Below are 144,179 nucleotides of genomic sequence, written 5' to 3' on the forward strand. Positions count from 1 at the left end.
AGACTATGGCTTCTTATTGGCTAGCTCTGATTTAATTATTAATCTATCTACTACTAATCTACGTATTATTCCATGTTCTTATCTTACCAGAGAATGCCTGGCACATCTTAGCTTCCTGGTCTCTACATGGCGCCTCTCTGTCTCTCTCCCCAGCATTCTCTTTGTCCCCTAGCCCTGCCAATCAGTGATTTATTCATCAACCAATAAGAGAAACATATATATATATAAAAGAACATCCCCCATCAAAAAAGATCCAAAAGTGTATGCTGTTACAAAGGATTGGGTAATTGGGGACAAGCAGACTTGAAATATCAGAGTCACTTAGGAGAACAGCTATTAGCAGGGTCAATTCGTCTCAAGTAGGTGCATCACCTCCATTGGAACAACATGGGCAGTGAGTGAGGAGTGGGACAGTCAAATATAATGATGTCCTGAGCACTGGCCTTTGCAGTTGAGATGCCTTCATTGGTCAAGTGAAACAGAAGCCATTTCACTGTCACCTCTTCAGAGTTAGGTAGTCCCAGTGACCTAACCTATTCTCTTCTATTTCCAAAAGCCTTTTATCACAATGACGACGAGAAATGTTTGATACAGACCAGCTCATGGACCTCTGGCCAATGTTCCATTATTTTCCTGGGTAGACTGTATTCATTCCAGATATTGATGTCAATGACAAACCAAAGAAGCAATCCCATCTCAAGTTCAGGCTTAGTGAGCCAATGAGTTTACTGTTGACTACAAGAGCATAGGGTGATACAGGCAGCTTCATCACCAGTTACCCACTCCAGCATGATCAATAATTCATGAAACGTGCACCACTGCAATCCCCTGCATGTCTTGCAGACAGCTGCACCACCAAAGTGTCCCTCTCCAGCATGGGTGATGATTCATGAGAGCTGTACCACTGCAATCCCTTGCATGACTACCAGATAGCTGCTTCTGGAGTATGCTCACCCCTAGCAATTGTTTACAGTTTCCTGAGGCTTGAAAGCTTTATAACTTTTGTGAAACTCATAAATGTCTTCAGAGTTTCATTAACTTTTCCCTCTCTCCACTAGAGATGGTTCAAACTGGAAGAAGTAGCTATAGGACACCAGCCAGAGAGATATGAACCAGGATTCAAGGTTACCTGTTAATCTTAAACTACTTAAGTCCTGTGAGTAGCAGTGGCTATGCTAGCAAAATGAAAAGACCAAGTCAGTCAGGTTCCTGCAAACACCTGCCCCAGATGCTTGGTTAGTGTGAGACCTTGCTAACAGATCTTATTTAGAATCTACCACAGTTGTACAATACCAAATTGGGATAGTGTCTGTCTAAAATATCCATGATACTGCTACAGAAACAGATTGTTTTTCTAAAATTCAATATCTTCCTTCCTTGGCTAAAGAAAGAAATGAAAATGTGATTCTCTCAATGTGACAACTCCAGCACTCCATCAACACACGTTTTCATTCCAGCTGTTGCTATAGCAACCAAATGAACAAGCTACCATCAGCAGCTTGAGTGGCCATTTTGCTCTATTGGCAAAGCTTGAATTTCAAAGCAATTAATATTACTGGGAAGAGTTTTATCAGTGGGTAATCAATGCTCCCTTCTTTGGTCCAGCAGATGATTTTTTTCAGAAGCACCTTCTGCACAGCTCTTCAAAGGGTCCCCAGCAACTCAAAGGAGCAACTAGTTGATTATAGTCTTGGTACAGTTCTCTATTTTTCTTTGGTGTACCACTCTTGCTCCCTCAGTCACTTCCAGTGTGAGAGGGTTGCTTGGGCCAGGGGAAGCAAAGGAAAGCAGCCATTCTTTCAAGATACTTTTCTTCAGTAGTGGAGTTTCTGTGATCAAGGAAACATGTTTCCTTCTTTATGTTTATTTGTTTACTTATTTATCTTTCTTACATCCTGACCAGTTTCTCCCTTCCTCCTCTCATCTTTACGCTGTTTAATCAATGCTTGGTATAGCAAACTGTTTATTTCTATTCCAGATCATTTTCTGCATCTTCTTTCTACCACAGTATACCTTGAGAGGTCAGAATTGCTCCCTGCTTAGTACAAAGGATGGTTAGAGGAACTTAACCCTTTGACCTGTGTACATGACAAGTATATGCATACTTGACAAGTGGCCTACATCTAGACCCTGGAGAGAGGAATTCACCCACAGGCTATGTTCAATATCTAAATGCTGCTCTTTGTTTTCAGAAAAGCAGATAATTGTCTCACTGTGAGCACACTTGGCCCAGGAAATAGGGCTATAGAAATCTCCCAATCCCCTCCCAAGATAAATGACGAATCAACCTGCCACTGTGACCCTTGCTCAAACTTTGCTCAACTATATGGTTATTGCTTAACTTTGTATAACTTTGTAGCCCCTTATGATTGAGGCCCAGGGCCTTCTCCCACAGCTGCTGCACCAGCTTGCTGGATGAAGTACCTGCTGAAACATGTATCCTATTAAAAACAAAACAAAAAAAAATTGTGCATTTGCATCAGTGAGTGGGCTCCTTGGTGGTCTTTCTGGGGGTCTCGAGGACTGGGCATAACAACCTGGACAGTTGAAAGAGGGTGGAGGTAAAGTTTCAGTGCCATATGCCCAAGTCTTCCCACAAATTCAAACCAGTGTGCTCAGCCTTTGGCTAGAACTTCACAAAAAAAGTGCTGGGGAAATACCCAACCCCTACCACCCTGCTGTGCTAAACTCCCTATGTACTTAGGCAGTTGGTCTATTAAAATCCCCCCAATCACTCTAAGCTATACCCCAATTGAGAACCATAACATAGACCCATTAACATATCCAAGGTGGAAACTATTTTGTGAATATATGTTACAAAACATTTATTTATTCTTTTTATTATTAATTTATTTATTTTACATCCTGACCAAAGCCTTCCCTCTCTCTTCTCCTCCCACTTCCTCCCTCCCTCCTTCCCTCCATCCCACCTCAATCCATCCCTCTTCCACAATAGCTCACAAAGGGGCAGGCCTCAAATGGCCTTCAGCAAAGCATGGCATATCAAGCTACCATAAGACCATGCATCCCCACACACACTGTATTCAGGCTGGCAAGGCAATCCAGTATGAGGAATAATTTTCCAAGAGCAAGCCAAAGCACCAGGGACAGACACTACTCCCATTGCAGAATGTCCCATATATATACCAAACTACACAACTGTCATATATATGTGGGGTCCCTGATTGTTGGTTCAGGCTCTATGAGCTCCCATGAGCCAGACTTGTGGTTTCTATGAGTTTTCCTGAGATATTCCTGACATCTGGTTCCTTCAATCCCTCCTAGATATAAACTTCCTTTGAACTATATTTTCACTTGTGGTACATTTCCAGCTTAATTCCTTCAAGTCCTATGTTCAAAGTGTGTGGTTTCTGCAGCAGTAGGATTTTACCTTCAAATTCTGTTAAGACAACAAAAGGCAACAGCAATATTTTGGGGGAGTCTTTTATATTCTCATGACCAGCAATTCAAAAGAGGTTCCTTGTGTCTGGCATTGAGATTTTGTTAGATAGATTATGTCTCTTGGGGTGGGGGTACCACCACTCTGTATAGTATAAATTTTAAAGCATTTATATCCATAAACACATACACTTATACAGATAGTCAATGTAATTTTAGATAAATATTAAAAATATGTCCTTATGGCTTTTTCAAACTCCATTAGTGTTATTAGTCCCCCACCCTTTCCTCTCCCTCTATAATGCTCACTATCCACTGTTCTCAGTTAATCCCATAATTGTTCTTATTTCCCCCATGTCCTGCTCTTCCTCTCTCTAGAGATCCTTCTCACCACATAATCCCTCTTGATTTTCCGGTAGTTACTCCAAGTTATAGATTCCCATCTAAAGATTAAGAGCTGAGATCCGCAAATAAAATAGAACAAGTGCTATTCCTCTTTCTGCATCTGAGGTATTTCATTTGGTATAACATGTTCTAATTCTATTAATTAACCTGCAAAATTCATAATTTCATACTTTTATAGCTGAATAGTATACAATAGATAATATCACTTTCCTTATATTTTCATCAATAGAAGGACTTTAGGTTGTTTCCAATATTAACCATTGTCAGTAGAGCAGAATTGAGCATGGCTGAGCAAGTATCTGTGGTTTATGATGTTGAGTCCTTGGCACATATGGTGGTAAAGAGTGATATAATTGGCCCATATGATGGATCTACATTTAGATTTTTGAGAATTCTCCATATTGGTTTACATTGTCTCCTTCAGTTTGTGTCTTATACATCTCAGGCTTGACATACATCTTATGAGCGATGATGGGAGATGCCATTCTGTATATATGGTTCTCATACTGGTTAATGAATAAAGCACTGTTGGCCAATAGGAAAGGAAGATAGGAGGGACTAGGAGACAAGGAGAAAAGAGGAAGTAGTAAGGAGGGGTCAAGAAGGAGAGTCTGGAGAAGGTAGATTAACAGAAATGGGTTAACACTTAAGACAGAGCTAGCCGATAAGAAACTAGTACCTGGCCAACAGCATTATATCAAATACAGAGTCTCTGTGCATTAATTGGGGCTGGCGCAGCTGCAGGACAAGACCAAAGGCGGGCAGAAAAACCTTACTTTTACAGAGCCTCAACTTCCAATTTTCCTGCTTTCATTTCTCAAGTGCTTGGGATTACAGACATGCACTATCATGCCTAGTTTTATGAAATATTGGAGATATAACCTAGGGATTATTGGTGTGGGCTAAGCAAGCACCCTATTAACTAAGATACACTCCTAAGCAAGCACCCTGTTAACTGAGATTAACCCCTAGCCTTCTAGTATTTATTTTATGGTAGGTTTTTCTCTATACTTAGGCAGGTTTTGAATCTTAAATCTTTCCAAGTGCTGGGAACTTAGGTGTGAGCCACCAGGGCCAGCTATCCATTTGTCTTAAACAAACAAACAAACAAAAAATGATCCTATAATTTACGTCACAAACACAGTACAACTACAGTAATTTCATTGATTACTAACTACTCCAATTTCTGTCCTCCATCTACTAGTTTTGTTTTGTTCTTGCTTCGGATGAAACGCTAGGGCTGTGGTATGCTGCTTGAGTGTCCCACCACTGAGTAACTACACTAACCCCAGCAGTACATTTTAAATGGATTTAGAAAACTCAAAACAGATACAAATTCTTAATAGGTTCTTTATTTTCCTCATTTAGTTTCTAAAGTTCCCATAAATCCATGCACATGAATATCATTGTAGTAGGATCAGAAATTCTAGTATTTTTTATTAATCCTGGGAGTCAAGAGGGATGAGCTCTTCAAAATGATGTCATTTAAAGAGTAGTTTATCAGCTGAACAAAGCATCCCTACAGACTAGAGCCAGGATTTCTGCATCTTCTTAGAATCCCCCATGACAGCGCCCCTTACCAGCAGGAAGTAGTTTGGAAAGAACAACACCCAAATTCCCAAACCCAAGTATTGTCTATAAATGTTTGTTTTCATTTAAATGGACTTGGTTATATAAAATAAATAAAAAAAGAGTAGTTTATATAGGACTTAATGGACTGTGACATTATAATTTTCAATTAATGGGTTTACCTGGTAAAGAACACCACACTGATATGAAATATGAAGGTCAACTGACGTATTATAATTATTTTAAAAGGTTCTGCGTCTTATGTTAGTTAGTGTCTATTTTTTTGGCAGACTTTTGGCTTATCAAACATTTTTTTTTTGATTTATCAAAACCTTGAAAGTCATTGTCTGAAAAGAAAAAGCAGCAAACATGTGATGAAGCAGCTTTATTTTTAATTACCTAAGTGTGTCTTAATCTATGAATGGGAGCATAATGGAGGATACAAAAGAATGAGAAAGATAAGACTTCCACCCTCAAGAAAAATAAAAATCAGTTGGCAATACACCACAAAATAGCAAAACCACATGATATCTACTGAGTAGCATGATACCAGTTAATACAGAGTAAATCCACATAGAAACAACCACCAGTGACTACGGATGGCATACGGTAGAGGATGATTGGGAAATACATCTTGGGAGGTGGGGAAAGCATCAACTTGTATCCTCTCCAGTCACCCAAATACTGGGGGCTTACTGTAGACCTTGTGGAGTAAGTTTCACCTCTATTGCATTTGGTTTATTCAATTCTAAAATAAAGGATGAGCTTCAGGTGGTATTTAATGTCCTCCAGTTGTGACAAGACAGAATTGTAAGCACAAATGCAATGGACTTGAATAGGTAAGGACATAACACACAGGAAGAAAGAAAGGCACAAAGCCATTGAGTTTTGGAAAAAAAAGAAAAACTTTGCACAGCCAGTTAAGTTGTGAGCAAGCAAGGAACTTGAGCAAGTCTGTGTATCTGTTCTAAAAGTTCAGAGGGCAGAAATGATGGAAATGGGAAGAACACAGTAGGGGTGCTAACAAGCAACCAAAATGGAAAACAAGTTACTATGCTTCATTTTCTGTGTCTTTTAAGATTTTATAACAACCCCTTCCCAAAGCCTTCATACCACACAGAATGAGAAGACTGTATGTGGAAGGCTCATCTTTAGAAACGCATAAGCATGCCCCTTTTGTGGGCCAGGAAACCAAGAGCTGTTGCTGAAAAGATGGTGGTCAATCCAAGCAGTTTTAGCAGGCCTGGCACAGAAGGCAAGTGTCTCTCCATGAAGGTGCTTGTAATGGGTTGTGCAGGAACATCCTGTGTTCAGAGAACATTTGTGTCAGTACAGGGTTGTGCATGCCATCCCAGAAACTATTCCTTTCATATTTGTTTTTAAAGAGTAACCCAATCGTTCCAACATCTGTGGTATAAATATGACATCTGCTTGTGACTAACCCCCTCTTCTTCACCTGGCCCTTAATGTTACTTTATTAGTCCTCCCTTTGCAGCTTCCAGGCTGAGATGGCTCTACTATTCATATTGTCTCCCAGCATATCCTTTGTCAGAATTGTACTTTTGGGGTTATTCTCCATCTTCCCATCTGAAATCACTGTCTCTCTCAGACGACAATAGCCGATGTACATCATGAATGTTTTTGTTGAGGAGGATGAATGAATGTTCCCCTCAGCCTGCCATCCTGATTCTAGAAGAAGCACTAGGACAATAATTTTAGAATGTCAGGGATATCTTCTATGGCTTCAGGCTTAAAAGGATAGAAGAGTGATTGGTTATTTTTTGTATCACCATTCTCTGTGACTCTATGTATCCTTCCTCTGAGTCTGCAAAAAAGACTATGGCTTTATTACAAAAAGAAATGTAGTTGAAGTCAGTTTAAGTGTGTTCCATTTTGTTCCACCTCACGATTCCTGGAAAGAGGATAATAACCTTTTTTATTACCTTTTGTTGAAAATAAGTAAGTCAGATCATTCAACAGACATTGAAGATTTTATGATTGAGTTCTTATTTTGAGGGAGTGTTTTTGTCTTTCCTTTTCCTCTCTTTGTTTTCTTTGTTTCTTGTCTTGCTAAAGATCAAACCAGGATCTTAGACATGCTAAGCAAGCATTCTGCCATTGTGCAATGCCCTGTTCTCCACTTATTTCTTAATATGTCTAGAGCTCTCTGGGAACTATTTCTTTATGATAAAAATAATATTTTTCCTATTAGTCTGCAAGAGATATAGCACTACAAATTAGTTAAAGATCATCTAAAGCTGTGACCTCTAAGTCATGTGGTCTACTTAGATATCCATACATCATATCATTAGGAAAAGGAATGTGCATATATACAAGTGTATGCATGGGAACAATCATTCTTAGAGTAAAGACATAAATCTGGGAAATACAGCTTACCATAGACTCTGGTTCCGGCTGCCAAATCTCATCTTCTGGAATCTTCCCAACAGCATGCAGAATCTGAAATGAAAGATTACCTTGGCAAATAGCAAAGCAGATACTATCTTTCTTTTATTCTTTCAAAAAAAGAATTAAATGAACACATCTTAGGATATCTATCAACAATGTCAAGGTAAAGGGCAGAGCAATCCACTTGATCTTTAGACAGACCCCCAAAGATATTTTATTTATGGTATAAAAGGGTTAAATCATTAGCTTCACCATAAATTTTAATACTTGCAAACATATCTTAATGAGACTAGAAGAGTTGCCAAAAAAAGAATAAATGTGAATTTTGAATCCTAATAAAAATGTTTTTTGATTCTATAACATTAAGCTAAGTGATTGTTTTTACTTAAAAACAAAACTTTTAAAAATGCATCTGTTTGTGTGCTTGCTGAGTATATGTAAGTGCATCAGGTGCCTGAAGGAAGCTTTGGGGATCAAAAGAGGGCATCCATTCCCCTAGAACTGAATATCACTGCTGGGAGTCACATCTCTGCAAGAGCAATGAGTGCTCTGAGCTGCAGAGCCACCTTTCCAGACCCCTTATTCTTAAAGATCTGTCCTATTTGTAGTTCTGTGCACCTATGTGTCTGATGTGCAGATGGCCTCTAAATTATAAAGATGGTGGGTGTATCCCCTGGAAATGGACTTACAGGCAGTTGTGAGACTCCTAACATGGGTGCTGAGAACCCAACTCAGGTCCTCTTGAAGAATAAGAAGTGCTCTTAACCACTAAACCATCTCTCCTCCCAACACCTCTTAAGTACAGTTGAGTTCTGACCCATACTTAAGTGAAATATTAGATATTTTCATTATTTTGTTTGATGGAAGTGTTCCTTTTCCCTAAAATTGCTATGGTATCCCTGATCTTTAGAATACAGTGTGTGGGGGGATACTGCCAAGATCTCAAGCATCTTTGAGTTGGTTATCATGCTTTGGCATTTTTGCTCCCCCATTGCCCATGGTCCTGGGTCCTACCTCTCTGGCAGCTCTCTCCCCAGCCTGCACAGCCCCCTCCATGTAGCCGCTCCAGTGTGAGGCAGTTTCAGTGCCTGCAAAGAAAATTCTGCCTACTGGTTGACGTAGAACCCTGAGAACAAAAGCAAAGTAGTAAATGACATTGCATACAGCCAGAAATGAGTTTTCTCATGGGGAACAAGGACAGTTGGCTTCTTCAGGTTAAAAACTTTTAGGAGGACACTGACTATGTAGAATGTTCCTCACATGCCTCAGCTATTGTATTATCTCTGTCATGGACAAAATGGAACAGAAACTGAAGTTCCCACTGTACTGTACCAAGAGACAACAGGGAAATGATCTTTCATCAATGGGAACAAAATATGTACTTGATTATCCTTATAAAGTGAGGGACTGAATAAGCCCAGTCACAAATGATTCCCTTTTTACCAGGAAGGTGACAAATTCGTCTGATTACTGACCTTGTTATTCTAACATTAAACTTGAGAGTTTCTTCTCACCAAGCTTTGCCCTCTTCCTCTGTTTTTCTAGTAACTTGTTTTGTTTTTGGATGGTACAGAATGGAACCCAAGGCTTTCTGTATACTAGGCATGTGCTCCAATACTGAACTACATCCCCAGCTATCTCTTAAAGGGAAAGTCTAATGATTTTTAAGAGAGTTTCCAATAAGGAAACTGAAGAAAAAAATGAGTGTAATGGATTGATTATCTACTACTCACTAAGTTTCAGGACTATGGCATCAACCTTTAAGCTAAAATTTATTGGGCACCAACTCTTCAAAGTTCATTGCTCCTCACCACAACCCTAATAGTATTATTATTCACATTTTGCAGAGGTGAATGCAGAGGCAGACTGTGGTAGGTACTGTGATGCACCATCAAGAATGAAGTACTTATTTTTTGATGGAGGTGCTTCCAGAAGATGGTACTCTGAGGCTGATACTTATTGGAGGTGACTATTTTCACTAGATAAATGGATCTCATGACTCTTTCCAGCACCTTCCAGTGGATGACATATAAATAAGCCTTTAAAGTTGCAAGCCCCAAACTCCAACATGAGACCACTTAGAAGGACCATTCTACTCTCAGAATGCTGCATGGGGTCAGATGGCACCTTTGTTGAAACTGCATCATCACTTGGCTTGCCCTTTCACCCACTCTTGCTTCCTTCCTCTTCATTCCATAAATGTCAATCTTAAGGACACAGTCTAATATCTATCCTGTCTATGGATTGCTTCAGTGTCTGATTCCTAGAACCTAACCAGCGTCAAAGATGAACTGTGTTGTTTTTCATTAAATTCAATAGTTGCCCTTTAAGCAACTGCTGTTGCATTCGGCAATTGCAACTCCATAGCTACCAGCAGTGGTTTGGATACACTGGCCATAGACTGGCAGGAATCCTGTTGCTTTAAGCACCAGTTCTGTCAAGGCCACTAAAGGGAAATTTATTTAGATCTCTATCCCTCTGTAGAACTTGGGATTCAGAGGCTGTGGTGAAATTCTGCTCTTCCAGACAGGCTGAATATCAAGTAGCTAACCTCTCTTCTTACATCTCCCTGCAAAAAGGGTGTCCTGCTCGGCCCCCACTTAAGAACCCTAGCTACACATGGTTCATCCCTATCACTTCCTGTCAGTTAGTATCTGACTCAACCTCCTGACCCCAGGTTGATTTTATTTAATCAAACAAATGTAACATGCCTTTGCATCATTAAACAAATATCCCACAGTATAATATGTAATATGTAACACATATTAACACATATTAAGCTAATATTTTATAGCAGAAGTGCTTTTCTCTAGTTTACAAGCAGCAAGTAGCAAATATACTATTTGAAGCCACGTGATCTACCAACTCCAACATAGTCTTGGTTACTTTGCTACATGTCATCTCTATACTCTAATCTATTTTCTTTCTAATCTGTAGTGACATTTTGTTTGAAATCTAACAAATAAGGCTTGCCTGAGGATAAGAGTGCAGAACTAAACCACTAGTTAGCCCCCCCCCACACACACACACAATACACTAGTTAGCCACATGCCTAATCCACTAGTTAGCCATAGTGGATAGGCAGTGGTGTCCACATCTTTAATCCCAGCACTCAGGAGACAGAGGCAGAAGTATCTATGTGAATTCAAGGCCACCCAGGGCTACATGAGAGTGAATTAGCACTTGGGATGACACACCTTTAATCCCAGCACTAGAGAAGAATATAAGGCAGGAGTTCAGTGCAGTCTGAGATTGGTGGAGAGCATTGCAGTCTACACTCACTCATGCTAGGATCATCCCTCTTTTATTTTAGCCTTGTTAGAGGTAAGAACTCTCTAGTGGCTTGGCAGCTTTGCTTTTCTGATCTTCAGCTTGAAACCCAATACCTCCCTCTGGGCTTTTGTTATTCATGCTATACCAATCATTTTAAGAACTCCATGGCAGACCACTAGTTAACATCTCACATTTATAAGCAAACAAGCTCATAGAAATGTGCAGTGATTCAGCCAGAGCCACAGTGATCATAAACATCAGGAGAAGCATTTGAAATATGACTAGCAGATGTCAACATTTCTATCATCTCTGTGTTACCTAATATATTACCATCAAAGTATCCAGAGTGCTCACATGCTAAGCAAAGAGATGGAAAGGTCACAGGTACTTAGCCTAAAAGAAGGAAAGCCCATTGTCATCTTACAAAGACACTATAAAAGAAGTACCACCAGCGTCATTGTCATCCCATTTCAGGCTTCCATGATCAGAAAAGGGATATCCAGAGTTCAGAACAAATGCTTATGTCAGTTAACACTTGTCCCTTTTGGACATGTCTACAAGAGTTTCCAGGAAATATTTGGTCTTCATTGACGGACTCACAGTGAGAACAGACTATTGCAAGGTGGTAGAACTGTGGAAGATGGGGCCAATTAGAGAAAATACATGTATGTGTCATTGGAGGCTGTATACCACCCTGTCCCCTTATTACTTCTCTGCTCTTCATCCTGCTTGTTCCAAATGTTCTAACCTGCTGTCCACATCATTACAGATTGATACCTCCAATTCATGAAAAAAAAAAAAAAAGTTCTTTTTATCAAGTACTTGGTCCACTGGAAAAAAAAAGCTAACCCATTTAATATGGCATGTTGCTGGGCCTCTTAGCAGAAAATTTAACAGTTTTACTTGAATTGTTATGTTTTCTTTTACAAGTATTTATCATAGCCATACAAAAGCCAAAGGACTATAAAGAGAGATACTAGAGAGTACTAGTAAAAACTACCATGCATTCATGAACTCATTATTGGGAGATTGGGAGCATTCAGAAACTGTTTCCAGGGATAGAAGGTATATTTACCCTTTTTAAGCTATGAGGCATTGCAGCGTATGCTCACCTTTTGCAACAGAAGGAACTGCGAGCTGGAGAACTGGTAGGGGGGTACTGTGGCCAAACCTTAGTTAAAGATTGGAAGACTAAGATGCAGAGAACCAACCAATCTAACAATTGCATGTAAAAAAGGTAAAAAGCAAGGATTAAACAGAAAGACAGTTTCCATCCTGTGACATTTCTGAGGTTATAAAAATTTGTCTTTTAACCACTACATTGATTTGGGTTTGAGGTTTGTTTTAAGTCCAAAGTGTGGTGTGATTTAATGTCTGGCCACTGAATGCTGAGCTCTATGCTCAGTCCCATAGACTAGGAGGAAAATGCTGTAGCCAGTGAGGAGCTCAAAGAATGCTTAATTTATCAGGCCTTGTATTGAATGTGAGAAGAAGGCAAACCACAGCACATCAAGCACTGGTGATAACATGGTAATACCTTTCATCATTGTCCTTTCTCATGGATGTGTGTCAGGTTTCATATAATAATGTTGAAACTAAGGCACACACAGCCTAAAGACAGCACTGAGCCCAAGAAGAGATGTTTCACAGAAGCAGAACACTTGTTGAATACATCTAGAGCCCTAACAACAAAACCCATTCCAATCTTCCAGGTATCATGGCCCTTCAGTGTCAGGAAAATCCTGTGAAACAGTCTCTTCTTGGGCTCAGTCATCCTCAGAATTATTATGGAAAACAGATGATCCTACCGATCTTTCTGGTTTGAACCTGAACATTTTATTTGATTTAAAAATTTTACTTATGTGCATGTGAATGAAGGTCCCCACAGAGGTTGAAAGGTCCCTAGAGCAAGAGTTACAGGGTGTTGTGAGACCCCCCTCATGGCAGTGCTGGCAACTGAACTCAGGTAGGTCCTCTGTAAAAGTAGTAAGTGCTCTTAACTGTTAAGCCACTTCTCCATCTCTGATCCTTGTCATTCTGTCATCATTATCGCTTACAGCTCCATTATACCTGACTTTGCCTAAGACCTCATAAGAACTTACAGGATTCTGAACAATGGCTGTTTCCATGGCATTCATCCTAGACTGCATTCCCCAGGAAGCTTCTTGTGCCCCTTACCACCTGACATGCAGCCACTGCACATTTCTCTAGGTGAGGTGAGATTGCAATTCCATGGGTCCTCAGGATAGCTTTATACCCCTTAACTAAAGCACTGGAGCTGATAATTTAATACTTTCCTTTAAGTTCTATCCTTCCTCTGCTTCCCACCATTGCCTCAAACACTGTCAACTCCTCAGCAAGGAAGTATCATATTGACATCTTAAAAAATGGTCCGCACTTATCCACTACACAATGAAAGAAATAACCACTTGTGGCTTAGTCTACACACAGCATATCTGCAACGTAACCTAATGACTCAGGAGTTTTTGGGAAGTACCCATTCATCCTCAGATTTTCTTTGGATTCTATTTTGGCATCCATAGGCAGATAGGGAACATGATCTCCAGAGTCATTAATCATTTTCTGCTAAGCAAGTGTTAACCCTTCTTCCGCTGGTTCTCATGGAAAGCATGATTAGTTGCCTTCATCCACTAACACTCTGCTGTACTCTCAACACCCTTTCATTCTCTTTCCCTATTTAGTTTAGTGTTGCTAGGAGAGTCAGAGTAATTGCCATTAATTCACACCTTGTTATTGTCATCAAATGTGTTGAACTCAGCACCAGTGCTGTGTGAACTCTGAGTGAGTGGGTCATACCGTATGTTATAAACAGAATAAAGTTGCTAAAGCATAACTCGGGCAATGATCACGTTATCTTGTGTTTCTCATGCACATGCTAAGGAAAGTAAATCCAACAATAAATGACTGAATAGGCAATGAGTAGGAACAGAATAGGAAGCCAAGCCCTTTCCTGCCTGATATAGAATTGATTCTGAATTTACAGAGCCATGCTCACACTGACACAGAGGGATGCTTGGGGAAGTTTACTGAGTTCTAAACTCAATATTAGGACACTGTACTGCCAGTCGGAACAAATCATGTGGCTATGTAAAGTGCTCCCTGTGTATCAACTTTCTCTGGTTGTATTGACTGAGTTTGCTTCTCTAGAGGAATGAAGAATGGAAACAACAAAACTGGTACAGTAACAGGCAGCTTCCTTTGTGAAGTTTCAAAAGAAACAGGGGATATTCTTTCTTTCTGGTGTTGACAAGAAAGCAAAAAGCAGGAAAAAATGTGGTAACTTAGTTGGAGCTTGGCTTCAATTGCAGGGCTTCCAGTCACAGCTCAGTACACTTCTATTTATTAAACATGGTTTGTTTGTGTATGTGCCAGCCCAGGAGTTAGGGCAGTGATTGGGTAGTACCTTCCATACTGGGTCATGATACCAGGAGGGAAGTAGGTTGTGTAGCAGCCTCCAGAGTACTGCTCCTCACACCAGTTCTTCTCCTCATAATGGACTGGCTGTAAGGAAGAGGGACAAAGGGTTAAAAGAGAATCAGAAGAAGGTATTTTGTCTTTTGTATATAGAACTCATGCTAGTAGACATCATTGTACAGAACAAATTGCAACTTTCCCTTGGAATCTGAAGGTCAGTGATCCAAGACTCCCTGCTTCCTAGAGATACCCAAGGCCTTTGTAGAAGGTGGTGTAGTGTTTGCATGTAAGCTGTGCATACACCCCTTATACCTTAAATCACCTCCAGATTATTTATAGTACACAATGCAATATAAATGCCATACAAATGCAGTGTATGGGTGATTTTATTTTTCATTTTTCCTTCCTCCAAGGAATATTTTTCTCTCACAACCAGATATTGAAGCCACAGTGATGCAACATCTTCCCAGCATCAAAAATTAATCATCAATATCCTTTTTGGAAGACTTTCTCAAGTGAAAACTGGATACCTTGTAGAAAATACAAAAACAACCTCTTTTCTACAGTTCTCCAATCAACCACTTCATACAGCACTGGAAAACGTTAATTAAAAGCCTGCTCTGGGAACAAATCTAAATTTAGGGGCAAAAGAAGCACTACATAAACCGAGTATGTCATAGCTTCCTTGCCTCATCACCTGCACAGCCAGGGTTCACTCACACTTCATGAAACCATTTCTACATCAACCCTACATGTACAGACCCTTCTGTGAATCTATAAGGAAAAGATGAGCTGCATGGTTCTACTGACAAAAACCTGGCCCATTCCCATTAGAGAAAGGCTGGGAAACAGCCTTACCTGCAGAGCTTCTTGGGAGTTCAGAACTTTTGCATAGAGCTCACAAAGTTTCCTTAGTCTGTACAACAGAAAAAATAAATAACATTTTAGTGATGAAAGTGGACAGAAGCAAGGCAAAGAAAAAGTAAGAGACATCTATTTTCTTATGTAAAAGTCTCGGGTGCCATTGTTTCCACTTTGACATTTCAAGTTAAGCAATTACTGTTTTCTTTTGTTTGAGATACTGTCCTGCTATGTAACTCAGACTTGGTTGGCATTCTCAATCTTCCTGCCCTAGCCTCTCATGTGACATGATTGTAAGCAAATGTGTGACCATATCCAGCTTTACTTTAATTTTTAAAAAACAAGGGATTTGTCCTATATGTAATGTCTTAAAACCATGAGCTCACAAATAGGAATATAGTTAGACTATTGCTAAATATTTAAGACAGAAAGCAAAGTGAGTCATTGTATAGATCAACTTAGAAAGGACTAGCCTCAGGCTTCATCCCTGACTTTTTACTCAGAAAGGAAACTGGTAAGAGGGAGGTTGTGGTGCACACCTTTAATCCCAGAACTTGGGAGGCAGAGGCAGGCAGATCTCTCTGTTTTGAAGGCCAGCTTGGTCTACAGAGTGAGTTCCAGTACAGCCAGAACTACCCAGAGCCCCCCACCACCATGCAAAAAAGAAAGTGGCAGTAATCTGCATTTCACAGGCCTTCCAAGTGATTCTCAAATTTGAAAAGTACCAATATATGGTTTCTAGCTCAATCATGCTTTCTAGTAAATAAATTATCAGCAAATACTACCTCTTATGTCTAGTGGGGGAATTGGAAGAAAGCCAACAATTATAATTAGCCAATTAAGATGAATCAACTAATTCATCAATTAACATAAATCTAGACAATGATATATTTCTATAAATAAACATGGCTGTTTCAATACTGGCTTTTAGAACAGTAATGTACAAGGGAATTTTAAGCATGATTTAGGGCTTGGTCAATAAATCTTAAAAGTAGTATTATTGTGGACTAGAGAGTTGGTCTAGGACTTAAAAAGTTGCTGCTATTCTGCAAGACCTGAATTTAATCCTCAGCATCCATGTGACAGCTCATAGCAACTCCTGTCCCAGGGCATACAGCACACTCTTCTGGCATTATCAGGTACCAGGCATGGTACACATATGGTGCACAGATGTATATTCAGGAAAAACACCATACAGTTAAAACTAAATCTCTTTCTAAAAAAAAAAATGTAATCTTGTTTGAAATATAGGAACTCTTTCCACAAACAAAAGAATAAAAATTCTCAATTTCTTTTGTCTCCCTCTTTCTCTTCCTCTGAAATAGCTCAGCATGAACAGAAGAATGGTGACAGTGGAGATATGCAGATAACTTCAGAAATAGAATGAAATACATACAGAGATTTAGAATTCATAAAGTGGGCATTTTAAACCCTTGGAGATGAGACTGGTAATTCAAAAATATGGCTGCCCGGGAAAGAAATGAAGCTGAGCCTTCATTTCTTTTAGTATTTATTTGATAATTTTGTACAAATATAAAATATATTTTGATCATGTCTATCCTCCAATCTTCCTCTTAACTCCTCCAATATTTATGTCCTATCTCTTTTTCAAATAACTTACCAACTCCAATTTCTGTTATCTATATATTTATGAGTGTGGGGTCAGCCACCAGACCATGGTCAGTTTACCAGAGTCTAACATCCTTAAAGGAAACAGACTTTTCTTCCCCTAAAAAGCAGCAATAGCTCTTTGGTTATGAATAAGTCCTCATGAGTTCCTCCACTCTCCATGGCACTAACTCTTATGTTAAAATATACTTTAGAAAAATAAAAGATTTTGAGACAGTATCTGAGTCTAGAGATGGGCATGGAGATGCATGCCTGTAATTTCAGAACTTGAGAGGTGGATGCAAAAAGAGTATGAGTTAAAGGAAAGTCTAGGCTATGTAGTAAGTAAGAGGGCAGCCTGACTAGGCAGCAAGTCACCACACTCCCCTCTCATTATAAAACCCCCAGAGTAGTAGAAGAATAGATAATTAAAAATATATAGCTTAGAGGGCTAGAGAAATGGATCAGTGGTTAAGAGTGTGTATTTTCATTGGAGGACCCATGTTCAGCTCCCAAGATCCACAATGGACAGTTCATAGTTGCTGATAACTTCAGGTCTAGTGGTGTCCAACACCTCTGGCCTCCAAAGGCAACTGCACTCACATGCACACACCCACACACCCACACACACACACACACACACACACACACACACACACAGTGAGATATCCACCTGGCCCGCAACTGTTGCACTGACCACACCCATTGGGGCAGTGGGGACAGGTGGGCCATGACCTGGTGTGAGACTTTGTGGTCTTGGACCCCAGATACCTCTCTTCCTTCATTGTGGATGCAGAGAGCATCGGGAGGCATCCTTGAAACAGGAGCCTGTGGTTAGTGGTCATCTGTTTCTGGTGTAAGTGATTTTCCCCTGAATAAACATCAATCAGCCAATATTGTGCCATGGAATCTTATTTCCCATGCAACACACACACACACACACACACACACACACACACACACACACACACACTTAAATAACATCTAAATAAAAAGTTAAAGCAAAAAGAGTATATCAGAATAGGATTTTTTGTGTATGACAGATAATTTCTTAAACTGTTAAAAGAAATAATTTTGACTACATAAAGGATGTAGTTGTTGCAGTATGTAGTCATTAACTTATTAATATGATCAGAAAGACAAAATAGGGGTATTTAAAAATCTGTGAAGTAGTCAGACTTGAACAGCTCTGGCCATGCACTGAGGTCGCACTGGTTATGGAGAAACAAGATGATATAGACTGAAAGAATGCACAGGAAAGTCATTTGGGTTTTGTGTTATTAAATATTTTATCAGTTGTGGTGCAAATATACATATTTATCAGTGGTGAATACAAATTGCAAGAAGAAATAGCTTCCAGCTATCAGTGCAGAAACATCCTGAGTATCAGCCCAGCCTTTGTCCCCCATCGCCAGGCCGTGCCTAGAGGTGAGTCTGGGACCAATTCGGGTGGACTCTCCCCTACACCCTTCTGGAATTCCCTGGGTTGGCACCGTATCCCTCTGCCCCTGTGTCCTGTCTCCATTGAGAGTGCTCTTGGAGCCCTGATACACCTACCCTGACCCCCAACGAGAGCCTGCCCTCCCTCTACCCTGTGCCCTACCCTGCCCACTGTCCCACTGCTCTGGTTGAGGGTGAACAGAGGGTGAAGCCAACAATCCAGACACCTTCAGGGAACTTCTGGGAGCGGTTCAGAACACAAGAGATCTGCCTATCCACGCGGGACCACCCGTGATTTCCACCTGCCTGGTCTCTGACCCACACCGCTGGTCCTCTACTGGAGTTCTGGGACCCTATCTTTGTGGGACCACTCTTGAGTACCTGCCAGCAGGATCCTTGACCCCCATCATAGGACCTCTCCTAAAGAGGCCTCAGCTAGAGAGTGTTATGCCCAGGCTAGATTTGCCTATAGGCACAAGGAACATCCTGAGTCCCTGCCTTCAGGATATTTGACCCCCATTGCCAGTCTTCTGCTGGAGCATGATCACTGACCCCCATCCCCGGACTCCTGCCTGTGGAGAAACATCCGAGAGAGCTTGGACCACACATAGCTACAGATATCGAAACTCAGACCCACCTAAGCCCACAGGGACAATAATATATAGAGAGGGAGAGACCCAAACGACATCTACTGGAAGAAGCTATGGGAAGACAGCAATACAAGAAAACACCTAACAACAGAAAGATAAGCATGACACCACCAGAATCTAGGGAATCTACACCAACTAGAATGGAACACAACAACAAAGCAGAGGAAGCAGAAGGGTACGACTTAAAAATTACCATCATACAAATGATAGAGGCCCTCAAAGAAGATGTGTGAAAATTCCTTAAAGAAATGGAGGAAAAAACAAACAAAAAAGTGAAAGAAATGAACAAATTCCTTAAGGGAAGTACAGAAAGCCAAGAAAAAACAATTAAGCAGGTGAAGGAAACAGTTCAAGACTTGAAAACTGAAATAGAGAAAATAAAGACAACACAAACCAAAGGAATGGTGGAAATAGAAAAACTGGTCAAATGATCTGGAAGTACAGATGGAAGCATAACCAACAGAATTGAAGAGATGAAAGAGTGAATCTCAGGCACGAAAGATAAACTAGAGGAAATAGATTCATCAACCAAAGAAAATCATAAATCCAACAAATCCTTAACACAAAACATCCAGGAAATGTGGGACACTTTGAAAAGGCCAAACCTAAGAATAATAGGCATAGAGGAAGCTGAGGAAGCCCAGCTCAAAGGTGCTGAAAACATATTCAACAAAATCATCAAGGAAAACTTTCCCAATCTGAAAAAGGACACGCCTATGAAAGTACAAGAAACATACCGAACACCAAATAGGATGGACCAAAGAAAAAAGACCCCTTGACACAATAATCAAAACACCTAACATATAGAAAAAAGAAAGAATATAAGATCAGCGAAGGAAAAAAGACGGTAACATATAAAGGCAGACCTATCAAAATTACACCTGAATTCTCCATGGAAACCCCCAAGGCCAGAAGGTCCTGGACAGATGTTCTACAAGTACTAAGAGTCCACGGATACCAGCCCAGGCTACTATAACCAGCAAAACTCTCAATCATTATAGATGGAGAGAACAAGATATTTAATGACAAAGCCAGATTTTCACAATACGTATCTACAAATCCAGCCCTACAGAAAGATTTGGAAAGATAACTACTACCCAAGGAAGTTAACTATTCCCACAAAGACATAGGCAACAGATAATCTCACTACATAAGAAACCAAGGGTGAAGCAATACAAATATATTCACAATACCACTGCCAACAACAAATCTAAAACAAACAAGCATTAACAATCAATGGTCCTTACTCATCCTCAACATTAATGGTCTTAACACACCTATAAAAAGACACAGGCTAACAGAATGGATATGAAGACAGAACCCATCCTTCTGCTGCATACAAGAAACACATCTAAGCTTCAAAGATAGACATTACCTCAGTGTAAAGGGTTGGGAAAAAATCTTCCAATCAAATGGACCCAAGAAGCAAACAGGTGTCTATCCTAAAATGTAACAAGTTAGACTTCACACCAAAATTAATCAAAAGAGATGAAGACGGTCATTTCATATTCATCACAGGAGAAATCCATCAACACAAAGTCTCATTCTGAAAATCTATGCCCCAAATACAAAGGCACCCACATTTCGTAAAAGAAATGCTACTAAAACTCAAACCTCACATAAAACCTCACACACTTATAGTGGGAGACTTCAACACACAACTCTCACCACTAGACAGGAACACCAATCAAACTCAACAGAGAAACAAAAGAACTAACAGAAGTTATGTCTCAACTGGGATTAACAGACATCTATAGAACATTCCATCCAAACACAAAAGAATATAACTTCTTCTCTCTTCCACATGGAACCTTCTCTAAAATCGTCCACATACTAGGTGGCATAACAAGCCTCAACAGATATAAGATATTTGGTATAGTTCAGACTACCATGCTTTTAAAATTGGAATTCAACAACAACACAAATCACAAAATACCTACAAACTCATGGAAACTGAACAATGTGCAATTGCACCACACCTGGGTCAAAGAAGAAATAAAAAAAGAAATTAAGTACTTTCTAAAATTCAACGAGAATGAGGACACAACATACCCGAACTTATGGGACACCTTGAAAGCAGTGTTAGGAAGGAAGTTCATTGCACTAAGTGTCCATATGAAGAAAACAGAGGATAGTCACATTAGAAAATTAACAGCACAACTGAAATCCTTAGAACAAAAAGAAGCAAACTCACCCAGGAAGAGCAGACACCATGAAATAATCAATTTGAGGGCTGAAATAAACAAAATAGAAACCAGGAAAACAATACAAAATATCAATGCAACAAAGAGTTCGTTTTTCGAGAAAATCAACAAGATAGACAAAGCTTTATCCAAACTAACGAAAACGCAGAGAATGAACATGCAAATTAAGAAAATCAGAAACAAAAAGGGGAACATAACAACGGACACAGAGGAAATCCAGACAATTATCAGGTCATACTTGAAAACCTTTATTCCACAAAAATTGAAATTTCAGAGGAAATGGACAAATTTCTTGATAACTATCACTTACCAAAATTAAATCAAGAACAGACAAACAATTTAAATAGATCTGTAACCTGTAATGAAATAGAAGAATTCATCTCAAGCCTTCCAACCAAAAAAATCCCAGGGCCAGATGGTTTCAGTGCAGAATTCTACCAGGCATTCAAGGAAGAACTAATACTCCTCAAATTGTTCCACATAATAGAAACAGAAGGTTCATTTCCAAACTCTTTCTACAAGGCCATAATAACCTTGGTACCCAAGCCTCACAAAGACACAACTAAGAAAGAAAACTACAGAACAATATCCCTCATGAACATCAATGCAAAAATACTCAATAAAATACTGGCAAACCAAATCCAAGAATACATCAGATAAATCATCCACCATTACCAAGTAGCCTTCATCCCTGGATTGCAGGGATGGTTTAACATACGAAAATTTATCAATGTGATCCACCATAAAAAGAAACTGAAAAAGAAAAGCCATATGATCATCTCCCTAGATGGTGAAAAAGCCTTTGACAAAATTCAACACCCTTTCATGATAAAAGTCTTGGAGAGATCATGGATAACAGGAACATATCTAAACATATTAAGAGCTACATACAGTAAACCAACTGCCAACATCAAACTGAATGGAGAAAAACTTAAGCTATTCCTCTAAAATCAGGAACAAGACATCTCTCCATATCTCTTCAATAATGTACTTGAAGACCTAGCTAAAGCTATATGACAACTGGAGATCAAGGGGATCCAAATTGGAAAGGAAGAAGTCAAACTGTCTGTATTTGCAGATGGTATGATAGTTTCCATAAGCAACACAATAAACTCTACCAGTGAACTCCTACAGCTGATAAACACCTTCAGCAAACGAGCAAGATACAAGATAAACTCAAAAAAAATCAGTAGCCCTACTATATTCAGATGACAAAGATGCTGAGAAAGAAAGCAGAGAAACATAACCATTTACAATAGCCACAAGCAATATAAAGTATCTTGGTGTAATGCTTACCAAACAAGTAAAAGACCTATATAATAATAATTTTGTGGCTCTAAAGAAAGAAATTAAAGAATATAACAGTAGGTAGGATAAACATAGTAAAAATGGCAATCTTGCCAAAAACAATCTACTGATTCAATGCAATCCCCATTAAAATCCCACCACAATGCTTCACCGACCTTGAAAGGATAATAATCAACTTTATATGGAAAAATCAAAGACCCAGGATAGCCAAAACAACCCTATACAATAAAAGAACTTCAGGAGGCATCACCATCCCTGATTTTAATATCTACTACAGAGCTATAGTTCTGAAAACATCCTGGTCTTGGCACAAAATTACAAAAGTAGACCAATGGAATACAATCAAAAATTGATATAAACCCACACACCTGTGAACTCCTGATTTTCAACAAAACAGCTGATAGAATACAATGGGGGGGGAAGCATCTTCAACAAATGATGCTGGCACAATTGGATGGTGGTGATTAGATGACTGCAGATAGTCCCTTATCTATTTCCATGCACAAAACTCAAGTCCAAATGGATCAAAACCTCAACATAAATCCAGCTATACTGAAACTCTTAGAAGAGAAAGTAGGATGTACCGTTGAACAAATTGGTATAAGAGACCACTTCCTGAACATAACTCCAGGAGCACAGACACTGAGATCAACAATTAATAAATGGGACCTCCTCAAACTTAGAAGCTTCTGTAAGGCACAGGACATAGTGGACAAGAGGAAATGGCAGCACACAGACTCTGAAAAGATTGTCACCAATCCTATATCTGACAAAGGGCTGATCTCCAAAATATACAAAGAACTCAAGAAACTAGTAAAAAAAAAACCACCAAATAACCCTATTAAAAATGGGGTATAGGACTGAAGAAAGAATTCTCAATAGAGGAAATCAAAAAGGCTGAAAGACAGTTAAGAAAGTGCTCAACATCCTTAGCTATCAGGGAATAGCAAATCAAAACAACTTTGAGATACTGTCTTACTCCTGCCAGAATGGCTAAAATTAGAATCACCAATGACAACTTATGCTGGAGAGGATGTGGACAAAGGGGAACACTCCTCCACTGCTGGTGAGAGTGTAAACTCGTACAGCCATTTTGGAGATCAGTATGGTGGTTCCTCAGGAAAATGGGAATTAGTTTACCACAGGACCTGTCAATCCTCCTCTTAAGCATATACCCAAATGATCCATATCCATTCAACAAAGACATGTGCAGCATTATTTGTAATAGCAAGAACATGGAAACAACCTAGATGCCCCTCAACTGAAGAATGGATAAAGAAGATATGGCACATCTACGCAGTGGAATACTACTCTGAGGAGAAAATTATGGAATCTTGAAATTTGCAGGCAAGTGGATGGCACTTGAAGAAACCATTCTTAATGAGGTAACCCAGTCATGAAAAGAGGAGCATGGTATTTACTCGCTCATATATGGATTTTACACCTAGAGCAAAGGATCACCAGCTTATAATTCACACCACCAGAGAAACTAGGATACAAGGTGTATTCTAAGGGATTGATGTAAAGTCCCTCACAGAAGAGGGAAGCGACAAGTCCCCTAGAGCACATTGGAGTGTGTGTGGGGGTCAGTGAATGGAGATAGAAGTAGGAGAAAGAGAAGGGGAGGAGGGAAAGCACTTGCAACTAGGAAGATTGAGTCAGTGTAGGAATAGAAGACAGGAGAGAGAGAGAGAGAGAGAGAGAGAGAGAGAGAGAGAGAGAGAGAGAGAGAATGAACATAAAAGAGGGAGCCATTATTGGTTTGAAGAGAAAACTGAACCTAAGGAAAGGTCTAGAGACTTAGAAGCCTACTGCTAACTAACAACTTGAGCAACCATGCAAAGGCTACCATAAATGCCCTTTCCAGATAGTGAGATCAACAACTAATTATCCACCACCATGGAGCCCTCATATATTACCTCTTGGAAACAGAAGCAAATGCCCATAACTAAACACTGAGTCGAACTAGAATCCAGATGCAGAGGGATAGATAGGACAAGACCCGGTCACAGAAACACATACAGACAGCTGACCTGAAAAAGGAGGAGCTAACAGGCCCCCAGACTGATAGCTGGGAATCCAGCATGGGGCTGACTCAGGCCCCCCTGAATATGGGTCTCAGCTAGAAGGACTGAGCATTCTAAGGGACCCCAGACAGTGGAACCTGGATGTATTCCTGGTGCACAAAAGGGCCTTGCGGGCACCTCCCCCATGGAGGGATATTGCCTTAACCTAGAGACCAGAGAGAAATTCTAGTCCCAACTTCAAATGACTTGACAGATTTACATGACCCCACCTGGTTGGCATTGCCCTACATGTGGAATTGGGGGGGGGATGGGAGGAGAGGGTGGTCAGTGTACATGTGAGGGGACAGAGAATGTAAGAGGGAGGGAGGGAGAGGGAACTGGGATCGACATGTAAAATAAAAAATAAATAATTAAAAAATATTTGAAACAGGACAGCAGATGAAAGGAATAGAAGTTTTTCTCTAAACAATAATAAAACATGCTTGTAAAGGCCAAGAATAAAAAAAAAAAGAAAGAAAAAAAACAGAGTAACTGGGTGTGGTGGCACACACCTTTAATTCCAGTACTCAGGAGACAGAGGGAAACAGATCTCTTTGATTGCAAAGCAAATCTGGTATACAAAGTTAATTAGAGAACAGATAAAAGTTACACAGAGAAACTCTGCCTCAAAAAAAAAAAAATAGAAATAGAGTAATAAAAAATCCACATAAATATGGAAAGCACAGAGGAACTTTGGATACTATACGATGTTCTGTGATCTTTAAGTTGTTTGACTGCTGAGGAAATAACAACTGTTAAAAGAAATACTGCTGGATTAACTCAATTTATGCATTTTATAAATCCAGTTCATACCAGATCTATCCGGCTCAGACTGGTTAGATCTGGTTCAAACCAGTTAAGACCCCCTCAGACCGGTTCTATCCCGTTCAAACCACTTCTGACTGGTTTAGCCAGGTTCAAACCAATTCGATCAGGCTCAGACCGGTTCTATCCATGTCTGATCAGATCAAACTGGGTGTACCCCGTTCAGACCGGTTTAGACCGGTTCTGTCCAGTTCAGAACTGGTTGATACTGTTTAAGCCGGTTCAGACTGGTTCGATCCGGTTCTGACTACTTCAAACCAGATCAAACTGGGTCTATCTCGTTCAGACCTGTTTGATCCGGTTCAGACTGGCTTGATCCATTTCATACCGGTTATATCCAGTTCAGTCCAGTTTTATCCTGTTTAAGCCAGTTCAATCAGGTTCTGATTGTTTTAATCACTATAGATTTGCATTCTGTTGAATTTAAGTTTTATTACATCATGTTCAGACAGATACACTGACATATTTCAAATTTTATGACACAATAGTTCATTTTACAAATCAACAAATTAAGCCAGAGAAATAAATGATATACTGAGGCCCACATACAAATCAGTAAAGCACCAAATGTATTTCCCAGATGCCTGCATTTCCTTAAGCACACCATTTTTCTTTACTAATTAAATATGTTATTCTACATGTTAGCATCCACAGGTTAAAATACCAAAATCTATTTAATATAATAAGCTCCCTTTTCATGCTAATCTATTAATGTACAATAGTCTTAACTCCTTTTTAGGGGTAAAGTAGGATAGACATAGATAAAAAATCAATGCAATTACAGGTAGAGAATATTTGAATATTAGTCTAAAGGTCTTTAGTGTAGAAGTCAGTGTCTCATATAGAGCATCCTTGGAAGATTAGTTTCACCCACAGCAAGTGGACACCAGTGTCACAATGAGTCATGCCATGCCTAGTACTTTTGGAGCCCATCACCATCCTCACAACCTCAGGTCTCCCAGGCAGAAAATTACTGCCTTTTAAAGAAATAAACAGAATGTTCAGCAGAACATTCCAAGGTACAGGCTTGAGGCCTCACAGCCAGTTAAAGAATAGTTCAGGGCTCTCTCTCCTGGTGCAGTTTAACAGCCAGCTAAAGAGTAGCTAACCAGTTCAGGGCTATCTCTCCTGCTGCAATTTGCAGCCAATTACAGGTTAGCTAAACAATTCAGGGCATTCCTTGTACTGACCTTCTCACTCTGCCTATGTGCCAGTGCCCATGCCCTGGCTATGCTCAAACCCTGCTCACATCCTGCCCATGGTCCTATATAAGCCTCCTCTGAGAAAATAAAATTTATCAGCTTGAAAAAAATGCTTTGACTTCAAAATTTAAGTCTAAGGGCATGTTACTGGGGAAAAGGATTTCTAATTTTGTTTCCATAAAAAAAATGGTAAGCTGAGGATTCCTTCTAGACTAATATGGTTTGATCAAGCAAGACACCCTGAAACAGAGTCCCAGGTGATCCAACATTCAAAACAGTTGGGACAAGGCAACCTTACAGATTAAAGCCAGGATTTCTGTGTCTCTTTTGGATCCCCCATGGCAGCTCCCCCTACCAGCAGGAAGCAGTTTGGATAGAACGACGCCCAAATTCCCAAATATTGTTTTAAATGTTTGTTGTCATTTAAATGGGCTTGGTTATAAATGGCTAATGATCACAAACAATTCTTTTAAAGGTAAAAAGAAGATTATGGTATAGAGATGAATACTTTTGTTTTAAACTGGATTTTCATTTATTGATACAATTTACGGTCAATTTTGTGATGCATATATTTCTCCTCTTGTTTAGGTATTGTGTTTACATAGCTCATTTAAAAATGTAATGTATAATTTAATATAGATTATAGATAGTTACCTATGATACTCAAAACTTAGAGTTAAGTTAGTTAGGTTTTCAAGATACACAGAGATGTATTTGAGATGGATAGGCATTCTTCAAACCTTTCAAAGAAGACCTACAGAATGTGGCATTTAAAATGGTTTAGGGTTTTTCTTAACAGTGAGGCACAACTGCTCCTGGCAACACCACCTACATCAGAAAGGAAGATGGACCTTGAAGAAACATGTTGTGGAATTTTCTTTCAATATGGCAAGACTAGCCATTTGGGAAAGGTACTGCTCTTATCTGGACTGTTTGACTTTATGCTGTATAAACTGGACATGCAGGATCCACAGGAAAGTGACTGCTGATACCAGATGGACATTGCTACAGGGTTCCTGCTTCATAGAAGAGTCTGCCAGACAATCTACAGGACACAGAGAAAAGTGACTGATAAACTGCCAATACAAATGGACAGTTTAAAGTTTCCTGCTTTGCTGAGGACTCTACCAGACACACTATGACCTATGGGCTTAAGATGGAACATTACAGAAGAACTTCATGTGAATGACCAGGTGGCGAGTTGTCTCTGTCATTTCTAGAGTTTATATATTATCCTTCTGTGGTCTTTGAAGGAGTTGAAAACAGATAGTTATGGTTATAGTTTTCTTTAGTTAGGATTAAAGATAAGTTACATACAGGACTTCAGACTCACAAAGATAGGATAGATGTTGAAATATTTTCTTTAAATCTTGCTAAATGTTAATGGACTAAATATTGTTAACTGTGGTTCTTATTTGATAACTGTTTTGTTATACATTTTGCTATTTGCTACGGTAAGGTTAAAACCCTTCTTTTTATTTTAGACAGAAAAGAGAAGATGATGGGAGATGTCATTCTGGAAATATTTTTCTCTTATTGGTTAATGAATAAAGCACTGTTGGCCAATAGCAAAGCAAGATAGGTGGGACTAGGAGACTAGGAGGAGAGAGGAAGTGGGAGGGAGGAGATCCAAGATGGAGGATAGAGAGAAGAATGCCAGCCCCTCTCTCCGGTAAGATAAGACCACATGTAAATATTTAGATTAATGGAAATGGGTTAATAAAGGCTAGCTGATAAGAAACAAGTAACTAGCCTACAGCTTTATATCTAAAAAAAAAGGAAGAAAGAAAAGAAACAAATAGCCTCCAGAGAAATTAGTCTCTGTACCTATAATCTGCAATTGCTATGCCTTACATATGCAGTGGTGGCTAATCTAACAATTTGCCTACCTAGTTATCTCCTCTATAAGTACATGTGCAGAGCTTATAAGTACATGTGCAGAGCTTTCATTATGTCCTTTTTCATACTGTTCATACTTTTTAGCATAATGTCTTGTGTACCACAACTTGGTAAATGTTAATTTGAATATTTGGTTCAGAAGTAATAAGTATTGTGACCTATAAGAACTTTATCATCAACATAACAGTTACATCACATTAACAATACACATGAGGTATTCTGTAATTAAAAAACATTGATAGGCAAGCAAATAGTCACAAATTAAAAAAGAAAAAAAGGATGAAAAGGAGAAGGTAGAGGAAAGAAAGACATAACTTACTTGAAAAGCCCACATTCCCTATTGAGTGAAGCTCTTGGTCTAAAATTTTATCTTCCTATCAATCTAAAAAAGAAAAGAAGGAAGCAAGGAAAGAAGCAGAGTGAAAGGGAGGAAGGAAAGAAGAAAGGCAAATAGGAGATGGAGAGGGGAAATGAGGGAGGAAAGAAAGGAAGTTGGCAGGGAATGAGGAAAGGAAATGGAAGAGAGAAAAGGAAGGAAGGAGTGGGGAATGAGCGAGGGGAGGCAGCAAGGAGGGAGGGAAGGAAGAAAAGGAAAGAAGTAAAGAACATTTCTTACCTTTCTTCTTTGGTAAGCCGTGTCAGTTTTCTAGCTTTGTGAGAAAGAATAAAGCTAAAAACACAAACAAGACAAAGTGGCCAATTTAATACTTTCTTTCATTTAAACTTCCTTTCTATAGTTACACATGTCTTGTGCACTGTACAGAACAAACCATCTATATATTAACAATGTTCATAGTGTCCATTTCTACATTGCATTCATAACACCAAGGAACACTTTCTGGCTTTGGGGGATTAAGGAACCAAAAGTAAATGATGGGTCATGCTTTCTGCCTAAGGTAATATGATGACTGATGCAATGCCCTCCAGCAGGCTGGCAACCAAAATGAAAGGACTTGGACCTCAAATCCTAATTTAAGGCAGTGTCTGAGCTAACCAGTCCTTCCTTGCCCCTTGGTTCTGTCTCAAGCATGAAGCCTCTGTTACCCCTCACCTTTTAGATGCCATCTCATTTCCATTTCAACTACTGCTTTCTGCTTAACTACTTCCTCTACCCTCCCTGTTATTGACTTGGCTTTCTGTTGGCCATCCACTACTGGCCCCCAAACACTCTTCAGCTATGCCAATCTTCCCTGGCAAGTTGAAGATGGGGCTAGCCTCTACTTCCTTGTATGGGACTCAGAAAAATCTCAATAACCCACATAAGTAACATTTATTGTTATTTAGAGTGGTCATCACCCAAACTCGTGATGAAATTCCATTTACAATATAGTAGCATTTGGAAGTGCTAAGACCTTTTATAACATTTTGAGTTGTGAGGAGTTTCAGATATTAGTATGGTTTCCATGACAATGAATTTTGCTTCTTATGATTGTGGGCTATTTTATATAGCAAATTTGGCTTCTCTGTTGTTTCCTTGCTATGTGATTTTGTGACAAATATTTGCTCCCTTCCACTTTTTTTATGCCTTGTATAGAGTAGTACAAGATCCTCATCAGAAGTCTAGAAAATATTGATTCTATTCTTTTGGACCTCTAAAACTAATACCTACAATGACCCCCTTTTCTTCCTAAGTTACCCAGTCTTAAGAAATTTGTCATAGCAACAGAAAACATAGTAAACAACATGGATACCCACATAGTCTCCTTAAGAACTACTTTGTAAAACACTCCTCTTAGTAAAGCACTGAAGTTATATCAGTCTATCATGTAAAGATGTTCCCAAATATATCTATTAATGCATTAAATATGAAATACAAAATTGATATAACAAAATTTAAATGTATTGTTATTTGACATATAGATATTTATTAATTAAAAAGAAGCAATAATAATACTTCTATCACTGTATTTGAAGATTAGTTACTATCAAGTAAAAATTGTGCATCACCATCCCTGTGGAGTGGGGGGAAGAATAGAATGGGAGGGTTGTTGGGGGGCATGGAAGGAAGAGAGGGAAGGTGGAAGGGAGGAAGGGAGGTAGGGAGGTAGGGAGAGGGAATGGGGATCGAAAAATTAAATTTGTCTATTTTTTAAAATTGTTTTTAACAAAGTTTTGTATTTCTTAATCAATAGTAATTTATCATCTTGTCAATAACAAATACAGCTACAGTATTATAATTGTGCCTTACCCTATTATAGCGGCATAAGTACCATCTGGTTTGGTGTCATCCAATGTGTACCCGATTGGAGCTTCCTCTCCTTCAATAACCATGGTTCCACAGAAATCTTAGAAAATAGTGAAGTTAATGAACATGTCCATTACACTGTCATTTCACTCAGAGGAAATGCAATTAAATACACAAATTTGGAGATCAAACATAACAAACACATCATACTCTAATTAAAATGATGTCATGGAGAGGGCTAGGTAATCTAGGTTCTAAGAAAAAATTCAGAGTAAGTCCAGACATTGTAACACAGTTTGCAGTCCTGCCTGGCATGCATAGAGCCTTGGGTTTGTTCCCCAGTATTGCACAAACTGGGTGTGATGATGCATACCTGTAAGCCTGAGAGGTAGAGGCAGGAACCTCAGCTACATAGTGATTTTGAGACTAATTATGTAAATACACTGTCTTGGATGAAAAGAACAACATCAAAGTGGTCAATGGAAACTGAAATACAAGGGACTGTATGCCTTATGAGCTGACATGACTTCATGATGAATCACTCCTCTTCCTACTTTTCTTTTAGAGGTGGGGTCTCACTATATTGTTCAAGCCAGCCATTAAATCTGGTCTCATGCAGCCTTCCTTATCTCAGCCTTTTGAGTAGCTGAGACTACAGATGTGTGCTGTTGTGTCTGGTCACTTAATGCCAGTTGAAGCAGCCTTCAACTTGTAGAACACAGGGTAGAGAGAACATTGGAAACAAAAATGAACCCCAGAGTCCCATTTCAAAACTGACTTTTTAGGAGCAGCAACTAGGGGAAGAATTTCAATTCATTCTGAATAAAAGTAATCTCTTCATCACCATCTGAAGCAAAATACATTTGGTCCTCAGTATCTATGGGTTCTATACCTGTCAATTCAAACTCACTATCAAAAAAGGGCAGGCATAGTGGTACACATATGTAATCCAAGCATGTTCTAGATAGTAACAGGAGAATCTCTGTGAGTTCAAGACTAGCTAGCTTGTCTACATAGTGAGCTCTAGGACAGCCTGGGCTACATAAAGAGATCTTGCCTCAAAGAACCAAAATTAATTGTTTAATTATATCTGTATTAACTGAATATATACAATTTTTTCTTTTTATACAGTGTTTATATTGTATAATGTTTGTATTGTTTATACATATGCATATATATATTATGCACACATGCATAATATACACGTATAGATGGTATAATAGCTATTACATGGTAACACATTATATTAAGTATTTTAAATAGATATTATTTAGAGTATATTTAAAAATATGTGGTAGGGAGTTAGGAAAGATCTGGAAAGAGTAGTGAAAGAATATGATCAAAATACAGTGCATTAAAAATAATGAAATTTGCAGTGTGTTGGTGGCGCACACCTTTAATCCCAGTACTCGGGAGGCAGAGGCAGGTGGATCTCTGTGAGTTTGAGTCCAGCCTGGTCTATAGAGCTAGTTCCAGCACAGGCTCCAAAGCAATGTAGAGAAACCCTATCTCAACCCTCCCCCAATTAATGAAATTCTAGCTAACTACATCAAACAAACAAACAAATAAACCAGCATATAGTCCTTGTCCTAAATGCTATCTATCTGACACGAGCCAACTACCTAGAATTCATGACCTGAGACCCATGTGGAAGAAATTCAGCCTCATTATGCTATTGTCATTGGATTCAAAGGGCAAAGGTACAGAGCTCTTAGAGATGAATCTTTTGCATAGGGTGAAATGCTTGCTTAGTGGATGTTCCAATCCAATAAGATCACTAAGCAGGATTACTTACAGGATGGGGAGTTAAGAGACTGAGGTATGGCTGAGACTGGAGGATCATAATGTTTCTGTCCAATATTCTAATACAAGTAGTTATATCCAAATATGTACTATGATACAAAGTTTCTTGGACCATCTCTGGTTAGTCTTTATGTCAAGAATGCACTTACTTTTTTTCCTCCAGAAGGGCTCTTTATAATAAACTATGCACTTAATGACTGAACCCAAAGGCACACGAGTGATCAGCTGGTTTCTTAGCATCGGCAGGGGTGGACTATAGTGAATCTTCATGCCCAGAACAGGTGGAATGGCACTAATCACATACTTAGCCTGAAAGAAAAGTAAACATGGTTAAATACCATTGGCCTGCTGCAAAAGTTTTTCTTAATACTATCTCTCTCTCCCACTCTGTATGTGTGTGTGTTGTATTTGTGTGTGTGTGTGTGTGTGTGTGTGTGTGTATGTGTGTGCATGTCTACCCTTACTCCCTTTACATCCCTTAACAGTGAAATCAGGACCCTGTTAGAAACTAAAGTAACCTTTACTCATCATCCCTAGTTCTAAACCTCCTATACCTGCCCAGTTCCCTCTCCATTCCATTTCTCATTCTTTGTCCCAGCCTTCCTTTTGTTTGCTATTTTGATCACCTTGCATTCCTTGGCCAGTCCAGACATGCTTCAATTTAGGTCCTGGTCCTGGCTGCTGTTCCATCCATATGTAATTTTCTTCCCACAGAGTCATCTCCTTCAGCTCTGGGTTCACATGTCTCGCTAGGGCCTTTGCTAACAACCTCATTTAAATTGACATGATTAATCAGCCCAAACTTATAGGATGCCTTCTCCTTTCCCTGCTTGATTTCTTCCACACTACTCATCACTATTTGATTTGACACACTTTAGATTTCAACTCTATGTTTGGTTACAGCTCTAATCCTTTACTAAAATGTAAAACCTCATGAAGTCAGAAAATCCCCAACTCTCAGAATAATGTCAGGCCCATAAGCCATGCTTGATACTTAATCAAATATTTCCTTTGGCTTTATAATTACCCAAGGGCTGGTTAAAGAGAGTACATTTTCAATATTCTCTCCTCTCAAATAGTTTCACTCCTTTTGCTTTCTTTCAGGTAGATGTACCTCTGGCCCACAGACTATGAAGTCTGGGCAATCCTTGACCTCATATATGCTTCAGTTACCCATGGGACTCTGATTTCGTTTCCTCATTTTGAGAGTCTTACTTACCTCATATATTTCATGGTTTAAGGTCTCCACAACAACATTTTCCCCATTCTGATCAATGTGAATCACAGGCCTCTCAAGCTTCACTCGGTCCCCAAGGAGGTCCATTATCCGCTCACTCACTTGACCAGACCCACCAATAAATTTCCTCTCCTGGAAAGAAAAAAAACAGAATGAAGTTGGTCAATATAGGAGCTAAATGGCTATTTTTTTCCTGGATATCACTACTCTAATGTATATAATGTATATGAAATTTCATTTTATTATTGGGAATTGTTTTACTTATATTATTATTTGGCTTTTTTTGGTTAAATTAGGGGCTACTGCCTTTTGAAAAAATTGTAGGTTTGACTTACTAACTCACATTGAAGTTTATTACTGTTGATTCCAGGCCTCCAAACTGAGCTTAATAATCTCAAAATAATCCTGATTTCCATTTTGCCTGCTTAACACATTGCTCTGAGCTCCATCTACATTCTTTGGCTGGTCCACTGGGCCTAGTAGAACTCTACCTACAGATTATTGTAGTGGTCATGCCTGCAACGGTGGCCACACCCCTTTGGGCATGGCTTCAGGCAGACAGAAACAGAAAGAGGGAAGTGTAAGGCATAAGAAGTGGTCTCAGTTGCCCTGATCTTTCTATTGGATCGACTGATCCAGTAGGAAAGCCCAGTTTGTCCATCATTTTACTGAGTATTATTAATACATGTCCTGTGACTCAGGCTCAGACTCAGCCCTACTCTGTCTTCACTACACTACACCTCCAGCCCCAAGTCAGCTTCCTCTTACTGTAGGTTGGCCTATCTCATCTAGGATCAGATGCCTGTTTTTCCTATGGCCACCAAGGCTATTTCATCTTGCTTGATTTTTCTGTCTTCAGTCCTGCTTCCAAACATTCCAGGGTTTTTAAATTTTTATTTAATTTATAAAAAATCTTATTGTACATACCAATCCCAGTTCCCTCTCCCTCCCATCCTCCCATAGCCCCCATCAACTTCCCATCCCACCCCTCACCCACTCCCCAGGGAGGATGAGACCTTCCATGGGGGATCATCAAAGTCTTTCATATCATTTCGGGGAGGGCTATGCCCTCCTCCTTGTTTCTGGGCTGAAAGGCTTTCCTCCATGGGGACTGGGCTCCTAAAGTCCATTTGTGCACTGGGGATAAATACTGGTCCTACTGTCAGAGGTCCCATAAACTGCCCAGGCCTCCTAACTGGCACCCATATTTAGAGGGCTTGGTTGGGTCCCTTGCAAAGTTACTGAATGGTCTATCTGCCTATGCACACACACACACACTGACTGCTTCTGCATCCTCAATTTTCAGAGCAGTTAATGTAAAAGTCATTCTATTAGCAGTATTAATTTTGTGTGTGTGTGTGTGTGTGTGTGTACATGTGAGTGTAAGAGTGAAGATCAGAGAGTAATTTTGTGGAGCCAGTTTTATCCTCTTCTACCTACCCTGGCTTCAGTTCTTGGGATTAAATTTAGCTGTTAAAGTTTTATAGTAAGCTCTTTTACCTGCTTGATGTCTCTTTATTCCTCCATTAACTTCTTAAAGACTATTTCAAATCAGTCCACAAAGAAGGAAGAAGAGGAGAAAGAAGAAGAGAGGATGGGAGGTGAAGAGGAAAGGCACACGACTAACAAACAGATTAAAAACTTATACCCTGCCTAACAGGGGGCCTTACACAATGTCAAGAGAACAGACATTGAATAAATAAAACCAAGAATGAATTCACATATATGGTGTTGCATTTCAAACATTATTCACTCCTTCCTCTCTTTATTTATTTTTTATTTATTTCTTTTTTGTTAGTAATGGAGAAGGATCCAGAGCCTGGTTCATGCTAAGGAATGTGTTCTATCACTGAGCTACAGCCCAGACTATGGTATACCCTTTAAATTTTAGTGCATTATCCATCTGTCCAGTTTGGAATTTCTGAGGAGCCTAGTCTTAAAATTATGCTGGCCACCTGGATACCTGACAACACATGCTTCTTTCTGAAAGCTACTTGAAACTACCATGGTAATGCATGACCAACCACAAACCTATTTCAAGCATCAGCATCTAGTAATTGCAGAATGACACCGATTTGTGTAGTAGTGGTTTTGTGTTGATACAGTACCTGCCCTCCATTGGTTGTTGAGATGATTCTGGTTGTGCCACCACACTGCTTTACATACCACAGGAACCACAAAGCAGAGACCTCATGGGTCTCTGCAGTGACACACAGGTTCACAAAGAGTGTGGCAAGTTGCTTTGCAGATCTGATCAGAAAGAAATAAGAGAATGATTCGCAAATGTGGGACATAGTCTTCTGAAGGGTCTAGAGTAGGCAAGTTTCTTGTTTCATTGGCTATGTTTAGAACCATTTAGCAAACTTCTGGAATTCACTATCATAAATCATGTGAACATGGACTTGAGAAATATGGTATTTATGTCTCCTAAAACAAAATACCTTGTTCAGAGCTGACTTTGATATCATAGTCTATGTTATCCTTGTTCCTACACACCTTCTAGTATCCCTCAAAATCCTTGTTTTGGTAAAATACGCTCCCATTCACTAAGTGGTTAAAGTCAAGACTCTCAAAATCTTCTTGAATCTCTATCTCTCTCCTCCCATAAGTCCTTAGTGTGTTGTGCATCACATGTTAGTATTCAGGCATTTTCACTGCCCTACTCTGGGGAACCTGGCAACCACTGGCACTCTCTGTGAGCATGCACTATATCTACTTATAAAAAGCAAGTCCCTCCTGCCACTCTCACCCTCCAGAGACCTATTTTGCATCCTTCTTTCATCCCAATAAACCTCCCACATGAATTCTGTTGACTGGTATAACTTTCCTTCCAGCTGCCACTAAACAATAATACTGCATATGTCCAGTGGCCCAAACAGGCGAAAAGAGGGTGTTAGATCTCTTGATGTAGGTGCTGGGAACTGAACCCAAGTCATCTATAAGAGTGGCAATTGTTCTTAACTTCTGAACCATCTCTCAAACCATCTATCCATAGTTTTTGTTGTTGTATGATAAAATTTAATTTATAGAAATAGCACTATAGCTTTCCCATTATGTGTGAAGACTTGGGTTCAATCCTGAGCACCACAGAATCCTTTAATTTCCTGATTAAAGAAATTAGCAATAGCTAATAAGAAAATGAATAATCATAAAAGTTATAAAAATTAAATTTATGTGAATGTTGTCCCTCTCTCCCATGAAGAAAAATGTCCTTTCTGGACAAAGACTAATGATGATGAATTGAAGTTGTAGATAAAGGAGGACAGCTGCATTTCTCTTTGTCAAGCAGGTCCTTTCTTAATCCTTTGTTTGGTTTATTCTGGGGGTTTCATGTAACAAAAAATGAGTTTTACGGCATTTAAGGGAAGAAAGGTCAAGCAGACTAGAGTAATAATATTTTGTAATTTTTGCTTTGTTGACTTTTAAAAAGATAATCATTCTACTAGCTTTCTTACATAAAAATATATACACATTAGATGAGCTTTGGAAATTCATAAGATAAACAATATGAAGAAATAAGTAATTTCCGTATTTGTCACCCAGAAAGCAGTTACAATTCTCATTTCAATGTATTCCTATTTTAGATATGGTTTTTCTCAAACAAAATTGCATATCTATAATCACATATAAAATACACTTTGATCTTCTGAATAGCATTTTATAAATTACAGCTAAGGAAGTGACCACAACAGTAATCTTTGAATGAATGTTTGTCATTTACTTTGAATCAGAATAAAATAAATCAGAAAAAAAATAAGCTAGTTATTCTGGGTGTTGTTTCCTTTAAAGTCAGCAAGCAATCTCATGTGCATCTTGCTTAGGAATAGTTAGAAAATGCCCTGGTTCTTGTTTATATAAATATTTCAACATTCTTTGTTTTGAGTTGAAAACCAAGGGTATTCACTAACTAGAGGCTCTCAGTTCTATCACTTGTGGATTTGAACTTGAAGTCTTGTAATCCCTTCCACTTTCCCTGCTGGAGAAGTGAGGCCTAGGAAAACTGCATACATTTTCCAGTGCTGCAAACAAGAACTTCAGCCTTGACTCAAGTGTTTTCTGTAGATACTATTGACATTACATGCTTTTCACTAATTGGGACACGTAGGTCCACTTACAGGTGTCATCTACAGATGTGAATTACCTAGAAGTTGTTGCCCTTTAAAATATTGAAGAGTTGCACTGTACCATAAAAGGTGTTTCAAATGCCTATGCTATCTACACTTGACCACCAGTGAAGAATACAAAACTAGTCCTACATCAATAACAGTGTAAGTGAGACTGTTAAACCACTGGATATTAAAATGGTCTATGAAAAAGATGGCTCATTCTAGTTTGTTCTGAGCACTTTATGGGATAAATAACACTTTGGTGGTACAAAAATATATCAAAGAAATAAAATATACCTATCTTTAGGGGACAACTTAGTTTCAGTATCTTTCACCTATTCACTTAGTCAGTGGTATAGCATTATATATAAAGCAGATACTTGTTTGCTTCATGTCTGTTAAATAGCATTCCTAAATAAACCCCAAGCATTGTCACAATGAATGCCTTTGCCCAAAGGAAGATCTTACTTGGTCCAGCAGATCTTATCTAGCAACTCTTTCATTGTCATGTAGTCCCACTCTTCTGCAAGGGGTGCCTTCCATGGAGCATCACTGGGAATCTACATTGAGATTCATTAAAGAAGAAAGAAAAAGACAATTTTCCTGACAAGTAACTATTTGAATAATATTAAAAGCTCTAACTCACAGAAAAAAAATAAGATTTAGTTTTTCCAAGTATCCCTAACAGCTTCTTAAATAGCACAAATCTCTTTGTCTGTGTAGCTCTTCTGTCACAAACCTATAACACCCTGTTTATAATAACTTTCCTTTCGAATAAAGATATTTATCCTATGCAAATATATCTACAATAAAATTTAATTATTATACTGTACAGAGCAATATATTAACAATAACAAAAATGTTTCTGAAAATGTATTGTAATAATTTATGTGAATGTTGTCTCTCTGAAATTTTCTTTTTAATATTTTCCAACTTCAGTTGGTCATAAATAATGACAATCATGGAAAGTGAAGCTACAGGTAAGAGTAATTAAGTTAATGACTTACAAAGATCACTCACAAATTCAACTCTTTAACTAGGATCCAAGAACTGCAGCTAATCATCTGAAAATCAGAGTTTTCAGTTAAAGCTTCCATGTATTTACTTGGGAGCTGCAAGTTTGGGTGTGATGGAAAAATCAAAGAACCATGTAAGTCATGGGGATTTTCTAAATTAAAAATATCATCCTAGAAAGGATGAAGGCTTCATACTTCTCTGCTTGCTCATTAATTGTATACAAATTACAGTCTTTCTGATAGCTCATTCTTTTAGAAGATAGAAATAAATTCATTCACTCATTTCACTGATATTTGGTGATTGGTAGTGTGTACTGGGCACCATGCTATGTGTGTGGGATGACTGACACTTTGTAGCTTTTTGTCTTCTGAGGACTACTAAAAAAAAAAACATATGTAATCAAAACAACTTTAGGAAGTGTTACCTCTTCCCCCATCTCATCCATTGTCCTCCAGAGATTGTTATGATCTAGGTAGGCGATTGGATTCCACACTGGTGGGAATGGGCCCCTGAAGGCATATGGTTTTCCCTGTGAGACACATATGTTTAGAAGGAAACATTTACAAGAGCATAAATCTTGTTAAATCTGCTATGTTGGCAATTTTTCTTTTACGAGCAAATCATTTTAGCTACTAGTATGTTACTGACCAATATCTAAAACACACTCAAGTCATTTTGCACTTGTATCCACAGACTTCTGTGATGGGAGATGTCATTCTCATACTGGTTAATAAATAAAGTACTGTTGGCCAATAGGAAAGGAAGATAGGAGGGACTAGGAGACAAGGAGGAATAGGAAGTAGGGAGGAGGAGTCAAGATGGAGAGCCTGAAGAAAGCAGTATGCCGCCGGCTCCCGGGTAAGAGAAATACTTAGATCAGCAGAAATGGGTTAATAATTAAGGCAGAGCTAGCCAATAAGAAACAAGTAACCAGGCCAACAGTATAATATCAAATACAGAGTCTCTGTGTGTTATTTGGGGCTGGCTTGGCGGCGGGACAAGACCAGGCGGCGGGCGGAAAAAACCGTACTCGTTACAGATGGTGCCCAACGTGGCTAATAAGAACTTCCACTTAAAATTTAACAGAAGCTTAAAAAGGGGGTGTTAGAAACAAAAGAACACAGACAAGCAAGGTTCTTGGTAGCAGCATTTTTCTCGGTTGGTATCTGCTTTGTGAGAGACAAGCAGATATTTACGCGGCTCCTTTAAGGGAGGATTCCTGACTCAGCATAAGCGGCAAAAACCCGAAAGGCTTTTAAATAACTCTGCTAACTATTTATTGGTGTGCATGAGAGATGGCAATGGCAGTGACCACATCTCCAAGCCGGCAGCATGCCTGCTGGATGGCAGTGTTGACCAGGGCAGTGACTACAGCTTTCATTGCTGGCGGTAAAGGTACCCACTGCCATCTTTGATAACCGCAGCAGAAACAACAAAGACTTTCATTTTAACAATGTTGTTGTTTAACAGATAAAGACTCATGGCCAGAAAAAGATAAAGATTTACAGTAAAGACAGATTCATATGAAGAAAAACATCTAAAGGTTTGCAATTTCTTTTAAAAAATACATAGGCTTGGAAAAAACAAACAAACAAACAAAAAAAAAAACATGGTTTTAAAAAGACAGAGAACCACGTAAAGATGAAAAGCTCAGAGAGAATCTGGTTACTGTATGCTATTGTGTTGTCTCTGCATTGTTTGACTGCTGAGAAAATAACAACTGATAAGGAAATGCTGCTGAATTAATTCAATTTATATATTTTAAAAATGCTTTGACTCAAAAATGTAAGTTCAAGGACAAGTTACTGGGGAAAAGGATTTCTATTTTTGTTTCCACATAAAATAAAAAAGCTATGGATTCCTTCCAGACTAATGTGGTTTGAGCAAGCCAGACCCCCTGAAACAGAGTTTCTGAGGATCCAACATTCAAAAGAGCTTGAACAAGGCAGACTTGCAGACTACAGCCAGGATTTCTGCATCTTCTTAGGATCCCCATGACAGCGCCCCCTATCAGCAGGAAGTAGTTTGGAAAGAACAACGCCCAAATTCCCAAATATTGTTTATAAATGTTTGGTTTCATTTAAATGGACTTGGTTATAAATGGGTAATGATCACAGCCAATTATTTTTAAAGGTAAAAGGGGAATTATGGTATTGATATGATTACTTTGTTTTGGAATGGATTTTCATTTATTGATACAATTTAAGGTCAATTTTGTGATGTTTATATTTCTCCTTTTGCTTAGGTATTGTGTTTATATAGCTCAGTTAGAAATGTAGTACAGATTATAGATAATTACCTATGATAGTCAAAGCTTAGAGTTAAGTTAGTTAGGTTTTTCAAGATACATTTGAGATAGATAGGCATTCTTCAAACCTTTCAAAGACCTACAGAATATGGCATTTAAAATGGCTTAGGGTTTTTCTTGACAGTGAGTCATAATTGCTCTTGGCAATACCACCTGCACCAGAAAGGAAGATGGACATTAAAGAAACTCGTTATGGAGTTTGCCTCCAATATGGCAAGACTAGCCATTTGAACAAGATACTCCTCTTGTCTGGACTGTTTGACTTTGTGATGTATAAACTGGACATGCAGGACCCACAGGAAAGTGACTCCTGATTCAAGATGGACATTGCTACAGAGATCCTGCTTCATGGAAGAGTCTGCGAGACAGTATGTAGGACACGGAGAAAAGTGACTGACAAACTGCCAATACAAGAAGACAGTTTAAAGTTTCCTGCTTTACTGGAGAGTCTGCCAGACATACTATGGCCTATGGGCTGAAGATGGAAGATTACAGAAGAACTTTGGGTAACTTAAAAGGCAAGATGTCTCTGTCATTTCTAGAGCTTATATATTATCCTTCTGTGGTCTTTGAAGGAGTTGAAGACAGATGGTTATGGTTATAATTTTCATTAGTTAGGATTAAAGATAAGTTACTTAGACTTTAGACACACAAAGAATAGATGATGGAATATTTTCTTCAAATCTTGCTAAATGTTAATGGACTAAATATTGTTAACTGTGATTCTTACTTGATAACTGTTGTATAATATATTTTGCTATGTTAAGGTTAAAACCCTTCTTTTTATTTAGACAGAAAAGAGGTGATGATGGGAGGTGTCATTCTGTATATGTTTCTCATACTGGTTAATAAATAAAGCACTGTTGGCCAATAGGAAAGGAAGATGGGAGGGACTAGGAGACAAGGAGGAAGAGGAAGTAGGAAGAAGGGGAAAAGATGGAGGGTCTGGAGAGAGCTGTATGCGGCAGCCGGCTCCCGGTAAGAAGACCACATGGAAATACATAGATTAACACAAATGGGTTAATACTTAAGACAGAGCTAGCCGATAAGAAAGTAGTAACTGGCCAACAGTATAATATCTAATACAGAGTCTCTGTGTATTATTTGGGGCTGGCACGGCGGCGGGACAAGACTGGCGGCGGGAGGAAAAACCCATACTCCTTACACTTCTGTTCAGTTTTGGCATAGAAATCTCCAGTAAAATCTTCTTTCAAACAAATAACTTTGGTGGCATGCTACAGAGTAAAGAGGACTGTCTCTGAAATTGGGACCCTTACCATATAAAATCTAAATGCCAATACAGAACAACTACCAAAAAGTATCTCTGTTGCCAATAATATTTCTACATAGCTTAGAATCAGGAGCCATTGTGTACATAGGGAATCAGAGAATTACAATTATAAACACAATACAAGTTAGAAGGGGTGAGAAACCACATGTTCATAGTCAGGGGAAGGACAAAACAGAACCCAGCTTGCTCTTCCTGAGAGTCAGAAGTCTAGATATACTCAGGAGTCTTCAGAGAAATGAAACAACCCCAGGCTTCCCGTATACTTTGACATAAAGACATAGGAACACAGCCCCATAAAATACTGACAATAAGACAATATGCCAGTCCCACTTGGGAGGCATAACTTGCTGATGACAGTTAAAGGATACATACCAAACCCACTTTGGGTCTATTTTAAAAACTGGGTCAGAAGTCAGACTATGCAATATGACAGCATCCTTCAACTGCATCAGGATAAACTTCCCAGTAACTCTGAGTCATTCAGCAATGGCGCATCTTGTACTGATTTGTAGCCAAAGAAACTGAGAAGCAGAGTGGGAAGAGGTTTCATGCTAATTCTTGTGTTAATTCTGTGACCATCTTGGTCCTTTTTTCCTTCATAGGCCATAAGAGTCAGAAAGAGGAAAGAGCTCTCAACAAGAAAGAGGCAGATAGTTACAGACAGGGGAGCTCATGTGAGGAGGACAGCCTATAGTGTAGGCCAGACACTTGGGAAAAAGACATACAAATTCAAAGGCAGCACATTAGTAGAATTTCCTTTTCTCCAAAGTCTCATTATTTTTCCTTAAGTTCCAGGGAGGAAGAGATAATTATTTCAGAAAGGGAGACCACCTAGTCTCATTCTTGAGCTTGACCTGGAAAAGGAGGGCAGACAAGTTTTATGCCAGAGCAGAGTCACCCTACAAACCATGACCTACAGATAGGATTTACGCTAATGACTGCAGCCTGTTCCTCCTACATTCACTTTCTACAGAACACCTAGTGAGACTTCTCAGCAACCCTTTCCTCCTCTGTCCAAGGAAAGCATCTTTGCATAGAATGTGTCAGGTGGGGGTGAAACATAGAGGTGCTGGCAGGTCTCTTACAAGATTTTGTTTGACACACTGCAGCTCAGAGGTTCAGGTGAAATATGAGCCAAGATAAGGTATGGGGCTTCCCAAACCACAAGATGTAAGCAAGGTGATGGTGACAGAGGCTCAGGGCCAAAGTGATCGTAGTCCAAGGGCATTCTTATAAAGGGCCACAGTTAGAAGTAACAATCTGTATGAACAGACTAACAAATAATAAACATACCAAGAAGAACACCAAGCTGAAGAATACACATGCTTTCCTTTCCTTTTTCTTTGTTTCTTCTTTCTTTCTTTTTAATTTTTAGTTTATTTATTTATTTATTTAGTTAGTTTGGTTTTTCGAGACAGTGTTTCTATGTATAACATCACTGACTGTTCTACCACTCTCCTTTGAAACCAGGCTGACCTCCAACTCACAGAGCTCTACCTGCCTCTACCTCCCGAGTGCTACCTTGAGGCTTACACATGCTTTTCTTATTCATGACTTTGTTCACAGTACTCAGCATCTTATATCTAAGCAAATAATGATTTTGCTTAGCGGGATTCATAAAAGCAAGTATGCTTTTATAAGATGAGGAAAAGTTTCTTATAAACACAGGAAAGAGCTATTGTTGGACTCAGTAAAAAAAAATCTCAACACTTTAAGCTTCAAGGAATAAGCAAGAGAGGGAGGAAATGGAAGTTTATAAAATCAAACAGTCAAAGGCACTGCAAGAAGTTTGGAGCTCAGGTTTGGCTATGATATAAACAGTCCTGCAATTGTTACTGTTTTGAACATTGTCCAAGGCAGCCTGTCCTTCCAAAGAAATCATGAAAAGACATCATAATAAACCCCCAGCTCACAAAGCAATGCAAAAATGTAAATAAACAATTCCACTAATAATTTTCATTTTTTTCCAATTTCTTATTATTTTTTCTTACATAATATAGTTTGAACATATTATACCCCCTCCTCTAACTCCTTCTAGGTCCTCCCACCCTCCATAACCACTCAGATTTTATACTCTCTCTCCATCACTCTCTCTGTCAATAAAATGTCCCAAACCAAAAACAGAAAAATAACCCAAATGCTAAAAATAAAAGACAAAAAAAAAAAAAAAAACAAAACAAAAAAACAATACCTAAACAAACCCACTCACTCAGAAGTGAACAGTTTTGATGGCTTGCCTTCAAGTATGGTTGGTATTTCCAGTGACACTCTGTTGTAGAAAACAGACTTTTTTTTTTTTTTTTTTTTTTTAGAAAACAGACTTTATTTTATTACTTTGCAAGCAGATGTGATTTGAGATAGTTTCTTGGTTATGGGGTTATGGGTGGGACCCTGTGTCCTCACTTGTTTCTCAGTACAGGCATCCCATCTAGCTTGAACCTGTGTAGGACTTATGTGTGTTGCCACTGTTTCTGTGAGGTGATATGTGCACATGCATCAGTCCTGCTATATCTGGAAGTCCCTGTTTCCTTTGAATCATCTATAACCTCCAGATCTTACAATCTAACTTCATACTCTTCTGCAGTTTCCTGAGCCTTGAGGGGAGGGGTTAAATTAAAAACATCCTATTGAGGTCTAAGTGTTACAAAGTCTCTCACCCTCTGCACACTGCAGAGTTCTATGTCTCAGCGCTAATTACAATCTTCTTTAAGAAGATTCTCTTATGAAGACTGAGTGAGGCGTTGATATGTGCATGCAGCAATCTCTCTCTCTCTCTCTCTCTCTCTCTCTCTCTCTTTCTCCCTCCCTCTCTCTCTCTTATCTTTTGAGACAGGGTTTCTCTGTTTTGCTTCGAAGCATATATGTATGTTATGATAGTTTATAATAGAGTCATTATGGTGACTTTAAGTGGAATAACAAGTAAATTGAGAATTCTGTTTCACTTTCTAATATAGCAATTCTAGAGCCACAAAAACAAAAGCCAGTCGAGATTCTCAGTAGTTTAAAAAAACATATAAGTGTGAGAAAAATTGGGCTATGACCTCATGAAGTGAGATACAAGATTGCTTTAAGAAGTTAACAGAGCAGATTCAAAGTGGCTCTGAAATGGTAAATGGGTCAATATTTGCAAGGTTCAGTTATCTCTATTCTTTAAAGACTTATTTACTTTTATTTTCACATGACAGGTGTTTTTTCTGCATGTGCTCTTTCTCTCTCTCTCTCTCTCTCTCACACACACACACACACACACACATGCCTGGTGCCCACAAATGTCAGACCATGCGGTGTCTTCTGAAAGAACAGCAAGTGCTCTTAACTGTTGAAGTGTCTTTCCAGGTTCAGTTCATTTTATTGTATGTATGTATGTATGTATGTATGTATGTATGTATGTAAGTATATATAAATGCATGCATGTAGTGGGGCTGGAGCTGGAACTGCCAGCCTCAGGCACACTAGGCAAGAGTACATGGAGTCACACCAAACTCTTGTTTTCTTAATTTTAGAATCAAAATCACACTCTGTTTCTCCACAGTGTGGGGCAGGAAGCCCTGGAAGTTAAACACAGCATAAAGGATATGTGGAAACTAAATGGCTGCAGCTGAGGGTTTTGAGAGTTATTATGTACTGCCATCTAAGCAACCTTATCTCACTTATAAAGCCACAATCAAGTTTTAACAGTAATCTTTGGGTTAATTCTGAGAGTCTAAATTCCTGGCATGAAGGCTTAGATTCAAATTTTGTGGCAAGCTTGATGAAAGCATCAACACAATTTGATGTTCATGTGGCTTTATTTTGGAGCCTGTAAAGATTTGTCAGGCTCTGGGAAACCATCTGAACTGTGCCTTCTGAAGCCCTTACTTTAGAGAAGCTGGCTTGCTTGGTGACACAAGTGTCAGTGTCAAGGCCCTACAAGACCTTTTTCCCCTTATCTTTGTTCTGGAGGCCAAGACCTCACATTTCTATCAACTTTCCATTGCCCTCTTGTTTTTGATTCTAATGCCAGTCACTATCACTATGAGCAGGAATAGATGGCCTTGTTCTTCTTGGATCAATCTCCTGAAGAATGAACTTTTTCTCTTAACATGTCACCTCAAATTTTCATGGGAACCTCATTTTCCTGGCCATGGGAGCCTAGGTTGGTTATTTGTCTTTCTACAGCATGGCCACTTTTATACATATCAACTAGGCTATACTTAGGATATACAGGACCAAGCTTTCTTTCCTTTGGTCTATAGTTTCGGGTTGAGAGAAGAGAAATATAATCTTTCCCATGGAGTAAGACCTGCAAACTGTACTTGGACAAATATTTTTCTTCCTTTGTTGACATGCTGGCTTTGTGGGCCTCATTCATATTTATAAACACTCAACCTGACATTGAGATTCTCTTTTAATAGCATCAACACATAGAGTAGATGTGGTTTTGAAATCTGCCAACAGCATCCTAGCATATGACGAGTCTGACATTGCTCAAGTAGGAAGAGGTGGGAAAGATGGACTTGCAAAGAGCAGGTCAGGCACTATAGGAATAATAATAATAACATGGCAACAGCTAACACAGGGGACTTCCTCTGCACAGGCCTCTTGGTTGTATTTTACCAGAGTTTTATGTACTTCACAACAGCTCTAGGAGACAGGCACAATATTGCCCCTTTAAGACAGGGAAACTGAGCCAGAAAAAGATGAAACAATTCTTTGATGCAGTTCTCATAACTAAGTAACAGCAATATTTTAATTCACATATTCAAAGTCCAATGCCCTTGATCATGAACTTCTTAGCCTCATATTTAGTACATCTTGACAGATATGAGCTAATAGTTTTGAATAAATTATTTAGTTTACTCTTTATAACAACTCAGTGAATAACAGTACATGAATAGAATGCTCCATTTTGGAGATTAGTTCCAAGGATGGGTTTAGTAACTTGTCTAAGGTTGTATGGTTTACATGTGGTAGGATGAGAATTTAACCTATGATTTGTAAGTTATTTTTCTATGTCAGTGCTGACAACAGAACCCAGGGCCTGGAGCATGCCAAATAAACCTCTACCACTGATCTAAATCTGCAGTCCTCAAACTCATTTTAAAATTTTCCAAATGGATGACTGACATGTGATAAATTTCTCATAAGAGTAATAGAGTGCATGTGTCTGCTCTGTGAACAACATTTCAGGTCCTTTATAGGTGTCTGGAGGCATTTAATCCAGTTATTACTTCAGATTCTGACAAGCCAGGCAAGAGCTAATGATCAGTTGAATGACTGGCCACATCATTTCCATGGCTGGTTTTACTCTTCTGGCACCAGCTCATGGTCAAATGGTTGTCACGGCAACTTCTTTGTTCATCCAACAAGCACTTTCCATGTTCCTGGCAGTGTTCCAGGCACTGGATATGCAGGAGCCAAAAATCTCTTTCACAAGTTTATATTCTAGTAGGTGTGTAGGATATAAATGAACTGAAAGGACAATAAGAAAGCCATGTTGTGAGTATGGAGGACAGACCAGAAATGCTGGTGGTCAGTGAAGATGTCAGTGAGCAGCTAACACTGGAATGTTGAGATGGGGGAAATATGTGACTAAGATGAGGCAGAATGCTTGCTTCAGTCAAACAGAGCCTTAACATGTATCCTGACATGGAAGGACAGATGGAGTAAAGTACAAGACACAGAAGGGAGCTCTCTGTAACAGATCCAGGCTTCCCAAGTGCCTTCCATGATCTGAGTGAGACACTTTCACAGCACATTTCAGCCAATGTTCTGTACCTTCTGATAGCCAGTGACAGGTGCAACCAACTTGCCAGGACCAGATCTTAAGATTCAGTTTCATGAATAGTCCTTCAAAACTCATCTTGCCCCAACCAGAGTTTGCCCAGAATATTCATTTGGAGCCCCATCATATTTTTTCATGCTGTTTTGATATTACTGCCTGGATGTTGTCTCTCTTCTGTCTATAGTCACTTAAGGAAAGGAAGCAATAATCTATATCCTACCATAATGCTCCCACATGAGTACAATAGGGTTTGTTGATGATTGATAAGCATTGAAGAGATGGATGGATAGTATGGGTAGAAGATTAATGATTGGTTGAGTACAGTTCTGAAGAAGGGGAATTCTTCAGCATCTAAGACAGCAGCATGATTGCTTTGTTTAAAAAAAAAATCACAATTTCTCAGGGCTGGGAGTATGATCCAATTGAAAAGTTCTTGCCTACTACCCTGTGGGAGTTCTTGGATATGACCTTCACCATCATCCTCCAAATTTAATTTCTGAAAAAGAAATGTTTAAAGCAGAAGGCTGCAACTGAGCTACAATTGAAACTACCTTTCAAAAAAACTTATCTTTTGTCTTCTTTGCTTTCAATATCTGTTTTAAATATACCTGCTGAGGAAGGCAAGTCTGAGTTCCACAGGAAGGAGTCTCAAATTAAACTGTTGATTTGAGAGAAGAAGATTGTGTTCCCAAGGATACCCTAAATCCTTTGATGCCTGAATCAGATGCCTCCGGGCCTATCATGTAGCAAAACACCAGGACAGACTGCCAGTGCTGAGAGGCTGTTTCAAAGCAGAATAATGGTCACAGCTGCAAACTTCTTTTCTGTGCCACCTTTTTCATGATATTCATTTGTAGACACTTAAGTGTTTATTTGCTTAAATGGGAAAAGCATTGAAAGTATTTTAATAAATATATCTCTTTGTTTGAACCATGTTTGTTTTTAGCATCCCCAATATATTAAGCAACATGTACCATTACTACAAACCTTGAAGAGTAATCTAGCCCTGGATAATGAGCTTTTCAAAAGGAGAAACAGCTATGTAACAGTGTTACACTGTTTAGGCGAAAATTCTGGGCTCAAATAAAAAGCCACACAATCACAATGTCAAAGCCAGTAAGACATGCAAAACCTTACAGAAATGGTTCTCACCATTTTCTGGGACAAGGGCCCTAGTGAAAATCTGTTTAAGGCTATGGAATCTCTCTAGGACACGGAACACACACACACACACACACACACACACACACACACACACACACACACACACACACACAGTTGAGAGAGAGAGGAGAGAGAGGGAGAGAGAGAAAGTGAGCAAGTGAGAGAGAGAGAGAATTCTGTTCATAACTGTGGACTAGAGGTATAACTGTGAGAAAGTGCTTGCAGAACATACATGAAACCCCATGTTCCATCCTCAGGACTTCTTCAAATAAGAAAAATCACAAGGAAACCAGAAACACAGATTACGCACAATCAGGCAATGGTGACACATTCCTTTAATCCCAGAACTCTGGAGGCAGGGACAGGTGGTATCTGTGACTTTGGGGCCAGGATGGTCTACAGACTGAGTCTCTAAAATCAAAATAAAGCAACAAACAAACAAACCAGGCAAAATCAATCAATGGCAACTGAGGCCAGCCTGGTAGTTATGCTAGCAACTAAGGTGATTTTTCTAAAGTAGCATGAAGAGGTCTCTGGGGACTGAAAATGCTCTGTTTCTTGGTCTGCATGCTATATTCTTGAGTTTTGAACATTAATCAAACTTGTCATTTAAGTTTTGTCTCCTTTTCTGTGTGTATGCTGTATATTTGCAGAAGTTCCCACACTTGGGATAGGCTCCAGTTTAGAGGATGAGTTACATGGCATCTGAATTACATATCAGTGAAGCCATTGCTGAGGAGAGTCAGCATGTACTGAAACAGTCTGGGAATCTCTTCATAAGGACCCATTCATTGTCCACTGGAGCAGAAAAGGTTTTCAGCTTTCAGTCTATCGAGAAAGAACCAAGATTCATGTTCAGCCTCATGCTCTAAGACCACTAGCCAGGACCCTTGGCCATGGAAGGGATGTTTAATGTTCATATTGGGCATAAGTAACTGTCTCAGAGAGAAAGGAGCTTTAAAATCACTTTCCTGTTTGGATCCCACCTGCCTCTGTCGTGTATTATTAATGCAGCACAGAGGCTATCACCTCATGGCAGTGTAATGTCCCTGAAATTCCAACCCTCCAGAAGTATAAACCAAATACACGTCTATGTCTATTCTTTATAAAATGACCTAGCCTATGGCTTCGTGTTACCACAGCATGAACAGGACTAAGACAGTGAGATATAATTAGTAAACATTTGGATAAGAAGCTTGCCCAGGATTACCCAGCTAATGAGTGGGGTTCAAACTGAGGTTTGATTAAAGTCATGCTACCTTTCAAGCAGCAAAGAGCCAAGATCTAAAAAAAAAAAATTTCCTGTGCACGGACAACATCAAGATGTTAATCACCATACCACTCTAGGTGCTTACATGTAACTGGTACCTTAAGAATCCCACACAGAAAGGCAAATCAAAGAATAATTATCCAACTGAAGCTAACACCAGGCCCGAAGATTGACCTTAGTGATAGGGCACTTGCTTAGTGTGCACAGTGTTCAGGGTTCCATCAGCAACATGGACCAAAGAGCTCAAATTACAGTTTGCTAAATGATGAAGAGAATACAATTATACTTATACAATTATACTTACTGATGGGGTTGGATAGGTGTACTGACAGGATGGAAAATACAGCCTAACTCTCCAATGACCACAGGAAGCTAGAAGATTAGAAAAGCCCTAAATACCTTAAATTCCAGAACCTGTCCTCAGCCAGTAAATAGGTGAAAGGTCACTCCTTGCTGTTTATGACAGGCCCTGGAGTACATGATCCTGGCCTCTTAAGATAACAGCAAATGAGCTGACTAACCGATTATCTGACTTCGGTAAACTGCTTGTGAAACCCCCTCCCCAGTGACCTAACTGCCATTTGTCACCCCACCTAGGAACCCATGCAAATGCAGACCTCTGGGGCTATAGAAAACTAATTGGTCTATAAAGCATGGGCTTGGATGATTTAAAATGATTGGTCGAAAAACTATAAAATAGCTTAAATTAATTGGTCTGCACCACACGGGCTCTTGGTGCTTTGGGATGATTGGTTTGCAATGTGTGGGCTTTGTTGTGACCCTATAAAAACTGTCTCAATTCTGCATTTGGGCTCCTCAGTCTGCTACCCCTGTGTGGCATATGATTGTGGACCCCTGTACACTTGGAATTAAAAGTCCTCTTGCTATTTGCATCAAGACCACCTCTCACAAGTGATTTGGGTATTGCCTTTCCTGGGTCAGAGCATGAAGGTCCATGCTCTGTGGGTCATTCAGTAGGAGAAATCTTTTCAAGTACTACATGCAATGTACTATTTTTTCTTGTGTAAAGTTTAAAAAGTATTAATGGCACATTGTTAAACAAGCATTATACAGCATTCTGAAGATAATTGAGATAAAATAGGACATAGAATCAACCTCAGGGAGCTCAAAAGTCTAGGGAGAAGTTCAGGTTTATGGGAGCAGGATTATGATACCATAGTTGGTCTACTTTCATGATTTTACCTTCACTTCTAACTTCAAAGACAGATAATGGAGTAAACAAAGTCCTTACTAAATGAAGGTTGGCTTGGGACTATTGGAGTTTACTTCTCAACTGCTCAGTTATGGCTACTTTAAAGAACTGGTACAGGTAATCCCTCATTGCTGAAACTTCCAGGAGTGCTTCTGGTAGCAGCCCTGCTCCTTAGCTCCTTTCAGAGATTTTCCTCAGTTGTAGAAAATCCATTTTGCCCAAAGCAATGTTGCATCGTCTGGGCAGCTCACTTCCAGTTACTGGGGAATGGGAAGGTACAAAGACATTGCCCTCTGGGATCACTCAGGAAAGTTCTGAAGACTCATCCCATCTTCAGACTTCCTCTCATGGTCAGCAGACATCTGTATTGTAGCCACATCATAAATCTAACTTCTTCTGTCCACTTATGCATCTTTCCTCTCCTTTTCACAGCTGTTGCTCCCCTTAGCTCTCCCTAACAAGACTCCAATACTTTCTTCTCCTTCTCCTCTTCTGTCATTCATGTGTATTGGTACAGCAAGAAGTAGCAGCACCTTAAGAATCTCCATCCCATGAACCTGGGGTGACTCAGACCACATTAGACACTTTTGGAATCAGGCCTAATGGGACCTCATTTGAGAGCAAGGATGCTTTGAGACAAGTGTTGAAGAAATATAGGTTTCTTCTTTGCTATCCTCACCAGACTTGCCAGAAAGGGAGAGATATAGCAAGGTCTGCGACACACATACTCAGACAGTTGAAGAGACTTAAAAAGGGGATTGCAGACCATAATCAAATCTAAAGCCTTTAATTCAAAGCTTATTTGAACATCATAGTTCATAATTTTAAAATTCCATTAATGTTCACATAATACAGGTCTTGCTAGGAAAAGAGTAAATTCATCATCTTTAAAATATGTCTCCAGAGTCTGGAGTGATAGATCAAAGTTAAGAGTACTTATTGATCTTCAAGAAGACCTGAGTTTGGTTTCAGCACCCACCTCAGGTTGCTCACAACAGTTTATAACTCTAACTCCAGGGCATCAGATTCTTATGTTCTGCAGGTACCTCACTCACATGCACAAACCCACATTCAGACACACACATCTATACACCAAAATGAGAATATTTGGTGAGTCAGAAGATTCCCCTAGGAAGCTTAATATTTGAAAATAAGGTCTACATATCAAAGTATTAATTGGTCACAGAAAGAAACGTCTGGATGGCCCCCACAGGAGCTTGATTGCTATGAACATTAACTGTTAGTATGGAAATTGTGTTGATACAAGAAGAAAGGCCCAGGACAGGTCCTGGTTAGAAGATCATGCATAGCATTTGCAGAGAATTATGCTGGATAAACCTAGAAATGATGCTGTTTTCTAGAGGGAAATGCTTATATGAAACAATTATTTTCAGAAAGATGTATTCATATTTCAGTGGGTTGTTGATTGAATTCCTCCACAAAGAAGGAGGATAAGTGCTTTTCAGGAAAGAATATATATTCCTCTTCTATATATGTCCAAAGGAAAGAACAATGATGGCTGGTGTGACTCATCACTCATGAAGATGACATATATGTAAACATAATATATGTGACCAACAGATACAGAAGCATAGAGAATTTAATGGCACCTGCAATAAAAGCTGTAAAAAATTTCTCTTTGGAAACAAGGGTCAGCCAGGAATAATGACACACACCTGTAATCCCAGCACTTATGAGAAAGAGGCTGGCAGAGCTCTGTGAGTACAAAGCCAACTTTGTCTACCTAGTGAATTTCAGGGTAGCCAGACCTACAAAGAGAAACCCTGTCTCAGAAAAAAAGGAAATAAATAGAAAAGAAAAAAATTGAGATTCAGATCACATCACTTATCTCTCACGCATTTTAGAGGCTTCCCACATCACCCAGAACACACGACAGTATTTTTAAGTAGTCAACTCTCTCTATAAGCAAGTTCCACATCTGTGTGTGTATGTGTGTGTGTGTGGGGGGAAGAGGTGTCAATCAATCATGGAGGCAAGCTTTTATAAGCACATCTCTACTGAATTATATATCAGGTTTCCTTTCTTGTCATAATTCAGCATAATTTGTATAATATTTATACAATAATACAATAGAGATGATTTAAAGCATGTAAGACAATGTTATGTAGAATTCAATTTAGGAACATGGGCATCGGAGAATTTTGGTATTCACATGGGAAGACCATTCTGTAATCAATTCTGTGCAGATGCCAAAGATGAGCTGTATAATTTCCTTACAATACTTCAGTGGTTAATGCAATGTAACTTAATTGTATTGGGTGTTATAAGTCATATAGAAATTATTTAAAGCATACCAGAGAATGTTCACAAATTCTGTGAAAACACTCTATCTTTAATATAAGGGAGTTGAACATTTAAGTATGCTAGCATTCACAGGAGATTCTAGTACTACCCCTATGGGTAATCACTGGGCCTCCATCATCCAGCTCTGACAACTCTCTGACCTCACATCTAAGTGTTCGAACTTTGTGTCTATTGTGCCTAGAAGCTCTGCTCTGTCAAAGACTGGAAGCTTGACATTGGCAATAAAATATTTATGCCATGCAAATCCTACAGATGACATCTAGATTATTTGCTTTGTTGTTCTTGAGAGTGCTTTAAAAACAAACAATTGTTTCCCTTCCTCAATCCTTTCTTAACTTCCCTTCTCTGAGTACACAGGCTTCTTATTCTTCACAAACATTTGTCACATGCCAGCTTGCAGCCTTCGAATTTGTCATTCATCCCCTCTGGCTGGAGAATTTTAGTCTGACAACCATGTTTTGTTCTTTTGCCTCTTTGAGGTTTGTTTGAAATGTTAAGAATTTAGTTTCTCTCTGACTTCCCTACTTAGCATCACATTCCTCTCACACCTCCTCTTATTTCTCAGTCTCTGTTGCCTTATAACTCATGTAGCATGCCTTTGTGTGTGTGTGTCCCCCCACAAACCTTTTAACACACATTTCCACCATTGTTGCTTTTGATATAGCATTATCTTATACATGTTTATAAGCATTTACAAGATCTGGTTGAAAAAATTCAAATCTTTATTAGAAATTATTAGTTGTTGCCATGGGAAAATAACAAAAATAAAAGTCAAAGTCTTTTGCATAATTCAGCAGCTTGATGCATAACTGAGTTTTAATGCCAAAATACACGTGAAAAATCAACTCAAAGGCTCACTAGAGTTAAGAGTTACCAAATTAAGAGCAACTTTAAAGATAATCTTTGGGTTTTGGTACACCTACATTAAGTTAATTTAAGAATGTTCATATTTTATATCATTTTCATTCTACACTTAACCTTTTCTTTCTGAAGTGCTAAGATTAGATTTCATCGTGTTGAACATGCTAGGCATATCACAATTACATTGATATTTTTAAAGGTCTAATAATTTTTATATATTGATACACATTTCCTAGTTAACATGAAAGCTCCACGAGGACAGATGGCTTGGAATATTTTGTTCATCTGTGTATTTGCAATGTATTTGTAATTTAAATGTGCAGGAAGAAGATAGCATTCACTTTTGGTGTTTGGATGGGAACTGTAGCATAAATGTTAATCCAAAGAACCTTTCTAGTTTCTTGACATCTTGTGGTACTAGATTTTTTGTGACTTCAATATTGCAATTGTTACTAAAGAGCAATACCCAATCAAGATCTGTCTAATGTTCTGAAAGGAACTGACTCACAGAAAGACACAGACCATTCTTTCCATTATTTGTGCAAGAAGCAATTGCTTAAAGCTCATTAAGCATTATGTTCTGGTGCAAGTGTTGGAGGTATAGCAATAATAATGATGATATATTTAAGGAAATCATATAATAAAACATAGTAAGGACAAATATATAAAGAAATCTTAACAACTTGGCTGCATAAATACAACCTGCATAGTGACACTACCAATTGATAAGCCAAAATATATAGAAGAATTCTCAGAGGGTCCCGTTCCAAGATGAGGAGCTACAGACAATTAATTGTTGCTAAAGGAGGAAGAATCATTTTCTCCAGAACCAAGACCTGATGACTTATCCGATTCGAAGTGGTCAGCTATAACATGTACATAGAAGGAATACTAAACCAAATCAGCAGGTTCTATTTATGGATACATATGTACACACACACACTAATCAAAGAAAAGATCCTGAGAGGGAGTTGGGGACATGGGAATAGTTGGAGGGGGAGAGTATGGTGGAAACTGTGTAAATACAGTTCTCTTGTATAAAATTCTCAAAAAACAATAATGAAACAAATATTAAAGAATGGAAAGAGTGCTTAGGCTCAGCGTGTAAAGGCATTTGCTAATGAGGTCTGATGACCTGAATTTGATTCTTGGAAGTCACTGATTGAAGGAAAGAATTGACTTCAGCAACTCCCTCTTATCTCCACTTGCATACTAATGTATGTGCACCCATGAATAGTCCTCTACATAGACAAATTAATATTTTTCTAAAAAGAAAGAGAAAATATATGTGTGGACACACACACACACACACACACACACACACACACACACAACTTTGTTCTTGCCTGCTGGAACTTGTGCCAGGAGAGAGCAGGTGAGAGGTGTGTGTGTGTGTGTGTGTGTGTGTGTGTGTGTGTGTACATACAGATGTGTGTGCATGCTATATATCTTCAAGTTTTTTTGCTTTTTATATTTTATTCACATGCATGTGCACCATATGCATGCAATGCCCACAGCAGCAAAAGAGGGAGACAGATACCTTGAAACTAGAAATACAGGGTCTCAAGAACCTTCCCAAGTCCTTGGCAAGAGTATCAAATGTAGTTAATAGCTAAGCCATCTCTCTAGGCCCCTATTTCAAGCTTTTAAAATTTTCACTTAAAACAATACAACAGAAAGAACATGTTAGTTAGCTTTTTTTGTCACTGTGACAAATACCAGTAACTATTTTAAGTGGAAAGATGGTTCTAGCTCACAGTTTCAGAAGTTTCAGTCTATGGTTGTCTGGCTCCATTACTCCTGGGCCTGAGGTGAGGCAGAGCATCATTGTAAAAGAAAGCTGTTCATCCTATGTTGTCCAGAAAACATGGTGGTATCTTTTTATGATACACCCCTAGAGAATTACTTCCTTCAGCTAGACTCCAACTCCCAAGTTTTCCACTACCAGCCTAAATAGTCCTAAATAGTATCACAATGGGCTTTACAATCTCAATTTAATTATTTTTCACAGATGCTATGTGGGTTGACTGGACACAGTGTCCAGTTGTTGCTTAGGAAGCTGTGTCAGATAGTGGTGTGTCTCTAGTCTTCTGAAGGCTGCCTAAGCTTAGGCATACAGGATAGTTCTATCCCTGACTCTAGTATGATCAGAAAGGATCAAAGGTTGCATTCAACTGGAATAGATAGTTAGGATGCCCACTTGTAGCCTGCCTAGCTTGGCACTTTCAGACTCCTTGAACTTTTCTCATGATCTGTGTAATTCAAGACTCCAAGAGTAAGTATTCTCCAGAGAAGTGGAATCTGCCAGTTTCCTAAGGCTTAGTATGATTTTTGTCATGACCTTCTGGTAAAAGCACTAACAGAGTCCTCCCAGATTCAAAAACAAGGGGACTTGGAACTGTCATCTCCTTCTCCATAGGATCAAGACTTGACACCCACCTTTACTCAACTTCAAAGTTCAAAATCCAGGAGATGGAAATAAGTTTGGCACATGAGATCACAGTGTGAAGCTGAGTATGGTGGTGCACACCTTTAATCTCAACACTTGGTAGGATGAGGTAAGAGATTATAAATCTGGGATCACTACAGGGTACATATAAAATTAAATGCTATCCTGTGTTATTTAGTAAACCTCTGTGTTAGAAGTGGGTAAATAGCACCCAGAAATTTGGATCAGCAGTTAAGAGCATGTACTGATCTCACAAAGGACTCAAGTTCAGTTCCCAGTATTATATCAGATGATTCACAAATGTCTATGACTCCAAATCTAGGTGATCCACCACTCTTTTCTGACCTTCATGAGCACCTGTACTCATATGTATATACACATAAACGTGTACATGCATACATACATAATTAAAAATAAATATGAATGTTGTGCTGGATGTGGTGGTTTACATCATTTAATCAGCATTGATAGGTGGATATCTATGAATTTGAAGCCAGCCTGGTTTATATTACAGGAAATTCTGTCTCAAAAGCCCAAAATAATAAGTAAATATTAATCTTTTAAAATGAGTAAATAACAGAATAAGATTTAAAGCCACAACTTAAATACAATGACAAGCTGGATGTGGTAGTTCATGCCTGTAACCCCAGCCTCCAGACAGAAACAAGGAGAGTTTGGGGGTAAGACTGCAATACACTGAAAAATCCTGTTTAAAATATAATACCAAGAGTGGCTGGAATAGAGCCTAGTCAGGAAGTTGATAGGGACATAATATGTAGGTACTTTAAGGCTATGGTAATTATCAAATTTAGTCATTCTACTCCTAATTTTTCTCCCAGAGTTCCACAACCAAGAAACTTAAGCTCCAGCCTGGATATATAGACAAGATGTAAACAGGATTTTGAGAAAAAGGCCTGGAATTAAGCAGGGAAAATATGAGGTCCTCAAAATACAAGCAGCATAGCTCTCCTACAGAGGCAGATTAAAGGCAACCTGTTCTTTTCAGAAGAACTTACATCCTTCCTAATCTAAAGGATTAATGCTATTCAGTACCACAGTGGCACTGAATAATAGCAACAGCCAAAACACCAACTCCACATTCTCTCTTAAATATGTGGTTTTATTGGAGAACAATATATGTAAAATAATCCTTCCTCTAACCTCCTACTGTATGATGATACTATACTACACAATAGAAACACGAACAAAGGATACATGTGGATTTCCTCGTTTGTCTCATTTGACACATGGTACTGGTAGTCTCATCAGAATGAGAAGCTTTAATACCTTTTAAAATTCCTGGATTGGATATGGAATGTGACTGCTTAATATTGTGTCAGTGTTTTGTTTAGTTTTGTTTTCTGGGCTATAGCAAAATACCTGAAGGTACTTCACAAACAAAAAGATGATTTATCTTATAGTTTTGAATATTCAGGAATATGTGCTAACATTTTCTCAGCTCTGCTGAGACACCTGCTATGACCCCTGAAATAAACGTGACACGTGACAGATGGCATTATGGCAAGAGTGCATGTGAGAAGGCAGAAATTACAGGGAGAGAAATGAGGGCAAAGAGAGTAGGAAAGGAACCAATTTTTGTCCATTATTACAGTGTGTGTGTGTGTGCGCGCGCGCGCGTGGGCGCGCACATGCATGTGCGTGCACGCGTGCAAGAGCATGCACATGCTGTATGTGTACCACAACGGCAAGTGTGTGGAGGTCAGTTGGCAGGAGCTGTTTCCCTCCTTCTCCCATGTTTGTCTTGGGGATGAAACTCACATTGTCAGCCTTGGCTTTACCTGCTGAACAAACTCTCTGGTCCTAGTCTTGCTCATTTAGAGCAACCAGTACTCAAAGAGAACTCAACAAGTTCTCTTGAATCTCTCCAAAGGATAGCTTTCACATAATGTAATGATAAATCTCATACTAAGTACAATCCCTTAAAGGTCTCCCCGCCTCTTGACAACACAACATTGGAGACTAAGTCTCTAATGCATGTAACCTTAGGCAACAAAGGCCCTGAGCTCTTAATATCCCAGTTGAATCCCCATTCTAGCACTTACCTAAGCTTGGAGATCTGGACTAGATCATGGGAGTGCTTTGTGCTTCAATGTCCTCATTGAGAAGAATGGTTGACACTAACCATCGGTCCTTTAAATATTAGTGATCTATGCGTATACAATGCTTAGAATGCTGTATTACAAATAGATGTCAATTATTGCATGGATCAAATTCAATTTTGAACTGAATCTTTAACAACTGCTAAGTATACATTTGTATTTACCCAATAGAGGTAGTTAGGAATTGTGAAATTTTTTTCTAGTTTACCTATGGTAAGAAGGTGTATTGAACATCTGTCCTTAACATTTGCTGATTTACAAAAGGGAGACAGAAAAGGTCAGCAGTACAGAGATCTATGTCATTTTGCAGCATTTTCACTTAGGAGCGTGCAAGAAGCATGCATGTGGAAGGAGGAAATGAGCGACAAGCGCTCCACCTTCACTCAGGGACAGACTATCACATGTATTAAGATATTGTTCCTATTTGAAAGCTCTTTATTCTTGCCATAATGTTTTTTTTTTTCATCAGTTTCATGAGTCCTTCAAGGTTTGGGGAACCATTCAAATTCTTTCTTTACCATTGTCTTCCTGGTTACTTCAACTTCATTAAGTTCTACCTTGTTCACATGCACCAAGTCATTGGGATATGCCATCACCTGGGAATGCAGGAGAGTTTTTTCCAAGTGGTTCAATGCTAAGCTGCTCTTAGGATGCAACAGGCATATAAGGAAGTTTATTTTGATTAACTTCCAAGTTCATTGTGATGCCAGATGTTTGTAGCTGCAGAATAAGTACAGTTAATTTGTAATGTAATATAAGAACTAGGAATTATAGTGATGATTTAATTTTTTAAAATGGATAAGGAATATTTTTTAAAAAATAAATGAACTACATTAAACCCTAAGGCATCAGCTTTCTAATTCAGTAGCCACTAACCACATGCTTAACTTTTGCTGTGTGATTAATCAAATAGTATATGTTATAAACTAAACATCAGTTTTTACAAATGTTATAAAAGAGAAAGCAAAATATAGCATTAATGATTTATATTATTTACATTAAAAGGCTGAGATTATAAATGGATAGATTTTAGATATGCTGGATACAATAAGATGCATTATTATTTTTAATACTCAGTGCAATAACAATTATTGACAAAGAGGCTATGAAGTCAAAGGAGAGTAGGGATGAATTATGGGAAGGTTTGGAGGAAGGAAAGGGAAGGGAGAAATACTGTAATTGTATCTCAAAAGTTAATGGCATGTGTACTGGTATTTTGCCTTCATTTAGGTCTTTGTACCACATGCTTCCTGATGTCCACAGAGGGCAGAAGAATGATTCAGATCCAATGAAAGAGAGTTACAGATATTTGTGAGCCACCAAGTGTCAATGTTCTTTTTTTTCTTATTTTACATATCGATACCAGTTCCCTCTCCCTCCCATGCCTCTCCACTTCCCTCTTATCCCCCCCAACTCCACAGAGAGGGTGGTGCTTTCCAGGAGGGGCCAACAAAATCTGTTAAGTCATTTGGAGTAGGGACTAGACCCTCTCTCCTGCCTCTAGGATAAGGGAGTTTCCCTCCATGGAGAATGTGCTCCCAAAGTCCTTTTGTGCACCAGGGATACATCCTGGTTCCACTGTCAGAGGTCCCTTAGACTGCTCAGCATTGGACCAACTCCTGTCAATGTTCATAACCACTGAACTATCTCTCCGTCCCATTTAAGAGGTATTAAAATCTACTTGACCTATTCTTTTTACCTGTTATTGTGATGTCTAGGAAACTTTTAATAGTTTATAGGAATATATTTTATTTAGACTGGACAAGACAGTTTTAAGCTTTAAAATGAGTTTACAAGTGTGTGTGTGTGTGTGTGAGTGTGTGTGTGTGTGCGTGTGCGTTCGTGTGTGTGTGTGTGTGTGTGCGTGTGCGTTCGTGTGTGTGTGTGTGTGTGTGTGTGTGTGTGTGTGTGTGTGTGTATGTGACAAAAGGAAAGTGAAGTTAATGTATTTCAGTATTCTGAGCTCAGCTCCATAAGAATACCAACAATGACTGCCCCAGGAAACCTAGCGAATGGTTGCCAATTTAACTAATCATAACCATATTCTATTCTTGTCTAAAGTAATACAGAGCAAAGTGGAGAGAAATTTAGAAGGTAACACAAACAGAAAAGGGCATTTTTTCCTTTTCTATGATCAGTTTAGTCTTGGCATGTGACTGTAGCTGCAGCCAAATGCTGATCTCCTAGACTACTCATAACTCAAGAAATAAACAGAGGAAGGAAGACTGGATTTAAGTGTCAACTCTCAGTTCAGTGTCCAAGGAGCTTATGAAAATATTTTTAGGATGAATTTACTGGCCTGTTGCACTTGTAAAGGGAATTTAGAAATCTTTTATTTTAATATAATTCTTTAATTTAAATTTGAAATAAGCTTGTTTTACATGTTAATCCCAGTTCCTGAACCATCCCATCTTTCCCTGTTCCCCCCACCAACCCTCACCCCATCCTTTTCTGCTCCCCAGGGGGAGTGAGGCCTTCCATGGGGAGTCTTCAAATCCTGTCATATCATTTGGAGCAGGGTCTAGTCCCTCCCCCATGTGTCTAGGTTGAGGGACTATCTATCCATGTGGATCTTGATCCTGCCTGGTGTCTCATACTTGATGGCAAAAATTAGTAAAGTATATTTTTCAGGCCGGAATATGGCCCAGATATTGAAGTCACATATTTCTCTTGAGAACAGTATAGCTCCCATCACCCTAGATAGGCAGCTGACAACCACAGGTAACTCCAGAGAATCTGATGCCCTCTTCTGGATTCTGTGGGCATCTGCATCCCAATATGCACACATACACATGTGCACACACACACACATTTAGATCATAAATATTTAAAAACAAAAAGTGTATTTTCCAACAAAAAAAAAAAACAAACCAATTATCCCCCCTATTAAAATATTCATAAAAATCTTCAGGGTATCCTAGTAGCATTGTTTGTGACAGTATTACCCAGCGATTTCTCTCAAAATGCATTGCCTTCAAAATCTAGTAGGATTATATCTTTCCAGATGGAACAATAAAGGCACAAAAGCACAAGTAACATGGCAAGGTGTAGCAGAAGTTCATTTGTGGTGATTAATGATGGTGACAATGTCAATGGAGGTAGAAATCATATACACAACACAAAGAGAGACAGAACAGAGACAGAGAGACAGAGAGATTGGGAATTTCTTCAGCTTAGTCATACCAACAGAAGAGCCTTAGAGTGTCTGCTGTAGAGCAGCTGCTCTGGGATCCAGACTATAAACACTAAGTCTGCCTAGAAGTAGCTTGGTTATTGTCCATGAATCTATAACCCAGGAGGCTATACAGTTGAGAGGCACAAAGCTCTGCTAGATTCAGCAGTCCAACTTCTTTTAAAAAATCATGAGCGAGCTCAGTAAATCCAGTGTCTAATACATTTTTTAAAAATAAACATGACAGGATGTCTTTGCAAAAGAAAAAGTGATACATAAAGAAAGTAACATATCCGCTCATATACCAAAATCTATGTTTGAAAAACACCATACAATTTAGTGTATGGCATTGTAGGCCTCTTTATAACAAGTCTCTATAAAATGAAAAGATAGGTATGGGGATGGATAGATGATTGCTATGGAAAGATAGACAAATGGGTGATGGAGGAAGAGAACTGAAACAAAAAATGAAGACAGGAAAAAGGAAGAAAAATGCAGAGAAATAATCTGAGAATCAAAGTCCTATTTGTAATATTAAATGACATACATGCCTTTGAATTTCATGGAAGAGACAAAAAGTGAACTAAATGAAAGGGACTGATGAACTTAAATACATATTTTGTAATTGGCAGAATCTGAAGTATTAAAAGATAATGCAGTTCCCTAAGAGACTTTGGTGTTTATTTTTATGAAGTACAAGTCCAGCGTTGGTGTACATGGATATTGTCCTATGTAAGGTTAAAGGCGCTTTCGTTCTCATCTTCCTGCATTCTAACCGTTAAAGACACAATTTTTAGCACCATAAAGGCTGTTGTTATGCCAGTTATATTCTGGCATGAAATAGTCAATTCCTGTCTTTATTCATATTTAAGTTAATTTAATATATTTGACACAAAGCTCAGCACAGCTGAGGGGTTCCTGGAGATAACTTTGAATAGTAAATTGGTAATGTTTTGAAATGGACTGCTGCTAAGTCAAAACTTATAAGCAGCTAGAAGACAGGGTCCACTGAATTCAAAGGTAGAGAAAGTGGCAAAGCACTGGGAGAACCATTTCCTGAAAGGTTGACATGGTGGCCCATGCCTAAACACCCAGTACCCCAGGTGGCTGAGGCAGGAGGATGGTGAGTTTGAGGTCAGTCTGCGATGCATAATGAGAACTTGTCTTAAAACAAGATATACAACTTACCAGTAGTGGCACATGGCTTTAATCCCAGCACTCAGAAGACAGAGGCAGGTGGATCTCTGTGAGTTCAAAAGACCAGCCTGGTCTACCGAGTGCGCTCCACAACAGCTAGGACTGTCTCACGGAGAAACCCTGTCTCAAAAAAACAAAACCAACCAACTAACCTACCAACCAACCAAACAAAACCAAAATATACAAACCAAAACGAGGATAAATAATAAAACTGTTGTTAGGTTAATTTGGAAACCAGACCAAGTACTGGTGGCATTTGAAGTTGTCACATGAGCTACTGAAAACATTGTTAGGGAGTATCAGTTTAAAATTTTACTCTTGGCAGTAAAATAGCTTTAAAGATCAAACAGGCCAAGCACAGAACCTTAGTATTACATCACCATCAAGTTTCACACATTATGAGCTAATGCTCTTGTGGATAGTTTGAGGGAAAGGGTTGGCTAGGATTTGAGAGCCTATCGGGTTTATCCCTAGAGAAGATTGCTTCTCTCTTTCTCAGAAGGCTTCATGTGTGTATAGTTCTTCATCTAGTTGCCAGATTTCCCCAAACCATATTAACATGTCAATTGGTACTGACATTTTTTAAATCTTGTTGAGACAATCATATTGTTGAGATTTCATGGCTACAAATTCTCTGTCCATTTAAAGAAGATCCTATCTCAAGGCAGATCTGGTCCCTTGAATTTTAATCTTTTCACCCTTCTTCCATGATGCTTCCTGAACTGTAAGTAATTGCACCATGATGTATAAACTGCACCTGGGCACCCCTAGCTAGTGGATGTCTGCATTTTGACCAGCTGTGGCTTCCTGGAATGGGCTCCACTTGTCACAAAAAGAAGCTACTTTGATGAGGCGGGAGAACTACATTTATTTGTGTGCATAAAGATATATGTATTTAGGCGGGTCAGTGGTGTCACACGCCTTTAGTCCCAGCTGTTGGGAGGTGTAGGCAGGTGGATCTCAGGGAGTTCCAGGACAGTCAGAGCTATTACACACAGAAACTCTGTCTCAAAAAAACAAATAAACAAAAAAAGATACATATTTAGAACACACTAAGAAATTATAGGGGTTTAGGAAGTTGGCGTTCGTAGATTCTCCTCTAAAGTGCATGGTATCAGCAGCCATGGGTAGTGGACTAAATTTAAAGTATCTGTATTTAACTCCCTATTGATCCAGCCTTAAGTCCAATTAGACAGCTCTTGGTTACCTTTAGAATATAAAAGTCACTATCACACCTTCTGGCGATTGCTGTGGTTTATAGGCATTGCAGCTAGATAAGATTCATTGATTGTTTTTCTCCTTTGGCATCTTGAATAATAACAGGATAATTTTCATTTGTTAAATGCAGTTCTCATTTGAATACCTTATTTCTCAATATTTCCACTGTAATTCTCTTTCTATTCTCCAATACCAAGAGACAGTTAAGGGAGTTCATTGAAATGGAATTATTAGAGTGGGGGGAGGCCCACACTTTGCTGTCTGTCAGTTGAGTCCCATGCACCAGGTTTTCAAGTGGGTTTCAGAGTTGTCAACAAGACTGAGGAGCTGGGCCAAGTATTCCCTCCCCACAGATTGTTTAGGCAACAGCAGTTATAACAGTAAAAAAAAATCAGATAATCCAGTAGGTAACAACTCTCCTCAATCACATAATTCTGCAGAACTGAGGCTTCTGGCCATAACAACATAAAGAGGACTTTTACAATGAACTTTGCCTTTGTCAATAGGAAAACAGGTCAAGGCCAAAGTGTTTTTTTTCGCTCAGGTTCTCTCCATAGTGGAAGGCTAGAAGCAAGTATCAGTGTGAAGCCCCATTTTTAGTGTTGAATCAGATTACACCTTTGCATCAACCAATCATGTGTTAGATGAGCCTTTAGTCCTAAAGTGGTCTCCTGGGAACTTAAATTTAGTTTCTATTCTCATACACATGAAAGCTTCTGAAACAGAGAATTGTAGTTTACTGATAGCCTCAGAAATGTCTGAAAAATCTTCAAAGTAGAAATTCAAAAGAACAATAACCAAGCAACAAAATGATCACTTATTTATGTGTGTGAAAACATATATACAATGATACAGGATAGGGTATCAGGGTTCTCTAAATAGTGTTCTATTATATTTTTCTTTTAAATTATACTTTTAAAGGCAAGTGGTCATTTCTTTTTTCTTCTTTAGTTTTTTGAGACAGGGTTTCTCTGTATTATTTTGGAACCTGTTCTGGAACTAGCTCTGTAGACCAGGCTGGTCTTACAAAGATCCAACTGGTTCTGCCTCCTGACAAGTGGTCATTTCTAAACCATCTAGATTGCTATCTTCTAAGTGATACCATAAGAAATTAACATCAGAATCTTGGCTGGATTCTTAACAATAATTCCTAAGAATGAATGGTTGCTTCATTTAACTTTATTAATTGTTGTTAGCATATAATAATTGTACCAATAATGGGGTTCATTATGACATACTGTAGGTAAAAGCACCTTATAAATTATATTAATTTGAGCCAAAGTGATTACTTTTCTCACTGATAATTAAATCTCATAACTTTGGTACTACTTCTTTTATCTCAAAGCCAATTTTAGCAAAATCATATTTTAACAGCATAAAACAGATCTATAGTAACACTAAAAGAATGCTGCTCCATAGATACACGCAATTTAGAGAGAATGGATCTAGATGGTATATAGGCCTGTCTATCACAGCAAGGGTTTATGGATGCCTATTATGGAGACAACAAGAGATCCATCTATCAGCTGATCACTTTTTCTATAACTACCACAGAACTCATGATTGTAGGAGTCATCCTCTTCTGAGCAAAGGTATCTTTTCATGTGGATATCCAGCCCATTTTGAGCCAATGCAGCCTTCTTTCTAGGTAGTTTGATATCATGGTTTTTAATATCAGCCATCACACCTTGGGATATGATTAGAAACTGCCACACTTATCTACCATATCTAAGGCTATAGGTTCAATGTAAGCTTAAGAAACACACAAACATTTATCAATACATACTCAGGCCCTTTAACTTATTACTAAAGTTGTGCATGAAACAATCTTCCATTAACAATCATGCAAGAAATTTAAAAACAAATGAACAAGATACTCCTTTGAAAAGTTGACTCAGAGGGTCTGACAACACAGCAAACAGCATGCTATTTGAAAATTTTAGTGTTCCAGTTAAGAAATACATGCAAGTCCACTGAAAAAATAAGGGAAAAATACTATACATTCCCATAAGCTAAAGTTTGTTCTTGGAGACAATAATTATTAATGTAGGCAATAGAGGCCAATGTTTGAGCTCCCAAAATCTTCCAGTCCTAAGACACAGAGTTCTGAACCACTATCTGGCATGTAGGAGGAGACTGAGTGCTGGTAATAATCTCAGAAATAGATGTGCCACTCAGAGACTTTTTTAGAGGTAAAAAATATGAAAACTATAACGTGGCCAAGAGCAGGGAAGGTGTTAAATAGGGAACACGTTTTAGTTTGAGGCAGATTCCATAACTATTTTATCATCATGTAGGTCTCACGGGACATAACCGCTGAGAGCTCAGTGTGACCCCTTATCTATATTGCAGAGCTTCAGTATCATTAATGATTAATTTTTCTCTCACTAGTGAAAATTAGAGATTAAGTTAGTATACCAAACACACATATTAATGCATATGCACATAACTTTATATACATTTCACAGGTATTTCCCATTTCCTCCAGCAGAGGTCAGACAACAGCAATCCTAGACTATGAAAATCTAGGAAGCAATAGAATATTTGAGAGTGATTTTAATTTCAAGAAAAGATAAAGGAGGGTTTCTTTTTGAAAAGTGTTTTTCTTTCCCTCCCATGCCCCCAGACCACCTGGAGGGAGAGAGGAAGTGAGTGAGGGAGGGAGGGAGAGGGAACTGGGATGGATATGTAACATAAGAAAAATAATAATAAATAAGTAAATACGAAAAGTGTTTTTCTCTACTCATAGTTTCTGATTATATTTTTACAGCAGGCATGCTTTACTTCTGTAATAATAAAAAACACACACAACAGTCACTTTAAATTGTGTAAAGAGTACATTGGTGTACTTATTTACCCTGTATTAAGTCAAGGACACTGCTTCATTATTTATATTTTTGTAGTTGAGCACAGGTTAATAGGATAGTCTAATAAAGAAGCATATTCGGCACCCACTATGAAAAAAAATGATTTAAGGGCAACGTCATGTTTGCAGTTGATAACTGGGGACATTCTTTCTTAAGCAAGAGGCTTAATTAAGCTGTAAGATTGCCAGAATTAAACAAAGCATCCTAGACACAGCTCCGAAGCAAGGAGCACCTGCAATGTACAAAAGAAACAGCAAATCTAAGCCCTGACCATCTTCTTTGTCTGGAGATATCTAAGAGATCTTGGTGCTGCAATGAGTCAATTTCTGCAAGTCATGCAGGCAGAATCAAGAAGACTTTTTTTTTTAAAGTGGTCATTTTGACAACACATTAAATAAGCAAAGAATGTAACAAAGGAAATTTACTGAGGACTGCCTTTTTAAGCAAATCATACTATCACCATGTTGTGTTTTCACTTCTTATTCATGTGACTCTTTTTCATATAGAAAAAAAAGACATAAAATAAAATTTGAATGTCAATTATTTTATACTGCATTGTGCCAAATTAAGTAGCTGCTTCATATCTATTTTACTAAATGATTCATAATGTATGGTCTGCTATTTGCATTTCCTAATCATTTCACACAGATATAAGGACATTCATTACATTATTTTATAAATACAACTGTTTATAGTCCTTCTTTTGTTTTGGTTTAATTTTGGATGGTCCTGGAGACCAAGTCTAGGGCCTCATACATGCTTAGTTAGTGCTCTCATGCCTAGGGCTTCATAAATGTTTAGCATGTGCTTGCAAACATAGAGTGCCATACACGCTTAGCGTGTACTGTACTTCCAAGCTACTCTTTCAGCTTCCCTTCCATCCATTTTCTAAGGGAGTGATTTTTTTTAATGTGGCAATGGTTTTCTATTTCTTCTTTCTACCAGTGAGAACAAGTGAAGAAAAGAGAAATGAAAGAAATTTAAAAACTTCCACCAGAGCAGGCAGAGTGGCTCAATTGTAATCTTAGCTCTCTGCGTGTAGAAATGGAAGGATCTTGATTGAATCCAAGGCAAGGCTTGGCTACACAATTAGACTCTGTCTCAAATAAATCAAAAATACAAAAATGGCCACAACTAAAACCTTCTACTAGTTCTTCTGTGGGACTCTACAGTGATGCCTAGAACATAAGACTCTTTGCTTAGCATAAATTATCAAAGGTTTTGGGAAAAAAGTGAGGATTCTGGGGAAATGGGAATAGGGAGATGTGACACAGGAAGAGTTGTGATGAGAAAACTGGAATCCACAGAGAGGTGTGGTCAGTGGAAAATCCTTGGGCTCTTTTTTCTATGGGTTATAGGATGCTGTCTTTTTTAGTTTCAAGCTGCCAGTGTTCCTTCTTTTCAAAAGGGATCCATTCCTCAAACCCTCAGCAATATGCACTACATACAGATGTTCAGATGGATGGAGGAAATTAAGATAACAAGGTAAGTGTTGACCTTGGTTGGCACAGAGAAAAAGAAGAAAAGACCAATAGGCATGAGAGGTAAGAATTGGTGTGGAGGAGGAAACAATCAACCACAAATGATCCTAGGAAAGAAAGACTCAATATTTTCAGATAAATAATGGGGGCGGGGAGGATGGTGGAGATTCCATGAAACTGGTGGTATTTGGTTATTGAGCCACTTTTATATTAATATCCAGAGAAGAATCACTTTAACCAACATGTATGATACAATGGTAAAAATATCAAAATACTCCACGAGTCATATTATGAATAGTGTTTGTATATAAAGTTTAGGGAAGCTTTGCAAAACTATAAACAGCTTTTTTAACATAACATTCAAGTGTCATAGGTATTTATTTAGTAAGATATATTTAATAAGCTAATCACAAATATTTTTTTCTACTGAATTTATAACATAGTTTACCAAATGGCAGTATGACTTTGTCAACAGTTTTCCTAAATAGGTTTAAAATCACCATCCAATTTATTTATGTAATAATTAGTACATTCTCAGAGTGGCTGCAAGTCTTCCATGTCTGTTTTAGGCTTACCTTTACATAGTGGATCAGACGTTCAACTTCATTCACTTTATAGGTTTCCAATCCCAGCTCTTTGGCCAACCGCAAGATACGATTTTGGGTTGGCCCAACATAAGATCCTCCTAGGTCCACATATTTAACATTTTCATTCTGTTTTTCCATGAGAAAAGTAAAAATGACTGTTTCTAAAAAACATTTCTGAAATAAGCAATTGATATTTTACAGGTTATGGATACATTTGAGCTGCATCTGTGGACAAATGAGTTCTGCTCTCAACTCTTCTGTACTTGATTCATGTGACTCAACTATTAAATCAGTCTCTAAAAGAAAATTGACCACTAGAAGGTGAGCCACTTCAGGACTCATCACTTAGAATAGAGCCCAATATCCCAAACTAGGAACTCATAAGTCATTGACACCAAAAATGGACTTACTTGACTGTGTTGATTTAATCATTTGTTGTCTAGCCTCTCTCCCCCAACAGAGTCATTTGCCACCCTAAAATGAATATTATTCTGGTGGAAAAAATAAAATATACTATAGACACAGACAATGAGATACTATCCAGATTTTACAAAGAAGGAATTTCTGTCATTTAGCACACAACATAAATGTATCTGCATGACAGTATATAAAGTGAAATAAATCAGAGAAAGGCAAGTGTTACTTTGATGTGAAATCTAAAATGTGTTAAACTCATAAAAGTAAAGAATACAATGGTGTGTACTAGAGATTTCATGGGTGCAGCTGGTAGGGACAGAAGGAATGAGGAGTTTCTAGTTAAAGCATATAAGTTTCAGCTAGATGGGAGGAGTACGTTTTGAGCTATGTCACTACAAATATGTCAAGTGAGTGAGGTAACAGTTAATTAACTTGATTTAATAACCCACACTGTATATGTATCACACTGTACTAAAAATGAGACTCCCCATGCATTCCAAAATTTAGTTTGTATGGTTGAAATGACTGTGTTAGTTCTAGAGAAGCCTCCAAATTAGGGATTGAAAGTCCAGACTTCTGATAGATTTCTTGCTACTACTATAATACAACCTACCTCTCATTTTCCCTCCTTCCCATTCTTAGTTCTATATTAGATGTGAAGTGAGAAGACTAAAACAAAGAGAAGAAAGAGTTGAAAAAGAGATAAATTAAAGGGGATTTTTCAACTATAAGTGCTACTCACATGCTTAGCACATGCAAGTTCCTGGATGGATGATCCTTAGCACTCATAAATAATGATGATAATGATAATGATTATAAAGAAAAAGAGGGAAGCTATAGGGAAAATTCTAAATTAATGTTTCTCCCTCTTAGAAAATCAGTAGCAAAAACTTTCAGGAAATACAAAAATCTAAATACACAACTCATCTTTAGACCCAAGTTTCTCATCCCCATCCTTAGCATCTTACCCTAATTGTGTAAGTCCTGCCTCCCACACGATCTCGTGCTTCCAGAACCACCACACTGAGGCCAGAGTCATGCAGGAGTTTGGCTGCTGCCATACCTGGGGAGATATACAAGAAAGTATTATGATCAAATCTTCTGCAACATTTCAGGCATGCTCTGCATGCTAGTGACCAACAAGAAAAATCACATTTGTGTGAGCTCTATTATAATACAACTAGTACATATATAGGAATTCACTGTAGAGGCCGAGAGTCTCCATCTAGGAAACCACATGATACTTCTAGAAAGAATAAAATACATTTCATTAGCAGTGACTATCACATCTAAATAAACATTCCGTGTCACTATATCAATAATATCTATATTTTAACAACCACACTATAGGTCAGACAATCTAATGCATATACAAGATCACAATCAAGAATATGTGTGTGCTGGAACCAAAAGGTCCAATGTTAGCCACATAATCCATTGTCAGTTTAACGCTAAGAAGGAACGATGTGGGAGAGAGCCAGTTTTCAGCATCTATAAGCAGGCCTAGGGGTTACTGGGAAATTGAACTTTTGGAATTTAACAAAAGAAAACTCCATCCATACTTTAATTTTTCATGTAGTCAAAATTACTTATTGAGTACCTGTGTATAGTCTTGTTTAATACACCCTAGACATGGTCTGTTGTTTTAGCTCTTAAATCTCTACACTTTTATTTGAAGTGACTTTTGAATAGGAATTTTTTTCTTCTATTGAAAATAGGTTTCTTTGTCATAATAATATATACTGATTGTGGTTTTCACTCACTCTATTCCTCCCAGTTCCTCTCTACCAACCCTCCCATCTGAATCCATTCCTGTTATATCTTTCAATAGAAAACAAACAAGGCCCTGCACCTTTAAATCCACTAAGGGGCTATAGCTGATTCAGAGGTAGGTCATTTGCTTAGCATGTGGGAAATACAAGGTTTCTACCCATAGCATTGCCAAATCTAAAAATATTAAATAAAAACACTCACAGAATTTAGCAAGAGCTGACTCCCAGAACAGATGCTCTTATAGTAAATTGAATTTACTTACGTGCTTCATGGGACCAAACAAAATTAAAGAAATGCCAAAATGCTACTGTGCCTCACAGATACATAAAGCAGTTCCTTTTCTGCCTTCCAAAAATAATGCTATGTGATGTTAGGCCCCACTACTGTAACACACCGAATACTCACTCCATTTAAATACTGTTGTGTTTCCTTGTATTAAGTACTGTTGTGTTTCCTTGTATTAAGTCATGCTGGGAGTGCAGTTTAGTGTTATCATACTTTGCTGGCTTATGTGAAACCCTAGCTTCTATCTCCAGCAGCATTAAAAAGAAAAAAAGGAGACCATATTTTACACTGATTCAATAAGCACATTCCAACAAGCTACTGAGATAAGGTTCTTTGATAGCCTGATTTTCTGTTTGAGAACACATAGATAAGAAGAAGGAGGAGGAGGAGGAGGAAGAGGAGGAAGAGGAGGAAGAGGAAGAAGAGAAATAAGAAGAAGAAGAAGATGATGAAGAAGAAGAAGAAGAAGAAGAAGAAGAAGAAGAAGAAGAAGAAGAAGGAGAAGAAGAAGAAGAAGAATCTGATGACATGTCTCAATGTCCACTTCTTAATCCCCACTTCTAAAGACATTTTTCGCTTTATCAGGATCAACTTATTAGAATACACATTTGAATCTTGTGGGTTGGTAAGAATTTACTGGACATAATCCGAATCTGAATGAAGAAGCACAATGAGCCAAAGCTTCTGTCCCTGTCTGGCAGTGATTTTCACAGAGGAGACCCATTTTCCAGAAGAACTTAATTAACATTTCATTGTTTGACTTAATGAATCTCTCCATCCTTTTCCCCAGAGCCAGGGTCGAGGGTTTCAGTTGGTGGCAGAGTAAGGTTCCAGAGTCTACAATAAAAGCAGCCACACTTATATAGGATGGAAGCATCCCAGGACTCAGATTTAGGGATGCATGGCTTGGAATTTTAACTCCAGTTTCCCAGTTTCACCCTCATAACAGGAAAAAGTAACTGTTTTCTACTTAAATACAGAATTTCAGACAGTCTGATGGCCTTTTTCTTATCAGGCATCAGGCCAAGATATCAAACCACATGCAGCCATAATAACTGCTGTTTTCAACGAGTTCACATAAACTTCAGCACCACATTGAGGTTTCAAGAAAAGATCTGGGAAGGAAATAGAGCATCACTCATAGACACTTGCATAGGAGATTCTACCAAGGGTATTGTCTTTTAGAGAATACAGTTACTAAATAATATCTGATGACAAGCCTAAACAGTTATTAAAGCAAATCACCAAATGGAGTTCTCTATCTATATTGCTTTATATTTATAAACAGAAAAAACAAAAACATTCTTAAGCAACATGGAAATATGTTTTTGGGAATCCCTTGTATTTTTATTAAACTTATGTTTTGGGTACATGGGGAAACACTCAAAACATCTGTTAGGCATCAATTGAAAAAAAGGGGTACATTAAAAATAAAAAATAATTGATTTAACTGGCGTAAATATGGATGGCTTATGGCATCATTGACTTTAGCAGTCAGAGTGTGATTAAGATGGTCAAGAAGCAGTCATGTGTCCCTTTCCAAGTTGGGGTTAGAACCTTTAAAACATTTGCCACTGAAGCAAAATATGAGAAATGGTACATTCTCTGAGAAGGATGGAAAAGCCTGTGTTCAATAAATCCTATTGTAAAATGTTTCATAAATTAGCAGCAATATTGACACTAAAATCACTGGACAGTATATTTGGCCCTATGTAAACATGAAGCAGCTTCTGAATATAATATAATAATGTTTTAAGGGCTTCAAATTACCGGGTACCACCCAAAATATAGAGCACATAGTTTCATGCTCAGTGTTCTCCATAAAGCCCATGTTGTCCTCTCCACATGATTGAGAAATGTTTTTATCCTCAATCTCAACAGCCAGATGCATTACATAATTCGTAAACGGGAGAACCAGAGTTGAACTAAAAAATTCTCACCTCTTAGTGACCATTCTTGGTCCAAAAAAGGAAAATTTAAAATATAACAACTGGATGAACCAACCCTTACAAACTATCTGAAAACATTCTACTCTCTATGTGACTATTAAAAATTAACAAGTTTTCCTTTTGAAAAGATATTTGACTTTGGGAAAGGATTCAAAAACCAGTTTATCATCACCACGTACTCATACAAGGTTAGTGAAACTTGACTTTAATATACAAGGCCAATTAATATATCACAAAAAATAGTTATTTGATTCTTTCAGAAATAGTTTGTACAGATTCTTAAACATATAAGAGAAATACACATGGAATTCTATGGAATTAAAGAAAGATTGAATTCTCCCAGGCCTGATGGCAGCTCTATAATCTCAGTTATCTGAAGGCTGAGGCAGAAGATTCAGAAGTTCAAGGCCAGCCTCACAGCACAGTGAGACCTTGTCTCAAAAAACTAAAAACAAACAAAATGTACTGCATTTATCTGGCCAAGTAGCTTTTAATGAAAAGTTTTCAGCATACCAGTGATCATGGATATTATTAAACACTTTGATTATTCTAAAGGCCTACAAGTCAGTGGCCAGCAGCTTCATAAGCATTGACATTTCCACTTTGGAGTTGTAGAAAATGGCTTGAATTAGCTTCTGAGGGAGACTGCAAAACTGTGGGACTTATGAAGCAGCATCCCCATCTACATTGTTCTTTGTTTTGCCAATGTGTTTCATGCCCTTCAGATTAATCTGTGATATTTAACAAACATTTACACTTCAAAATAGGAAACTGATTGTCTTGGAAGTAATACAAAACATATGTACTTTATTACTACATAAAGACTTTTTCCAGTCTAAAGTTACCAAGACAGAGTGAGACAATCTTGGTGACAAGAATTGCCAATGAAATTCACAGTACCTCAAAGTACCTCTAACCTTGTAACCCCAACAAATGATATGGGCATTCCCTTAGGATTTGCAAAAGCATTAATATTCAAATAACCCTCATCACCCTGTGGGTTTTGACAGGGGCGGGATGATTCCAGCCAGAGTTTGTCTGTGTAGCCTTGGCTGTCCTGGAACTTTCTCTGAAGACCAGGCTGGCTTCTATTTCTGCCTCCCAAGAGTTGGGATTACAGGTGTGTGGCACCACCCGGTGACAAAGCAATGGTTTTTATGAGGAAATTCTAGAAACAACCAAACAAACTTCAGATCAAAGAACTGGAGCTCTTTGATGTCTCCAACGACAATGTGTCTTTAGTTATACCCCCCCCCCAATAAAAGGTCTGCAGTAAGAAGAAAAACAGCCTCTATTAGAAGTCAAATTCCTTATGAGAAAGAAGTATGTGTAGGAAGGAGTTAGATGATAAGTCCACCATGCTGGTGAAGCCATGACTGAAACAACTAACATTTGAAGCAGTTATTGAAGCAGTTATTGTAGCTTCTCTACTCAAGTTAGGTAGAAAAAATGTAGGAAGTGAAGCACAGAGACCAAAGAGTACTCCTGAGGTCATACATTTAGCAATTGGCAGAGATATCTTTCCAATCTCAGTACACTGACTCTAAGCCCCAATCCCACACGACAGAGTAAAATGTGAAGGGGCCATTTAACAGTGATACACAGTCCTTTTGATGTCACCCATCATCTAAGTAACAACACAGTGGATTCCTTTCCATTGTGTAAATTACTAGAAAGTATATGTTTCTGGCAGGTAAAATTCTAAAAGGTCTTTATGAAGCAAATGACATACACAAAGATGCAAATGGCTTGATTGACAGAGTTGGGGGCTGGATGGCATTGCCCCTTCCCTATGTCACCAGGATATCCATAGAGTTCAGTAAGCTCATTTCTGGGATGGTAAGATTGCAATTATCTATGTTTTTTCTCTTCTTGTACCAGGGTATAGTTGGTGTTTAGATGTGTTTGTTGAATGGTTATATTTAATATACTTAAACAAAGATGACTCTTTTAGAAATGGCTCTTTTAGAAGTGGGCATAGTAGTATCTAAGCTTTTTCATATGGCCTAAGAAACTAAAATATTTAGATATATTGAAACTTATTTGTTTTTGTCACACCAAGTATGGTAAGACACCTTTGACATTTTGCAAAAACAAACAAACAAACAAAAAAAACAAGAACCAGGCAATTCATAATAATAACCACCTCATATATTTGTACAGCATTGCAGTTTCCAACACTCAAACACACTCATCTTTCATAAGGTCAGCATTGTTGAGTCCATTTCTCAGATTAGGAAATGGAGAATTGCTCAGAGTTACATCCCTAGTGAAGGCAGAGCTGGCTCTGAAATATGGCTCTATCTCTAGGTCCTGCGTGTTCTCCATTAGCCACAGTTCTTCCCATAATAAAAGCTTTTCACTGTTCAATTCTTTAAGCAGGCAGAATTTTAATTAAAATCAGAATGTTTCTTTTATTAACTTTCTTGGAAAGAATATCTTGATAAAAATCACCCAGAACCTGCCAGTATCCAAAGCTCTGTGACATGCTCCTTAGGGAGAGGTGCAAATATATTTGGACAAAGAAGTATGCACATGAAGAAGATCTTTGACCAAACAGTTCCTCATATTTTATTCAGAATGAGTCTTTCCTGACAAGAAACCTATCACAATTTTGGGCAAAATTGAAACAACATAGACCATGCATACACACATATGTTTGCCATTGGCAAACAAAGTCTAGAATGCTGTTATTCACATCTTTTACTCCCCACCACTCACACACAGATTAAAAGACAGATTCCAAATCTTCTTGCAAGGGTAGCAACCTTTGTCCTGTTTTCTCCATGACATTCAAAACACATAACACAAAAACAAAGAGCAATGGCTTGTATGATAGAGGAGACCTTCACTGAAGCCTCAGGCTATGGAGTGATTTATGTTCTTGAAAGGGATAAAAAAAAACATCAAGCTTCCACAAGTTGCCATAGAAACCTTTTCCCAGATGCAGCTGCTTCAAGATACTTGAATGAGATTGTCTGCAAAGGCCTTTCAGAATATACCTAAAACCATAAAAATGGTTTCTTCATCACATTTTATATGCAAATGATGGCATTTTTAGGAAATGTCAGCCATCATAATGAGTCTTGTTTCATAAAGAAGCATTGTCTTTATCCTTTGTTGTTTGAAAGCAGCTGAATATCTTTTGTATATCACAATTGCACTAGACAAAATGTATGACTGCTTTACCTCCACACTATCTTCCAAGAACAAAGGAAGCACACCCAGAAATTATAGATTCTCTTTCTCAAATATGTATTAATCTTTGTCTTTAAAACCAGTCAACAGCTTTTAATTAACCTGCTTTGAATCTTCCACAGAATTAGATTAAAACTACTACACCCTTCTTGAAATCAACTGTGGGGTTTGTTTGTTTGTTTATTCTTTTATCTGGTTTATTTTTACTCTGAGTGTGGTGGCGCACACAATTTTAATAATGAAGATACTGAAGCAGGAAGATCTTGAGATTGAGGCTTGAAATACCCAACATCACACACACACACACACACACACACACACACACACACACACACAGAGAGAGAGAGAGAGAGAGAGAGAGAGAGAGAGAGAGAGAGAGAGAGATACACCATAAAGCAGGAACCGCTGGGTATTTGGCTTTATTTATTATTGTGGGGACAGGGTAATGGTGTTGAGGATGGGACCCAAAGCCTCATGCATGCTGGCTCCATCCCTCACCTTATAACTGTTTTAAGCATAAAAGAAGTTTCCTTGATGATGACCCTAGGATAAAAGTTTTGTGGCCATAGTACTGGTTCTTCTATAGATTCCCCATACAATTTTTAGAACGTTAAGCATCTTTAAGGCAGATAGAATGCTGGAGAGCTGTCACAATCCTTGACCCTCACACATTCAGACTTGAATCAGTTCTGAAATAAGGGTTTGTCGCAAATGATATGGAGGGGATCAGGGGTCTACTTGTCCCTTCATTAGACATGAGATGATGGATTAAACATCCTAGAAAATAATTAAACATGAGCATTGCCAGGGAAAGAAACTGGAGTGTAATGTAAGGAGTGAATGGAAGAAACAAAGTTACTCTTGGGTCATGTGGCCTCCCTCTACTTTGAGGAGCCTGAAAAACTGTTTCCTCTGCCTGTGGGTTAAGCCTAAGAAGACAGACTGGAAATGAAGGCAAACCCTCCTGCTCTCCTGAAGTACAAGCCTTTGAATCCCTTCAATTTCTCACAGGGTGATGTGATGAGATCAGGCATTTCCTAGTTGGTGATTAAACCAAACAGGGCAGCATGGTGATCACACAAGATACCTCATTACACAGGGAGTATCTCCATGACTCCAAAGCATGTGCTCTGCAAAATTTAAAATTTGGCTGACATTCACAGATGTAAATATAACATGCATAACATGTGTGCTCCTGGAGGAAAAGAATAGATGATTTTGTTTAGAGGGAGGTGTGTTAAAATAATTAAGGGTGAAATATCATATCTGTGACTTATTTTGAAATGCATCTACAGGCAAAAGGGGTTGATAGATGGACAGAGGAATGAGGAAATAGATTGCATACAATGCATAATGCAAATGCCCCAAAATCATTCATTGCAGAATCTAGTTCATTAGGCATATTCTTTAAAAAATTCTTTAAAAAAATTTCATGGTGAGGAAATTCTGGGGAAAAGTTAAATTAGCTTTTATTCAGCTGTACTTGTCAAATGCTTACTGTATCATGCAGCTCCACTATAATAAATATTATATATTTATGTAATATTTCTTTATAATATGGAGAACAAAGGATATAAGTACTTTTTGTATGAGCAGAAATTTCTTATTACATACTCTGGAAAACATGTCTAAAGTAATTGGCTCATTTGAATTATGTGGCAAAAATTGCTGATGCTTTTTCCAAAAAAACTTCCTGTCAAGACAAATATCTTCTTCTTTGTTTAGTGGTTATTTCAGTGAGACAGAACTTGCCTAGGATTTGGGAGGTCCTGGGTTCCATCACTGACATCTCAGTAACAAAATACCCTTTCTTTCCATCCTACCAACAATCTAAAGACTCTTCACACTATTGTCCTTTATTTATATGCTGAGGAGGAGTTTACGTCTAAACTATGTCTTGCCTCTAGACAATGGCAAAACTCAACAGGAGAAGCACAAGTGCAGGAGAAAGGGTAACTACAAGGTACACTTATGTGGTTCATAATATTGCTTTAGTCAATGATGAACCACATACATGATGGTGGTCCCCTGAGATTGTATTACTTATAGTAATTCTGTCACTACCTGAGATTTTGTGTCTGATGCCAAGAATACTGAACAGAAATAACTTAGGCAAAAAATTTTTGCTTTGGCTCCTGGTTTCAGAGGGCCCTGTCAATGGGCCTCATGTTTTTGGAGCAGAACATCATAGAAGTGGAAGTATGTGGCAGGAGAGAGATATTCACTTCATGGCTGACAAGAATACCGAAAGGAGACTGGCCATGCTCTGTTTGCTTTCATTGTTTCTGCCTTTTATTTAGTCTTTAGCACCCATGGGATGGTGCTATGTGTACTCAGAGTGGGTCTTTCTCCTCTTCCTGAATATTCTCTGGAAATAGCCTCATAGACACACCCAGTCTCTTAGGTAATTCTAAACACAGTCCAGTTAACAAAGAACATTACATCACAAGTTACAATGTAATGTTCTCACTGTTGCCATATGTGACTCCATCTTTATTTCTCTTCCTTTGCTCCTTCTCAGACAATAATCTCCAGATTGTATTTCTCTGATCTTGCTTATTTTTATGATCTGATTTCAAGGCCATAAAACTGATTTAAACTGAAATGTTTCCTCCTCAAGATAAAACAATGCTGTCATAAAGAGGTCACCACTCAGGTCTAGGACAAATTGTCTAGCACAGGATCCTAGGGAAATGCTAATCGTTGTTCATAGCCCTCAACCTGATCCTCATACAAATATTCAGCCCATCCTCAAAGAAATGGTAGATGGTAATTAAGACATTAATCTTTCTCTTTGAAGACTGAATAAAAACTACTTTCCTTTTCTCCAGTACATTCCTCTTGTTCACTGGAGATGAGAGAGTGCTTCTGAGCCTGGGTGTAGGAGCACGGTGATGAAATTTTCAAAGTACACACATCTTAGAGTCTGTTCTAATTTTTATCTAATGTGTCTTTATATTAGGAACTAGAACCACACTTGATACAATTGAGTTACAAGAAAGAAAGGGATAACATGGGAATGAAAAACAGAATGTCCTATAAAGAAGAAAACAAAAGTTCCTCTTTCTTCTTTCCCATTCTTGTGATGCAACAAAGGCCTAGTTAGCACAGTCCAGGACTCAGGAAGGCTTGAGGCAAAATCCTTTGCTGGAATCCTCAGAAAAGGAAAAGTTGCTGTTACCCAAGGAGTTTCGAGCTAGGTGAAGGACAACCAGATGAGTAAATTGGGGTAGCACACCATTACACACTGAATGGTGTATTCATTTTCCCCACCCTCTAACCGAATTCATACCTTGAAATTCAGTTCCCTTAGAACCACAAAAATGCAACTTTATTTGGAAGTAGTCTTTACAGAAATTATCAAATAATATTGAAGTCATCAAGGTAGACCTTAACCCAAACTGAAATGGGATATTTGGACACGAAAAGCTGTCTAAAGCAATGCCACATAAAGAGGAAGGCAAGGATCAGATTGATGTCCCCACAAGCTGAGAAGGATCAAAGATTTCTTTAAAAACAACAGAAGTTAAGGGAGAAACAGGGAACAGAGCCCACTTACAGGTCTCAGGAGACCAAACCTGTCAACACATTGATCTGAATCTGCCCTTTTAAGCCATATCATCTGTGTTCCTTCAGTACAGCAGTTCTATTGTAAATGTGCCATCACCAGAGGAAATGATTTCCATGGGTCCTTACTCGTTCTAATCATCTCCCTACATGGCTTCAAAGATGACAGTTCTTCTGGTCCTCTCACAGAGCTCCATGACAAGTCCCCTAAATTAGATACTTTCTTACTGACTTGATATTTACAAGTTAAGAACCATCAACTTCCCTGAACCCAATAAACAATCAAGTAGTACCTATCATTCTCTGCGTTTCCTCATTTCTTACATAGAGAGTCATCTACCCAGGAGTTGAAACCTGAAACCTAGGCTTCATCATTGAGTCTTCTTAGTAATCCTGATCCTATTGCACCCAAAAAGTATGATTCAGCCCCTCTCAATTTCTCTCATCCTTTGTCTCCTATGCAGTGTTTGCGTGAAAGCCAGGTGTGTGCTATGTCGATGAGCTGTGCTCCCTGCCCTTTCTCCTACTCCCTGCTCTACAATCTGGTGACACTGAACCACCTAGGTATGTTTTTTTCCATACCACCATACCACACACTGTGAGTACTTCACCCACAAGAAGAAAGTGACCAGGACCAAAAGAAGGGACGTGGAAGGAGGATGTATCTGGATTCACAGGAATCTTTTGGGGGATGTACCATTTTAAACTTTTCATGAAAATTATTTTTGGAAAGAGGCATTTCCTGTTATTCACACCACCAGTCTGGAGATAGGTTGAAACCTTTCCAGCTGGTGGTTTGATAAAAGATTTAACAGAAAGAAAGCCAAAACAAGCTCATAATGTTTGTAAAGACAAGGCCTCAGATGGAACACAGATGACATTTCTTGGGCTTTTATTAGGTTTGACTCTTTTCCAGAGACAAGAATGCTTTATATGACAGATAATTGTTACTCTCAGTTGTCAGGACCAGTATCAGAACAGGGACAAAAATGAACACTTCCACAAAGATCTAGGGGAAAGCTTCTCTGACTGCCTGGGTAAATTACTGCAGGGGTATGTAGAGCTGAAAGCTAGCTTCCCATCCATGTTTAGAATATCTGATTAGCTCAAATTCAAAACAACCAGAAAATCTAGATGTTATTCTGAGTTACATTGTTTCTAAAAGGAAACTTCAGATCTTATTTTGTGTCCTCCAATGATTTGTGGTCAAATCATTATCTATTATTTTATTACTTTATTGATTATTTGGGAATCTTATATCATGCACCCTGACCAGTATTAACATGGCTTTAGGCAGCAGCCATGACCACCAGCATCTAAGTGGGCTTCAATGGTAACATAGACACAGACATCAACATGGTTCTTGACCAAATCAGGACCACTGACCCACCATGGCCCTCAGTGCAAGGGCCCAGACCATGAGCCTTGACATGGATTCCCAAGGGTGCACATGCCACTCACATCAGCATGGCTCCCTGAGGCAGCAAAGCCTGAGGGCATCACCAAGGCATCAGGCAGTGGCAAAGACTCTGTATGTGCACATGGACCTCAGGCTTCATCTTGACCTGGGGCAACAGCATGGACCAACAACACCAACATGGTATCTAGTGACATTGCAGGCCATGCTGGTCCTTCAAAGAGGTCCAATCCAGAAAGTGAATCTTTCCATATCTCAGGTCTCTGTTATTATCCAAAGCCATGGGGATCCAGCTGCCAGGGGCAGATTCAGAGACTGTTTAAGCTCCAGGTTGTTGTACACTGTGAAGCCAACCCAATTGGGCAATGATAGTCCTCTTTCTCACCTCTCACCACCAACACAACTCCGGTTCTGCCTCTCTCCATAGCTCCATGGTTTGCTTTTCTCTCTTTCCCACCTCCCCATCACACATTTGTTCATTGTAGTGACATCTGCCTGGGGCCTTGAGGCCAGGGTGGCATTCTAATCAATACCTGCTTTTAGATCTCACCTGACAAATCTATTTTGTGAAATAGAGTGAAAATGTTTGCCCCTAACTCATCTAGTAGTTGTGGAAAAGGACACAATATACAGCAAGGTGTCATTGTATGGCTAATACCCAAGAAATACCTATGAATGAATGTGGAGTCTAATACCTTAGAAAACACTTGATTTGGAAACAGGAAGAATTAGATTTCAAATTCATCCTTTCTCTTAGGTACTATGAAATCTTGGACAAATAGTTTATTTCTTCTGTGAACTCGAATTTATAAAATGAGGACTATAGTGAAATGTATTGGCTGTCCTAGTTTGCTTTCTATTGCTTGGATAAGCATCTACTTGGGGATAAAAGGCTTTATTTTATCTTATAGATTATACTCCAACCTGAAGAGAAGTCAAGGCAGGAACTCAAGTTAGGAAGCTGGAGACAGGAACTGAAACCAAGGGTACAGAGGAATACTTCTTACTGTCTTGGTTACTATAGCGCACTCAACCTACTTTCTTCTACATCCCAGGACTTCCTGTCTAAGTTTGTCACTGCCCATAAAGGGCTAGACACTTCCTCAGTAATAGTTAATAAAGAAAATTCCAATACAGACTTTCCCACTGTGACTGAGTCATTTTCTCAATGAAGGTTCCCTCTTCGCAGATGATCCCCATTGTATCAAGTTGACAAAAACAAATCAGAATAGTGGCATACATTTGGAATGCCAAAAGTTAGGAGACACAGACAGTAAGATCAAGAGTTCCAGGACAATCTGAACTTCACAGAACATTTAAGAGAAGCCTGACCTACCTAGCAATATTCTTTCTCAAGAAACTAGGGGCTAACGATGGAACTCAGTGAGTGGTAAAGGGCTTGCACATAATCTCGGAGACACTAGGTATCCTTTACAGCAAAGTAAAACATAAAAAATGGACTCTAGATCTCCCAGGAAGGCTGATACACAGATTACTTACACAAAAAATTATTTGCTTCTATGGGGCCTTGCTATTGTGATGAAGAGACTGAACTTGGAAACTAATGGTTCCTCTATTTCTTAATTTTCCTTTCCCTAAAATGCTTCTTGACAATATAAGAGATTTTTACATAGCATCTATCCTCATGCTTTGGCTCAGTTTAGATGATTTATAGATCAAGTCTTGCAACATTGGCATAACCTCCTGGCTTTTAGTATTTCGTTAAACTGCATCACATACACAGTAAGTGAGTCTCAAACTACCCTCTTTTTAAACTATAGAGAAACCAACAAGAATGCATGCCATGGAGTGAACAGCTGAGGTGGGAAAGATGCAGAGTGGTTCATTTTGCAAAGAACTTACTGACTAGACCCATCAGGACACACTAATACACTAATACTCCAAATCTTACATATCACAAAATGTCTTTTAATGTTAGTATGAAAGTAAATGCATCTTCACAGATGTCTTAAAAATATACAGCCCCCAATTTTCTTTTACAAATGTCTTCCTTTCTTCTTTTGTTAAATTATTTTGTGTGCACATGATATGCACATGTGTATGGAGTTTGTGTGTGGGGGGGTGCACATGCCAAAGTTAAGGTCAGAAGACAACCTTAGCTGTTGGTCCTTGCCTTCCATCTTGCTTAAGATAGTATCTCTTTGTTGTTTACTGCATATAATCCAGGCTAGCTGGCCGGCAAGACTCTGGGATGTGTCCTGTCTCTTGATCCCATGCTGCAGAAGGAGCTCTGGGGTGACATATGCACCCTACCATGTTCAGCTTTACATGATCTCAGGCAATTCAAACTCAAGTCCTCAAGTTTGTGTAGCACTGCCTAACATAAAAATGTCTTTTTAAAGTTATTCTTAAATAGAAGAGGATGGGTGATGGTTGCACATGCCTTTAATCGCAACACTCAGGAGGTAGAGGCAGGTGGATATCTGTGAGTTAGAGACCAGCCTGGTCTGCACAGTAAGCTGCAGACCAACGAGGGCTATTATACAGGACTTGACTTTCCAGGTGGGGTGGTTGTAGGGAGGTGGTGGGATTGGCTCTGAGAGGAGTTAGGGAGATAAGTGTGGATGAATATGATCAGAATTCATTATACAAAACTCTCAAAGAATTAAAAAAAATATTTATTTAAAAGACTTACTTTTTAAAGTTCTATGTGTATGCATCTGTGTCTGTGACTGTATGCCATGTGAGTGTAATGCCCACAGGGGCCATAAGAGGTGTCAAAGCCCCTGAAACTGGAGGAACTTGTACCCATCATTCATACATGCCTGCACAGAAGCACATATACATGAACATTTACAAAAATGGCACTCAAATTGAATGAACAGTCCCCCAAAATTAAACTCCATTAAGTGGAGAGTAACTAAAGAAGTAAATGACCATCAACGTCTGACTTCCAAAGACATGCACACATACATGCATGCACATAACCCCCCACACACAACCCACATGAACATGTACAAATACCATATATATATATATATATATATATATATATATATATATATATACACACACACAAAAGTTGATTAATTAGCTAATTGTTTAGTTAATGACCCAGAAGCTAACTAAACAAATGCCTGTCTTCTAATTACTGCTCAGGGTAAGTAATTGGTGAAGGTTAAAACATGGTGAAGTACTAGAACAGAATTGGGGATGCCTTTTCCTTAAAGAAAAGATGTGTCTTTAATGCCCAACACATGATATCAAGAGTAAGTGTGGTACAACAGGTTGGAACAATTATTGTAAAAATTTAAGGATGAGAAGAACCCTTGCATGACCAAGGATCAGAAACAAATGTCTGCATATACTTGTGTTTTTAAGTACTTCAAACAAGCTCTTTGCACTCCAAAGCTTTGGACACAATCCTAAACTGCCATATCAGTCAGCATTGTAAGTTGAAATATGAAGTCATGTATAATGGGAGGCCTGCCCCATTTCACCTTGTTGAAGGGAGATATAATCCAGATCTCAGGAACCTTCACTTCTTGAAAAATCCTCGATCAAGAAACAAGTCTTTTGCCAACTTAAAGGGGTGGTGTCACCATTAACACCCCAAATTGCAAATAAAATAATACATTTAAAGGTCTTTAGTGGAAAACTTTAAATTCAGACAAGATGCTGTGGTATTATTTTTTTTTTCCTTTTCCTATTGTCTCTCTGGATTTCTGTTCTTCTCCAGATTTTATTTCTGAATACTCTGAGTGTCTTTGTGGGGGTTCATTCGTATGGATCTGTGTTTCACTATATCCAATTGCATCCCCAAATTTCTCACCTCCATTGCCTTCCACCTAATACAAAACCAATAAATACTCACCAGTTTTCACATTTGTCGACTTAGCAACAAATAAGAGATTTGGAAATCAGCTTAGTGAGGTCAGGTTTTGTTTTGTTCTCTTTCTTTCTGCAGCATTGGGGATCGGACTCAGATATGCCACACAAGAACTCAACTACCTGTCCATATAACTAGTCAAGAACTCAACCACCTGCCTACCCATATAATTAATCCTAAAGGTAACTTTTGAAACTACTGAGTTTGCTTCAAAATTATATAAAGTAGTAGAATTATAATATGAATTATACATATAATAATATTACACAAAAACAATTCAAGGAAACATACTTATCAGATTAGGGCATTTTAATTGCAGTATCAAACATCACCCTGTGGCTATTGTCCATACACCTGGGTAGGAAAGCAATACACTAACCTTGGTAAAAAGCCTCACAGAAGAAAATATATGAAGCTTAAGGGAGCACAACTCTGGCAAGTTGAGAGAAAAACCCAGAGCTTGACTAAATCAATTTGAATATTAGCTACCTGTCAGTACAGAAAAAATAAATAAGATCTGGTTTATTTGATGTGAAGGATGGATTCTATCCCATGCTCCAATTGCAAGCAAGTCAAGAAAATGAATGAGTAAAATTAATTCTCTCAGAAAACATAATTTAATTATTTATAGACCCAAGATAAATGCTTGAGTTTTTTAGCAATTAAAATTGAAAAACAACCATTTCACCTCTCAATTCATGAATATCACTTTCACTCTCAATTTGAAAAAGATATAAAAGAGATGATATTAAAAGCTCCCAAGAGCGAAACAAAACAAGCCAGAGGAGTAATTAGGAAAGCACTTAGAAAAGCAACTTGGCAGGATGTGTCAAAATCTTAAACTCCCAATATTTTAAAACCAAACATAATTACTTTATGTTTCAATATTTAAGGAAAGACTGCCAAATATAGAAAAAAGTAATTGTTCCTCAGTATCTTTAGTTAAGTGTCATTTATAACAGAAACGCACACAGATAATGCATTATGACCTGGAGCTTAGCATTAGGTAATTAAGCAATGGTAAGCTTTATTTGTTGTTCTTTGCATATGTTTGTTGGGCTTATCATAATTTAAAATATGTTTATTTTGGAGTATCTGGAAAAACAGAAAAACTGTGTCTAACATAAATATAAACATGTGACACACATATAGAGCCAAAACAAACAGATGTATGAAGACTAGAAGAAAATATACGCAAATGTATCTGGTTGTTTTGGAATGGTAGGAATTTAATACAAACACATAAAAATAATTCCTCCGGAAGCTGGGGCTGGGGATTAATAGAAAAGCATCAACATAGGATAGGTAAGGTTCTGGGTACCATCAGAAGCTTCACATACACACCATCAACCCCAAAATCTCTCATTAGTCATGATACCACGTGAACAATTTTATTTACTAGATTTTTAACAAAATTCTTTCTTTTATAAATTTATACATTTTAGAACCCTAAATCAATCATTGAGAGTCATATAATTGCAGAACTTCTCTATAAGTCACAGCCTACCTTTTTTATAGAAATTTTCCATATTTTCAGGAAAAAGGAAGCAAGTACACTGAAAGCAACTTTTTCCCAAAGGTCAACTGTATATCAATTTAAATTTAAATATATTCAACTACTTGCTACTTTATGAAATTTACTTCAGTGGGAGAATGGAGAAAGAGATGCATATTAGTTTTTCAAGGCCAGGAAGTCATTTCCCTTAATCTTTTTTGTTTGTTTGTTTGTTTGTTTAATACCACTGATATGTCTTCATTAGATTACATTATAAACTTTGGAATCTAATAAAGCTGTTTATATTGTGCTTCTAAACTGATGAATATATAACGTATTGTTCACCAGTTAAGGGACTGGACTGGGCTTAGGGCCTAACAGAAATGACTAAATATTCACACGAAAGCTGTGACTAAGAAAAATTTACTATATGTTAAATGTAACATTTAATATTGGCATGAGAGAGATGGCTTGGCTTGCAGAGAACCTGGGTTTAGCTCATGTCTTCCACATGGCAACTCACAAGCACATCTTTAATTCCGGTTTGGGATGATCTGTTGTCTTCTGGTCTTAGAAGACATCAGGATCATTTGTTGTATACACATTTACATTCAAATAAAGCACTCATACAGTCTATAAAAAACAAACTTATATTTAATATAAATATATGCATTCTTAAATACACATGGAATTGCAAACATGTTTAACCCTGGTCTTCATGTGAATGTTGAAACATTTTATTTAATATATATATATGCTATCCGTACAAATAAGACAAATAAGACAAATAAAATGTCATTCATCATAAATTTGTTACTAGGAAAAATCATTTTTATTGATCATTATGTTTTATCTTCATTGGTGTCATGAGTGTTAATTATAAATGGAAAACTAAAGTGTGCCCAATTTTCTATCTAGCTTGCATTTATTCCTGGAAACTTACCTTGTTTCACATTATTTCCCAGATCATGATCCAACAAGTAAGCACCTCAAACAATAGATGGATAAACAGTGCTTTGATGAATGGGTTTACCTTTGCCAATGCGTGATCTTATTTGGATTCCGAGCTTAAACTACACAAAGGAGGTTTAAATTTGACTATTAGGTCAGGATTCAAGATGTCTCAGAGTCAGATTTAAAAGGATGGGAGTGGTGTGGTTTGGCATAGCTAAGTAAGGTCAGAAAAGGGTCAACTACAAGGCATTATTCCTCCCACCCCCGAGGAAGCCAAGCTGCCTAAGAATCTTGCCTCCTGGATCTTCCTCAGTTCTAACCATCTAAGAAAAACATACAGAAGAAGTAGACAACCCAGTAATCCAGGCATCTCTGACCACTTTTTGGAAGTGAGCTGATACAACTTTCTAAATGTCCCTGTAATGGTAAGGTGTCTGGTAATCCATTGCAAGACCACAGTTCTAATATTATGACAATGACCTTCAAAAGTTTAAATATAAAATTTTCAAATGACCTTGAAATTCATCCTAGGCACATACCCAATATAAATGAAAATGACAGCATCCATTGTGTACAAATTTTCACAGCAATACTATAATAGCCAGAAAGTGGACTGATATCAGGTGTGCATCAGCTAATGAGTAAAGAAATTATGGGTTAATCATACGATAGAATATTATTCATTCTTAAAGAGGACTAAAGTGCTAATACACACTGAAACATGGGTGAACCTTGAAAACAATGCACTAAGGGCAAAGAAGCCAGGCATGAAAGACCATGCAGTGAATGTTTCCATCCATAGGAAATACAGAGCAAAAGCAAGTCTATGGAGACAGAAAATAAGTTAGCTGTCAGAGATGAATGTAGCAATAATGGGTAAGAGTTTGAGGAAATGACTTCTAATATTTTTGTTTTATTTTAAAACCCCTCACATTGGTTGCAATCATCACCCAGTCCTGTGAAACATGCCTTAAAAACCCAATTAATTTGATGTTTTAGATTAGTTGTATGGCACATGAAAAACACTTCAACAAAACTAATACTGAAAAATACCGAGATGAAATTTTGGTACTTAATATAGTTTATTATTATTGTTATCATTGATTATTCTTGACTGATTTTTTGCTTTGGCATTGGTTGTTACTTTATTTGTTAATGATCTCATGTTCTGTCTGACCCAGAAATTACTCTGTAGTTCAAGCTTGTGTTGAACTCTCCTTGCCCATCTCTCTGAGTGATAGAGCATCCATGACATTCAGCCATTTGAATATTTTAGTAAAAGATGTGAAGGCAGATTTTGATGCCCCATTCTTACTACCTCAATATATATTTTTACAGGCAGACATTGCTTCCTGGAGCCACTGTAACTCAGTCTTTGGGGGCTTTTTGCTAGCTATGCATACTGAATCTGGAAGCTCAGTGGGGATAACTAAGTCTTCCCAGCTCCCAAACAGGACTGAGCTCCAGGCTTGCAAACACACTTGCTTTCCCATTATTCCATGCCTCATTTTCCCTACCATTTTTGCTTATTTTACATACCAAGAACAGTTTTCCTTCCTTCCTCTCCTCCTGTACCCTCACTTCTTCCTTTTACCCACCCCCTCCATTATCCACTCCTCCTCTGAATCCATTCAGATGGGGTAAGACTTCCCATGGGAATCAACATATCAAGTTGATCAAGACCAAGTTCCTCCCGATGCCTCAAGGCTGAACAAGGCATCCCACCATAGGGAATAGGTTCCAAAGAACTAGCTCATATATCACAGGCAAGTCCTGGTCTTACTACTCAAGGCCCCACAACAGACCAACTACACAACTCTCATCCACATGTAGAGAGCCTAGGTCGAGCTCATGCCAGCTCTCTAGCTTTCTATCCAGAGTATAGTCCATAAGCTCCCACAAGCTCATGTCAGCTGTCTATATGGGTTTCCCCATCACCGCCTTGACATCCACTTGCTCATGCAATCGCTCCACTCTCTCTTCAACTGGACTTCTGAAACTTGGCACAGTCAGACATTACACTGGCCTGCCCCTGTCACCTGGCAGAATGCACTCAGGCAGTACTCTGGTCAGCCCAGGGTTCCATGACTACTAGTCTGTAGGTAGGTGTAAAGGACCCCTTTGAAAGTTAGACTCCTGCCCTCTTACACTTTCCTCTGCTTTCTCTTTTGCATTCTAGCATCTCTCGCTCTCTTCTTCTTCTTCTGTTCCCAGTGTCTTTATGTCTCTTTCCCCTCTTCCTCTCCCCCCACTTCCCTTTCTAAATAAACTCTTCATTCAAGCTCTGTCTGCCTGCATGTTATTCCCTCCACCTCAGTCACCCTCACCTGCTATGGATCCTGCTATGCTCCCCCACATGGTCCCTTACCTTGGGACCCCCCACACAGGACCACACATACACACCCCTTCTCCAGCCTTTATTCCTACAGTTGTAACAAAAGAGCAACAATGCCTCCTTTCTAATTCGTATGTTGGGTTCACTTCAGGGTCTGACTAGGAGAACCCAAACCAAGTTTTAAGTTCATCATTTTTCTCTTCTCAAATAATATTCATAACTTCCCTTACCAAAGAAATGTGAAAGGATAGTTCATTCAGTCCCTAATGGGATAGTTCTGTATTGTGGGGTTTATAAAAACCAGAAAGGCAGATTAAAGTTACATTGTTGGTTTGGGTTACCAACACCAAGCTTCCCCAAATAACCAGAAGAACCACAAATTAGTTTCATTAGTTGACTGGGTCTACTAACTAGCCTGCATGAGAAATGTGGTGGCCCTGGTACCAGGTTCTCTGGAGTCACTGTCTATCCTTGGGGATCCTTACCAGAAAATTCTGGGACCTCTGCCCTAGCAGTATCCAATGCAGTGTAAGGAGTAAGCAACTATAATACCCCACAAAAACACCACGGATGTTTTCAAGGGAGCAGAGTATGGACTGGAGCTGACAGATGCAGCCAAGAGTTAGTGCAGACAGAACCCTGTATACCCTATAGGGTATACAATATTGTCTAATGTATATTATCTTCTTAATACACAATATAAATTACTTCCCTGATCTACAACTGAATTTCATATTTGAGAGACAACATGTACACAGATGCCTATTATAAAATAGTCTTAGCAAGAAATGAGAAAGCCATCATGCAATAACCTGCACTCATATCATCTATAAACAATACACATCAATTCTGGTCAGGTTTTGCTGAAAACTCTAAATCTTTAGAGCTCTGTGGGTTTGAGAAACACAGATAGTGTTGTGTCTTGTCTTATGGTAGATTAGAGCCATAACTGTCATCAACCACTGAGGATGTCAATGTTATTTTTTTAAATGGCACAAAAGGACAGAAAGAAAATGAGGATATTTCTTTGATTGTAAATATAATCTTCTTAGTCCTCCTGATGGTTGCAAAATAACTGTAACCTAAAATACACTCTTTAATCTTTAGTAAATTTAATATATTAAAGAAACTCAGAAAAGAAAGACAGCAAAGAAAAAGTTCAAATGTAATTCAAAGACCAAAGCTCTAAATTTTATCTCTAAAGAAGATTCAAAAAGTCTTGTGACATAGCTCAGTGATAAAGCATTTGTCTAACCTGCATAGACACTGGGTTACATTTCCAGCACTGCAAGAAATAAAAGATTCAATGAGCCAACAGATGCTTACTGGAAACCTGCTATGTACCAGACACTGTAATGGCTTTCCCACCGTAAATTATAGTAAAGAAGTCAAATATTATGGAACAAGTTGTCATGGGAAAGCTGGACTTAGTGGACATAATATAATTTGCACAAGACTGTCAGATAAAGAGACTCCCAGAGAGGACTTAAATTCAGAAGGATGATAAAGAAGTATCTGAGTTTGAGTTGATGGAGGATAAAGCTAGAAAAAAAAACTCTATATGGGAGAACAGCCATATTATTCAAGGACTGGGGGTATACCTGCAGAGCCAAAGAATAAGAAAAGCATGGAAGGCTACCCTACAAACATGGGCTGCTTAGGTTAGTTGGGAAGGGGTAAGCACCAACAGGTGAAGTAGTTAGCTTTATCACTGAATAATTTTGCTTGCTTCTCTTCCAAAAATAATTGTGTTCTATAACTTAAATGGGTTTTTTGATTGCTCACTTTACTATTAAAAAATGTACTTATTCAGAGTAAAAATATATTGGATAGAAGAACTTTGAAGACACTGAGCTAAGTTAAAAAAAAAACAGACATAAAGGGACAGAACCTGCATAATTCCACTCATAATGAGGACCTAATATAGCCAGATTTATAGAGATCAAAAGTAGAATAATGGTTGTAAGGGGCTGTTTGGGGGAAGTAAGAGGATGTTTATGTTTAATAGGTAGACTTTCTGTTTGAGAAGATGAAAGAGTTCTAGAAATGGATAGTGATGGTTTATACTGATACAAGGCCACTCTACTTTGATGGTCTATCAATGAAAAGAATCTGGTGAGCACAGCAATATATAAAAGGAGCCCTAGATCCAAAAAAGCACATTAGAGAGAGAAAGAGAATTTGACAGGTTTAAAGTATACTGTGAAACTAGGTGTCATGGTTCTTTAGAACTAATAGGAGGAGACCAGAAGAGCATAGCTAGAATAATTGTCTAAGTTAGTACCAAAACAGACCCTCAAAGGAAGAACTGGGAAGAACTGATAATTTGAAAGATGGCCTCCAGAAGGTTTAATGGGAGTCTGGGGAGAAGAAACAAAGAAAGATAGCCAATAAAGGTGGTAGTATTGAGCTTGTTGCTACTGTGAGCAGCCAAAAGAAGCCTGATTTATTCTATAAAGTCGATGAGGACACTAGATTTAAAAGTTTGGGTGTGGAAGATAGAAACTAGGGCCTCATGTGTGCTAGGTAAGTACTCTATCACTATTCTCTGTCTGTAGTCTGGTGCACTGTGTTGTTTATAATCCAATCATGTCAGTCATAAGGTGACAGCTGCCTCTAGGGCCATCAAGCCCAACTGATGGCCTACTTTAAGTAAGGCTATGAGAGGTTCCAGCAGGCACTGAAATCTATCAGGCAAATACCAGACCTGCAGAGCCAGAATCTCTACTTCAGTGTATGCAAATGGAAGATCAGCTCTTATTTTACATATTCATCCCTGTTCCCTCTCTCTCCCTCACTCCCATACCCCCTACTCCCCTCCTATCTAACCCTCCCCCCAATCCACAGGGAGGGTGATGCCTTCCAGGAGGGATCAACAAAATCTGTCAAGTCATTTGGAGTAGGGACTAGGCCCTCCCTCCTCCTTCTAGGTTAAGGGAGTATTCCTCCATGGGGAATGTGCACCCAAAGTCCTTTCATGCACCAGGGATACATCCTGGTTCCACTGTCAGAGGTCCCTTAGATTGCCCAGGCCTTCTAACTGAGACCCACTTTCAGGGGGTCTGGTTCAGTCTTATGTTCAGTGTTTAGCTGTGTGTGTCTGCTTCTGTTTCTATCAGCTACTAGATCAGGGCTCTGTAATGGCATATAAGTTAGTTATCAATATCATTATCAGGGAAGGGCATTTAAGATAGCCTCTCCACTATTGCTTAAATTGTTAGTTGGGGTCATCCTTGTAAGTCTCTGGACATAGTCAGGAAATTGTAGCAGCAAATGAAATAGTACTGAGCAAGATGAGAAAGGTACCCAGCAAAGAAGATGAAAGGGGTATTTAGGGATCACAGAACAAAGCAGGAAACTCTTGTCATGGGGGTGACAGGGAGTGAATTTTTCCCCTAGGTCCCAGTGAATACAACAAATAAGAATCTGGAAGTTCTTTTCTTAGACTGTGGGAATGAGTTTAGAAAACATTAGTTGAATAACAGTTTACATGGTTCACATACTCCTCCTATATTGTGGGGCCTTAGACACCAAAGGTAGAGGAACAGCTTGACAATTGTGTGAATTAAATAGATATTCTCAATATGTGTTTTCACCCTTTATGTCTTTCTGACTTTCCACAATTCATTTATGGATTATGTTTTTATAAAAATCATATACCACTATCTAACAAAAATGTATTTGTTTGGGAAGACAAATTAATGTTAATTTTCTTACGTACACAAAGATCATATAACTTTAAGGTCCTTTAGACATACCATGCAGACATCATTGTTACTAACTTCTACACATGCATTTTGTTTATTCTTTACAGTAAGCTATGACTAGTTTAGAAAAAAGTTTAAATAAACTCCTGCTTTAAAAGAGACCTGGAAATAGTTTCCAAAGACATTTTTGTCTTCATCCACTTTATTTTTAAAATGTTGTGAAAAAAAGTACTTCAATGTTTTGTATTAAAATACACTAGTATGGAGAATTGTTTTAAAGTCTAAGAGTCAACATTTTTTTCAGATCCTAAGAAAAGATATTTAAACATCTTAAATCACACATCTATTTACTGGAAATTTAAAAATCACCAATGCCTTTCATTTTACAGACTAGTTTTAAATTTCCTCTCCAACAATCCTAAGCCTATAAGCCCCTTCCAAAAGAATTCATGTTTAGGGAAGAAAGCTAAATTTAAGAGATATCTGAGGCTGAAATATATCCTCCAAGAGCACAATAGGAGAAAAAACTAAGAGCTTTAGCAGTTTTAGCTATCTATAGACAAAATGCTTTTGCCTGACTTACATGTCTGGCATCACAATAGCTTTGTACTTTCCTTTATTTTCCAGACATGTCCAATGGAAGTTCAATACAGCAGCCTGGCAGGCTGATTTATCTCCACCAAACTCACTTTCCCCTTGGACACATCTCTATGAAATCAGAAAGAGGAGAATGAAGGATAAAAAGGGAACACAGGCATTATGTCAATTAAGATCACGTGATCTCTGTCAGCAGCTGACTGCTCCTGTGTGCTGATGGGAGATGTCATTCTGTAAATATGTTTATCTTACTGGCTAATGAATAAAGCACTGTTGGCCAATGGGAAAGCAAGATAGGCAAGACTAGGATTCAAGAAGGAGAGAAGAAGTAGTAAGGAGGAGTCAGCATGTAGAGACCAGAGAGAACAGAGGTCCGGGCCCACTCTCCGGTAAGATGAGACCACGTGGAAACACTTAGATTAATAGAAATGGATTAATAATTAAGACAGAGCTAGCTGGTAAGAAGCAAGTAACTGGCCAACAGCATTATATCTAATACAGCATCTCTGTGTGTTATTGGGGCTGGCACCGCGGTGGGTCCAGGCCAGCAGGAAAAACCTACTCGTAACAGTGTGCAGCCACTTTCTGACAACATGAAAACCACTTCTGTGATAATCTGTTTATCTCCATCTGAGGCTGGAAATATCTCCCCATGTTGAAAAATATTAAAAGCTAGCAGAGGACAGAGAACTTGTATTTCCAAACCAAAGTGATTTTCAGCCTCCTGCTTTTGTCCAGATTTAAGATCCTTCATGGAACCAAGAAACATCATCTATTTGAAATGAACACTTTAGTGCATGCACCAATGATAATAGGCGCAAGAAGTACAATTTCACACAAGTGTGTGTGTGTGTGTGTGTGTGTGAGAGAGAGAGAGAGAGAGAGAGAGAGAGAGAGAGAGACAGAGAGATGCTGGAACTTTTTCCTGGTTGTTCATTCCTAGCATATATCATGAAGATGTTATCCAGCTAAAGTTTTCTAAATGAAAGAACAATGACAGATAGATAGAACAGCATATTGCTACCCAGGAGATGGATGGAGAATAAATAGAAGAGTCTCAATCATAGGATTAAAAAGCACTCTGAAATTTCCTTTTATACACACCTCCATAAACCATGTTTGGGCTTTTTGCTCAGTCTGAGACCAGAAACTTTAAAGTGTTAGACAGTGTAATGCTAATAGTCTAGACCCAGGACATTGCATTTGGTGGGGCATGGAAAGGACTGTTTATTCTCTCTTTCCCCTTCACCCACACCCTGTCTCAGAAGTACACATGCATGAATACTGTTGAGGATTGAACCTACTGCTCTTTCCAAAGGACTTTAAATAATGATGAATTATAATCATATTTTTTTTCTAATCATCTTCAAGGTAATGAACTTGTAGGTAAAGTCCTTGTTTCTCAGCTGCTCCATACTTTAGAGTTCAGAGTACTTTGCTTTGGGTCCCCTTTCCATCCTACTATTCATCATTGTGTCACATCATCAATGTGTCACAATCAGAAGAGTTATCCTTCCCAGTGACTGTAGGCAACTGAAACACACACCACTATTTAGAAAATTCTCAAACCAAAAAAGATGGTTGCTGTATTTCTGACTCTAATAGAGGTGTCTATCAGTCATCCCTAAACATATAACTGGGTATTTTTTTCCTCTGCCCAACTATAAAAATAGCTAATTTTTAAAGACACTGTTCTTCTGGCTCTCAAATTATTTGTTGAATCATGCAGAGAGCTCTGTCTTAGTTTCAGTGCCTACTTACTCAAAATGTTACAATGCAGGGCTGAGGTTATAGCTCAGTGATAGAACATATATGAGGTCCTGGGTTCAAGCCCAAACACCACCCTGCCCTCTCCTGCTAACATTACAGTCATTTTAAAGAATAAAATAAAAAGGTTATCTATGGAAACCCTACAACACAGTCATGACTTTCCATCTTTCTAGTTCACTTGCTCAAATCCCTCAAATGTAAACATCCTTCAACCAAGCACTTGTAATCTGTGAGTCTTACCACTTGAACCTACCAATCAAGGATCATTATCTTCCTTCTCATTCTATCATGCATTTCACCATCAATATCTTCAGTTCCTGTGGGAAAACTACGTGAAAATGGCAGTAGGATAGGGGGAAGACAGAGATATGCATGTACAGTACTATTTCCCAGAAAACAAGATCAGAATTAGGTGCAATATCATTGTTCAGGATACATGGACAGACCTTGACCTTATGTATCCAGTCTTCAAAAATGATGGTGTATGTTTCATTTTTTGTTTCATAACTTCACCACCATAGATTTTTCTAATAAGTGAATAAAGCTGTGTTTGTATCATTTCCATGTCAAATGGCCTGACTCTACTTTAAAACAGTTCACAAAATGTTAAGAGAAGTAGAATTTATGAAACACATTTGAGTTGGTATAGGGACCAGCATCCACATTTCATCTCACACAAGGAATTCTAAGGGTTCTAACAGAGGATACCTGGAAAGAAAGAGGCTATGAACTGTCCCTGGAACCTATTAGCTCCTTTCACTCATGATAGAAAAGGTTTTATCCTTTAATAGCATCTACCTTCAAACTGGCTGAATTTTCTTCGAGATAAGAATATCTCATGATATAGATCAAGGATGCTCCTTAACCATTATCTGTTTTGATTAGGGGTCCTGGAAAACAGCCTCAGAGAACGGTTTGGATATGGAAGTTTTATGAGGACTCAACATATAAAAAAACATTTTGCTGAGAGAGGGATTAAATTGAGACACAATCACAACATGGAAATCATAGACAAGGAGTCCAGTTTTTTATGCCACCACTCTGGTTGTAAGGTGACTTCAGAAAAGGGAATTTCCAGTTGCAGCTGCCATTCTCAGCCCATTCTACAGCATCCATTACACTACCATTTTTAAAATTAGAAACTAGCTTGTTTTACATGTCAATCCCAGTTCCCACACCATCCCATCCTCCTGTTCCCCCCATCAATCCCCATCCAATTCCTTTTCTGCTCCTGAGGGAGGGCAAGGCCTTCCATGGGGGATCTTTAAAGTCTGCCATATCATTTGGAGCATGGCCCAGGCCCTCCCCCATGTGTCTAGATTGAGAGTGTATCCCTCTATGTAGCATAGGCTCCCAAAGTCCATTCTTATACTAGGGATAAATACTGATCCACTACCACAGGCCCCTTACACTGCCATTTTAAAGTCAAAGAATAAACCAAAATTTCAATGCTCTAAGTATATTAACTATAGATTTACATTTTAACCACCTAAAGATATATTTGAGACAGTAATATTTGAATAGGTCTGTGATGTCTTCAATAAATATTGACAAGTTTTCCTTCAGTGTCTCTGAGGCTCTTAAAGTAAAACGGTCATTCTCCCCCAACAGTATCTCTTCTAAACTACATAAAAATGTCTCTCTCAATATACTATCCTCAATGAACTTCACCTGTGTCTTTGCCTCTCTCTGCTTAGTGTATATCTCAAAGGTATTGCTCATCCACATCCTTACATTAGCTCAATGTTTGGTAAAAAGTGCACTCAATAGAGGTTTGTTGGGTAAACAATGTAGCCAAACAATGAACAAATGAGCAAACTTTGTTTTGTGTCTCACAGAAACCACAACATAGGAAAATGAATCTGATAAAATGAGGACAACTCATTTTAATGCACACCGTTATGTGAGCTTATCATTGGTGCTTAGCAAGGACTGTTTGATTATTACTGACTAGCATAACATAAAAGGGCCATTGTCAGTCAGCTGCATCTCTCATCTCCCCTAAGTACACTAAAATCTATCATAGGATTTGAATGCAAACGGAAAAAGAGATTAAAATGTAACCATGAAACAGCTGTTTGATCAGCTGTTACAATAGGCTATGGATGAAGCTGTATTTCCATCTTATCTAGATGGGTAAAAATAATCAGTCACAGAAAATGGTTAGTTACAAGGCTATCTTCTTTTCTGTAACAAAATATATCAGTTACTTAATAATGATACACTTCTAGACGACCATGATAAATTGTATCCAATACTTTTAAAAGTTATAAATATGCATTCATAATAAGATATTGTGAACATAAGGTATTGACTGCACTTTTATCGATGGAAAAACTCACTAAAATTTGAAAATGTGAATCTGTTTATGATTTATACTATCAACAACTTCAATGCATTACAATTCTGAATTGACAATCATGGGTTTCTTTATGTTGTACCATGAGGGAGAATGTTGATTTCCTTTTGAATTGACTAAGAAGCTCATACTAAAGTCAACTGATGCAAATTTCATGGGGTGACAGTTTTAAAAAGCTTAAAGAATTGAAGTAATTCCTAAATTTATTTCTAAGAATGTTCTAAAGAAATACAATTATACACAACAACTTATATGTATAATAGATTTGTCAAAATGAGAAGAAATTTGAGGAAAACCCCACCAGTGTTAAATAAGTTGTAATAAGTAATATGAAGAATTCTTATAAAGTTATCAAGATAATATGGGATCCCAGAATTCAGAGGTAGGAGGGCAGAAAACCTCAAATTTGAGACCATCTTGGACTACATAATCAAATCAAGTCAAGCCTAGTCTAAGTGAGTTTCAGGTAACATTGGGTTGTATAGTAAGGTCCTGTATAAACAAAACCAAACAAATATAAGAACATTATCATATGAGGGAAGAACATGTAATATGTAGATAACCCAGTATAAGTGACCTGTGGAGTCCTTTTCTTGTGGGAGATTTAGAGAAAGAGAAGAAAGCAAGTCTGTTATAGCACTGGGACTGAGTATGAAGAGAATTCAAGCAAAATGGAGTCCCAGCACTAAGAGTAGAAGTGGGCAGGAGCTCCCACTCCTAACCCAGAAGCCAAGCTATCTCTAATTGACAACTTCAATTGGAAAAAAAAAATTCCAACAAAAAAATTTGTTTTCTCCAACAGACTCTCATCTTGCTGCCCAGCAGTGGATGGCCAACACAAAATGAAACAAATGGTAGTTTTAGACATAACAAGTTTGGTCATACTGTTTTGTTTAGGCATTTAAAAAAAAATCTTAGTCTTTTGTTTGTATATTATGGTTTCCAGTTTTGTGTCTTTATGGGTTTTGTTTGTGTGTATGTGTGTATCTGAATGCATGTGTGCATGCATGTGTGAATGTGTGTGTGTGTGTGATGCTTTGGGTTTATTTTGTTTTGTTTGTGTTTTAGTGGTTTGTTTGCTGTTTTATTTGTTTGAGAGAGAGAGAGAGAGGAGGCATGGAGTATGATGGGTGGGGAGGTAGGGAAGATCAGGGAAGGAAAGGGGAAATTATAATCAGTATATTTTATTGTATGACTTTCCAACAAACATAAGTACAAAATATGTAAGCATTCATGACATGTTATTAATTTTAAAATGGATAGTAATGAGTATATAATAGTTTCCATGAATAAAATGTAGATTGAAACATTAAGAGTAGGTATTTTTATGAGGTTTAATTATTAATTATAGCTGACTTTCATTTCCTTCTTGCCATTTTCTGTAAATTTATAGATTTTTCAGCAAATACATATTATTTCTGTGGTTTTCATTACTAAAAATATTCCCAGTTCTCTAAAATGTTTGTGAAAATATAAATCACAAAATGGGGTAACTGCAAATTTCACTTATTTAAGTGGCACTGTTTCTTCAAACTTCTGATGGTATTCTGGTTGCTAATTTAATTGGCTGCTGATATTTCATCCTTCTGTTAGATGACATAGAATCTTCTCAACAGTTTGCTGCTATAATGTAGAAAACTGGGAATAACACATAGAAGTGTGATAAAGATTAAAATCATAATGCTATTTGACATAGAAACACAACTGAGAGCATAAGAGGAAAAAATAGCCTCACCTACAAATGATGAAGCCATGACTCCACATTTAATATGAAAAATAGTTAGAAATGTTGGACAAATTGATTTAAAAGAGTGAGGATATTGGGACTAGGAGCAATAAAACTAATACCTGTCAGGATACCTTCACCATTGTGCAATTTTGGAAAATGTGGTGATGAGAAAGCCAGAATGAAATCATGACTGAAGAAAAAATTGACACAAGATCAAGGGCTTAAACATTTGACACTTCAGATGGCATTTAACACTATGTGACAGGTTGCATCTAAGTAACAATTGAAGGAAAGGATCATTCCACAAAGATATCTTGTGACCTACACACACATGCCATGTCGCCATGTCACTAACACCCACCCATACACCACACACAGACATAGACACATACACACACACACACACACACACACCTATTAATAAATAATAGTGAAATATAAAAAATATGAAAATTAATAAAATATTTTATAAAAATAAAAGCATTTAGAGAAATAAATAAAATCTGGTGTTCTTGGGCTGGGGATATAGCTCAGAAATGCAACACTTTCTTAGGTTTCATTCCTAACATAACACAAAATGAAGCAAGTGGGGGCAAGGTGGTCATATCTAATAAATAAAAATCTCAAGATACTTCATATGATAAATCACTGAAAAACATTATCTTAAAGGAAGCTTATTGCTTGCATGTTCAAAATCAAGAAAGAGTTTTACCCCTTCATAAATCTACGTAAATTAGTTTTACGAAGATACCTTAGGAATAAGAATTGAAAGTTGGGGCTAGAGAGATGACTTATCGGTTAAAGGCCTTGCTGTTCTTGCAGAAGTCTGGGGTTTGATTCCTAGCGCCCACATGGCAGTTCATAACTATCTGTAACTCCAGTTCTATGAAATCCAACACCCTCTTCTGGGGCCTATGGACATCAGGCACATACGTGATGCAGATGTATACATGTTAATAAACACTGGTGCACATAAAATAAAATTGAACAAATCCTCCAAAAATAAAAATAGGCTGACACGTATATAACCAGAACAAATCTCCAAAGCATTCTGGTGAGGGACAAAACCATGAGTTCCTTAGGTCCACAGTACGTCCACACAGAGATTCATTTTGGAGCTAATAGGATATTTAATATTTCAAGTTTTCAGAGTCCCTTCAGTGAAGTATTACCCAGTGACTTGATACAACAGCAAAGTCAATATTTACTGGTGGACCAGCTGTCACTTATGAAGAAAGATGCTGAAACTGAGAAAGTATTGTCCTATCTGAGTTGCACATTTAGAAAAACAGTTGGGATTTGAAGTCAAGTCTCAAGCTCCTCCAGTCTTTGGGCTTCATCTAGGTTAGTCCTTTTCCTTTGGAAGATATTTGGTTAGCCCCATTCTTCAATAAGTTCTCAACTGCAGAACTTACCTTCTCTAAGTTCAGAGCCTGGGAATACTTATAATCCTCACCAGGGAATCCTATTGGTTTAACTCATTTTCTGGGGGCTATGGAAGACTAGAGAACAGGAGACAAATCATAGTGTGTCCCTAATTTTGATCAGTTTGTAATTAGATGAAGGCTCACAAATCTTTAATCAGATAATTTGTCTTTGAAGACATTGTCTCATTTACTCTGGGCTGACAGGAAATTCACTGTGTAGCTGAGAGTGCTTTTGAACTTCCAATCCTTATGTTTCTGTGTTCTGAGTGCTGAGAATACAAGTTATGAATCACCATGGTTTGTTTATACAGCACTGTAGATGGAATTGTGGACATTGTGCATGATAGGTAAGCATTGTAGCAACTGAGTTTCAGCCCCAGCCCAAAACAGATGATTTAAATATAGCTTAGTAGATGAGATGGTGTAATATAGACAAACAAAGGACACTGTCAAGATTATAAGTATCATATCTATCAAACCTAAAGCTGAAAGTGAAGTTATAGGCTATTTGTGCACATGGTCATATGCAACTGTATATATTCCATTTTTCCTGGGTCCTAGCTAGACCTACAATTACACTTTTATCTTCTCATCTGTAATAATTTAATATCACTAATTTTATATGCTATTTAAGCTGGAGACATTTCAAGGCATATCAGTCACAATATATGTGAATTTGAACATTAATAGAAATAGATATATGAATTTACTCAATTTGGGTGCTAACACACCATTTGTCATTGTTGATATTTGGAAACAATTTTATCAACAATGAAATAGCATTATATGGACTTTATTGTGTTAGTGCTACTGGAGGACAACATCTTGGAGAAAAATAATCTACAAACTAAACTATCTCTTGAAGTTCACCAGATAAATCAGAGCCAGAGGCCACTGGTATGTTTAATTTTGTCAAAAATTGTAGAAAGTATTAGAACAATTGAGGTACTCAGGTATAGTCTGTTTTTAAAACAACCTTAATGTGTATAGATCAGTGAAGGTAAATTACCCTACTAAAATTTTCTGAGAATTTCTGCACTTGCAGCCATGTGAGTGAATGAATGATATCAGAGCAAAGTTAATTGTTATCATCCCACAGCTGGACATGGGGGAACACACCTGTAATTCTAGTAGTATAGAAAGGTGAGACCAGAAGATCTCAAGATTAAGAACAGGCTAAGCATCAGATTAAGACTAGATGTCCAACAAAGTTATTGTAGAGAAATAGCTACACTGGGCAAAGGTTAAAATACTGAAATTTGCTTCTCTGACAATGATATTTTCCCAAGGAGTAGAACTGCAGCAGTAAACGGGGCCAATCCTAACAATATCTGCAGGCATAAAATCAATTCTAAGTCTTTATATAGCAATATGTTTTGGGTTTATAGTATTTGACACATTTATGTTGTAAATATACCTTTCAAAGTGAGTTTAAGTTTTTTCTTTAAATTCAATCACTGGCTTCATATATCATCTGTACATGGTGTAAAATAATACACAGTGCTTGCAAGCAGCATTCTCCTTCTTAATAGTACTTGATGTGTGTGTGTGTGTGTGTGTGTGTGAGAGAGAGAGAGAGAGAGAGAGAGAGAGAGAGAGAGAGTGTGTGTGAGTGAGAGAGAGAGAGAGAGAAGCTAATTTTGCAAGTCAATTTCTCAATCTACTATTGTGTAAGTGGTCACTTTGTGAACCTGAAAAACAAGAATAGCCAGCATCTTTGCAGATGCTGAGCCCCTTTCCAAGCACCCAACATGCATTTTTCTCTTTATTCTGTTTTATATAATAGATAATCTAGATATTACTATTATCCCCATTTGCTAGATGAGAAAATGAAGGCAGGGTATGGCTAACTATTTTTACCAAAAGTAGCAAAGCTTGCTAGATTGGACCAGGCAAGACACAATGCTTGAAGTTGCTGCTGCTGTTCCTTTAAGGAAGGGAGCCTAGACCTCATTGCCCAACTAGTGGATGAGGGTATTGCAGCCATTGTCAAAGGCTCAGTTGTGCCTTAAGCCCACTATAGTGACTTCTGAAGATGTACAAGAACCCAGAAACTGTGTCTCTTGTGATATGTGGTTCTGCCTGCACAGCCCACTAACAGGCTTCCTCCTACCAATATATTCTAGGTGTAGGAAGGCATTGTCAGAATCCTATGAAGCTGCCATGAAAAGCCAAGCATGTAGACAACGATCAATATGCTATCTTGTGTTAATTCTATTAAGTAACAGTATTGAATGTATAATACTGTCTGTTGTTAATGTATTTACCTTTCATTGTAGTGATGACAGGAGTCAAGGGGCCACAATAAGAACAACATCAGCCTGGCTGGGGTGATACTGAAGCACAGATTTAGGGCTTTACAAATTTCTCCATATGAGGAACCAGTGAGCATCTGCAGCCCGTCAATGGTAGGTTGAAGGATGAGCTGTGGCAGGACAAAGCTGGAAGTGGGCATATCTCTGCTAGTATTTCAATTTATACACACATTCTATTGCTACCTCCTATGTGGACACTTCCAGAAAAATGATTTGTTCCTGAAAAGGAAGTAGTTATTACATTTAAACATGCCCGTTCTTGCTCCCAGGGACTGGAGATCGCATCAAGAGAAATAACCAAGGCACAGAAAGATAAGCAGTACATGACCTCACTGGTATTTGGGAGCCAAAACTGCTGATCTCATAGAAGAGAGTAAAATGGTGATTACTAGGGGCTAGGAAGGGCCGGAGTAAGACCATACAGTCAAACAGCAGGTAGCAGAACACAGTCATATACAATGTAAGTTAGAATGTTGTATATAATATAGTAGTTTGTAAAACTGTTCAATTTGAAGTCTGAGGACTGCACCCGAGACCTTGTGCATGCTTGGAAATCATTCTACCACTGAACTACAATTCTCAGCCATATATGTTGCAAAATGCTGAAAGCAGCAATCAAAGGCTCTCATGCAAAGCAATACATATTTTACAGAAAAAGAAATGCTAGTTACTCTGAGTTTGAGTATACTGTGTGTGTGTGTGTGTGTGTGTGTGTGTGTGTGTGTTTGTGTGTGTGTGTGTGTGTGTGTAGTTATGAGGTAATACTTCTTAAATGTGTACAAATGTTATAGGTCAATTGACTTAAAAACAAAGATAATTCTGGTTGATACATTAGGTACAGTGTCTCACTAATGGAAGATATTTCATAATCTATCTTTTTTTGTGGAAAAAAGACCTAAAAGTCTCTAAACAAACAACAGTGATCAGAAAGTAGGAACACAAATTATCCTAACTTGGTTAGAACATAGCTATATGTCTATTGAAATATCACACTGTGCCTCATAAATATGTTCAATATTCAATGTAAATGGAAAATTTGAATAAGGTGATAAAAATATTAACTACCCTGATTTGATCTTTACAGATTGCATAAATGTAAAAGATTATCATGTAGCACACCATGTATTTGTAATACTAAAATTACAATCAAAATTAAAACTACATATGTAAAAGTTGTTTTTAAACATCACTATTTGTATTGTATATAATGGTAATGATTTTTACAGTACAAAAATGAGGGCCCTCTTTGGGACTACTTATATATTGAAAGTGCTTTTAAAAATGTGTTTTAACTGAATAAGAATGTCATCATTTTCCTCCTTCATTTCTTCCCTCCAGCTCCTTCAAGCTGCTCTCCCCCAGACAAGTATACACCCTGGATTTCACTGGGTTTTAGAAAAGGGAAAAAGAAAAAGGCTCTCTGTCCCAAAAGTAAAGAGAAGCAAATCACAAGCCTTCTTTCTAAACTTCTGAAAAATAGGCCCCCAAAAAACCAACCAAACAAACAAACAAACTGTTGTGACTCAAAATGGTAAGTGGAAAGGCAAAGTGTTTCATCATGACATTTCCATACAGCATAAAGCATACCTGATCCCATCCCTTCTCACCTTCCTCTCTCATCCCCTGTGTCCTTCCTCTCCACTAAGTACCTCTTTGTACTTTCAGTTGCACTTAAAACTAGTCTTTCTCCTGCTTTATTTTTCATGGAAGCAATCTTTTTCTTCCCCTCTCATTGAGAATTAATTTTCTAGTACACATTCTGAATCATTTAAGTTTTAATTTTTCTTCATGTTTATCCGTTAGTAAGCTGTCCCTCCGTGAAAAAAGAAATGCAGAAGCAGGTGATGAGAAGGTCAAGCAAAATCCTTAGGTGAGCACAGGAAATAGAGCTCACACGTGGATTGTGTGGCATCCATCTAGACTGAATATTGCCATGGCTTTTCTGTTTTACCTTGGCTGGGATATACAAATTTCCAAGCACAATATCAAACTATAGATATTTGTGAACATTTTGGCTTAAGGAGACTGCCTCCATTTTTTTTTTCTTTTCATGACAGAGGAAGAGGTTAATCCCAAAGGCATCCCTGCCCACAGTGTCCCTGAGTTCATGATCTCTTATGACCGTGAATGGCAGTCCCTATCCATGTTAGTCCCACCGGCAGACAGCCAACTCACTCTTGTAACCATATAGATCACTCACCCACCACATGTTGGATTATAAGGCTGGTTCATGTTCCTCCAACGATCTCAAGTAAGTGCCTCCTGCCTCTCCTTTCCCAAGCCCAGAAAAATCTTTCTCTTTTCTGTTTTGGGAAGCTCTTTCTTAGCTTTTATTTTGGTGATTAAGTGGGATTCACTCCAGACTTGCAAGATAGTTCCCATGGCTGCAGCAACCCAAACATTAAAATCGAAACTGCTGTGCTTCCTGCCAGCTCCAAGTGGGAGATTCAGTTTGCCCTGCCAAATTTGGGGAAATGGAAGACCTTCCATGGCAGGGAATCACTTATAATCAGACATTTCTAAAGAGCCATTCCTTGGTTGCATTGAACATTTTAGGCATCACAAAGAAAGTTATATATTAACTAGCTATACCCTCAGAAGGCCTCTCTGTTTATCCTAAAGTGAGCAATTAAAATTTGCTGACAGCTTTAAAACTTATCAGAATTATCAGGTTTTCCTAAGTTTAATCATTAGCGAAGTTTAAAAAACAAAGTGGAATTTGCAAACAGTGAAATATAAACCATTGTGTCAATCGCTTCCTAAGTTATCATACTGAGTGAGTGTACTCTCCACTTGGCTTGGATCATTTCTTCCATGGCTACGACTTTAACTCTCTTGAGGCACATCTGTGCCACCAATTTCCTCCTCCAGTTTCCAGCTGCTAGATTTCTGTTCCACAGTGTCTTCCCATTGCTTTCCTTTCCAGCTCTCCTGACTTTCCCCAAAAACCTGTCCTCTGTCCCTTTCAGTTTCTTTTATGCTAGCACTTGCTTCACATCCCCAGTCATCTCAAACATATCTTTTATGAATGAAAAATTATTATATTCACTAACTACAGAAGATGATAAAAACATAAAAGGCTCTCCACAATCCATCTCTAGTGACCTTTTAAAAAACTTGGAAATTTTTTAAAAATAAGTTTTGCTTTCTACACAGACTTCCCTTGTAGTCCCTGTGTCTCAGCTTCCCAAACAGATGTTTGTGCCACCAGACCAAGATCCCAATTGACCTTTTTAGTTTTGTTTCTGTCAGAACTCTCCCTCATTTATCACACTGAAATTCTTTCTTTAAAAGGTTTTAATTTTTGATTTTGAAATTAAAATATAATTGCATCTCTTTTCTCCCTCCAAACCTTCCATACCCACCCTTGAGCCCTTTTCAAATCCTGCTCCCTTTTAATATTGTTTTATATATTTATATATACATATATAATATACACACATATTATATATATATATATATATTCAAATGCATACATATATTCTTAGTTTCCTTATTCAGGCCAGATTAAATGGATGACCTCTTGGAGGCTCTTCTCTGGGGAAGGCTATTTTCTCCTACTATGAGCTCCTTAGTTGCTTATAGTTTTTTTGTTTAGTGGTGGGAGCCCAGATATATCTCCCTTCCTTGTTAGCATGTCTATTGGTGTTGTGTGTACTTAGGCAGCCATATTGTTAAGGAATCATGGCTGAAGCTTCCCTGCCACTTCCAGAGGACATAACTTTACAGCAGATTACCTGGTTCTTATGCTCTTATGGTCTTTCTGCTCCTCTGAAATTCTGTTTCCTGAACATGCTACTAGGTCCTTTCATGTGTATGATTATATGCAAGTTATTCTATAGTGTAAAATGCTTCTATCATCTAACCCACTGATGTGTTCATGTTAATTCTTTAAAGCCCAGTTCACTCCTCTTGTTTGTAAAATTCTCACCATTTTTTTTTCAGATTCTGATATTTTCTACAGTCACATCCTCTAGAATTTTTTTGTGTGTGCTACCAAAGCACCTGCCAAAGGTCATTTTTATTAATTGTTCATGACTGTCTTTCATTTGTGAGAGCTCTAGGTTAAACAACCCTGGGTTCATCTTTAATTCCCTTTTGGAGAGATGGGAGTAAACATTTATTAAATGAAAGAATAGACTCCTGTTTTCACACACACACACACCAACTCCTCATGCTTGTGCTTATGTGTGTGCATGTGTGTGCGTGTATGTGTGTGGTATGTGTATATCTGTGTGTGGGTGTGCATGTATGAACATTTATATGTTTCTCTCTCCCTCTCTCCCTCTCTCCCTCTTCACCTCTCCCCCTCTTCTCCTCCGTGTGTGTGTGTGTGTGTGTGTGTGTGTGTGTGTGTGTGTGTGTGTAAGCCAGAGGTCAATGCTCAGGTGATGTTTGTGTATTTTTTAAGATAGGGTTTCTCACTGGCCTGGGCTTACAAATATGTGCCTTCATACCTACCTGTTTTGTTTAGATTTTTATATATTTCATAAGATTTATTTTACTTTATGTTCCTGGAGACCACAGAGGCCAGAATATGCTGGATTCCCTAAAACTAAATCTGCTATATAGGTACTGGAACTAGAACCTGACTTCTCTGAAAAGACTATCTCTCCAACCCCATCTACTGTTTTTTTTTAATTGATAAATTTTGACAGCTTCATATACAAATTTCTGACCATTCTCTCACTGCCATCATCTCTGATCTCCTTCTTATCCCTATCAATCTCCACCTCATTGATTCATTGAAAACAGTCCCTTTCATGACTTTAGTTTTATTTTGTAATCTGGCCCATACATTTGATCCGTAGATTTGAACTACCTATTGGGGCCTGATGGTGTCATCAGCGAGCACTTACCTCTCCCTGAATCTGTCAATAGCAAATAGTCCAGCAGTAGGTGGTAGAGACCTATGAACCTCTCCTCCATCCATACCTGACACTGATGGGCCCATTCTTTTGCACATTCATAGATAACATTCCACAGACCTGCTGCCTGTCTTCAAGCTCTCACATTCTTTTCAGCTATACTTTGCATGGGTTCTGGGGGAGGGTATTGAACTCTGTCCTCATGCCTATGTGGCAAATACTACACTGACTGAGCTATCTTCCTAGTCTCTGTCTTTTCAAAAATAATTTTTAATTAGCACACAAAAATGGTACAGAAAGAGAAGCAATTCAGTGGTAGAGCACTTTACTAAAATGTCTGAGGTCTGTGTTCCTTTCCCAGCACAGTGAAGGTACATATTTCCAGGGTACTGGGTGATATTTTGATACTGTTATGCATAGTATAATACTCCAATGAGAATAACATCTGCTCAAACATTTGTTACTTTTGATGATGAAAATATTAATAATTCTTTTTTAGCTCTTGTTTTAATATATGGTATATTTGTGGTATCTATAGTTACTCTATTGCAACACAGACCATAAGAAATCATTTCTTCTTAGGCTGTCCTTTAGATACATTTTGTTAAGAAAGGGTCATGCTACAGGAGGCTGGCCTTGAACTTTCCATCTTCCTATCCCTGCTTCATCCTTCCCATCACATGGAATCTGAATATGTGCAGCCGTCTTCCATTTTGACACCTTCAGTGCCCTGGGTGTCATATTTTAGACTTTTCAAACCCAGAGCCCACATTGTTCACTTGCCCTTCCCAATAGTCCTGTAGCTGAAGTTATCTGCAAATAGTAGATTGAGTAGATTCAGATCTTGACCAGTTGCTTTCTTTAGAACAATATACATTCCACACAAAAGTCCAGAAAAAGGGAAATCTCTTCATCATCCACTTGCTTTGATTATATTTAATACAGGGACTCATGAGGTTTAGGAAAACAGGTAAACCTTTATACTCTTCTGTGTAACTCTAATAATCTCAATGAGTTTGAGGGTTTGTAACATAGAAACTGTGGATGTAGCTAATTGGCAGAGGCCTTGCATGATATGGTGAAGCTGTATGGGTTCTTCTCTCTGCACAAAAAAATAAAAACATACTGTTCTTTTGGAGGTTTTTGTTTGTTTTCTTGGTTTTTCAAAACAGGGTTTCTCTCTGTGTATGTACCTCTGGCCATCCTGGAACTTTCCCTGCAAACTAGGCCTCGATCACAGAGGTCTGCTTGCTTCTGCCTCCTTAGCTCTGAAATTAAAGGTGTGCACCACTACCATGTAAGCATATCGTTGAAGGTTTGAAGCATAAACCAGAAAGGCCAAAACAAATGGGAAGAAGTAGAGAACCCATGAGAACAATTTGGGAAACTAAAGGACTTTAGTTAGCAGCCTGGAAAGAGGTTTCGTTTTCCCCAATATAGAATGTTGAGCAAGACTGTTTTTGCAGCAGTAATATTTGCTATGGCACCTAGGTGGGAATGCTTTTAAGTTCAAGCTTCTCTTGGAGGGAAAACACTAAAAGCCTTGCTCTGAAAGCTGAATGTGTACCCACTCTTGCTACTGCAGCAGACTGTGTCCACACATCCATGTATTTACCGTGTCAGGCTGCTTGTCTGCTATGGGTAAATTCAACATGGCTGGCTACACAGAGGTATTATTAGCTCAAGCTCTGATCCAAAGGTTAGGAGGGCTGCCACAAAAACACAGAGACAAGATCAGCACCCAACTCCAATTCTTGTCATCTCTCTCTGGTTCCCAGAGAGTCAGGTCACCCTGTCCTGTGCTCATGAAAGGAAAAAGGGCTCCATATTGTCATTTAAGATCAAGTGAAGGCAGGTCTTTAAACAATTTGTCTACAGATTTTGACAGCACCTTCATTACTCTCCCAATAACAGGAGCCTCTGGGAGTCTAGGTATCAGGTAAACTGTCCATGATGAGAGCATTGCTTATTCTCATGATGGAGTCTGTCTGGCCTTCTTTAGAGGGTCCCATTCCTCACAGCTCCTCCTCTTCCTCATTTGCAACTCTGGCTTCTGTGCTTCTTGTCTTTGCTGTGTCCACAGTCTCCCTATGGATGGTCAGTCTTTGTCCCCATTCTTACCAAATATGGGCTGGACTTGAGCCTAGTAGCAGCTTGGTCTCCCTACAGATACTCAAGAAGAAAATACCAGGGTAGGTGGGGCTAAAAGAAGCATTTGCCCAGAAGGCACTGTTGGCTCTGTTGGACTCATGGCAATCAGGGGACCACAGAGAATTAGGAAAGTTAAAAGATGCTTGGCAACAGGATCTGACCCCTTTTCTTTTTAAGGACCACTTGCTCAAATGACAACATAATAACATGTTGCTTGCCTTTTCTGAGTAACACGTCTAGGTCCATCTGGAAACAATTTCTGACCTTTGAGGGTCTCCCAAAGAGAACAAGTGTCTCCATCCTTCCAGTCCCCTTTCCCCTCAGTTGGAAAATACCAGCAAACCTCTCAGCATTCTTGGAGGAAAAGTTCAAAGTCTAACACCAAACCCTCAACACGCTTCCAGTCTCCCACTTGTGGCCAGGGACTCACTGAATCCATTCCCCAAAGAGAGCACAGCTAGACAGTAGCTCAATTCCACCCACAGAGACCATGTCAGGTACCCTAACCGCTGGAATTCAGGGGTCGGCCCCGCCCCTTTGCCTTGCTGGCCTCCCTGGAGCCCACAACTTGTCTGAGAATATAGCAGGAGCTCAACGCTGTGACTGACCTGAGATGCCGCCCCCCACCACGATCACATCATATTTGTTGCTCATGGTGCTCGCCAGGTTCTCGGTCGGTGGCCTTGGCTGCTAGAGTGTCAGAGCTTCTGCTTGCTCCGCGCTGAGCACTGTCCCCTCTCACTAGCGCCTGGGCTATAAGCTGGCTAGGTGCCTGGATTCTGAGCCCCGCCCGCTTACCGCCGCGCGCAACCGTCGCCCCCGCCCCCTGCCAGACAGCCCGGGCTTGAGAAGGGCAGACGCCCTATCTGAGATGGTGACCTGAAACCTTAAAGTCCTTCCCTTGAGTAAACATCCCATTGCCTCCTGCAAAGTATTTTCCAGTCAGCCTCGTGATCGCCCTATGCAACTTAGGGCCTGGAATATCTTCTGATCAGGGTGAAAAATCCAAGATGGAGAGCCTTGCAAGTGCCAAGCACTGTGTTAAACTCTTTGTACAAGATTCCTGTTCAACTTCACAATAACCCATTTTACACAAGAAGAAAGCTGACAAAAATATTAAATAATATGCTAGAAAGAAAAATTGTGTATTAAAATGTCACCTTCTTGGGGGGGGGGAGAGTTCGAGAGATTACTCTAACAGAGGACCCATGTTCAATTCCCAACACCTACAGCCATCTGTAATCTCAGTCCCAGGGTATTCCACACCCTCTTGGGCCTCAAGTGGGGACCAGGCATGTGTGCTGTAGTCACACATGCAGGCAAAACACCATATACATACAAAAATTAAAATCACAACATATCCCATAGATATTACTTCCAGTAATAACAAGAAAGGGAAGGAAGAGTCCAAGGCTCACCTTATGGACCAAACATAATTATCATCCCCAGCCCTAGTTATCTCAATAATCTGCTCTACCCCCATCCCCCCACACACATTATTTATTTAGTTAACTGCAAAAGACTACTCTAACATTTGATGAGGCACTTAGCCTAAAGACAATTTCCCTCACTTTTACAAGACATAAAAAAGTCATTGGCAGGAGGCCTGTGGAAGGGTAGCTCAGTGGTAGAGCCCTTGCATAGCATCAGACAAGCCCTAAAATCCCTAGTACTGTAAAGGAAATACTGTAACAAACTGATTACTGAACAACCCAATACATCTGTAATGTAAACCATGGAGCCTGGTTCCCAGAAAGTTGGTGATGTCAGAGGATAAGCCTTGGATAGTCAAATGTGATTCAGGGCTCCCAAGTAGAGCAGGGTGTTATTTTCATGCAACTTTGGGTTGAGTATCTAGGGACTATGGTCTTTACAAATTCAGGAGTCATTCAACAGGACTATAAATTCTTAAGCTGAAGTTACCCAGGCAGAAGAACATGGACATGATTCTTTTAGCAGCAGAAAGTCCACCTTTAAGAACTCAAAGCAAGAAGTGGACAAGTTTGGGGGTGATATGCTTCTGTTCAAGGTATTGGAACTGCCACCCACAGAGAAGCTAGCTCTAATGAACTGTGAAGTTGAAAAGAACCAAAGACAAACCTCTATCTCATCTTACTTCACTCCCTAAATCCTCTTGTCACTAAGATAGTTTGTGCTCTGAAGTTGCTCTCAGAATAGGGAAAGAGTTGCCCCCTGTACCTTGCCTCGGCAGCACAATAGAACCTTTCTTATTGGGGGTGTGGGTGAGTCAGCCCCAAATTTTTGAGCATGGGAACGTTTTCCCATTACTAATCTGTCATGTAGCATCACAGGGGCGATGATTTCCCCCAGCCCATCCCAGCCCAACCCAGCCCAGCAACATCTGAGGCAGGTGGGAGAGCTAGCCCTGAGGTCATGAGAACTGGACAGGTGTCCCTGCCCCTCATCAGCTGCAGCACTCCTACACCATACTTGGACAACACCGTAGAGCTGGTCTTGAGGCTATATGTGTGGCAGAACCTATCCTATGGACATGAAAGGGGAGAACTGGCCCCACCCCTTGTCATCACAACAAGGTGTAAGCTAGCCAGGGCAATATAGGAAAGATCACTCTGGTGGTGAGTACAGGGGAGAACTGGTGGTCTGACCAACCCTGCCACTATCCAGACCCAGAACCAGGGTTAGGAGTTGAGCCACCCCAACATCCACCCCATCTATAAATTGCTGGAGCAGGTGAAGTGACCAGTCCTGCAGACCCAAAAGTGGCAGGATTTCCAAGACACAAGGCAACGACAGGATAACCAAGAGGTGCTCCAATGAGGGTCCTGCATCAGTAGTGTAGCACAAACCAGAGGCCTCACACCAGACCAATGACTCTTTGCAATGAATACTTACAAGTAAAGATATATGGATAAAAGGGGGTGTGACTCAGTGTGTTTTACTACACTTCCATGATTTTTCCTCTTTGTTTTGTTCTCTTAAATTTTATTTTATTTTATTTTATTTTATTTTATTTTATTTTATTTTGGGGAAGGGTTTGCAAGGACAGAGGGCAGACACAAAGGGATGGGGAAATGATGTGGTGGAGATGCATGGTGTGGAAGACATAAAGAACAATTGAAAAGAAAGTTAAAGTAAAGAGATTCTTCCACCTGCTCTCGGTCCATTGCATACCCCTCTTCATTGTGTGTCTCCATCTACTTCTCTGCTATGTATGGGACCCTCACCAGAAACCAGCTATGTACTAATACCGGTTATCCAGATTGTGAGCAAAAAAATCAATGTTTTTTTTTCCTTTCTGAATTTCTCATCTTCAAATTTTTCTTCCAGCAACAGAAATCAGACTAATACAGTGTTTATTCTTGTGTTAGCATTTAATACTTGCTCTACTGAGCCCTAAGGAAGAAAACAAGATAGAAGATAGATTTCCCATCCTTTCCTTGGGAGCACATTTCATCAGGAAAGACAGTCAGGAACAGTGATCACAAAGCAATTCCTAATATCTCTCTAGGACATATATCATAGAAGGAATTCCTAGCCAGACAATCATGGAGGCCCTCCAGGAAGAAATGACATTTCTACTGGGATGAATAAAAGGTAGTCAACTAGTAAGGATAACAAGTGTGGCCAACACAGCAAACAATAATTCTACATTGGAAGGCAAGCCTAAAGCAGAAGCATTGGAAGAAATGGACAGAGGCTGATATAGAACCCATCCTTACCACCTTTAAGACTATCCATAAAGAGCATAACATTAATAACATAGCAGTGAGTGATTTGACAGTGAATAAATGATTGGAAGCATCATTTGTTTTTGTGTGTATTCCTGTCTTCTGGCTCCAGCTAGATAATAAATCACTGCAGAAAAGGAGGTGTTATTTTTTATTCATCCATTCAAGGAAAATGTATTGAATATCAACTTGGTATCAAACATTGTGTCCATCATTAGAAATATGGCATCATAAATTAAAAATGACGCTAATCCTAGGAAGGCTAAATATAAAGCTGGATAATTACCAGAAAGCTAATTTATGTTCCATTTGAGCAAGGCTTGATACCTCTCACAAAGACATGCAGAGGGGTGCTGTTCGCTCCTAGCAGAATTTATTTGCCTTTAAACTTTGTAAAATCCATATTTCTCTCATCAATTAAAACGAACTTGCTTTGCTTTCATTTCTTTTTCATTAGAAGACTGCCAAAGAGATAAAATATCGTTATTACTTCTTTCTTGCTGGCTAGCTTTTCATTAAGGGATATTTCAGTGAGTCTCTTATGCCACAGGAGGTTTCAACAAAGAGGCAGACTGTGTAGAACACAGTGCACCAGATACTATCTAAGTAGTACATTTTGCCTTTTTTTTTCAATGCAGGAAGCTTGACAGGGGATAGAAAATTCATTTTAAAATTAGATTCTTTAGAGCTTACCAGTTTCTTTTCCAGAACAACTACATTAATCTTTTTTCAAACATATATTGGTAGGTAAAATGATGAAAGGAGCTAGCCCTTGCAGCCAGGGCAATCTTTTTATTAATAATATTCAGTTGAAAGTGCTGTGAGATGTCTGGTGCCTTCAATAGAGTATCTATCTTTATCCTGGATGCTAATCTGGGTGTTGTTTGGGTTCCAAAGGTTTGTTTATGGGGTGGGATGATGTGTTCAGGGAGCTCATAATTTGGAAGGGCTCAAGAATCTTGACCTTACTCCAAAGTCCATAGGCTGGTTTAGGATGACAAAGCAGTTTGGGCATGGTGGCATAGGCCTGTAATCCCAGCATTTGGGAGGTAGAGGCAACAGGAAAAGGAGTTCAAAGCTAACCTGGGCCACATAAGATCTTGTCTCAAAATGCAAACAAACAACCAAACAAAAATGTCACAGGGAAGACTTCTAATAGGACCAGGAGACTTGTCAAGAACTGAGAGAAAGTGGTGTCAGCAGAGAACAAACCCGATGATTAATGCAGTCCCCCAAAGCTTTGTGGATTCTTTGGCATGCTTATTGACACATAAAGGTTGGATAGGAAATGTCTTTTTCTATCTGAAGAGCACTCTTTTCCCTACAATCTCATTGTCACAGCACAGGCTGTGTGAGCTCAGGGAAACTTCACAGAAAGGCCAATCTCAGAATGCATGCAGTTGAGTAAAGACCCCAAGCTGCAAGTCTTCAGAAAAACAGAGGGAAGCCTTTGACATGTTGCAGAGGGTGAGAAAGAAGATCCAGACCTCATGCACATCACAAGCTGATCATTATCATTATCATTATTACAATGACTAATAATGAGAATAAGAACATTCCTGTAGGTTAGAAATAGGGTCCTAAACAAAGAGAGATATCAGAACAGATGACATGGCAAAAACTATCAGGCCCAGAGGAGAAGAGCACATTATTAAACAACCATATCTAAGAGCTCAGTGAGTGAGCATGTTTTTTATTCATTATTTCTTATATATTTATTATTTTAAAATTATATACATATATATTTCATTTTAATCAGATTCATTCCTCACTCTCTCCTTCAACTCCATTCAGAGCTCCCCCAAATATTCTTTTTCCAATTTCACATCCTCTTTATGTTTATAAACTTGAGTCCTAATGGTGTGTAATGCTGCCTTTTGTGCCCAAGTGTGAGGCAATTCACTAGAGCTTGTGCAACCAGCCAGTAACCACACTCCTAATGAAAAACACCCTCTGTCCCTCAGCAGCCATCAACTTCAGTTAACTCCTCAGCTAAGAGTAGGGCTTCATGAGGTCCTCACCCATCTGTGCTGGAGTATCGACTAGCTTGACCTTGTGCAGGTTAACTAGAGCTGCTGTGAATTCACAAGTACATCAGCTACATCATGTCAGAAGATAGCATTGGCTGAGCACTTCTGAAGCAGGCAACCAAAGTTCCAGAAGTCATCCTTGGCTTGTTTTATGCAAACAACCCTCCTTTAGTGATACACCAGGCAGCTTAGGTCCCTCACATGCTCTCTCTCTCTCTCTCTCTTCTCTCTCTCTCTCTCTCTCTCTCTCTCTCTCTCTCTCTCTCACACACACACACACACACACACACACACACCTCCAACCAACTTACATAACAACCTGTAGTATACACACCTGCATCAGGCTGTATTATACTCCTATCGGAAGTGAAGTAAAATTATATAACACTCCTGTCAGAAGTGAAATAATTTTCTTCTTCTATTAGTGTACATCAAAATTTGACAGATTCTATTCAATCATATTCTGCTATTACTTCAGTAGTAGACCAGAAAGGCTAATCTGACCTAAACTCATTTTAGGTGAATTTGTTATAAATCAAACTGTGTACTCAAAGTGAACTTTGTGGGAGAATATCCTATTTCACATCTTATAACTATGAATAATTAGGCATACATATGATTAAAATCAAATAGTATGGAAGGAACACGCACATTAGAGAAATGATTACATCATCTAATCTATCATTCAAAATATAGTAACACACAAACTATGCCCCTTAGTGATCAGCCCTCTCCTTCCTTTAGATCATGTAATCAAAATTTGTAGGCAGTAACCTGGTGCATTTAAATATATTATATGTCCTCCTGTCAGTTTTTATTGAACATTCTTTTGGAATCTGTAATATTGCTTTACTTAGAAAAAAATGATTCTTGATATTTTGCACATTGTACATGGGTACATATCTTTATTCAGATGTCAAGAACCCAAAATACCCTGCCCAGACCTTGATCATTAGTAACACTGTCCTGTGTACATGAGGCTCTGGATTTCATTTTAGCACTGCCAAGAGAAAACAAGAAAGTAGTTCATGAGGAAGAGAAAAATCAGAACAGAAATTTTCAAAAAACATCAGGTGGAACGTTTTTACCAATTCTTTCTATAAGGGTGAAAATTAAAATTAATATTAGAGACTCAGAATGTACATTAAATGTTGACTTTTAACAAATATCTTCAAAGAATGTTGATGTCCACATAGTGCTTCCGGGAATGGTGGAGAGAAAGAAGGGTGCCAGCTGCAAGGCCACACCACAGCTAGCTGCCTTTTCTGCATCCAAGGCCTATCTGGACCACTTCAGGAAAGCCCTGCAGTATGAGTATGCCTCTAAAGGGATCTTTGTGCAGAGTCTGATCCCTTTCTACGTGACCACCAGTGTGACTGAACCTGGCAGCTTCCTGTACAGATGTCCATGGCTGGCACTTTCTATGAGAGTGTATGCACAGCATGCTCTGTCGACCCTGGGCATTTCAAAAAGGACCACAGGCTACTGGTCCCACTCTATTCAGTTTCTTTTTGCACAGTGTATGCCAGAGTGGCTATGGGTTTGGGGAGCAAACCTTCAACACCGCTCCCTACAGAAAGGGACCTTATCCTGCCAAGCCTGAATCTGGACGCTGGCGGGGGGGGGGGGAGTTTGCCAAGCCACAGCAACCTGCAGTATTCTGGCATTTGGAAAACACATTTAGTTCACCTGTGTGTTGTCTCTTGCTGAGTACCTAGTGTGTTGCCATCTTTCACCAGGCCAACTTTCAGTCTGTGAGAAAGCCTCAGGGACCACATGGGTGGCCCAGGGCACACAGCCACAAAGCTTGAGACAGAACAGGCTTCCCTAACACTTAGAAAGTCACTGGCCAGTTTCTGTAAGGAAAATCATCTTTTCCCTCTTATAGGTGATTATAGTATTTGCTTTGAAATGTTCATCACGCTGGGCATGGTGGCTATGTCTTTTTAATTCTAGCAATGGGGAGGTAGAGACAGGTGCATCTCTCTGAATTTGTCTGGGCTATATAGGGAGTTTCTGGCCAGTCAGGGATACATAATTAAAACCTATCTCAAATGATAATAATGTTCATCAGGATGACAACAGAAAAGTGTTATTTTCTAATTGTGAGTGCAAGTGGTGTTAGTAGTAGACATGTGTTACTTGGAGTACCACATTGCTCCAAGTGAGGGCATGTGTGTGTGCACACTGCCTTTCTCTTTGGTCTCCCTAGAACCATGTATGTGCCATGTGCTGTGTGTGTCTGAGCAATGTTACTGATATGACTTTAATAGAGACTTTGTCAGGACTAGGTAATGGGGAGCCTTACCATATAAAAGTCTGGGTAACTCCTTTCCACATGGTAAATGTCTGCCTAACTCTGTCGTGGGCTCACCGTGTTGACACTGCTTCCTTTGAGTGTTGTTGTTTTTCTACTCTATGGGAGGGTTTCATTCCTAGATTGGGGTACGTAAGGGGTTATCTTTTGATTTCTAAGTTAATTGTTGTGGCTATGTAGTGATTCTCCATAATCCATATTGTAACCGACCCCTTCAGAACTTATAGCTGGTTTTCATACACTTTTCTGTGTAATCCAATTTCATCCCAGGAGCATTGTTGATAAAATCATCAAGTGTTTGTGGAATAGTGGTTAAAATATGATCACCTTTTGTGTGCTGTATGAGGTATTGTGGAAATGATGTTAGAAGCTCAATTTTGGCCTGTGTAATGAATGTGTACACTATAGCAAATGCTTTTATTGGCATGAAGATAATTTACACAAGCCTCCACAATATGGGTGAGCATTGAAACTTATTGTGTTTAAATCTGTCTCAGAAAATCAAGCACTTGTAAGGATTTTGTAATTGGCACTTGGGAAACTGTAAGTCATGATATCGCAGAGGATACTACATGGTGGAGTTGGGGAATGTGGCACTTAACATTGTGGCGTTGATTCTGGACCTGGGAAATGAAAATGTGTGAATTGCTAAAAAAAAAAAAACTACTGTTGAATACCCAGTGACAAATGGAACATCCATATAACCCTCTACCAAGGCTTGGGAAATGTCACAGAAGAAGTGATGTAAAGAATGTACAGAGGCAGAGGAAGACAATAGAAGAGGTGTGGAACACTGACTTCCAGGGATGACATGTCTGAATGCACAATAGATATGATAACCTCCAAAATATTCACATACTGGCCCAACCTCTTCCTATGAGGATGTATACATCAATAATGGTTGGAAGAGGGAAATGATCCTAGAATTTCAGCTCATCATGCTAACTGTTTAAATAGGATAATGTTCAGTATAGCACAGAGGTAGATGATAAGAAGTTAAATTTTCATGAATACTTTTGCAAATAATCGAGGCTAGAATAAGCTGCTGCCCCATATCCCCACTATACAATACTAGTCCCCTATGTGAAATTCACGTTTGGAGTGTACAGGACTGAACAACAAACTGTCATCCAAACTATTCTTCTGGGAACAACAATTTAAAAAAAATCATAGGATCTGCATTGCTTCTCTTCTAATGAGATAGTATGAAGTTATATTGGAAAGGCTATTTCTCAAAAGCCCATTCCCTCCTTCAACTTAGAGTTAATTTAACCATAATGTGAGCATGAGCTAGAACCAATCATTTACTGTCCCTGTCTTCAGAGGGAGAATATTTTCACTTTCCAACTACCTCAAAGCAATAACACATCTGATGCCTTTTTTAGATAGTGGCTGCACATCACAGCCAACCTTGTGTCATGTGTTCTTGCAGATACAGTGAAAAATATTTAATGTTATTGTCCTGGGTATGATTATGAAATTTATCAAACAAAAATACAAGCTGTTGGGTTAATTTTGAATTGGAAATGAAAAGTGACAAAGTCAGTATGAATGTGTTCCATGCTTTACTAAAACACATTGTCACTGATCTCAAATGCAAATTTAATATCATGTTCTGTGTTTGATCTGGTCACTCTAGCCTGGAAAAATATTTTGCTATGGTTTCATAGAATAAATCAACACATAGTGAAACTGACAGTAATAAATAACAGAATATGGTCAAGTACATACAAAGAGAAGTGTTTGCCTGATGGGAGATGTCATTCTGTATATGTTTCTCATACTGGTTAATAATAAAGCACTGTTGGCCAATAGGAAAGGAAGATAGGAGGGACTAGGAGACAAGGAGGAAATAGGAAGTGGTAAGGAGGAGCCAAGATGGAGAGTCGGGAGAAAGCAGTATGCCAGCCGGCTCCCCAGTAAGAGAAATACATAGATCAGCAGAAATGGGTTAATAATTAAGGCAGAGCTAGCCGATAAGAAACAAATAACCAGGCCAACAGATTATATCGAATACAGAGTCTCTGTGTGTTATTTGGGGCTGGCTGGTGCAGCTGCGGGACAAGAGTGGCAGTGGGCAGAAAAACCGTACTTCTTACATTTGCCAAAGTCAGAATTCCTTTAATAGGGTTGGTGAAATATTTCAGCACACAAACGTTTTTGCTACCTACCCTGATGACCTGAGTTCAAATGCCAGAACCCACATGTTGGAATGAGAACACTAATTCCTACAAGCTGTCCTCTGACCTCTATGTACATGCACCCTTCCCATACAATAAAAACACAAATGTAAAATACTTTAAAAGTTACCATTCTGTATATAATGACCTACCCAAAGAGCTCTGTCTTTGTGGAGACTTGCTAACTCCCCAGCCCTTAGTATGGTAGTATAATGTTTGATCGTTTCCAAATGTGCTGAAGAAATGAATGCGAAATTAAAATAGTAACACCAATCAGTGTGGTAAAAATGAGTCTTTGGCATATTTTTTTTTTTACTATTGCTTAAAGGAAAGGGGGTATATTTTGGCTCATAGTCCAATGGACAGTTCATTATGGCAGGGAAGTCCTGGTGGTAGGATCTTGAACCAGCTGGTCATGTTGCACCCACAGCTACAGAACATAGTAATAGATGCTGCTCCCTAGCTGCCATTCTCCATTTTAGGCACTGTAGGACTAAAACTCAGGCAGTGGTGCTACCCAGTTTTTTTGTGTGTCTTTCCTTCTCAAATCATCTAATTAACACAATCCTGGGGACTAAATAATCCCACACAAGATGCAGATGAAAACTTGGGACCTGGTGATTCAGATTATGCCAAGTTAGCAATGAACATAAAGCTTCACAATATGGAAGGGAGATGGAGCTCTGAAGAGAGGGAGCAGAAGACAGAAGGACAGGCATACTCATCTAGGCAGAGAATTGGACAAAGGACAGTTTTCTGATACTAACAAGGACAGGCCAAAGCCAAAGATTCTACAACAGCTGACTCTGTCTTGCACTTCAACAGAAAGAAGAAACATTGGTGCAAAGGACATCCTTACTTCAAAGGGAAAAAGACATTCTTTATTCTAAGCCAAATGTGAGTGACTGCAGCCTGGGATCAAAGACTTAGCTTGCTCAGAATGCAATGATTTGCTGTGAATGTAGTTACATGGCACTCTATAGTCAACACATTTACTAATTCATTGGTAGAGACATCAAGGAGGCAGAGTACAGTCCTGGAAAATCTCTGCTGTATACTTTATATGCTGTCTGATGCCATTTTTTACCTTTTAAACTGGTGGGAATGAGTGGTATGCTAAGTTAACATATCACCTGATTGTCAAAAAGATGTTAGGTCAGATACAGATACAGACATGGGAGATAACTATTAAGGAGATTGAAGTTGGCCTGAGTTAATTTTGGTTCTTGATCTTGCTACATTGCAAGTCTCCACAAATCAGGAGGTTCTAGATAATCAGTCTACATACTTGCCAATGCAGATATAGCTTTTTCAATGATCAAGTTGGATTAAATAATTAAGAAATTGTGATACTCCTAGAAAAGCTGTTGTGAAGATTTATATGTTCAGGTCCATTTAGGTCTCTTCAGGGGAGTCTTTGTAGCTATCAGTGGCCTGAAGGCAGGATATAAAGGAGGAAATTAAAGAAACACTGAAGGAGAAAATAGCATTGAAGACACTTGCAATGGAGGGTCAGAAATTTCAGCACAATTAACACCACTTGCTGGGAAGACTGCTGACACAGAGATAAGATTCCATTCACAGAGAAGCCAAACAAGATGGGTAAAATATTAGCACATATTTAAAGCCTAAGCACACAACCTTTGAGAGTGGCCTTACTCTTTTTCCAGGTGTGAATGTGCAGTTTTCTGGGAATTTCACAAGCAAGACTCTAGACTTTGTCTACAGCAAAAAACAAACCTTAACTCACTTGTGCAATCTGTGTGCACATAGGTTTTACCCTCATCAGTTTTAGTCCACTTAGAAATGACCCTATGATTCAATTAACTTGCTCAAAAATCATTTGAGATGTGGCTTCAGAAGCCAAGATCACATGTATCATTATGATGAAGACACTTAAATTCAACTCTTACAAAGCCCATACTTGGGCGTCTACCACTTTTTCTCTGAGCATTTATCTCTTACTCTGTGTGTCAAAATCAATGGCAGAATCTCTTCTTCACAAACATCATGGCTACTTCATACTGACTTGTCCTGAAATTCTTTTCTATAATGAAGTCAAGAATCCTAACTTTACCTGACTAGAGGTCTCTGAAAAGAATTTTGTCAGAGAATCTATAAACTGTATTTTGAGAAATATTCAACTATTACACAGGTATTAAATTTCCTGAGGTAGAAAAAAAGGAAAATAATTTAAAGCTTAGGCCTTTGACGTTTTGAAATAAGGTAGAACAAAGTGTAGGCCTTTGACATTTTGAAATGAAAGTATTAATATCAAGAACATTACTTTGACTTGAAAAGCTTGAAGGGAATATTAAGCCATTCAATACCATCTAGGATTAAGAAAGACTAAGATTTAAATCCTAAAATTGCTACAGGGTAGGTCAGGATTTCATAACCTAGGCACAACTGACATTTAAACTTGGCAATTCTTTGTTATTGGTATTTATCAGGACTGTGGGCATCTACCCTTTGATGTGGCATCCTTCAAATTCTTATTGTAATGTAATCTCCAATCAATGGTATTAAGAGTTGGGGCTTTTAGAATATGATTGAGTCAGACCATGCGGTAGAAGTACATAGAGACAGCTTACCTGAACAAGGAGGAGCTAAGCGCCACTAGACTGATAGCTGGGAAGCCAACAGGGGACTGACTCGGACCCCCCTGAATATGGGTCTCAGCCAGAAGGTCTGAGAAGTCTAAGAGAGCTCAGACTGTGGAGCCAGGATGTATCCCTGGTGCACAAAAGTACTTTGCAAACATATCCCCCATGGAGGGATAACTGCCTTATTCTAGAGATAGGAGAGAAGCCCTAGCCCCTACTTCACAGGACCTGTCAGATCTACATGACCCCAACTGGATGGCATTCCCCTACATATGGTATTGTGGTGGGGGGTTGGGAGGGGAGGGTGTTTAGAGTGCATGGGAGAGGGTAGAGAGGGAAAAAGGGAGGGAAGGAGGGAGGGAGGGCTGAAGGGGAGGGAGGGAGGGAGAGGGAACTGGGATCGACATGTAAAATAATAAATTAAATTTAAAAAATGCTTTGACTCCAAAATTTAAGTTGAAGAACAAGTTACTGGGGAAAAGTATTTCTATTTTTGTTTCCACAGAAAATGAAAAGATGTGGATTCCTTCCAGACTAATGTGGTTTGATCACACCAGACTGCCTGAAACAGAGTACAAGCTGATCCTACATTCCAAACAGCTGGACAAAACAGCCCTACAGACTACAGCTAGGATATCTGAATCTTCTTCAAATCCCCCAAGACAGCGCCCCTTACCAGCAGGAAGTAGTTTGGAAAGAACGACGCCCAAATTCCCAAATATTGTGTATAAATGTTTGTTTTCATTTAATTGGACTTTGTTATATAAAATTAAATAAAAAAATAAATAAAAAAGGAACCATTTTCCATGTGAAAAAAAAAAAAGAATATGATTGAGTCAATAGAGCTTTCTGCATATGAATGAAATTAAGGCCTTATACAAAGAAATTCCCAGAGTTCCTTTTTTGTTCTGTCTTTCACCAAGTGAGGGCATAGCTTCCACCACTCTTGCCACATGACACGCAGCAAAAAAAAAAAAAAAAAAAAAAAAAAAAAGTCATTATCAAACAATGAACCTGTCAGTGCTTTGCTTGTTTCCTGACTTTACAACCTCTAGAATGTGAGAAAGTAACTTCTGTCCTTTATCGATTGCCTATCTGCTAATACTGGAAGTAAAATTTAATGGTAAAACATTTACTTGCATGCATTAGCTACCCAGAACTAACTGCCAAGATAAATAATAAAGACATAAATAAAAGCAAACAGCCTTTTTGTGACATTTTTCTATAGTGAGACACCTCCAGGTGCCAGCAGAGACCCCCTGCTCTGTTTGCAATGAGCAAAAGCTGCTCTTAATTATTGATAACTGTCCTTTGGAAGCAAGATCTTACTTCCCATGTTTGCAATCACTGATCCAGATCAAAACATTCTGTAAAGGTTCAATTAAAGGTCCCAGTCTCTTCTGTAAGTTTTTTTCCCCTACCTAGCTGAAGCAGATAAGGCATATTTTAGTAAATAAAGTCTCTGCATTTGAAAAAAAATGTTGTGTCATAGATGAATGAAAGTAGTGCCAGAGGTAAATACTAGATGATGAAAATGCAACCAAGGGTCTGTGTCCATTAAGATCACATACATTTACTTCAAAAGTCCAGACTTCAGTGGGTCTTGAATCAAGCTTATTGAAATAAGTGCACTTGACCCTGAAAGGCAAAGAGTTACTAGATAAATGAAGAGATGATTACTTCTAATAGCTACTACTACATCTGCACAATTGAATCAAAGAAAAACTACTCCTTCATAAAGGAAAGAAAGAGCTTTGAAAATCTGAGGCAATTCTCTTCAACAGGTAAATACTATTCCCTAGTACAGTGATTCTGTATGTTACAACTCCTTTGGGATCAAATGACTTTTTTACAGGGAACACATATCAGATATTCTGCTTATCAGATGTTTACATTATGATTCATAACTAGCAAAATCATAGTTATGAAGTAGCAATGATATAATTTTATGATTGGAGGTCACCACAATATGAGGGACTGTATTAAATGGTGGGAGCATTAGGAAGGTTGAGACCCACTGTCCTGGGAGCTCAAATGCCATAAGGAAACTTTGCACATTTGGCATCATTCTTCCCAAAGGTTGTTTGCCTGTTTGGTCTCTACATAAATACATCACCTCATAATTGTAAAGGACACTTGCCACTTTTAACCAATACTCAGGAGTTAAGAAGCATTGACACCCATGGTAAAGAGAAGCAGTATAGTTTTCCACTCAATAATCACTGTCTACTTCCTTATTCAAGCAACTGATGTTTTTCCTATATGAAGTTAAAGACTTTTTATAATTTTTTTCTTCTATGACATCTTATTAAGTATATCAGCTATAGAGTTAAAATAGAAATAAGATACATTTTCATACAGGTATAGATAAATGACAGATGATATATAGATAGACAGACAGATGTTTTCGCAATGCTAGAGATTCAACACAGGGCCTCATGTATTCTGAGCAAGCATTCTACCACTGAGCTACAACCTCAGCCTAAATATTCTGAATGTTGTTTATTTTGTGGAAATAACTGAAAAAAAATATTAGATGAAACTGTAAACCCTTGGATTAAAAAATTATAGCACCAAATGTAAGTTACAAATTTCAGAGGTCTAATTGATGGGTATCAGCCAAAAGTGAATTTCAGTAATGTATCATAATTTTCTACTCAAGGTAGTTCTAAGTGATCATCAGGTATATATTTCTATTTGCAGGGGCTTGGGATACTCCATAAAGAAATCTTGAAAAGTCTTCCAATACACTATTGCTGCTTAACTCAAAACTCAAGAAAAATATAAGAATCATCACATTACATTATATGAAAATAATCAGACATCAAAATGATTCAAAAGCATATGGTTTCTGTAATAATTATAATATCAAAAAATAGGTGAATCCATGAAAACAGAATCCAAAGTGGAGTTTTTAAAAACCTCAAAAAATGGGGAGGAATGGAAGACTATCTCTCAGTAGATATGGGTTTCCTCTTTAGAGTGATGGAAATGCCTTAGAAGTAAATAAATAAAGTAGTAGTTGCCAACATTGTAATGAACAAAATGATATCAAATTGTATACCCCCAAAAGTTAATATTTTATCTTATATGAATTTCACTACTTTATATATTTATAATACTTTATATAATCTTTGACTATGGATGTGTAGCCATATATGGTACATGACTGTATTCCAACTGCTTGGGCAGCTGAAGCAAGAGGACAGCAAGTTGAAGGCCACTCTGAGATAGAGAGTGCATTCAAGACCAGTATCAACAACTTAGCAAGACTCTATTTCAAAATTAAAAAGTGAAAAAGGGACTTAGTGGAGAAAGTGCTCACTGTACACAGACCAACAACTTAGACTTATGAGCAAAACCCCTCTCTTGTTCAGGGATTTGGGTTTGCAAGTAAGCAAGCCAAAGAATACAGATTTCAATGGATGACAGCAATGAAGAACAGTGGTAACAGCTAAAGCTTTGAAGTGAAGGAGGAAAAAAGACTCTCATACTGTATTTCTTATCAAGTGTAAGCAAACCAATGGTAACAGCAGAAGGAATGGAGTTCCTTATGGAAATAACATGAAAAAGAACTAAAATCTGTAGTTATGATTTTAAAAGCTAAAGTTTATGTTCTGATTAAATAAAAGACAGGAGTTTAAGATTAGAAAAATGGGGAAGGGTAAATGAAAAAGTCTAGATTTGGTCAAAGCATACTGTATTCACAAGTATAAAGTATCACATTGCACCTCATCCATATATATAATTAATATATGTCAATCAAAACTAAAATTAAAGTAGTAATAAAATAGAATATAGGGCCCTAATTTGTGGAATAAACAAGACACACTGAAAGAGTATTTTAAAACCATACATAACCAACACAGAATTCCCAAGCCACAAATCATTTTTAGATAGATAAATTTATACCTAAACAAAGCAAGTAAAAACAACACCCAACTAATGGCAGAGGGAGGATTTCTAACTCAGGGTGACAATGGCCACACCTATTGAGGTCTAGAGGACAGTTCAAATTCCAGAGGTGAAAAATCCTACTCTTTGTCTATTTACCAGATTACCTGAGAGTCAGAGTCCCCTCCCCACTTCTTTCAGTGCAAACACACGGGTAGAGATACTAAAATTCAGTGCTGGAAGTTCCTCCAGTTCCATGTGACTGATAAATGGCAGAACTATTGCTTCACTTCTGCTCTTCATTTTTAACCAAACAGTTGAAAAAGCCATTTATCTTCCTAGCTTTGTAACCTCAAAAATTTTGTGTCTTCTTGGAAAAGAAATGAATGGGATAAGGCAGATGTAAACTTTTTTGTTGCAACTTCAGGGATGACAGGCCTGGATTACAGTCCTCACAGGACAGGCCCCCGTGCTCTATCTAGGGCATCAACCCTCTGGGTGTTGGGGTGAGGGCAAGAATATGCCAGTGAAGATTGAGAACACTGCATTTACCCTAGTTTGGAAACCACCAGCTGGGCTGATATTGCAACCTCTTTGTTGGTGGTGGAGGATGGAGAAGGACTTAATTTGTCCCTTATTTTACAAAGCAGGGGTAAAAGTATATAATCTCTGAAATCTATATGTGTGAGAAGAGTAAGATTTGACAACATTAAAATCAATTACTGTTTCTATTTCTAGTGAAACCCGTCAAAATGAAAAAGTCTGAAGAATCTGCAGTTGTGATGCAAATAAGGCAAGCCCTAATAGGAGAGTGTTAGCCTCCCATATGTATTTATATATGAGCATGTGTGTGTGTGTGTGTTGTGTATGTGTGTGTATATGTTTATGTATGTGTAAAATTGTGCATGAGAGAAAAGCATGAAAACTTACAAGGAAAAGAAACAGTGTGGTTAGTGCAGAATATGGAATTGTTAAAGAGGCATTATAGAAATAAGAGGTGGGGTAGACACAATGGAAGAGATGAGATTGTAAAACATCAAGGCAAGGGGTTACTTCAGTTCTGTACATATATGGTATGTTTTTAGTTTAGGTTGCTCTCAAAAATCAAAGACTTAGGTGGGGTGTTCACAGAGTTGATTTATTTCAGGAAGTTCTCCAAGGGAATAGTAGTGAGGACAGGGAAGAGGAAACCACATAGAAAGGGATCCATGTCACTGATGTCTTCTGGGGAACTGTGTAGCACACATCTCATGATTGTTTGCCAAATGGTACAGAAGAGAAGATCTGTCATCCACTGACTGATAGCTCCAATTGATCCATAGATGTTCTCTCTCTGATGCTTCCAAATGACACATTTATAATTACCAAGAAAAGTATCTTCAGGTCCCAAGCAGTGGTTTCAAGGAACTCTGGGGGCACAGAGTTTGTCCAGATGCAGAGCATCATCAGGTTATTGGTCGCCCCTTTAGTGGTGAAAGGTGGACCAGCAGATGTGAAGCAGTGCATCTGTAGTGTTTGTAGCAATGGTTTGGTCAAGAAGAAATATCTAGTAGTGGCTACTTAGACAGAAAGCAGAGTTTTTAGAACAAACTTCAGCTGGATGTGAGATGTGCTTCTCTTTCCCAAAGCACTGAAAGAATATGCAGCTAAACATGCAGCCCAAATCAAAAGGGAAAAAGGCATAAAACATTGAGATTTGCAAGATCTCATGAGAAAATTGGGAGCAGGCAGGGGGTGGGAGAAAGAAGTTAGGAGAAAGAGAAGGGGAGAAGGCGGGGAGAGGAGAACATGAGAAGCAGTAAAATTGAGTCAGGGGATGAACAGAAAAAGAAAAAGAAAAGAGATACCATTATAGAGGAGGGCATTATGAGTTTAAAGAGAAATCTCACACTAGGGAAATGTCCAGATATCTACAAAGATGACCCCAACTAACAAGCTAAGCAATAGTGGAGAGGCTACTTTAAATGCCCTTCCCTCATAATGAGACTGATGACTACCTTATATGCCATCCCAGAACCTTCATCCAGTAGCTGATGGATAAGCACTGAGAATTCCTGGAATCCAGTTGCGAGAGAGAGAGAGAGAGAGAGACAGAGACAGAGAGACAGAGACACAGAGAGACACAGAGAGACACAGAGAGAGAGACAGAGAGAGAAGTGTTGAGCAAAGGCGCTAAAGACCAGGCTACAGAGACAGCTGACCTGAACAAGGGGGAGCTCATGGACCCCAGAGTGATAGCTGGAAAGCCAGCATAAGACCGACCCAGACCCCTTGAATGTGGGTCACAGTTAGGAGGCCAGGGAAGTATATGGTACCTCTGACAGTGGAACCAGGATATATCCCTGGTGTAGGAATGGACACCAGTAGCCCATTCCCCATGAAGGGATACTCCCTTAGCCTAGAGACACTGGGGAGGGCCAAAGTCTTACCCCAAATGACTTGACAGACTTTGATGATCACTCATTGAAAGTCTCACCCTCCCTGGGGAGTGGATGGGAGATGGGATGGGGGGTCTGTGGGGGGAATGGGAGGATGGGAGGTATAGGGAACTGAGATTGATAAGAAAAATATTTTTAAAAGCAAAAACAAAAAAATATTGAGATTCTTTCATATGATCCTTAACACAGTTCTTGACTATGAACTTTGTACACAATACCATGTTAAAACAGCAAAAGGTTGGACACACCTACTATAAATTCTGGCCTTATGCCAGGAACAACTTGGATAGGGAGGCAATCTACTATATTATGAGCCTAAATGACACTAACACTGTAGCTGACCTCAGGGTTTCTCACTTTTTTCAAACAAGGTTTCTCTGTATTGCTTTGGAGCCTGTCCTGGAACTCATTCTGCAGACCAGGTTGGCCTTGATCTCACAGAGATCTGTTTGCCTCTCCCTGGGAATAAGGGCCTGTGCCATCACTGCCCAGCCAGTTTCTTATGTCTTAAGGCGTCTAATGTCCTCTCACATTTGCTTAGTGGCTTCTGTGACTTTCACTGGACAATCACTTAATAATTTGGTCTCCAATGTTATTCTATTGGTTACTCCTTCAATTTCTCATAATCTGCAGTGACTCAGCTCCAGACTGGGACAAGTCTGAAGTGCCACATTTGTCCAGGCCTATTAAAACTTCAGAAAACTTTCATGTGACATTTTTCACTTAAGTCTCACAACAACTTTAGAGGAATAGGCTTCCATTGCTGAAAGTGACACTTACTGACCAAGCCATAAGCCACTTGGATCTCTGGGTATGGGCTCTCTTCATGAACATTTTGCTTCTTGTTACTAATAATCTTTTAAAAAAATCTCTGAGGCCAAAATGACTCTCCTACAAATGAAGTTAGACCACCCACTGTGAGCAGCTTCTGACATCAGTGGAGCACGTGGTGCTTAGGACATGAGGGACTATTGTTCCTTCTGTCTATTGCAAGATCACATGGCAACGATGTAAGTGATGGAGTCAGGAAAAGGATTTAGTCTTCTCCACTAATAAACAAACAAGGACCAAAGTAAAAGATCTAACTAGCTTATCTGCAAGCCATTTAAATCAATAAAGACATGTCTTGCTCAAGCTGTATGTCTGCCTTTAAGGAGAGGACTCTGCTCTGTAGAGTCATGCAGGGCTCTGACTGATAAAGAAACTGCTGTCTCAAACATTGCCAGAGGGAAAAGTAAGCTCCAGAAGGTCTCCTGCAACCAATTTGATTTTATGTATGAAGTCAAGGCCTTACTTCCAACTTGACTCATTAACCCGAAGTGCTCATGTGATCCTACACAACCACAGTGCTTGTAGGACATAAATAAAGGTATGCATCACTGAAGACAACCATAGTCAAACCAGGCATGGTGGATAACTCATACCTGTAATCCCAGCATTTTGGGAGGCTGAGGCAGTAGAACTTCTACAAGTTTGACATTAGCCTGAGGCATAGGATAAAACCCTGCTTCAAACAAGATTACTACAATCATGCAGAAGAAAAATGCTCAGAACTCTGCCAGTCACCACTTGCATTGCCAAAATGAAGCCTAAACTGCACTTGTCACTCCCTAAAATTCATGAATTTGAACTCATGTATATTCATTGATTGAGGTTGGGTCACATGAATGTTCTTCAGCAGTCAGGTCTTACTTTCAACTGTATCATCATATAAATCCCATGGCAGATCCTTCCAAGGGAAGATGGCAATTTACATCCTGGGCAGTTAAAACAGGGGGAAATGTGATACAGTCAACTTACAGAAGCAAATAAGAAAGCATATAAACAGTCCTATTTCAAGTACTCTTTCTATGTGTTCCACGTGCAGTATGGAAGCTAGTGGCACATGGATATTCACTTAGATCTTCATTTACATATATGATTATATAGCCAATGTACACTGATATCTGATTTGCTTCCATGCACTCTGAGGATCTTCCCCTAAGTAAGAATGACATGACAGAGAAGATAAATATTACTTATATGCAATGCAGTAAGGCATACTAAGGGGTGTGTTTGCAGAAAATTAAAATGCAACTTGAATGGAAGTAGAGCACACTATTCAGGAATGTCCATTGGAGGAAGAAGCTGTGGTGTGGGTAAGTTGCTTAGGCAAAGTTGAACAGTGAGGTAACATCAAGGCCAAAAGAGCTGAAAGATTTGAGACTGGGTCTGGAGGTGAAGGCCATATCAGAGAGGCTTCCTGGCCATCATGGCCATGGACTTTGCCCTATAGGAATTGGAGCACTGACAATGGAAATGGATTACATGTGTGTGCATGTGGAAGCCAGAGACTGATGGCATTGATTGCTTTTCATTTAAGTGTTTTCTTCTGAGACAGAGTATTTCACTGAGCTCAGAGGTAGCTGATTCAGGTATCCTGGCTAGTCAGCAAGCCACAGGGGTCCTTTGGCCTCCCTACACTACAATTATAGGTGCTGTCTTTCCTTCCTGGCTTTTTATATGAAGGCTAGGGATACAAATTCAGTTTTCGTGTTTGTGCAACAAGCAACTGAGCAATCTTTTTAGCTCCAGTGGGAATCCTGGCAGACAAGGAGAAACATGAAGAGGCACAATGAGATATTCATATCTCTCAAATGGGGACAAAGATTTCTAAAGGACAGCCAGATGGGAGGATCAGAGAACTAAGATGGGTGTTGTTCAGGGTTACTGAAACTCAGAAATAGTCACTCCAGCTAGAACAAGGGTTACATGTTTTAGCTTCAGGGAGGGAGCCTAGGTTTTTGGGCTTGAATTGGGTAGAATGAGAACAGTACTCTCAGCTGGAGACTTGTCTCAATCTCTTCTGCCAATCTCCTTTTTTCTGGAGATTGAATGCATACAAGCAAACACTCTATCACAAACTTAACCCTCCCAGCCCAATATTTATGTCTTAAGGGACTAGGTACAGCTGAGTCTATAAAACAGGAGTGAATTATCTGATGATCCTGGTCAGATCTTGGAAGAAAGAGCAAAGGAGTTGGGCATGGAGCCATTCTAAACCAAGGTAACTGGTTCATAGGGTGGAACTTGAGCTTGACTCCACACACGCCCAGAAGAAAGTTAACTGAGTTTTCTAGAACATCTGCTACAGGGATATTTCTTCTTAAATACAGTGTTGTGGGGTTTCTGCAAGAAGATGAGAGAAGGAATCTGGATACAAGGAGCCAGGCATTGCTTAGAATGCTATTGACATTGATGCACTAAAAAAAATACAGGTTCTTGCTACAAATGTTCATGCATTTTGGATCTGCAAAGTAAATAATTTTCTTCCTGTCTTCTGGTTTTATATGTTTTCTGGAAAGAAGATTAAATACATAGTTTTTTACAAAAGCATGCCTATTAACTGTTCTCTCCTTACTGATATCTAAGCCACTATTCTACCTCATATCTGGCTTGCTTGTGATACTACACACCTGGTCTTTCTCATTAATGTGCCTTTAATAAATGCAGTCCTTTTATCTAGAATTAGAATTGTCCATAGGGCTAGAGAAATGGCTCAGTGGGTGAAGTGCTTGTTTCATAAGAAGACTAGGGTTAAGATCCCCAGCAGCCATTTAAAAAGCCAGGCATGTGAGCTTGAACCTGTAATTCTAGTGTGTAATTACAGACAGATGGATCACTGGGGCTTGCTGGCTAGCCTGTATGGCTGAATCTGTGAGCTCCATGCTCAATAAGATACCCTGTCCCCTGTCTCAACCACACACACACACACACACACACACACACACACACACACACACACCAGAATGAAGATGATCATATTTAACAAGTAAAAATACAGGATTTCTTATTATGCTTTAATTCCAGGTTAACAAGTGAGTTTGTGTATGTAAGCATGTTTCATGTAGTACCTTGGGCGTGTTTCATTGTTTGTATGAAATTCAGACTTGTCTATGCCATCTTTAGCAACTAACTACTTGCTATAATTCACATGTGTCCTGTATCTGACCACCTGAGATAGTCTGCATGTGTTCACCAAATATCATATACTTAAAACATGATGCCAAAATTCATCTGTTTATTGAAGATGGGGCCTTTGAGAGGTGATTGGGATTACGTAAGCTCATCAAGATGAGGCTCCTATAATGGAACTGCTGTAATTATAAGAAGAGGATTGAACCCAGCCTAACATGTTTGCTCTGTCTCATCATTTTGATACCCTGACCATGTTAGAATGCAGCAATAAGACCTTCACCAGATGCTGAACAGATGTTGGACCTATGCTCTGGAACCTGTTGGAGTCTAGACTGAGTCAACTGCCTATTCTTTTAATTCTATAAACTATCTGGTTCTGTGTATTTTGTATAGCAATATAAAACAGCCTAAGGCAACCTCTTTGCTTAATTTTCAGAAAGCATCCTAGGAAGTCCAAGTTTGGGCCTGAATGTCTTCTTCTTAACACCCCTGTCCTCATGGATGCTATGCTTCTGTGATGTTATCTTTGTAGGCACTATTGAGCATCATTAGCCACTAAGTATTTCCATAGCCTGATGTACATGGTCTTTGTATTTCCAGCATGAAGGCTGTTCAGTAAATACTGGCTGATCAGAATTAATGTCTATAGGAGTATACAGTAAACTTCACCTCTGCCTATACCTAAGTTACATATCCATGGATGAAAACAACTGTGAAACAAAAATATTTCAGTAAATAATGTATCTGAACCTAGTACATGCAGACTTTTTCTTGTCATTTTCCCTTAAACAATGGCAATATAACAGTCATTTACATAGTGTTTGCCTTGCAGTAGGTATTATAAACAATCTAGAGAAGATTTAAAGTATACTATGAGGGTGTGTCTAAGTATGGTATATTATATAGGAACTTGAGCATGGGGATTTTGATGTTCAATGGGATCCTCAAAGTAATTTCCCATGAACACTTAAAGATAACTATATGTGCAGCCAAATAAGTGCTACGATGATCAGCCTCAAAAAAATTTTTGTCAGTCCTCTTTCTTTTTCTCAGGTGATTAAAAGCCTTTCTAAGAACTGAGTCTGCATAATATGCTGACACTGTGTGAGTGTGCAGGGCTATTGTAAAGAGCCTTAAGAAATCAAATTGCCCTCTGAGCAAAGTACAAAAGTTCAGAGGGAGAAGTTTGACCTTTGAGTGTAAAGATAGGCTTGTTATGTGACTTTAGGAGAAAAATACATTACACATTGCTCAATCCTGTGGGGCTGTTGAAACAATGATAAACTGAAATATTTAGTTACTTTGGGAAAAACCACTATTGGTAGCCATTAAACATTCTAACAAGGACTGAACACACATACTTTCTTGACTTCCATCTTAGTGAACAACTATGCAGCTAAGGACCAAGAGTGTCCTTTATTTGTTTCAAAGCTGTTACTTTACAAAAACATTTGGACCAAGAGAGCTTGAGTTTCCCAAAGTCATTGAGCTGATGAGTAACCAAGGACTAAAGGTCTCTCGCTCTTCAGCCCAGAGCCCTAGCAGTTGTTCACAGGAATTTCTCAGGGAAGACTCTAAAGTTATTGGAAAAATCTGTGCAAGTGTTTATCGGAGAATTCTTATTATCTGAAATTAAAGTCCTCCTTTTCTTTCATCTGAACTAAGGTTCTCATTCTTTTAGTGTCTCTGCAATGAAAAGAATTAAAAGAACCCTTACTCTTACCAACCTAAACCTTACGGGCAGAATGTTACCAAGATGGAGCCTGGATCTTCTCATTTGCAGATGAAAACTAAAATAAACAATTTCATTCTGTTTATTTTCCTGGATAAGTATAAACATATCCTTTAAATTGTACTGTCCCAAATAATTAAATAAGCACACAATTAATTTGGTTTTTAGTTCCTCTATTAGGGAGATAAGAATAAATACGACATTTTGATATGGATCTGCCCAGTTTGGGAATAAAGGAAGGTCTACTTTACCTATTCATTTTCATACATTCCCATTATCCTTATATCTACATGGCCTAAAAATAAAATAAGGTGAATAAAACAGCCTTTCAATGCCTAATCATGATGATGCCATTTGTCTTGAATTATGGAAACATTATTACCATTAATAGCAATACCTCAGTGAGATCTCAAGACCTTTGTCCTGGGACCAGGACTGGTGTTCCATGAGTTCTGTTCCTCAAAGGGCTTCCTTCCCCTTAAGTTGGATTTAAATGCTTTCCTTCTGCTGTAGTTGTATTTTTCCCTGGTTGTATTTTACTATGATATCAAAAACCACAAGCATGCAGGCCATAGCTCTTACCTGGATTAAGGTATATCATATATCAAGTGGTTTAGGTCTAGTGTTCTTTCCGGGCCAATTGTCACTGGTTTCTAATATCCATTTTACTTAATCTCCGTCTCAGCTATTTAGCATGTGTTATCCTTATACATAGGCTTATCAACTTTCCTTATGAATTTATTTCACAATTTTAAAGGTATACAATGTCTTTTTGTTTTGTTTTGCTTCTTTTTAGAGATAAGGTCTCATTCTGTAATTCCTGCTGACCTGGAATTCACTATGTAGACTGGGCTGGCCTTGAATTCACAGAGATCCTCTTCAATGGCTATATGTTAATTTAAAAAGGAAAGGCAAAATTATTATGATATTATTTATAATTTATATAAACAGTGGATTAATGTCAAATTTTGCTTATAATCTAATGTGAACCTTTTCTAATGAGAAAAGTGTAATGCATATTCATGAAAATGTCACAATTAAACATATTTTATATTCTAACTAATATTTTCATTAAAAAACAACTTAAACTTCAGACCAAAATATGAAAAAAAAGAATATTTACTATTGATTTAACAGTTTTGTCCACAATGATATAGTGAAAAGCTCTATAAAATACCTTGCTCATGAGTTATTAACACTATGAAGAAATGAAACAAAGCTTGCCTTGTTTTTTGGTGAACTCATTCTATTTCTCAGTGGTTATGACATTCTGAGTCATGTCTCAGACCATGCCTGTTTTATCTACATAAGAGTTTGGTCAAGCGATTCCATCAAGCACTTTTTTTTCTCTGAGTTTCAGAAATTATCTTTCTTCTATTTTATAAATTCAGAAGATTTTTTCAAATCCAATCTAGGTTGATTCAGTTTTATATTTTCTTCACTGAGTGTTTCATAGAAATTCCTTGCTCAATTGACTTTTGTAATTTGCTTAATTTGATGTGGAATTCTTCCTGTGTCTTTGGATTTTACTGGAACATATCCAGAGCCTTAGTACGCAAACGATCCATTTGCCCAATAATTGAATAACTATCCTGTATTGCATGCCAATGAATGTGTTAGGTTTTTTACAAGCATCATTTCCTTTAAGTTATACAAGATTACATTGAGCTGCTTAATGTTCTTATCTCGTTTACCCTTGGATAAACAGGGATTTAGAATTACATGTTTTTCATGTTCCATGGTGATTAAAATAAACAGGAAGAATAATTGCAAAGAGGAAGTAGAGGAGTTAATGAATGAGAGGAATCTGAGTCTTAGAAGTTTTAGTGGGATTTTCAGCTCCTACTTTCAGTCCATTTTTATACACTGATGTTTTTAAACTTCCAGCTTAATCTAGTTTTGAATGTTATTGGCTATGTAAAACTAAAGTCCTTGAATCTAAGCATGGTGACATACATCTGCCAATTTTATGTCATACCAGCTACTCAAGAGGCTGAAGCAGGAACTCCAAAGTTCAAGATCAGTCTAGCAACTGTACTGGCTGGTTTTGTAGAGTCATGAGAGAAGGAGGGGCCTCAGCTGAGGAATTGCCTCCATGAGATCAAGCTGTAAGGCATTTTCTCAATTAGTGATTGATCGGGTAGTCCCAGACTATTGTGGGTGGTGCCATCCCTGGGCAGGTGGTCCTGGGTTCTATGAGAAAGCAGGCTAAGCAAACCTTTGGAAGCAAGCCAGTAAGAAGCCTGTGTCCATGGCCTCTGCAACAGGTCCTGACTCCAGATTCCTGCCCTATTTGAGTTCCTATACTATTTGGTATAGATATGAACACTTTGTTTTAGAATGGATTTTCATTTATTGATACAATTTAAGGTCAATTTTGTGATGTGTATATTTCTCCTTTTGTTTAGGTGTGTTTAGGTTAGTGTGTTTGTATAGCTCATTTAGAAATGTAATGTACAACAGAGTACAGATTATAGATAATTACCTATGATAGTCAAAACTTAGCGTTAAGTTAGTTAGGTTTTCAAGATACACAGAGATGTATTTCAGATAGATAGGAATTCTTCAAACCTTTCAAATACCTACAGAATATGGCATTTAAAATGGTTTAGGGTTTTTCTTGACAGTGACACATAAATGCTCCTGGCAACACCACCTTTGTCAGAAAGAAAGATGGACATTTAAGAAACTCATTATAGAGTTTACTTCTAGTATGGCAAGACTAGCCATTTGGACAAGATACTGCTGTTGTCTGGACTGTTTGACTTTGTGCTGTATAAACTGGACATGCAGAACCCACAGCAAAGTGACTGCTGATTTGAGATGGACATTGCTACAGAGTTCCTGCTTCATGGAAGAGTCTGCCAGACAGTCTGCAGGACACAGAGAAAAGTGATTGACAAACTGCCAATACAGGCAGACAGTTTAAACTTTCCTACTTTACTGAAGAGTCTGCCAGACACACTATAGCCTATGGGCTGAAGATGGGAGATTACAGAAGAATTTCATGTGACTGACAGGCAAGATGTCTCTGTTATTTCTAGAGTTTATATATTATCCTTCTGTGGTCTTTGAAGGAGTTGAAGACAGATAGTTATGGTTATAGATTTCCTTAGTTAGGGTTAAAGATAAGTTACATATAGAACTTTAGACTCACAAATATAGGATAGATGATAGAATAGTTTCTTCAAATCTTGCTAAATGTTAATGGACTAAATATTGTTAACTGTGACTCTTACTTGATAACTGTTATATGATGTATTTTGCTGTGTTTAAGGTTAAAACCCTTCTAAATGTTAATGGACTAAATATTGTTAACTGTGATTCTTACTTGATAACTGTTATATGATATATTTTTCTGTGTTTAAGGTTAAAACCCTTCTTTTTATTTAGACAGAAAAGAGGAGATGATGGGAGATGCCATTATGTATATATGTTTCTCATACTGATTAATGAATAAAGCACTGTTGGCCAATAGGAAAGGAAGATGGGAGGGACTAGGAGACAAGGAGGAAAGAGGAAGTAGGAAGGAGGAGTCAAGATGGAGAGTCTGGAGAGAACAGAACCGCCGTTCCTCAGCTCTCGGTAGGTGAAACCACGTGGAAATACATAGATTAGCAGAAATGGGTTAATACTTAAGACAGAGCTAGCCAATAAGAAACTAGTACCTGGCCAAAAGCATTATATCAAATACAGTGTCTCAGTGTATTAATTGGGGCTGGCACAGTGGCAGGACAAGACCAGGCTGCGGGCGGAAAAACCCTACTCCTTACACTGACTTCTTTCAATAATGAATAGCAATGTGGAAGTATAAGCCAAATAATGCATTTCCTCCCCAACTTGCCTTTTGGTCATGGTGTTTTGTCGAAACAGTAGAAACCCTAACAAAGAAAACAACTTAACAACTCTGTAAGTCTTTGAAGGGGAGAGAATTGTTGGTCAGGCATGCTTTGAACTCACTAGGCAATTTTGAACTCCTGATCTTCCTGCCCTCAAGTCTCTAGTGCTGAGACTTCAAAAACATAATGCCATGATCAGCAAGACAGTACCTTGAAAGCAAAATTAAAGAGCTAAGATGTAACCAAATGGTAGACTGCCTAGCATTCACAGAGCTATGGGTTCAATCCCCAGCACTGCCAACAACCAAATTTATGTCATAATTAGGAAGATGTTCAAATTAAAACTTAATTTTAAAGAACTCAGAGTTTGCCACATGAAGGAAGGGCATTTACAAAAAGCACACTCTCCTGTGTGAAGGGTACAGTGTTTCAACACAGTTCAACATCCAGATGTCTCAGTGGCTCCAATAGAAAAGAAGCCTGAGGAATATGATGGGTGGCAATGTCACAGAAAGATTATCATGTTGAACCAAGGACCTTTAGAGGAGAGTAAAATGTATCCTGACCATCAAGGAAATCTTTCTAATATTAGTATAAATGTATATCAATCCTGACAGTAAGTTGCTTCTGGAGGTAGGGATGTTACATTCTTCAGTGGTGTTGGAGCTAGTAAATTGTCCATGTTTCAATAAATAACTCAACATTCATGTTCATGGAGGAGACCCTAATGTCAACAAAACAAAATAAGAAGGAAAAAAAACATGAAAGGAGAGAACTGGTTGGGAAGAGGGGGTTCAAAGAGAGTTGGGAGTAGAGGAAAGTAACAAGGAGTGAGTGTGATCAAAGCATATTGTATACATTTGTCAAAAGAAATATGAGTCTTAAGCACAGTAAAACACAGTAATAAATATAAAACCAGGGGAATAATTTAAATAGTCAATTAAGTAAAGTGTTTTTATGGTAGAGAAGGGAACTGTATTTGAGACTGATCATGCTGACAAAGAGCCAAGTTGGATGTGAGAAGGGATTCTTGACTGAGGGGTGGGTGTGAATGCTTTAATACTCCCCAACAATTAAAAGTATGCAGTTTAGACAAACTGCTGATCATAAGAAATAAAGTAAAAAAGCAGCAGATTCGTGCCTCCTCAGTGAGGGGCAGAGGAACACTGAACCAAGCCAGATGTCATCACATTATTAACTACATGATGAGGGTGGCAAGACTTAATTTTTGTTGGTAACTTTTGGGTTCACAGCAAAATTCAGCAGAAGGCATGGCGACTTCCCTCACACTGCTTTGTTACATATAGGCATGACTTCCCCATTACCTTATTCAATCTGAGTGATGCATGAAGCTGCTATTATTGAGATTAAGATAATGAATGCTAATGTCAAACAGCAACATGTTTCCATCACTGTACCAAGTTAAACTCCACCTGAATCATACATGAATCATTATTGCTCACACTTCTCTCTCCTTTCCCCGAGAAGATGATGAAAATGTCCTGGTTCTTTAACCACTCCAAAGAGCCTTGGTTTTTCTGTAGACTACTGATTTATTTCTTCCTTCTCTTGAGTTTGAGGAGTAAAGAGTGGCTTCTAGGCACACTTGCATCTGTGTGCCCCAGACATAAATAGACCTTTATCTTTTCTGGCTTATTTAACCAATCTGTTAATTTGGGATACAACCTCTCATTTGGCAAGAGGTATGCTTGTTAGTGTTCAGGTGCTAGGTATCTGGGACCTCTGTATACCAGTATATGACAGAGCTTTGGAACTATCCTGAAAAATAAAAACAGGTTTAAAATAATATATAAATAGGTTAAAAAAAAACATCATATCCAAGTTAGACAAGGCAAACCAACAGAAGGAAAAGAGCCCAAGAGAAGGCACAAGAATCAGAGACCCACTTTTTCACCCACTCAGGGTTCCCACAAAAATATTAAACTGAAAGCTGTAACACATATGAAAAGGATTTGGTGCAGACCTCTTCAGACCCTGTGTTTGCTGCTTACAGTCTCTGTGGGTTCACATGAGATTTGTTCTTGTTGATTTAGAGGACCTTGTTTTCTTCCTGTCTTCCATCCCCCCAGGGTCTTATACTCTCTCTGTGTTCTCTTCTTTGGTGGATGGGGTGGGGTTCCCTGAGCTCCTAGGAGAGTGATTTAATGGAGACAACTAATTTATAACTATGCATCCCAAAGGCTTTCTCTTTCTCTCTAATACTCTCTCTCTCTCTCTCTCTCTCTCTCTCTCTCTCTCTTACTCTCTTTCTCTTTCTCTCCCCCCTTCCTTCTTCTCTCTGAATGTCTGGCTGTGGGTGGCTGTATTTGTTCCAATCTGCTACAGGAGGAAGCTTCTCTGATGATGGCTGAGCAAGGCACTAATCTATGGGTATAGCTGAATGACATTAAGAGTCATTTTATCACCTTTTGAAAAAGATCAGTAGTGTTTGGTTTTTATCCTGGGTCTCTTGGCTCTTTGGTCTCTTGTTCTTGGTCACACAAGCAGTATTGGATATGGGCTGCATCTCATGGAGTGGGCTTAAGTCAAGCCAGACATTTGTTGGTTACTTCTGCAAGAAAAAGGCAGGTTCTTTTAATTCTCAGTGGAACACACAGTTTGTTTATTTGGATTTTCAAGGTAAAAAAAAAAAAAGACACCTGGACAATTCCATCATATTATCTCTCAATTGTTTCAGTAACAACCACAGAATATCTAATTCTTACCATAACCACAACAAATAATTTCTAAGTGGGCCAGATGTCTGTGTCCGAGACAAAGCAATAGAGGATATGTGGAGCTGAACATGGAACAAAGGATGGATTTCATTGCTTCAGGTTCTGCTAGTTTTAGGCAATAAGATCAGAAGTTCTGAACTACGTGACCCTGAAAGCCTTCCTACTTCTTTTATTTAGTTTGGATCTCTCAAAACAAAAGGCAGCTGTAAGCTTCTGCTTCAAATTCAAAAGGTTCTTTAAAGATGCTGTAAAGTTCGAATAAAATTAATTTCAATGTATTTTACCTCTTGTAGTGGGATATGCACCATGTGAATTTATATAGAATTTCATGCAGATACATTTTTACTATTTTCTGAGAGAGTCTCACACTGTAGCCCTAGATGGACA

At 38.6% G+C, this 144,179-nt stretch overlaps 1 protein-coding gene across 2 annotated transcripts; it reads right to left on the bottom strand.

Moving 5' to 3' along the window:
* Window positions 1-5,745: 5,745 nt before the first annotated feature.
* Window positions 5,746-113,125, bottom strand: Maob (monoamine oxidase B). 2 transcript variants are annotated; one of them, XM_051178924.1, is made up of 15 exons: window positions 112,960-113,125; window positions 71,574-71,668; window positions 70,177-70,314; window positions 39,326-39,430; window positions 38,353-38,444; window positions 35,887-36,028; window positions 33,761-33,910; window positions 32,691-32,850; window positions 30,742-30,838; window positions 29,170-29,223; window positions 15,349-15,406; window positions 14,480-14,577; window positions 8,797-8,908; window positions 7,771-7,833; window positions 5,746-6,677 (listed from the first exon to the last, which is right to left on the bottom strand). In XM_051178924.1, the coding sequence occupies exons 1-15, from the start codon at window positions 113,003-113,005 to the stop codon at window positions 6,525-6,527; spliced, it is 1,563 nt and encodes a 520-aa protein (XP_051034881.1). In that variant the 5' UTR covers window positions 113,006-113,125; the 3' UTR covers window positions 5,746-6,524. The 2 variants fall into 2 exon arrangements, with proteins under 2 accessions (XP_051034881.1, XP_051034882.1); XM_051178925.1 differs by lacking the exon at window positions 112,960-113,125 and adding an exon at window positions 107,533-107,642.
* Window positions 113,126-144,179: the final 31,054 nt, after the last annotated feature.

This window comes from Phodopus roborovskii, unplaced genomic scaffold (assembly GCF_943737965.1).
Source record: "Phodopus roborovskii unplaced genomic scaffold, PHOROB, whole genome shotgun sequence".
In the NCBI taxonomy this organism is placed as follows: domain Eukaryota; kingdom Metazoa; phylum Chordata; class Mammalia; order Rodentia; family Cricetidae; genus Phodopus; species Phodopus roborovskii.

Bases quoted from the DNA above. Each gene is read 5' to 3' on its own strand.
- Maob (XM_051178924.1), bottom strand. From the start codon at position 113,005: ATGAGCAACAAATATGATGTGATCGTGGTGGGGGGCGGCATCTCAG. The intron at 36,029-38,352 runs GTAAGATCTTCC...CTTTCTGATCAG, and splicing joins GATAAGATCTGCTGGACCAA to ATCTGCAAAGCAACTTGCCA. The intron at 6,678-7,770 runs GTAAGCTGTATT...CTCTGAACACAG, and splicing joins AGCCGGAACCAGAGTCTATG to GATGTTCCTGCACAACCCAT.